Source organism: Thalia democratica, chromosome 7, assembly GCF_965202585.1.
Source record: "Thalia democratica chromosome 7, ktThaDemo2.hap1.1, whole genome shotgun sequence".
In the NCBI taxonomy this organism is placed as follows: Eukaryota; Metazoa; Chordata; class Thaliacea; order Salpida; family Salpidae; genus Thalia; species Thalia democratica.
Window position 1 is genome coordinate 38,892,501 of NC_139171.1, and position 114,541 is coordinate 39,007,041.

At 26.7% G+C, this 114,541-nt stretch overlaps 4 protein-coding genes across 4 annotated transcripts; 3 read left to right on the plus strand and 1 right to left on the minus strand.

Annotated features, from left to right (window-relative positions):
- The first annotated feature begins 592 nt into the window (after positions 1-592).
- Positions 593-4,678, plus strand: LOC145840987 (E3 ubiquitin-protein ligase MARCHF2-like). Its single transcript, XM_082948346.1, has 5 exons — positions 593-655; positions 902-964; positions 3,745-3,859; positions 4,091-4,348; positions 4,551-4,678. Exons 1-5 carry the CDS (start codon positions 640-642, stop codon positions 4,636-4,638), a joined length of 540 nt encoding a protein of 179 aa, XP_082804472.1. The 5' UTR covers positions 593-639; the 3' UTR covers positions 4,639-4,678.
- A 49,133-nt stretch (positions 4,679-53,811) lies between these two features.
- LOC145840466 (fasciculation and elongation protein zeta-2-like) lies at positions 53,812-55,437 on the plus strand. Its single transcript, XM_082947735.1, has one exon. The coding sequence runs from the start codon at positions 53,850-53,852 to the stop codon at positions 55,038-55,040; it is 1,191 nt and encodes a 396-aa protein (XP_082803861.1). The 5' UTR covers positions 53,812-53,849; the 3' UTR covers positions 55,041-55,437.
- Positions 55,438-57,168: 1,731 nt separating this feature from the next.
- On the plus strand, positions 57,169-68,322 carry LOC145840647 (negative elongation factor D-like). Its single transcript, XM_082947967.1, has 15 exons — positions 57,169-57,228; positions 57,463-57,548; positions 58,126-58,235; positions 58,907-59,016; positions 59,246-59,353; positions 61,515-61,670; positions 62,003-62,136; positions 63,336-63,510; positions 64,247-64,384; positions 64,533-64,666; positions 65,657-65,765; positions 66,152-66,280; positions 66,344-66,445; positions 66,778-66,916; positions 67,825-68,322. The coding sequence occupies exons 1-15, from the start codon at positions 57,202-57,204 to the stop codon at positions 67,851-67,853; spliced, it is 1,686 nt and encodes a 561-aa protein (XP_082804093.1). The 5' UTR covers positions 57,169-57,201; the 3' UTR covers positions 67,854-68,322.
- On the minus strand, positions 67,885-111,926 carry LOC145841354 (dynein beta chain, ciliary-like). Its single transcript, XM_082948716.1, has 86 exons — positions 111,889-111,926; positions 109,928-110,028; positions 109,292-109,416; positions 108,405-108,601; positions 107,130-107,307; positions 106,465-106,564; positions 106,108-106,193; positions 105,515-105,640; positions 105,072-105,218; positions 104,864-104,950; positions 104,620-104,787; positions 104,395-104,511; positions 104,028-104,177; positions 103,774-103,910; positions 103,634-103,702; positions 102,499-102,622; positions 101,772-101,918; positions 101,537-101,642; positions 99,685-99,788; positions 99,421-99,564; positions 99,221-99,358; positions 98,560-98,748; positions 97,998-98,135; positions 97,769-97,885; positions 97,547-97,690; positions 97,008-97,211; positions 96,446-96,562; positions 95,522-95,752; positions 94,821-94,964; positions 94,587-94,745; positions 94,314-94,436; positions 93,246-93,368; positions 92,916-93,141; positions 92,760-92,845; positions 92,229-92,360; positions 91,868-92,017; positions 91,167-91,331; positions 90,690-90,890; positions 90,226-90,386; positions 89,628-89,889; positions 89,348-89,494; positions 88,805-89,047; positions 88,248-88,403; positions 88,061-88,177; positions 87,704-87,964; positions 87,401-87,553; positions 87,178-87,324; positions 86,915-87,057; positions 86,688-86,847; positions 86,289-86,557; positions 86,117-86,194; positions 85,790-85,955; positions 85,247-85,447; positions 84,978-85,085; positions 84,768-84,905; positions 84,341-84,518; positions 83,874-84,043; positions 83,538-83,729; positions 83,335-83,478; positions 82,952-83,058; positions 82,456-82,600; positions 81,997-82,101; positions 81,449-81,604; positions 81,079-81,219; positions 80,686-80,808; positions 80,375-80,533; positions 79,773-80,081; positions 79,468-79,703; positions 79,278-79,400; positions 78,850-78,937; positions 78,655-78,771; positions 78,344-78,488; positions 77,757-77,917; positions 76,822-76,992; positions 76,623-76,745; positions 76,300-76,493; positions 75,595-75,774; positions 75,433-75,529; positions 75,114-75,347; positions 74,638-74,829; positions 73,355-73,534; positions 72,913-73,095; positions 72,656-72,838; positions 72,445-72,588; positions 72,094-72,322; positions 67,885-68,135 (listed from the first exon to the last, which is right to left on the minus strand). Exons 1-86 carry the CDS (start codon positions 111,924-111,926, stop codon positions 67,885-67,887), a joined length of 13,308 nt encoding a protein of 4,435 aa, XP_082804842.1.
- Positions 111,927-114,541: the final 2,615 nt, after the last annotated feature.

The window sequence follows — 114,541 nt, forward strand, 5'->3', positions numbered from 1 at the left end:
ATTAGATATTCTGGAGTTGATGACGAATAGCAAAGAAAGTTATTCTTTAAACAAAATCCTTAAGTAATTTGCATAAAACTTTTTAAAAAGCTAGTATCCGTAAATTAACTAATATTGCAACAATTGTAAGCAAATACGAAACTTAATTTATTTTAAATAACCAATATAGTTGAACTACCTTTATTTACTTGAAGAAAAAAAGCAAGTTTTCATTTATTTAAGTATACATAAATAGAAATTAGGATTTTATTAAAGATGATTTCCGTACGCATTTAGAATAATGTTTTCTTCAAATTATTATAATTTTGTATGCAAAAAATTCACTATATCTTTTTAAATATTCGACAATCACATCAATATAACGATGTTTTAAATTTTTTTAAAAATAAGCTTTTTATTTAAAGAAAATATGTCATTATGTCTTTAAGAAAATTTTAATAGTACTGATACTAAAACAAGTTAATTCTTCATGGTGTCTTTTTAAATTATAACTGTTAAATTAAATCATTCTAAAGTAAGTATTTTTAGTATACAAGTTTAATTTATAAATCTTGTTGTCTTTATATAGTTTAATTGACAACAAAAACCAAACAGCAGTAAAATAGTTAAAGTGTACATCGAAATTTCCAAACTAATAAAATGGAAACAGAAAAAGGTAAAGTTTATTAACTTTCAGTTGCATTTTTTTTTTAGTTTTTAGACTGATTAAATATATGAATTAATAGTTATTTTAATTCTAAAAATATTTTTTTCTATATGTCATAAATCTTAATAACAATCGATAAAAATAAAGTTTTATAGTTTTAATATAACAGCTTGAATAAAAATAAAATTACTGACAGTTTTAGTCGTATACTTACAATAAGTATATATATATTTGATAACTTGTTTATAATTACAGATTGCTATATTTGTTTGGATGAAAAAAGAAATGAAAAATTTATTAGTCCTTGTAAATGCTCTGGTTAGTGTTGTAAAAAGTATATACAAACCAAAAATTTTAAATACTTAAAATCCTTTTTATTTTGAGTAAATCGTGCTAATCCGTTTATTGCTTTGTTGAATTAGTTGTTTTTTATTATATACTTTTATAGTTTTGTTTATTTGCTCTAAATTTCTTTTTTTAAAACTTATACCACGATGCTTCTTCTTGCTTAAAATGTTATTTAAAAAATGTTTTATCTGATCTAAAAGCTTGCAATTAGGCTTTCATAAGTTTCAGTTAATGCTGATTATATCATATAATATCACATTTTTGTTTGAATTATATTTTTGTAGATTGATATAGCTTTTTAAAATCAAGTGAGCCCTGCGAGCAACTTTTTCTAGAAAAAAATTGGTCTTTACTTAATCAAAGCTATCAACCCCTGCGTTACAATGAAATTGTGTTTGTTAAAACTGTTTATTGAATTTAAACAGTTTTAAGAATAATTAGCACTAATTAGTTCGTTTAAATCATGGGTCGGCAGCCTTATATAAGTTACGGGCTAATTTTTTTAGTTGTTGCTGAAAATCATAGAAAAAATTGCTTGCGGGCCGCACTATATAACGAAAAGTCTTATTTATTTAAAAATTGTTGTAGTAATCAGCAGTGGCATCGCGTGGTCTTTTTGCCAGAGGATGCTACAAATGTCATTATCAATTTTGAAGCATTTTGTTCCGAATTTGAATAAAAAACATAAGTGGTGATAAAAAAATAGTCAAACTTTTAAGCAAAATGATCTTTTAGATATCAGTTTAAATACATCTAATATCTAATATAAAAAGTAATTTTACTTAGAAAATATATATCATTACCCTTACTGATTCGAGTTGCCCTGCTCTAGTTGCCTCTGGTCGATTTCACCTTTGCCCAACTCGAATTGCCCCTGCTCAAGTTGTCTCTGCTTGAGTTTCCACTATTAAAGTTTCTTCCGCTCGTGTTGTTCCTGCTCGAGTTGTCCCTACTTGAGTTGCTCCTGCTCGAGTTGCCCTGCTTGAGTTGCCCTGCTTGAGTTGCCTCTAGTCGAGTTGCTCTCCTCGAGTTACTTTTGCTCGAGTTCAACTTGTCTTATTGTTCTTGCGTTGTAGTTGATTTTTGACAACGATCATGATATTATTCACATGGTGCTGAATGCTCATGCAGCTCTAAAATTAAGTTTTTAACATTTTTTTGTATTGAAAACTTGTAAAAATTTAAGATGCAGCTGACACAGATTAGGCTTGCAGCTCTAATTTTACGAACATTTCGAACATCAAATAAAAAAATCGAAAAATATTAATTTAGCAGGGAAATTAACAACAATCATTTACTACGCATTTGGCTGTAGTTTAGTGCAACTTCATAATAATATAACTTTTTCTTCAAAGCTACATACAAAGTTTTTACATTATTTCAAAACTTAGTTTTTAAGCTTTAACATAAAGTAATTTTGAAGTAGTTTAGGGTTGTACAGTTGAAGCAGGACCCAATTTAAAGCAGCGTATTTAAAAGCTTAAACTATAAAACTTAAACTTTTTGTACGCTTAATTTTTTATTTTTAGGTGGAGCAGCAGCTCTAGCCCCACGCGACGCCCCTGGTAATCAGTATTAAAATAACTAGTTCAAATCAAAAATGTCATAAAGTAAGCAATAATAACCAAGCACTGATTAAGAGTAAATATCGATATACAAGCCTAACTTTATGTCTCTAACTATTTTTTTGTTTTTTAAAAGTGTATTTTTAGCTAAAAAGTACTTCACGGGCTAGAAATTTTAGCAAATGCATTTGACTCGCGGGCCGAGTTTGCTGATCCCTGAGTAAGATTGAAAAATAAAGTAATCTAAACATTATTGCTACGAAATTTTCACAATTTTTTTTTGTAAAATAGTTTAGCATATTAAAAGAAAATAGTTTAACTCCTCTAAACAAAAAATCATCGGCGAAAGTCATCAGAACAGAAAGCTGGACTTTTATGTGCCGTAAAACAAGCACAAATTAATTAATGATTTGTTCATACTACTTTGATCATCAGACCACAAACTCTCGGTAGACTAAGACCCAGGTTTAGTTTTTATTGATATAAGTTAGTTAGTCGTTGCCGAAGAAAGCCATCTTCAATTTTAATTTTTTTTAATGATAAGTAATTTAATAATAAGAACCTCGGCTTGCTTTAACTAAAAAAATCACAAGTCTCAATGAGAGCAAAACCAGGGTCTTAGTTTTCTGATAGTTTTTGGTCTGATTCTCCAAGTAATATGATCACACAACATATTCTTAACAACTGTTTTTATATTAACATCCACTATTACTTCGATACAACAAACTATAATGAAGTACTGGTAATCAAATTAAGAGCGTAGTTGTAAGTGTTTACTTTAAAAGCTCTTTATCGTTCAAAAAGGTACGTCTATAAATGAAAAGTATGTAGGTGGCAGCAGTTTGCCGAGCCTTGAAGTAAGCTTTTATAAAAAACTTGACTACACGTTTGATTGATACAACAGCTCATAGTGACAGTGTCTGCCTGATGAGGACTAAATCAGGTTACATAAATCGCAAGCACTGTTGTTGATGTATGATACAGTCTACCCAGTCTAGTGCTTAGTATAAAAATGTAGATTTTAATCTCTACTTTTGATGTATTTTTAATACTCAATTAAAGGAGTTACACAAAGCTAATTAGTGCTTTTAGTTAACTTGTAAAACAACGTATAAAATAATAAAGCAGTAAAAGTTTAGATAAACCATAGTTTTAGCATGCGAACTAGTTTATTTTACTAAAAAGGTTCTACAAAGTACGTGCATGAAAGTTGTATTGTAAAATGGGTAGAAAACAAAATGGCTTTAATGCATTCAGATGAAGAAAGAAACAATCTAAAATGTGACATCTGCAAAACTAAGTTTAATTTCTTTTTTATTAAAGTTTCTAATAAAGTTATTAAAAAAAAACCGAACTTTGTATGAATTTTATACCTCTTTTCTTTTTTTTGGTGTAATGAGTAACTGTTTTTACTATAACTAATATACTTTTTTTTTTTATACTTTTATTTGCGTGAAAACCATTAAATATATCTAATTGATTACAGTACAATCTTTTTTATAAATATAAACAACATAAATATCACAAACAGGTTTATTGTTACTTACAAAAAGAAAGCTTTGAGTCTTATACAAATGGAAATAAAACGTCGAACAATGAAAAAAGTTATTTTTTTTGAAGACGAATTTGTTTTTTTGTTTATATCAGTATGTTGGGTGTTATTTTCAATATGGACAAAATGGATATATTTATTTATCTGTTTACTTACTGGGGTTCCAGTAAGCGAATACCCTTCGGTATTTGCTTTGATGTACCACATTTTACTTGCGGTTGGCTACAAAGAATTCAAGTATGTTTAGTTCCTTAGTTTAAGTACAAAGTTTTTACTTTATTGCTGAATCTAAAAAAGTGTTAACATATACTTTTTAGTTTGAACATGTTTTCGTTTTGCTAGAACACAGAGATATAAAAAGAATCAGTCAGTAGTTGCTGTAAATTCTTTCTACTACTGTTATGTTTTTTATTTAACTTAAAATATATACATTTTCAAGGGAGTTATTTGGGTATTCTCTGCAAGTTGAGTCTGTGAAGAACATTGTTGCTGAAAACTGCAACTCAAAAGAAGAAGCTACAAATTGAGAAAACGCGAAACTTGGAGCAGTAGTTCAGAACAGTGCAGAATAAAACATTTCAAAAAATAACTTGTAGTTCTTTTTTTAAATTAAAGTTAATAAGAAAATAATTAGACTACGAATCGATAACCTGGTGTACGACTCGATAACCAAAAGGTTTTTTTTCGTAAACCTTGTCCTTAGACCAAACCTTTGAGCCCTTTTTAATCGTTCAAAAAAATATATATTAAAACAGCATTATGGTTTAGGAAGTTTTTATTGCAAATTTTATTATTTTAATAGTTACAAAGCTACTGTTCCATGGACAACATATTAAGTAAGTGTAAACATTGATTTAAAACATAAATTTTTCTTAGGGTTCAAAAAAAAAAAACGAAGTAATAATATTGTTTGACAAACATAACTATCAAAAAAAAAGTGTTAATAACACAAGGCTCAAAAAGTAAAAAGTAGTAAAATATTTAATGTAACCTTATTACAATACTACCATTTAAAATTTTTTTACATCCATTTTACTATATTCTAAAATTTTTGATGCCACTATCAACCTTTAATATCTTTGATAAAATTCACGATTAAAGCTTTATTATAACTAAAGTTTTATTAATTTAGCTTTTTGCAGAACAAAAAAGATCCGAGTTTAAGATCAAGCTATACTAGTCCTGGACAAGACGTTATAAGGTATTTATGAGGTGTTAAACTCGATAACAAAAAAATAAATTTGTGCACCAGGTCCTGGGACAAATAATTTGAGTGCTTTTTTTCATTTAATGAACAATATACATAAACTGTTAAGATCGTTTTTTAAGTACATAAAAGAAGTATAAAGCATAAAAAATAATTATTATATACGAAAATTGATAAAATAATTGTGCAAAAATATTGTTAAGTAGTTAGTATCTTCTTTTTTTTAACCAAAGTAACGACAGATAAAGCTTTTTTATATATTAATATCACAAAAATTTTGCAGAGAACAACTTATAGCTTGATTATATTTAGTTCTATTTCTTAGCAACTACGACTTGTAAAACGGTAATATGTAAAATAAAAACCGTACATTTTCTCTACCTAGATCAACTTAAGTAAAAACTTTATTTTTCATTTAATAAAAATGAAAACAAGTAAAGAGCAGCTGAATTCAAAGTAGGAACTTAAGAGAACTGAACTAGGAAAATGAACATTTTTCATTCACAATATAATATTAAAATGTTTTTATAAGGCTTTGTTCTATTATGGAAAAAAAAGAACTTTGAATTTTATTAAAATTCACAAAAAAGAAATTTAGTGAACTTTTACTAAAATACCACGACTACTTTTCTTTTACTCAGTTAGAAATAATAAGCTTCAGAGTGATGGTATCTGAACAAGACTAAAAAGTTGTGATATTTTAATATCAATCTGCTATTTTGAGTTTATTATTACTTAGAATTCGTTAGCATACTCACTAGAATTGTATATAAAGAGGTTTTCAAGGTATCCTTCAAATGTATACTTTTTTGATAAGTTTGTGCAGGCATAAAAACTAATTTATGTTAAGTTTAAAAAATGCTTTTTTTTTGGAAAAATGTAAATATTAATTGAAGTTTTATTAATTTGTTTTAAACAGTTAAGTTAGCTTAAATCAGTATTAGTTAAAGTGTTTTAAACTAAAACAGGTAAATCTTAAACTTGACCGGTTCTTAAAAGATTTGATCAAGCTTATAGAGAATTAGTAGTATTTAAAAAAGATTAATTTAAAATTTTGTTTATTTTTAAACAGTAATGGTTTTAATGAACATCTTATAAAGTAATACTAATAAGTAAAAAACTATATAATATACAACTTTTTATTGCTCTTAATTATAAAAAGTTAAGCAAGTGCTTTAATTTAAGTTTATAAGAATCATAAAAAACGATTAAAATCGTTTAAATTAGATTAAGTTTTAAAGATCTGACATATAAATAAAAAAAACTTGGAAATAAAACTAATACTTGTGTTAAATTACATGATGAAGTTTAAAATATTGTTAGTTATTTTAGGTTTGATATGTTTGGTCTATTCTGGCAATGGATTAAAAACTTATCGCAATGGAAAGAAAGTAAACATACAGGTTTGTTTTTTCGTGCATGTTCGGTAAAATACAACAAAACACTTGTTTTGGGCTTAGAATACTAACAACAATAACGAAAGAGAGCAGTGAAACGCCGTTAGTCGGAATAAAGTTTTAACACAAAAACATCTGTGATTTTTTTTACCTGAGTTTGCTTACTATTTTTAAGTGAGTTATATTTATTTTTCCTTATAAATGTATTTTTAGACATATAAAACAAGTTGCACTAAATTAGAGTTAAAACTACATAAGATGATTAGTTTTAGTTAATTCTGAATTTTAAAACCACAGAAGACAAAAAGTACAAAACCATTTTATTTGGTTAATAAGAAAAAGTTCAACAAATTAGTAGAAGAGTACCCATATACTGTTAAAGGTAAGTTTTTTCGTTAACAGTTTTTTATGTAAAAAATTTTTAGTAAATTATAATTACAATTCTTTTAGATATTGATCCAATGGATAAACAACGAGTAGCAGTTGATAAAAGAAGAATAGAAAACCATTGCAACCAATCAGAAGTAACTTCTTACAAATTAATTTGGTCTAAAGCTCTCAAGTTTGAGGAAAAAGTCGTCAGATACAAGTAAAAATGGAACTATTTTAGAAATCTAGTTTTACTAAAATGTTTAAATTAAGAATCTGTTCCAGTTTAACAATTTTCTTTTATTGTCTTTAGGAGCTATTAAGTGTAAAACTATTGTGTTTTGTTGAGTCAAAGACTTTTGAATAAACTTTTAAACATTAAAAATAAAAGAATTAACTGTTTTAAAATCAAAGTGTTAAAACATTTACAAAGAAAAAATTACATTTGTAAATCAAGTTGTAAGGCAATTGTTGAAAACGAGTTATTTTAAAGTTTATTCTGATATTAAGTTTTGAACTCTCAGAATACAAGAATACACAAAGTACATGTCCAAATGTGAGGTTGACCAAATATTCCGACAAGCTTTCCGTCTTTGGTCTGAACATGCGGATGTAGAATTCAAACAAGTTATCGAAGGAGAATTTGAATTTCTTATAAAATTCGTAACAGAGAGTAAGCATATATTTGACATACGGTTCAAATGTTATCTTAAGTTAATTTAGAAAACATTTAGCGTTTGTTGTAAATAGAATTATATTAAAAAATATATAGGGTAATTGATCTTCTTTTTTCTATTTTGTATTAATTAAAATCTATTGAAATTACATTGTTAATGTTGAAAACAATTAAATGTATAACAACTAGTTGATAAAACTAACGAACGTTTTAAACAAAATATTTTTATAAGATAAGATATTTTTAATTCGTAACTAAAGCTGTCAGATCATAAAGCAATCTTCCCTTAATAATAAAGTTCATTGCACTTAGAAAATTATAAAATACAGATTTTCGTTTCACATAAAAGTTAAGCTAATTTACAAAATAGCTTGTTGTCTGTTGTCGCCGAACAATTACCTTTAGATAGAAAAAATACTATAAATACAGGAAATATGGATGAAGGCATGTACAAAGTTTCCCGTCTTGGAGATATGAAGTTTAATGAAAGAGTTAACTGGAGGGGTGAAGGAAAACCATGTAAGTGATGAAAATACAAGTTTATTTTATTAACATTATACTATTTTTTACCAAAATTATCTTCAACATTATCAAAATGATTGTATGAAACTTATTAGGACTCAAGTAAATGAAATTACAAAATATAAAAATTATTAAGCTAAGTAATCTATCCAAATCAAAAAATATTTAAATATTAATGTAATAAATACTACAAACAGCTCTAAATTTAAAAACAAAGTCAGTTTTTTCTTACAATTTTCAAAAATTATGTACTCACAACAGACAGATCCAAGCAAGGAGAATGTGTTTTTCCCTTCTATTACGACCGAATGTTGGTCAACAGGTGCATAGCGGCGGACCGCGTTAAAGACAACAGACTTGTGTGTTCTAATACTACGACGTACGATGAAAATCGAAGCAGCCTGAAGTATTGTCCTAAGAACCATTTCGACCTGTACCAAGTTGCCACGAGGGCAATCGGTAAAATGCTCGGGGTTGAGATAAACAACTACGACTGCATGTCAATTATGTCAAAAACGTTCGTATTTCTTTCACTTGTTGTAAATGCGTTAAAACTGTTTCAAGTAGTTTTAAACATCGGAAACATCCAATTAGTTTTATTTAACACTTTATTTAAAGTTTAAGTGGTTTTGTTTTTAAAAGTTTAACAACTAAATTATATTTTCAACAATGACTTTTCTAGTACTTTTTTTTCAATAACATTGAACAAATTAATGCTAATTAAATAAGATTCACAATATCCTGTTTAATTTTAAAAACATCTAACAGGTTTGTCCATCGCGAAGTTCCTGCTCTTTCCAACTCGGACATTGAGGCAGTTAGGCAGTTGTATGGACCCCGCACTAAAGCACTCTCACCTCTTGAGCTTCCCGGTTGTAGAAGCAACACGGATTTTATTAGTTAGTTCATTTTTGAACGTAAATCACATTTTAAAATTTTAGATAAAAACGTAGTGTTTGAACTACTTAATATAAATTTCACATTGGTTATATAATATGTTCTAATGCTATTAAAAGTTTGTAAATGTAAAAAACCTTAGATTTATTGCAAACTGTAGAGAAGAAGAAAGATTTATAAGATTTTTTTTTCTTTAACGTAGCCTATCATTAAAAAGTAGAGAATTTGTGAAGTTGTATAGTTTAATGCTAATTAATAGTATCTTAATTAACAACAGTTGTTTGGAATTGAGTTTTGAAGCTAGAACTTTTAACTGATATTTAAAGAATTAAGGACTACTTTTGTTTTTTCTTAAACAGTCTTCTAACTTATTTTAATCTTCACAGATACTTTCAAAAAAGAATGCAATATTCCTTACTTTGATGCGGCTCTTGTAGCATCATCAAACGATCTACTGCTTTTCAAAGTAAGCTCATTTTTGTTCTCACTAGAAAGGTCCTTGTAGTTAAAACATAATACCAACTATTTACTGTAGACTGGCGACAGAATCAAAAGAATTATTTTCAACAATGCCATTGAGTACGAGGATATGAATTTGTTAGACTATTTCAATGGCACGACAACTAACGGAACTAGAATTCAAAAAGTAGATGCAGCCTACTACAACCCTGAGAAAAAGACATTCGTACTTTTTGAAGGTAAAACAATCATACATTTTAAAAACAGTATTCACACAAGTGTATTCTGCAACTATACAACAATGATGTAAATCAATAATACTTTAAAGGTAAACATTTTTGGGAATTCGAAAATAACAAAGAAATGCTACCCTTGCAACCCGTGCATGCAGGACCAAGGGATTTAACGGAGCTTGGCCTTCCAAACACTCATGATTATCCCCTTGTTGCTATAAATTGGTTGCATTTAAATGAACCGCAGTGGACCACAGTTGTGTTCCCTAATTGTTTCTACACGTTGGTTTTAATTAATTGTTTTGATTAAAATTCACAAACTGATAAAAAAAAACATGTCTTCTCTTTTAGAATTAACGAAAAAACTAATGAAGTTATAAAGGGTAACCCCCCAGGAAAAGAACTTTGGAAAAAAGATTGGAACACGGAGTTTAAAACGACTAAAGCTATTTTCAGAGCTCCAAATAAAGAAGTTGGAGACGAAGAAAGAGGTTTGAATAAAGCTTAAATTATTTTTTTATTCATTTTTGAACCAAACGGTTAATAAAAAACAGAAAGCACTTACATAGTATACCAAATGTGGCCGTTTAATACAAATATGGATTCCTATCCCGAAGTAATGAAGACAACATCATACGGAGAACCAACGATTTTAAACGACAGGGATCTGCTCTATGGTTTTTTGTGTGGTGGGTTTTTGAATTATGAAGTGTCATTGAAATTGTTTTGTGTTTAAGTGTTATATAATTGTTAAATATTTTGTACACGTAAGGATCATAAAAGTGATAATTAGTAGTTAAAAGTGTTATCAATTTTTAGTTTTGTATAATAACTATATAAAACATTTTTGCAGTCAAGGTTACATTTTTAAACTAATTATGATTAAAATTTTCACAAGTGCATGTCGTTTAACAATTTTTTTTACAGGTGATTTGAGGAAAGGAACAAATCGAGCCACCTCATCGTTGTCTAAAGAAGAATTTGATCGATATTTTAGAAGAGGATTTTAAAGTTTTAATCTCAGTATTGAAGAACATAAGTGTTTTTGTCTTTGATTTTATTCGTTTATTTATATTTAGCAGCTTTAAAAACACTTTTTAATTATTACTTAGCTAAACTTATTTACCACATTAAGCTTCAAAGTATGTTTTCTTGTATATGTTGATTATCTAAACATATCAATATTTTAATTTTGTGTTTAGTGGTTAATAAACTTTATCACACTTTATATTATTTTTTATAAGCTTATTATACACTTAAATTGTTAAGAAAACTAAAAGTAATAGGTAAGATAATTTGCTGAGTAAATCGTTAGAAATAATGTTTTGTTTGTAGAAAATTTAGAGTCAAGATAAATGTATTCAACACAGTTATCAAAATTAGATTTATTTTAAGAGTTTTGGTACTCAATTCCTGCCCGTTTATACCAGGATTTCCAAAAATTGGCAACATTGCTTTATTAGGGGTGTAATTTGCCATCAGTGGGCGTTAATTATTAAAGTGGCGAATAGCAAAACATGTAACTTATCAGTATAGGGGTGATATCTATTAGGATGGAATGATTAGTTTTTTAGTTGATGCCAAGGGGGATTATGAAAATGAGTTTGGAAACCTTGTTTTAGATGAAGCAAAACTAAGATAAGTCTCGCACACATTCTTTCCTTTAGCTTTATGACATTTTATTTAAAAAACCACTATATACAGTAAACTCTCGCTTATTTACGCATATTGTGTCTACAGAAAAAAATCCGTAAAGATACGAGAGATCGTAAAGATACGGGAGGTACCAAATATACTTACTATTATGGCTGTTTTTCGATATTGCTTCTATTTAAAAGCAGACTGGGGACTTTCCCAATCTTTTTACTTTATTTGTAAATATGAAAACAAAAGATAAAACTACACATATATTAAAAAAAAAAGGATTTAAATTAAAACAAAATGATAATACTTGATAATTTTTACTAACTTTACTAACTAAGTAGATTTTATCTTTATTTATGTTTGACTTATTTTATACTTAACATTTATATTCTATTCTACTTAGAAAAATCAATTTATAATTAAGAATTTGTTTACAATTTAGAAATGGTGTGGTGTCTGTATTAAAATATGTTTCTATAGCCTTTTACAAAAATTTGCATTTGGTGCTGTAATGGATTTTTTCTTTTGAACAAAACATATAAATTATAAGAAAATGTTAATAAAAATTGTTTGTGCTACTACAACTTTTTTTAAATAGACTTTTGCCCTTTTAAGGATAAACTTGTCAAACAAAATTTCTGATATACTGAGGTATAACTAAATGTTTATCAATTAGTCAAGGAACATAAGTTTACAAAGTCTAAAGATATAGAAAGGTGAGTTAGCATTTAAAAACATATTTTAAATAAAAATTATACAACAAACTTATTTGTGCAATATTAAGAAAAATTAAAAATATAACTTTTTAAATATTTTAGAATTCTAAAATGCTTAACTAAATGAGAGTGCGTAATGTCACGAATGCGTAAAGTTGCGAGAACTTATTGTACACTTAAGTTGACGGACTTTTAAAAACTTTTCACAGAAAATCAAACTTAATTGTTATTTCTGTCTTGAAAACAACCATAATAAAAAGCACTACTAGTGAAAAATCAAGTCATTTTAGAATTGTTAAACAACAAAAGTTATTAATTTTAATTTCTTTGTCTTTGAAATACATTTTTAAAAATTATACAAACATTTATATATATATATATAGTTCTAAAAAAGTAAGTCAATACACCTACGGTTATAAATAAGTATAACAGTTTATTTACAGCCTACATTTGTTTTAAAAACTTTATTTACGTAATAAGTTATTTACAATAAACCAAAAACAGTGCTCTTAAATTTTTACCATAACCAAGACAAATAAACTACTTATGTACAACTTAAGCTTTCTGTTTTATAAAAACTTCAATAAAACTACTACTTTAGTTTTTTAAGTAAAAACATTTAGAAAATCAACTTGTCTTTTAAGTTTAATGTTTAACAAATACCTCATGTAACAGTTTTTTTTTTCAACTTAAGTAATGAAGCTTTTTTTTTTTTCATATTTGGGAAAAACTTATGTTTTAGGATATATTGAAGTATAAAGTTTTCGGGTTATATAATATCAAGTTTCGATCTACTTACTGGTTTAAATGAAATTGAAGCTACTCAAACAAGTAGAGATTCTTATATTATAAATAAAGCGATGTAAAAGTGTTTGAACAATTTTACAATGATGGACTTTAAATTTTGAGCGAAGTATGGAAATAATAGAAAAGAAAACTAAGTAATTCTAACAAAATGACTAACTGAATATTTATAATATACAGCAAGTAGTGTTATCACAAAATGGTGCATTTTTAGCCAAAAATTTGTAGAGACATTTATCAAAAAAGTTACTTAAATAAACCATGCACCCCATCAAACTATAAAATTTTCAAAAGCTGCCTTTGTGCTCACTAAAGATTATATTTAAATTGTTTATTTATGTGTTAATATATCAAGGAGTGACTAACTCTAACATGTACTCCACGAGAAAATCAGTTTGGATCAGCAGAGTAAGTCAGTTGTCCAAGTTTCTATAGTCATTGATTGTCTTATTTTCCACGCAAATGTTATATTTTTGTATAAAATTATATTTAATATTGTTTATTGAACAACAAAAAAAGCTCACAATATAATTGGTTCTTGAGCTTGGTGTACGAAAACTTTCTGTTATCGAGTCGTACATCACTTGAATACAGTTTTACGTCCTGTAAAAAAAATTTAGAACCACTACTGAGTTTTAGAAATGACTTTTTTTTATCATGCTAAATGATTTATTACATCAACTTTAACAATTAAGAGCCAAAACAATTATTTAAACTTATAGCAACTATTTTTTGCATTTGATGTCAATAATAATGAGTTAAATGCATATACTGCTTTTGAAGGTGATAAACTGAAGAGTTTGATCCATCATGCTTATTTAGTTCTAAATTATATGTCACCTTAGAAATTATCTTGAAAACTGTTCAATATAATAAAAAGAAAGAAGCTATTTATTAATTATAATTAATAGCATAGAAATATGTTTGATCTAAGTTGGTAAGAACTTTACTAAAAATATATAACTTAAGAGTTTTTTGTTCTTCCTAAGTAATTGAATTATCTTTTGATTACAACTTAAATAATATTAAAACTTTTCTAAAGTTTTTGGCTGATACGACATCATATTTTATAAGTTAAATTTCTTAAAATATATGTTTTTAATTTGAAGGTTTAAATCTAATGACTCAAATATGGTTTTACTCTATATTTAAGAAAAACCCTGAGATTTTTAAGATCGTTTAAAATTAATAGTTTTTTGCTCAAAAACGAGATAGGCTTCAATCAAATTTTCTGTAAGTATGTAAATTGATTCGGTAGGGTAAGTTTTTTACGAGGGTGCAATATTTCACTGTTTTTTTAATTTCGCAAAAGTTACTGCATTTATAAAGTCGACTATTTTGTACGGAGTATTTTTAAATAAGACTTGCATGTCTAGGATTTTCGAGTCAGAGTATGGTTCAGGGGCTCTAAATTAAATTCAGTAACTATAGATAATTGGTAAAAAATCTAACAAGTAAATATAATTAAACATTTAAATGTGGACTTAATATGTGATTACTATAAAAAGCAGGGCTGACAACTTATTGCTGGTGGGGTAATTTTATACTGTCGATTCAAAAAAGTGAAACAAAGTTATCATAAAACCATCACCACAGCTCACCGTAGACATTCTTCTACTACTAATATTTAAACTTGTAAATAAATTGGTTTTAATAGTAGTTTATCTGAATCTATAATTCTAAAATTTATATTTATTCTAGCATGAAAACTTGAATACAACAATACACAACTGCCAAATTTAGAAAAGCTTTATTTTGTAAGTCTTTGCTTTAAAAAAGAGAACACAACAGTCTTTTGGATTACTGCATAATAGCAGCTATGATACCCAAACTAAATTCATCGGCAAGTTTCAATTTAGTAAACAAACTTTCTTTTTAATTTTACTTAGTTACTTTAATATCAAGATATACTACAATGTATTTATTTTACTTTACTGATAATTTTTCAACTTACTTCTAATAAAAACAAATAACAACTCAATTTTTTTAAACGTAGTAATTATAATATTTATTATTAATTGTATAAAGAAAATTGTAATACATTTTAAAGCATTTTTTAACTAAATCGAAATTATTATTACTTTTAATGTGTATAGTTCATAATTATTATAACTATTTTAGTCTCCATAAAATATTTGATACATTTTTATTGTTTTTTATCATAACTAGCATACTTTTTAAACAAAATGAAATCTATCTTGTTTATGAGTTTTAGTATGTTTATATTTGAAGGTATTACAGTTGGAATAAGTTTCAATTGCTAACATGATTTTTGGAATATACCGATAAGTTTTAACTAACTTTTGTCTATTATAAATGAAATAAGAAATAAAATAAAACGGTGCAACAAGTGGCATTTTAAAAACTTTTTCAACTTTTTCAATGCCGACACAGTTAAAACAAAAACTTTTTGTAGTCTGTTGTACTTTAAGAACTTAAAAACAAAATTACTAAAATTATTATTAAACAAAATTATTAAGACCTTAGCTGCCATAAATTTAAAGATATGTGTATTTCTAACAATTAGTTCTCTCAAGTATCAAGTAAAACTATTTAAATGTAAGATATATAATTTTTAAAAACACGAAACTCAGAAACACTTTGAGGCAGCTCTGCTTTAAAAACAGAGTAGTGGGTATTGAACCGGTGTTAAATTGCAGCTAAGGCTAAAGTCAATTTTTTTCACATGATAACACAAGTTAAAGTTGTAAAAGTTTTTCAAACTCTTCTTAGATTGTTTATTTGTAGTAAAAAAATTGTAATAGAATAACGAAGTCGTAAAAACATTATATTCTAAAAATATACATAATAATTTTGCATTAACTTTCTGTCATTGGCTAAACGTTCTCGGTCTTTAAAGTTATGATAACTATCAAGTTGAAATACGTTATAAAAACTTAAGCAACGGTTTATAAAAGTTTTATTAGCAAAAAACTATAAAATAATTTTGCTTTTTAAATAATATTGTTTGTTTTAATACTAATCAAGCACAGTTATATAAAAAATATTTTATTTTCATAAAAGATGTGTTTAAAAAGATATTACAAGTCTTAAAAAACATTAATAAAAAACGACTTCAAATAACTATCATGCTAATTTAATGATTTAGGCTTTTCTTTGACAAACAACTGAAAGCTTTTCACTGCAATAAGTGGTTACGATATGTGTTCCAGTCCATTTGAGGCATCCGACCAACTTATTGTCTTCTGCATCTTTTTTGACCCAAAATGCACCGTTTTGCTTAACTGTTGCCTCCAACGGTCTTATTGCTTTTCTGTTGTTATAAACACCATGACTATATCTAACTTATTTAACGACTTCAATTTAAACCCTTTTCTTTTTATTTTTTCTAAAGAAACGTTAGCTTGTAAACACAAGTTTCCAATTCTCCTTTTTTTTTGTTTTGCAGGACAGTTTTAAGGAAAAGTTATAATTAATATGTTAACTCAATCTAGCAAAATGTTGCTTTGCAGTTTGTTGTATAGCATTCTAAGTTACATTAACGAAAACAAAAACGAATAAGAAGTTTAAATATTACAATTTTAAGAAACTTACTGTACATGTTCCACTGACAACTCATAATTGTTGTCTCTGATAGCAGTTTGTCCTTCACCACTTAATTTTTTGTTGAATGTCGCCACGCTCCAGCCTTTTCCATATTTCTTACACAGTTGTTCAGCTTGCCTGTACTGCAATCCGTAATTCCAATAATTGAAGCTGAACATTGAAGTTGTTGGACCGTTAAGTGGAGTTTTGGTCGAATAAGTCCATGAATAACCTAGGTTTTAGGCTAAGTAAGTACATTATTTTTAATTTGGTCACTTTGGAAGTTTATATATAGATTAAAGAAAATATGGTTTTGATAAAAACGTTTTTTGAAAAAAAAAGTTTTACTTACCAATACACCAGTCCCAGGAATTTGCACCTTTTTCAAAATTACACCAAGGCCAATTAGCAAAGCTTCTAACTCTTACAATCCCAACTCTAGGAATGGTTTTATCTACAATCGATTCTCTTGTGCATGAGTTTCGAATTACCGGTATAGTTGACAACCCATGAGAGCCTCCTTTATAATACCAACTGTTGAAGTCGCAGTAGTGGCCGCCCTGAGTTAATACGCTCAAGTCTGTGACTTCTGCACAAAAACGATTGTTTGTTTATTCTTTTGTAGAGTATAGATAATCATTTAGTTTTGTGTAACTGGTAAATTTAAATAAAATGTTGTAATAAAGCCCACACAAGTTTATACTTTTTTATTAACGAATTACTATTATTGAGTTATTTCTTAAAATACACAATATACTAGTAATAAAAATTCAAATATTTGTGAAAGCTTTTTAACTGTTATTAAAAAAAATTATTTTCTTACCTCCATCAACCGCTGTGCAACCATGAAAAAACAAGCCGAAAGTAACCTAGTTTATATTTTTTATTTATTAAACCAAAAATTAAATTCAAACTTAGTCTGTTATAAATTTTTGTTATTTTTACACTTACAAAGTTTGCTAACAAAACTAGATCCAATCGTACGTGTTGTACAATATTTTGAAAATATCAGCTACATATCGTATTACATTAAAGTCATTTTTTTTTACTACTTATCTTTTTCTAACATAAGTTAAAAGTATACTAACTAAACTTACCAATAAAAGTTTGAAAAACATTAAGTCAATTTTTGTAACTTAGTATTGCTGTAGAAGTTATCTGTTGACACAAACTTTTATAAATTTAACTCCTTTATTTTAAAGATTATAACAGAAAAACTTGAGTTATAATTTGCATTTAGTTTGAGTATTACATACTTTATGGTTATCTCTTCAGGTCATATTTTATATATTAAGAACTTTCAATATTAGAACAATTAATTTTGAACGCTTACACAAAAAATTTTATTATTATTAGTACACTTTTGTGCAAAAAAAAAAGTTTTGTTTTATAAAACATCTTTAGAAGAAAATTAACTACAATAATAACTACTCTTTTTAAGTGATTAAAAACTATTCTTTATTTTAATGATAAAATTTTTTGTACAATTTTTGTTCTTTACTTAACTTACCTATATAAACCAGTTGAGTAACTAAATACATTTTATAACTTTTTTACCTATTACTTTAACGTTATAAAGAAGGTTTTTTTAAATAATATTAAATATAGCTCTAAATTTAAATAAAAAACAACTATTTTGAGCTACTTAGTATATATTTATAGCATTTAAGAAATAAAACTTAGCAGTTTTTTAGTTCAAAATTTTTATTTAGTTTTGTCTTATACTTTCTTAGAGTTGCTTACTAAACTGACTATTCTACACAGACTTGTTTTGAACTGAAAATGTTTAACTTACTTAATTAAACAAAAAATACTTATACTTTAAGTTAATTATTGTTTATTGAACGACAAATAAAAGCGCTCAAAAGGTTTGGTCCCAAGACCTGGTGCACGAAAAAACCTTTCGGTTATCGAGTCGCACACCACTTGGGTACATTTTAACGTCTTGTCCAGGGCAGTTTATTGTTTTAACAGCACATAAATAGGTTGTATTACAACAAATGTTAATGATACAGTAATTTTTCATAAAAAATAAAAATTTTCTAGCTTTTATAAGATAGACTTGTATTTTGTAGAAAGTTATACTTAATAATCACAATAACCTCTTATATAATTTCAGCACCATGTTTACTACTATAAAGTACTAAAAAACTTTCAAAAGGTAATTGTAATTTTAAGATAGAATTAAAGATCTACTTTGATAAAAAATGAAAACAAATCAAACAATCTAGAATGAAACTTTAATAAGATTCCTCTAAATATTAATTGTAATTGTAAATATTTGTTTATATAAACAAAAACATCAAGATTTTTCTTTAATTACCTAATGTAGCTTAAATTAAAAACACTTGAATTATGTCTATTAATAAAAATGTATACTTTTTTTAATGCATAAACCTTACTTGTTTTCGATTATTATTTATTTCTATTTATTTTTTAATTAAATAAACTGCTAGTTGTTTTACTTTTTTTAAGTAAAAACCTTTAATATTTTTTTTTCCAATTTTTATATTATAGGTTAACAACTCGATTTTGCTATTAACAAGTTATACAGTATCTTTCTTTTATTACACTGACTTATGTTTCTGTGTGTTTAACGAGTCAACTAACTTCAAATAAGCTATGAAAATAAAGGAAGAACAATAACTCGATTTTATAGTAATTTAATGATTGTTTTCTAAAATTATTGAAACAGTTATTTTAAAACTTAAGTTCTAATTATAAGAAAGCTGCTAAATGCTACTTACGCTTTAAACTATTTTCTTGGTTAAATGAAACCTTTGCACTAAAGGTAAATTTTTATCTTTAACTTTAAGTATATGTTTTTATCTATTATCTGTAGTTATATCTCTTTTTTTCAATTTTGTGTAATAACTATCACTTTTTTTTACATAACTATAACATTTTTATAAAGCCATTCACTTGTTTTAGTCGATTTTGTAAACTCTTATCAACTTTAACATATTAAAGTAAGTTTATTTAGATAATAATTTACTAAAAACATCCTGTTTGTTTTGTACATTAAACTTTATACAACAAAGTAGAAATGATTCAATGTTTTTAATTAATCATATGATAGTATCAATAAAATCGATGATAAAATACTTTAGAATAGTCTGATAATGATACATTTTATTGCATTTAAACTGTCTGTAACAAAAAGTATTAAACTTTTAACTATTTTTTTTGCGTTAGTTTTATTAAAACTACTTAAAGTTCTAGCTGTTAGAATATTTTTTAATAGATTCTTAGTTGTTTATAGAACGACAAAAAAGCGCTTAAAATATTTTGCCCTAGGACCTGGTGCACAAAAAAACCTTTCGGTTATCGAGTCGTACACAATATAAATACTGTTATACGCCATATTCATTTATTACAACTCTAGTAACAAAATTAAATGTTCCAATTGTAAATATACTTTTTAAAACTTATATAAACATAGCCAAACACGTTTTTTTATTTCTTAACTGCGCATTCTGTAAACTAACGCTAATAATTATTTGGAATGCAAAAAATTTTAAGCTTATAAGCTGCTTGTTTACATCATAAACTGTTTTTATATTGCTATTAATAGATGAATACAAAATATGTGGAGACTAACTGACGTAGGTTGTAAGTTGTTTTAACTTGGTGCTAAAAGTTAAGTTTAGATATAACTTGTGATTTATAGTTTTTTAGAAATTTTTGAGACTTTTCTAAATAAAACTAAGACAATATTTATATATAATTCTCAAATCGGTCAGGACGCAGTCAATTGTTTTTACTTGTGATTTTTTTTCTTGCATCAATAATAGTTACTAAATCAAACGATGGTTTAAAAATCTGCAATTTTATTGCATACTTTAGTTCAAATCGATTTCGGACAACAGTCTTTCTTCAGTGAACTTTAAACTAACAGAACTAAAACACATTAATGAAACTAACTAAATAAAAGTGAAAAAATATGTTATGACGTAGTAATTTAAAACTGAGTATAAAACCAAATTTTTAGAACTAGAAGTTTTTTTACATTATAATGATATTTTTGTATGTAAAAGTAAATCCAAATGAAATGAATATAAAAACAAACACTTTACCGATATAAACTTTAAATAAAAAACTATCTTAGTGAGGAACTGTTTGATGTAAGTTATAAATTACTGCTATCGGTGAAATAAAAAATAAAAAAACTTTTCCCAAACAATACTTAAAGTAATTACAAAAACCTATATCAATAAGAAACTGTATCTTACAAACTTCTTATCTTAAAAAAATAGTATTATCGATGAATAAAAATAACTATTTTGAAACAAAACCTAAGTAAAACAATAATACAAAAATTAAATAAAAAACTAAATTGTTTTAACAGCCAAATTTTTTTGCTAATATATTGTTTTTAAAGTAAACATTTTATCAAATAAACTAACGATTAAAACCTATTCTGAAACAAAAAGTGTTCTTAGTAAAACTATCCTATAGAAAATCGGTTGTTGTAAAATTATTGGTTTTATAACATTGCTATTATCTATAAAAAGGCAGTATTGTTTTATTTATGTTAAAAAAAAAACATAAAAAAAAAACACTTAAACAAAAATATAACATATAAACATAAATAAAACAATACTGTCTTTTTATAGATAATAGCAAACTTATAAAACCAATAATTTTACAACAACTGATTTTTAATAGAATAGTTTTACTAAGAATAATTTTTGTTTTAAAATAGTTTTTAATCGTTAGTTTATTTGATAAAATGTTTACTTATTTTTAAAAGTCACCTTTGGTTAATTTATAATAGTAGCAAATCAAAAACAGACTAACCTAGTATTGTTATAAAAACTTAATAAAGAACAACTACAGTGGATTAAGTTGTTTAACTTTAATTTTTTAGATTTAAATTTTGAAACAAAAGTAAATACGAAACTTTTATTTATTTAAAGCTTGATAAAATTCTGACAACTTATTTTATATCTATTTCAATTTTTAAGTTAATGTGTTACTTTCTACTGAACTTGTTTAATTTTTCAATGCAAAAAATAACAGCCATAAATTTAGTTAAATAAATAATAAGTATTAATATTTATAAGATTGTTTATTGAACGACAAAAAAAAAGCGTTCAAAAAGTTTAGTCTAATAACTTAGTGTACGAAAGAAATTTTTAAGCTATCAAGTCGTACACTACATGCTTTTAAAATCTATTGCGAGTTAAGAAATAATAAATTTCAAAACTTAAAGTGTTAAACTTCAACAAAAAAAAAAGACGATAAAAAGAAAAGAAAACTATACGATAACTTACTAAGTTTATATTAAAGCTATTTTTATCAACATCAAGCGTAAAATAAAAGTAGAAACGTATAATTCTGCTTTTACTTCATGTTAAGATTCAAGCTTTGTTTTAATTTTAACTCTCTTATATATAGATTTCAAAACGTTTATAAGAGTTCACTTTAAGGTTTGCAAGATAAAAAGGTATGTAGTTAGGTTATAACTAACACATCAGAAATGTTTTTCCTGTTTAAGAAAACATTTAAACATTTGAAAAATATTTAGATATAACTATTTACAACTAAGCCTAATCGTTTTGTAACAATAGATTAATTTTTTTTAAACTAAAATATACTAGATTTCTGATTACTATATCTCAAAATCTATAGAAAAAAAAAGATTTCTAAAAATAACTAATAAGAACAAGTTTTTGATAATGTTAAACAGTACTACTTATTATAGCTACATTTATCTATATGTAAGCAGTCGAAAAAGTCAACTTGATAAATTTTTAAACAACTAGCCACATATTTAATCAAATACTAACAAACTTTCGACCAATAACGTTTTTTAATCGTATTTAAACAATACTACGAAACAGCCTGTTAATTATAAGTTTAACTTAGAATACAAAAAATACAAAAAGAAAAGAAAATTTTCAAAACTATTTAAATCCAAGATTTTTATCAATATCTTAAAAAACATTTGAAAATCTCTTAAAACTAAAAAATAACCATTTTGATAATTCTTTTTACTATTATAAAATACTTAACCGGAGTAGAATCTAGCTGTACTCAAAGTACTCAACAACAATTACAAAACCTTATAAAAAACTAATCATAAGAAAGACAAACTGCAAAACTGTTCGTAATTGCAAAGCCAGTATAGTATATTTCCATTAGCAGACACTTTTTAGCATACAATCTTATTTATAAAGTCACAATAGTCACAGCATAGCAAGTTATGTATAGCATCGACAAGCACTAGAATTATAATAGTTAAAGACAGGAACTGGAGCTATAACATTTAAAAACAGCTGGAATTATAAATTGAACTTCAAAAAAAATAAAATAGATAAAATTTTTACGAGAGTTATAATACACATACTATAACAGGGGTCGGTAAACTGCGGCCCGCGGGCCAAATGCGGCCCACAATGTACTTTTTAGCTAAAATCATACTTTTTTAAAGCAATAAAAATAAAAGGTTTTGTAATAAAAACTTAGATATTGGCTCTTAAATCGATAAATACTCTTTACTAGTGCTTTAAAATTGCTTATTTAATCATTTTTTGGTCTAAAACAGTATCTTTATAAGGATTATTACTATTGTTTCAAAATAAGTGCGGCCCTTAAAGACTTTTTTTTAAATATTGCGGCCGCGAGCAATTTATTCTTCGAAAATTGGCCCGTGAGTCACTAAAGGCTGCCGACCCTTGTACTATAACTTGATATGGAAAATAACTGAAAACAAACTAAAACAAATATAAGAATTTTTATAAATAATAAAATTACCTGAAACCTAATATATGACTTTATTTTATAGTTTTATTTTGTAATGTGTAGTTACCATTTTAATATAAAACATGCTTTTCAAAAACCCAGATAACTTTTATAATTTCTTTTTTTAAAGTATATAATTGATATACTTTTTAAAATTTAAGAACACTTTTAAAGTAATTAAATAGTATCTTCGAAGTAGATACAGCTTAAAATTCTTAATTTAATTTTCCCCATATTTCTCTTAGGCTTTGGTACGTATATTAGGATAACCAAAAATAAATTAACAAAAATTCGCTTATAAAAACCAAAACATTTTTTTAGAAATCGCAAGCAAAATTTTAAACCTTAATTACAATATACTATCTAAAAGAGTTGTATGACGTCGAGTTATCAAATGGCCTAATATTATTTTTTTATTAGTTCATTATACCAGTGGCGTGTTTTTACTTTTTCCTGTTTCCTATGAGACCCCTGAAAAAATTACAAAAACATAATAAAAAAACGACTAAATATGGTGTTCTTTTTAATTTATTAAAAATTCACACATTATGTTAAGTTTTTAATATAATGTAAAGTTTATTTTATGTTTTTAAAAAAAACTAAGTCAAAAATGTCGTAGTTTTTTAATTTTGTTTTCTAGAAACAAAAGTAGAAACAGCATAACATTTTTATAACTGTTAACGGAGCATACTTGAAAAAGAAAAGGTTCATTTCAAATTAGCCATTCAAAAGTTAAAAAAAAAACTATTTTAAAATGATTTTACAACTACAAGGGTTCTATTTTTAATTAGGAATCCTTTTACCAAACCACATATTGCTTCTATTTTTACAACATTAGAAAAACCTTACTTTTACATTTTTTTTTCATCGAGTTGTAAAATTATTATTCACATCTGCTGTTAGTTTGTTTTGAAAAGTGTAATTTGGTTTTGATCTAAATTTTATTTTCAGCTAATATATTTTAACTATGACTGTTTGACTAAATAATTTAAATACATATCAAATAGTATGTTTATCTATTATTAAGACAAATTAATTATTACTTTTGTTTAGTACTTTGTTTTTGGTTTCTTCTGTGTAAAGGATTTCGTTATACAAATTAGCTTCACAATTTAAAGGAAAATTTCACATTTTCAATAAGAACAGGACTTATGTTTATATTCCACTTCTTCTACTAAAAGTAAAAAAAAAAAAAAAATTGAAGTTTAAACATTTTATGTACCTTAGAAGTTTTAGACAGTTATGTAATTTTTAAGGTGTAAAATTAAAAGCTATTAATACATATAATATTCTATCATTGAACATATTAGCTTTAATCGTGCAACTCCACTAAAAAAATCTAGACGCGCCCCTGCTTTAGTTCATATAAAAAGATATTTAAAATATATTTATTAAGACAAAAAAATTTGAAGATATTTTTGTGTAGTGTTTCTTAAACATTGTTGATGAAGGTTTTTTTTTTGAATTTTGAATTATAAGTAATATAAAAACATTGTTGCATTTAACATTTTATAATTTCTCTTAAACTATAAACAAAGTAGAATTTTTTATCTAACTTTGTATAATACTTGGATTATATTTTTAGTCTCCATTCCCGCTTGACTTTTCTTTTTAAGTCAATTATTCTTTGGTACTAAACTTTCAGTTAACAGAGTTCTATCATGAATTTGATTATAACATAATACTGTTGAATTCGTTTATTGAAATACTTGAATTTTTTAATACTTTTATTCAAATTTTGTGCACAAATTCTGTTTTAAAGCTTTTTTTTATAACAAGTTAGTTTAGTTAAGTTTTATACTTCAAAATTCCATATTTAATTCGTTAATTTGAGATGTGCTATAAATATGTGACTTCTTTTTGTAATTGCCCCTATAAGGTTTTACAATATTTTTCTACAACTTTATTATTTAATATGACCATAATATACTAGAATAATAATATACTAGGCTTGATTGATTTTTTTTTTCAAGTATTAATTAGCATTAAATAAGAACGTTTCGCAGTTTTTTATCTTACTTTAACTTAAAGTCATAGCTTCATAATATACTATTTAGTAAGAATTACTAAACTAAAATTAGTCTAGATCAGTGGTCGTCAAGCTAATCAAATTTTGTGTACACCAAACTGAAAAAATAAAATCGGTGCACCCCAAGATCTAACTTTATTAAGCGCCGCTAGTGGTGGGACCACGTAAACACTTTTATTAGTGCATTTCTCCTTAAAAGTCATAAATCAATTTGTATTTAAATTCAAACCATTTAACAACTGAAGCTAAAATTGTTTATTTGATCCTCTTTTTAATTGACCTTTTTATTTGTTTTACCTTATTTTCACAATGATATTTTAGTTATATGACTTTGTCTTACATATCTATTAATTGAACACTTCTCAGAAATTACTACAAAATCCCCAGTTCAGTATTCTTTAATTACTTTATAAAATATTAACTACATACTTAATTTAACTCTGTGTATATTTTTTGTAATCTCAAAGTTTCGTGTACCCTAAAAAATTCGTGCACCCTAAAAAAAGATTCGTGTACACTAGTGTGCGACAGTGCACACCTTGACGACCACTGGGTCTATATTGAACTTAATAAATAAGCTTTTGAAGAAAATGTTATGAAAATTGAGTGATTTGTTCTGAACTATCATAAAAAAATTTTAATAAATTTCTTTTAGTTGTTTTTATAAAATTACATAGTAAAACACACTATAAATTAGTATTTTGTTGTATTTATTATGTTTAAAAACATTAATAAAATATTCCAGATATTTATTACCATCTATAATAACAGATTACTAAACTAAGTGTAACATTTTTTATTTTTTAGTTTTAAAACTAAATAAAAGTTAAATGTAATTCTTATTAATTGTAACTAGTTCATTAAGTTAAATAAAACAAGTTGTAAGGTTTGACTAGAAATGATAAGAAAACTGTGATAAATTTACAACAGTTTAAATAAAGCTTTTAAGAGTTAAATTAAATTATTGTACGAAGAAGCTATGAAGTGTAAAGTTAGCCAAATTAAATTTATTTTGGTTGTAAGGTTTAAATAAGTGGGTTATACCTGGTTTAGCATCAGCTTTGTAAATCCTTCTCTGCCTTCTAGTTGATTTTGGTTAAGTCTAAGCATCGGAAGTAAACTATAAAATAAAAGCAGATACTGATAAGTTTTAAGCACTCTGGTAGAAGAATCGCCTTAGATCCACACTTCGAACCTTTTTAAAAAATTTAATTCTAAAACATGTATATTTTAAATTAATTTTACTAAACTACAATTTATCATTTAATATTTAATACAACTTGGCTGTTCAAAAATTTTCTTTACTTTAATTTTGTTAGCTGCTTCAACAATCATAAATCTCATGTATCAGCCTTGATTTAAAGTTGACCAACTTGTTGTTGCGAAGAATGATATCTTATAGCACGACCTGGATTTATGCTCTATACATAAAAGAAGTTAAAAAGTATGAGTTTATAAAAAAACAAGTGTTTTAAACTTTCTTAGCAAACTAATAAGCTCAAAAAAAGATTTCCAAATAAGTTGAAATCGCCCGATCGAGTGATAACTATGAACGGGCTAAGTAAAATGGCGATATCTAACAAGAGGTTATATATATATAATTTGTGCGAAGGGGCGATTATTAAGATGAGTTAGGAAGTTTAGGAACAGAAAAATTTTATACTAAAAATATATAATTTTATACTTAAGACATAAAAGTTTTACACATTTCGTTTTTAGCTTTATTTTACAGAAGTAATACTGAAATTAATTTTAAAAAACACAACAAACAAAATGATACGTAAAGCAAACAAATTAGTAAGTAAAACAAATCTAGTGGTACTAGAAACAAAAGGAACTGAGAAAACAACATTAAAAAAGGATTTAAACGAACTTAATAAAGCAACTAGTCCGACTTTGAAAGCCAAAAGAGGAAAAATTACTATTGATGACAACCATTAAAAAAACTCAAGCACTAAAAAGAAGTTTTTCAGTAAATATGAAATTTGAGAAATAATAAATGAAGAGCCCAATTGAACCGTATTTAAAGGTAAATACAAAATAAAGTATATAAGTTTAAGTCTAGTATTGATTTGAAATTTTTTTATACATAAATGGTTTATTAAGCTACTTGTATCTGTGAGTTCGATTTATATACAAAGTTTGCTAACAGTTTTTTTAAAATAACTTAATAACTTTTTTTAATTATAATCTATTAAATTTGAAATGTTTTAACCAGACTATAAAAAACATTTTAAAATTTATTTGTTTTCGTTAAACTATAATAAGTCTGGTATTCATTACGATAATGTTTTATCTATATGGTTATTAGCTAAAGCTATTAACAATCTATTAAGTACTAAATCCAATTTATATTGCTTCTTTTTTAAAATTTTAGATATTTCAACAGCTAGTATATCACTCTGAGTTATAGGCTGTTAAAATTTTTTGAGTATTTTATACAATATTTTAGGTAAAAATAAAACCACAAATGATTTAGTAGTGATCAATACATTTTTTTGTAAGAAATTGTTAACTTATTTTTAGTTGTTGTACACATTTTTTTATTAAGAGTACTTTTAATATGTATATAAATGTACTCTTAATACGGAAGTAGTTAATATACAGAAACCTACATAACATTGTTGAGCATCACACGTAGCTATTATCTTAAATTACAAATAGATAAGCGAGTTAAAACCAAGCTGTTGTTAAATGTTAGAGAGATTGAAACTAGCTTACAAAGTATGCTTACACCATCTAACTAAACTTGAAGTTGCCCTACAAACTGAATGGAAAACTTTTTTTGTTAACAAAAAACATGAAATAACTAAAAGCACAACGTTTATATTACCTAATTTATAAACTTTAATTTGGGTTTTTTGAAATAAAATTTGGTACGTATTATAGTCATAGTTATGATGATTTTTTTAAAAAAATTAAGAGCAATCAATTTTGAAGTATGTTAATTATAAACTCTTCTATCACAAACAATACTTGCATCCATAACAGTATTTTGTTTCAAGTTAAAAAAAATGATAAGTTAATTCAAGTTTAATCTGTATAGTATTGTTGTAGTAATTTTAAACTCCTAAAAAATTGTACTACAGAAAACATTACACATTAAAAATGTAAAACTAATAGTTTTTTTATCTAGTATTTTATAAAACTAAACTTTAATTTGTACTAGGTCTTTAAGTAAATTAACAAACAAATAAATTAAATACAAAATACGCCTCCCTCCTAACAGACTATCAATTTATTTTTATAAGTTTGATTATCAGACCACAAGCCCTCGGTAGACTGATTCGTCCTGATTAGGACTCATCAGTCAGCTTCAACCCAAGAACTTGCTGTTGTCATTTTACGAGTGGTTTGTACATGCAAGCATAAAGCAACCATTTGCCGGTAATGATCAGTGACGTCAGCATTGTCTTTTGCCGTGCAACGTTCAATACATTGTCCACTAGGCAAGACATCTGGTACGCTCGTATTAAATACGATCAACAAAAGACATCTTTTCTACTTTTGAAAACAAAAGGTTGAGGGCCTTTTCTACTAATTGATGTATTTTTTATAAGACAGTAAATTTTCAAGTCAAGTATAATTTGAAATATTGTATTAAGTAGCCCTAGAATATTAAATATGTAACTAAAACTTTGCATTGCGGGTAGTAAAGTTACAAACTTTTATTAATGTTATTGCATACTACCTTCTTTTTCAACTTTCATTTCTTAAAAGCTGTTGCGTTGGTTACATTCTTGGGTTTGCATGTAACTCAATCTGAAATTTGCACTAGATGTTAGGTCGAAATAAAAGGTCTTAGGCATATTTAAGTGGTATTTGGAAACTTACACAAGCTATTACGTGAAATTTTTTTAAATAACTACTACAATTTTGGGCTGTTTTGAGCTTGGGGTGTACAGAATTTTAACATTCTAGTTTTGTGTGCACATGTTTTATTTACCTTGAAGACCTATGGTATAGGTTAAACAAAATTATTTCTTTACAAAAATTGTAATTCTTTTAACCACTACTTTTTGATTACGCATTTTTGGACAGTGTTCAAAGTATACACTCCAGCAGAAGTTGACTGTTTTTATATTTCAATTGTATTATAACCGGCAAAGAATTATTTGAAGTAATAAGATAGGTAAAATTAAGCTAATTAAAAACTGTCCATTTAAAACTATTAAAAATACTAATTTTAAGCTAGTTGACAAAAGCTTACCTAAAATTTTTATCAGTGATTCAGTTAACGAATGTTTTTAATTTTAGAAAAACTGTTGTAAGTAAAAACTGTGTACTTTGTATTTCATATTGTACTTTTAGTACTACGTTAGTTTTATTGTATTAACACTTTTAAACTCAGGTACAATTTTTGAGACGCCGTAAAAAACACTTACCGAAAGAATACTTAAAGTTTTAGCATTATCCTAGTCTGCAAATTTTTTTTACCAATATGACAAATTTTTTGCCGTATTATTTATTGATCAACATGCAGTGCATCTTACCTCGATTGCAGTTAACAAAAACCATCTTCTATGTTTATATTAAAGTTTTAAACTTTTTAAATGATACATACAGCTTTTATTTATGAACTGTTTCAATTGTTTATTGCTTTTTGATAACTCTGTTTCCAACTAAAAGAAAGTATTAATTAAAAGTGATATCCAGCTTATGCCGAAATGGTAATATGCTATTTGCAATAGTTAACGTTTTTTGGAATATATCAGTTGTAAACGGTATGATTTTTTATAATTAGATCGCCGGACGCCGTTTGTCTACCTTTGACGAGTTAAGTAAAAAAAAATTTTTAATCTGCCTTAATTTAAGCAAAATACTCTGTTTATGACGACTGTCTTTCAAATCAACTTCACCTTAGCTATAAAATTGAAGCCAAACATAATCTATACTAGAGGTCGACTCGACATTATACTAGTCAGAAATGTAAATTCACTAGTTGTAGATTTTTACTTAAGTGTGTTTTATTTTGTGCGTTTTTTGAACGAAAGCTTGTAGCTTAGTGTTCCTTAAAAAAATCAGGATAATATACCAAAACTAAATGCTTTCTAGCAACTCTGGTCGACACTCGGCAGCCTCAATATTAACATGTCTAACTTCACATTATCAAATATAAGATAAACTATTTCGAATGAGTTTACTATGTGTTTACCTATATTTTTATCACCTTAAGTAAAAAATACATTATTGATAAAGTAATTAATAATGAATTTCACTACACGACCAACAAGAGTAGCATCCGAGGCAACCTACGACCGGTTTCGTCCTTGTTAGGACTCATCAGGTAGGCATAGTATCGAGAAACCGGTATTATAACTGACCAAGCGGGCTAAGTACAAAGTATTGAAGCGAAGGTTCGTAGGTAAATTTAAAAGAGTTTATACAGCTAAATCATTCTCATCTCAATGTCTCAGACATTGTCAGCTTATTGTGTTATTTATATTCTGTACTCTATACTCGTATGGTCAGTTTTAAATAGTATTTCATACGGCTATCATCAACAAAGTTGAGATACTTTGTGCCATCAATAATAAAAAAATATCAATAATTTATGAATAAAAGATACATGTTTATTCTTATTAGTGTTTCTTGTCTGTAAAAAACAAAACAACACTAGTTTAAAGTTAAATTGACTATTAAAGGGGAAAATGTTTTATAATATCATTATAGTACTTATAGGTATCGGCTTCGGCGCAGCCTTATTAAAGACTACTATTATTTTTTAATTAATACAATAAAAGTATGTTAGTTTAAAGTATAATTGACGTTTTGTTCATATGGTTTGTATGAATCTTTAGTGTTCCGGTTTTACCCGTGGTAGTACTTAAATATTTTGAAAATTTTAAAAAATATTTAATTTGAGTGGTTAAATAAAAATGCTGAAATATTAGCATAGTATTGTCAATTGTTACTGTCAATAAAACATTAATAGCTCAAATGACTTGATCAGTTTTTATTGAGAATTAATAATTTCATTAAGTTTAAATTTGATAATCGAATTTCATAATGAAATGATTGTGTGGAAATCTCCTTTAATATAAAGAAAATGAAAAAAAAAAGTTTATGAAAAACAAAGCAAATGACTAGCAAAATATAATTTATAACATAAGATTTTTCTGTTTTTTTGACCTTAAAACAATAAATTCTGTTATATATCTGAAACATTTCCTGTAGTACAATTTTAATTTTTTAACAAAAAAACATATTTCATAAAAAAAATAATTGGTTATGCTTAACTTTAGGTGAGCATGCTTTGGTTCTATATACAGAAATTTAACAGATTTATTTTCAATTGTATTTTGAAACTTCTTCATATTATTTATTTATATTACTGAATGTAATCTTAGCTGGATTGAGATCTTAATTGGCTAAGATTTTTTCTGGCTAAGATTCAAAAAAAGACTGAAAACGTTCTGCTTGAATAACTTCATCGCGGCTAATGTTGGCTAAAGTAAAAACTGGCTAATGTTGGCTAAAGTAAAAGTTATCTAAAGTAAAAACTTGGCTAAGTTTTTTTTCTGGCTAAGATTCAAAAAAATTAATAAAATTAATAAAAAGCTAAAGTAACAATAAAAAGGCTTACAAACTGATGAAAAAATAAAAGCAAAAAACATAAATAAAAAAACTCAGTTTTAACTAATTTAAAACTCGAACTAAAAAAATTAAATCATAACAATTTAAAAAAAATTTAAACAAAAAAAACTTAAGTTTTTTAACCTTATTAAATATAAATACTGTTGATGGTTATTATTTATCAAACTAAAAAAACCTTTGAGAAAAGTCATATCACTATTGACGATTTTAAAAATAGTAATAATAAAAGTAAAGTATTTTACGAAGTACCTTTTATACATTAAATATCTATTATTAAAACTTCGCGAGTAATTGTTTTAAGAACCTTGCATATTAGGCAATCGAGTCATACACTATTGATGAATTTGAAAATAGTATTAAAAAAAGTAAAGTACTTTACAAAGTACCTCTTATACATGAAAAATCTAATATTAAAACTTCGCGATATCTGTAAAAGTATATGTTTTAGATCATAAAACTGTTCTTGCATGAAGAGTTTAAAAAGTAAGAACTTTATACAAATTACTATTTGAAGATAATAAAGTTTTTTTTTTCTAAATTTTAAGAGGTTAATTATATCAAAGTAAAAATAATAAAAATAAATTGTTTCCATACGCCATTTTTTATAAATTAAGCTACATATACTTGTATCCTTTGTTTGATATAAACGTTTGTTACCTAACTTTTATAAGTTAAGGTTTTAAATCTCTTTATATCTTGTATAAGTGAACACATAATTTAGTTTCTAAACAACTTAACAACTATTTTAAGTAAACATTAAAACTTTTGAAAAAGTATATATAACTGTTACATAAACTTTACATTATTTAATCATTACAGCCGTTGTTATCCTTAAATTTAAATTCGACGAATTTAATTAAAATTTAATCGCGGGCATATTTTTTTTAAAACATTTATAAAGCGATTTTGGAAAATATGTTATTAAAATTACTTTTGTTACATGAATAATCTGCGTTTAAAACTTAGTGCTGTATTAAAAAGAATTTGTTCAAGAACTAAACACTGTCCTTGCCATTGTCATAACTTCCACAGTTATACTTGAAATCTTGTTAAAATATGTAAAATCGTTCTTAAATGTTACCTAACTTTACCAAAGAAACAAAATGTTTTCATATGTTGTACTTAAGTATAGTTATAGTCTTTTTAAAATTACCTTTTTTACGTGAATGATCTGCTATTAAACTTAGCGCTGTAACAAAAAGCATATATTTAAGAACTTAACACTTTTTTTCTAGGGTTTATAACTTCTATGGTTTTACTTGAAATCTTGTCAAACTTTGTAAAATTGTTTTTAAATGTTAACAAAACGACCCATTTAAACAAAATTTGTATATACATTGTACTTAAAAAGTTATAGTCTTTTTAAAATTACCTTTTTTACGTGAATGATCTGCTATTAAACTTAGCGCTGTAACAAAAAGCATATATTTAAGAACTTAACACTTTTTTTCTAGGGTTCATAACTTCTATGTTTTTACTTGAAATCTTGTCAAACCTTGTAAAATTGTTTTTAAATGTTAACAAAACGACCCATTTAAACAAAATTTGTATATATATTCTACTCAAAAAGTTATAGTCTTTTTAAAATTACCTTTTTTACGTGAATGATCTACTATTAGCTTAGCGATGTAACAAAAAGCATATATTTAAGAACTTAACACTTTTTTTCTAGGGTTCATAACTTCTATGTTTTTACTTGAAATCTTGTCAAACTTTGTAAAATTGTTTTTAAATATTAACAAAACGACCCATTTAAACAAAATTTGTATATATATTGTACTTAAAAAGTTATAGTCTTTTTAAAATTACCTTTTTTACGTGAATGATCTGCTATTAAACTTAGCGATGTAACAAAAAGCATATATTTAAGAACTTAACACTTTTTTTCTAGGGCTCATAACTTCTATGTTTTTACTTGAAATCTTGTTAAACTTTGTAAAATTGTTTTTAAATGTTAACAAAACGACCCATTTAAACAAAATTTGTATATATATTGTACTCAAAAAGTTATAGTCTTTTTAAAATTACCTTTTTTACGTGAATGATCTACTATTAGCTTAGCGATGTAACAAAAAGCATATATTTAAGAACTTAACACTTTTTTTCTAGGGCTCATAACTTCTATGTTTTTACTTGAAATCTAGTCAAACTTTGTAAAATTGTTTTTAAATGTTAACAAAACGACCCATTTAAACAAAATTTGTATATACATTGTACTTAAAAAGTTATAGTCTTTTTAAAATTACCTTTTTTACGTGAATGATCTACTATTAGCTTAGCGATGTAACAAAAAGCATATATTTAAGAACTTAACACTTTTTTTCTAGGGTTCATAACTTCTATGGTTTTACTTGAAATCTAGTCAAACTTTGTAAAATCGTTTTTAAATGTTAACAAAACGACCCATTTGAACAAAATTTGTATATATATTGTACTTAAAAAGTTATAGTCTTTTTAAAATTACCTTTTTTACGTGAATGATCTGCGTTTACAAAAGAAAAGCTTAAAAAGTATCCTTTTTCTGTTCTGCATGTTGATTCAACAATGGGCTTTTTCGATAAGCTGGATGACAAAAACTTGTCTTATTTAGTGGCATTATTTAGTGGTTAATAAAATATTTATTGTAAGGCTAAATTATTTTCCTTGTTATATATTTTTTTTACTTAAATGTAGGAAAAGATGAATCAACAGTTGGTTTATCGATATCGAACAACTTCCCAGGACTTGTCGTAAGTAGCATGATTTCTAAACATTTAGACCAAAACAACTACAGCCAATGGTTAAACCTAATCAAACGCGATTTGCAAAAATTATCTTCAGGTTTCAATTTTGTTTCAATTAACTTTTCTATTTAAGATATTTTGTATACATCCGCTTTAAAAAGGCTTAAATGTTTTTAAAACCTTTATAGCAGTTTCAATAAGACGTGTAGAATGTGACTGCTCAATACCAATCTTACACGCAGCATCAATTGCATTCAACGAAACCGGACTTAGAATATATTTGAATATGGCGTACCATATTTTAGATAATGAAGGTTTGTTATGCAACTAATACTAAATGTTATATATATATATATTTTTGTATATGTGTTTTTTCATCTTGACAACAACTCTTTTAAAGAAAGAGAACAAAAAGAACTCTTTGAATCATTGATCAACAACACGATTCATTTATGTGGTTCACACGTTATGCATTCCATAAAAAGAAAGTACGAAAGTATTGGTGCAAAAGACGAAGTCAAGTCATTCATCATGAAAATTTTTTGTCGAATGGTAACTTGCAAAATTTACGAAGTCATAAAGTTCATATTCAAACATTTTTGCATCGTCCTTTTAAGCTTAAGTAAGCGTGTTTAATTTAATTTAATTTTAATACGTCATTTTAGGTGCGCAACTCTCATAGAATATGTTATTTTTAACCAAGATACTCGAGTTCAACAGGATCATTTTATTTAAACTAGCTTTCTTAGATACGCACTTCTGTAAAAGCAGTTTATCAAAAGCGAGCTCAAACAATATATTACTGTATATCTATATAACTTAACTTTAAACACATTTTTTAGTTAACCATTTTGTATTTTTTAGAAAAGACAGCTCAATTTAAAAATGCTATGAAAGTGCTTGGATTCGTAGCAGAAAATAGGTTACAATATATGTTTCATTATTAATTGAGATTCTTGGCACTTAAGTTTGTAAATTTTATTTACATTTTAAAAAGTTATGTGATTTTAAAAATATCGTTGTAGAGAGGGAGTTGAACCCTAGAAAAAAGTGTTAAGTTCTTAAATATATGCTTTTTGTTACAGCGCTAAGTTTAATAGCAGATCATTCACGTAAAAAAGGTAATTTTAAAAAGACTATAACTTTTTAAGTACAATATATATACAAATTTTGTTTAAATGGGTCGTTTTGTTAACATTTAAAAACAATTTTACAAAGTTTGACAAGATTTCAAGTAAAAACATAGAAGTTATGAGCCCTAGAAAAAAAGTGTTAAGTTCTTAAATATATGCTTTTTGTTACATCGCTAAGCTAATAGTAGATCATTCACGTAAAAAAGGTAATTTTAAAAAGTCTATAACTTTTTGAGTACAATATATATACAAATTTTGTTTAAATGGGTCGTTTTGTTAACATTTAAAAACAATTTTACAAAGTTTGACAAGATTTCAAGTAAAAACATAGAAGTTATGAACCCTAGAAAAAAAGTGTTAAGTTCTTAAATATATGCTTTTTGTTACATCGCTAAGCTAATAGTAGATCATTCACGTAAAAAAGGTAATTTTAAAAAGACTATAACTTTTTGAGTACAATATATATACAAATTTTGTTTAAATGGGTCGTTTTGTTAACATTTAAAAACAATTTTACAAAGTTTGACAAGATTTCAAGTAAAACCATAGAAGTTATGAACCCTAGAAAAAAAGTGTTAAGTTCTTAAATATATGCTTTTTGTTACATCGCTAAGTTTAATAGCAGATCATTCACGTAAAAAAGGTAATTTTAAAAAGACTATAACTTTTTGAGTACAATATATATACAAATTTTGTTTAAATGGGTCGTTTTGTTAACATTTAAAAACAATTTTACAAAGTTTGACAAGATTTCAAGTAAAAACATAGAAGTTATGAGCCCTAGAAACAAAGTGTTAAGTTCTTAAATATATGCTTTTTGTTACAGTGCTAAGTTTAATAGTAGATCATTCACGTAAAAAAGGTAATTTTAAAAAGACTATAACTTTTTAAGTACAATATATATAAAAATTTTGTTTAAATGGGTCGTTTTGTTAACATTTAAAAACAATTTTACAAAGTTTGACAAAATTTCAAGTAAAAACATAGAAGTTATGAGCCCTAGAAAAAAAGTGTTAAGTTCTTAAATATATACTTTTTGTTACAGCGCTAAGTTTAATAGCAGATCATTCATGTAAAAAAGGTAATTTTAAAAAGACTATAACTTTTTAAGTACAATATATATACAAATTTTGTTTAAATGGGTCGTTTTGTTAACATTTAAAAACAATTTTACAAAGTTTGACAAGATTTCAAGTAAAAACATAGAAGTTATGAGCCCTAGAAACAAAGTGTTAAGTTCTTAAATATATGCTTTTTGTTACAGCGCTAAGTTTAATAGTAGATCATTCACGTAAAAAAGGTAATTTTAAAAAGACTATAACTTTTTAAGTACAATATATATACAAATTTTGTTTAAATGGGTCGTTTTGTTAACATTTAAAAACAATTTTAGAAAGTATGACAAAATTTCAAGTAAAAACATAGAAGTTATGAGCCCTAGAAACAAAGTGTTAAGTTCTTAAATATATGCTTTTTGTTACAGTGCTAAGTTTAATAGCAGATCATTCACGTAAAAAAGGTAATTTTAAAAAGACTATAACTATACTTAAGTACAACATATGAAAACATTTTGTTTCTTTGGTAAAGTTAGGTAACATTTAAGAACGATTTTACATAGTTTAACAAGATTTCAAGTATAACTGTGGAAGTTATGATAATGGCAAGGACAGTGTTTAGTTCTTGAACAAATTCTTTTTAATACAGCACTAAGTTTTAAACGCAGATTATTCATGTAACAAAAGTAATTTTAATAACATATTTTACAAAATCGCTTTATAAATGTTTTAAAATACTTTAAAAAAAATATGCCCGCGATTAAATTTTAATTAAATTCGTCGAATTTAAATTTAAGGATAACAACGGCTGTAATGATTAAATAATGTAAAGTTTATGTAACAGTTATATATACTTTTTCAAAAGTTTTAATGTTTACTTAAAATAGTTGTTAAGTTGTTTAGAAACTAAATTATGTGTTCACTTATACAAGATATAAAGAGATTTAAAACCTTAACTTATAAAAGTTAGGTAACAAACGTTTATATCAAACAAAGGATACAAGTATATGTAGCTTAATTTATAAAAAATGGCGTATGGAAACAAATTATTTTTATTTTTTTTACTTTGATATAATTAACCTCTTAAAATTTAGAAAAAAAAAACTCTATTATCTTAAAATAGTAATTTGTATAAAGTTCTTACTTTTTAAACTCTACATGCAAGAACAGTTTCATGCTCTAAAACATATACTTTTACAGATATCGCGAAGTTTTAATATTAGATTTTTCATGTATAAGAGGTACTTTGTAAAGTACTTTACTTTTTTTAATACTATTTTCAAATTCATCAATAGTGTATGACTCGATTGCCTAATATACAAGGTTCTTAAAACAATTACTCGCGAAGTTTTAATAATAGATATTTAATGTATAAAAGGTACTTCGTAAAATACTTTACTTTTATTATTACTATTTTTAAAATCGTCAATAGTGATAAGACTTTTCAAAGCTTTTTTTAGTTTAATAAATAATAACAATCAACAGTATTTATATTTATTAAGGTTTAAAAACTTAAGTTTTTTTGTTTAGATTTTTTTTAAATTGTTATGATTTAATTTTTTTAGTTCGAGTTTTAAATTAGTTAAAACTGAGTTTTTTTATTTATGTTTTTTGCTTTTATTTTTTCATCAGTTTGTAAGCCTTTTTATTGTTACTTTAGCTTTTTATTAATTTTTTTGAATCTTAGCCAGAAAAAAAACTTAGCCAAGTTTTTACTTTAGATAACTTTTACTTTAGCCAACATTAGCCAGTTTTTACTTTAGCCAACATTAGCCGCGATGAAGTTATTCAAGCAGAACGTTTTCAGTCTTTTTTTGAATCTTAGCCAGAAAAAATCTTAGCCAATTAAGATCTCAATCTTAGCTGGCACCTTAGGTGACTCTTCAACACGTTGCAGCATTTAGTGTAGTATTCGCCAAGTATTCGCCAAGTATTCGCCAAGTATTCAAAGTTTTTTTAAAAAGATAATTTATCATATAAAAGTTGAGTATATACCAAAAAAAAAAGTACCTTCTTTTTCTGGATGGTCTGAAGTTTCAGAAAACAGTTTATATTTTTAAGTATATAAGTTTTAAATTACCTTAAATTACGTCACAATAGTAGTATTTTTTTTCTCTATTTGATATCCTAAAAAAAACTTTGTTTCGGAGAATTCTCCTATATAGAGTCAAAGTTAGTCTTTAAAAGAGGTATTGGCGTCTTCCTTAAGGTCTGTAGTTTTGCAATTCAGTCTTTGATTTTTAATTTTTGACGTATATTTTTTCAAAAATGACGTCACAAAGAAAAAAAAAAACAATTGCTATAATCAAAAAGTTTCGGAGAATTCTCATAAAAAGAGACAAAAATGGTCTTTAAAAATTGAATGGGCGTCTTTCCTAAGGTATGTAGTTTTGCAATTCAGTCTTTGATTTTTAGTTTTTGACGTATTTTGTTCAAAAATGACGTAACAAAAAAAAAGTTATTTTTCGTCGTTAAAAAAATGGTTTCGGAGAGTTCCCCTATAAAAAGTCACAAATGGTCTTTAAAAATGGTATTGGCGTCTTCCCCAAGGTCTTTAGTTTTGCAATTCAGCCTTTGATTTTTATTTTTTGACGTGTTTTTTTTCAAAAAAGACGTCATAAAAAAAAGTCATTTTTCGCCCTAAAAAACTTGTTTCGGAGAATACTCTTATAAATAGGCAATATTGTTAATTTAGAATAGTATAGGGCATTTGCATCTATTCAAAAATTTTATTTTTGAAATTTTTTTTGACTTTTTTTTTTTTTAATTAATTCATCTAAAAGTAATCGTTTTTAAAACACTTCCTTAAAGTATTTCCTAATAATGAAGATAAAGTAATAAAAAAACTTAAAAAATTTTCTCAAGTTTTGTAGTTTTGCAAATCAGTTTCTGATTGTTTTAAAAACGTTTCAAAAATGACGTCACAAAAAAATAATTTTTTGTTTTAAAAAACTTGTTTCGAACATTTCTCCTAGAAATATTAAAATTAATTATTCAGAATAGAATAGGCTCCTTCTTCAAGATTTCTTTTTTTGAAAATTGACTATTGTTTATCGATTCTATTACAATTAAGTCATAGAAGAATAATCTTTTTTTAATTTTATCTAAGTGTATTACCTCATAACGAATATTAAGTGATAAGAAAAGATTAAGAGTCTTAATCAAGTTTTGTAATTTTGCAAATCAGTTTTTGATTGTTTTAAAGACGTTTTAGATTTAAAAAATTTAAATTTATTTGAAAAAAAAAGTATTTCCGTTCCGTCCTCTTTTTGCTCAATAGTTTTTCAAACTAATCTTTAAGTTTTAAATTAGTTTGTTTAACCTAAATTGATTATAAATATAATTTTTTAGCTAATCTAATATAAAATGACTTATAAAGTTTTTCACATTGAATAATTTTTAGTTGTTAAATAACAATTTCCAAAGAGATTGTTAAAGTTTTAATTCTTTATATAATTTATAATAATATAAATTTACTCCATTCAATAAAATAAAATTTAGTTACAAAAATTTTCAAAAAAAAGTAGAAACGGCACATAAAAAAAACATAAAACTAGTTATAAAAACAAGTTAATAAAATATGTATTTGTCAAAGTTTAAATAGTTTTCAAAACACTAGTACAATAAGTAATAATATTTAAAATTAATTTTAAAAATAAAAGTATAGTTACAAGAGTAACTGACTAATTTAATCAATTCAGATTAAAGTTAACTAAAACAAGTTACTTGGTTTTTGTAAATAGCTATTAACTGATAATCGTTTGAAAAGATAATTATAGTTTGTAAACAAACTAGATAAATTGTGGTGTAATTTGTATGAAAACTTTCAGTAATCAAATTTTTTTACAAACAAATTTTTGATTATCATGTTTTTTTTTATGCAACATTAAAATAAGAAGTATAGTTTTCCTTTTTTTGTTGTTCTTTAAAAACGATAAAAATAAAAACTATAATGTCAGAGGAATTTTTACTGACGATGCTATATTTATATGTTCATTTTTTTTTTTTGAAAATTTATTGTTAAATAACTTGTCTAATTAATCAGCGATAAGTTATAAAAGCTTTTTTAAATTTTATATCACTATAACCTTCTTATACTATCAAAACTTTTACATTTCTGCTTTGAATACAAAAACATATTTTTTAAAGTCCATAGTTTTACGATTCTTGGTTGCCACAGCAAAACAAACTCTAACTTAACTTTGTGTAAACATTTTTTGTAAACAATCTAAACTTTCTTTATTAAATTCAATTTATAAGTTTTCTAAATTCTAAAAGTATATTTTTAGCAACATTAGCTTTTTATATAATAATAATACTTGTTAAAAAGTTATAGATCCATTTAAGAACTAAATAAAATGCCAAAAAAAAATATTTCACCATTGAGCCAACTTTGTGATGAGGAGCTATTTATTAAGACAGCTATTGACTGTTCTCTACTATATCACATAGAAAATTGTAGTGTTAGAACAGCTGCAGAAGTGTTCTTAAAAACAATAATTAAAGGAAAAAGATCCAAAGAATTTATGAGAAGATTTATTGAAAAATTTTTACGTGTTTGGAAGAAGAATGGAAAAGATTTTGAAAAGAAAATCAAGCAAAGAGGGCAGAATGAAAACATCACAAAAGTAAGTTCTTAAAAAGTGAATTAAATATCAATAAATGCAGCTTCTAATATGTTATATTTTAACATTATTTATTATTTAAGAATATTTATGGTAAAAGATTGTCATTTATTATAAATTTATTTACAGGTGTGTGATTCAAAAACATTTCCATCTGCTGAAATTTTAACTGAGCAAGTTTGTTAATTTTTTTAACCAATGTTTATAAAATTTTCAAAGTATTTTTAAACTTTTATCCTAAATTTCTACACTTTAAACATAAATTAATAGTATTCAACTAAATATATAAAAGAATGTTTAAATATTTAGTAATTGTGTATATATATAGTTTTTTGTAGTTATGTTAAATAATTTTTTTCAATCTTTAAGACTTTGAATTTCCTCTTTTATACCTTTGTTTTGCTAACTTGATAAAACAGAGCTATTTGAAGACATTTTAAAAATTCAAAAACAGGTTAAATGTTATGACAAAGAATGTTCTTCTGGTGATACTTTGGATGAGCAAGTAAGTTTACATTTTGTAGTTTATTTTATTTTAAATTTCTAATAATTATAAATTTATAAACAGGTTGAATGTTATGACAAAGAATGTTCTTCTAGTGATACTTTGGATGTGCAAGTAAGTGTACATTTTTTAGTTTATTTTATTCTATACTATCAATTGTTATAAATTTATAAACAGGTTAAATGTTATGACAAAGAATTTTCTTCTGGTGATACTTTGGATGAGCAAGTAAGTGTACATTTTGTAGTTTATTTAATTTTATATTTCTAATCATTATAAATTTATAAACAGGTTAAATATTATGACAAAGAATGTTTTTCTAGTGATACTTTGGATGAGCAAGTAAGTGTACGTTTTGTAGTTTATTTTATTTTATACTTATAATTGTTATAAATTATAAACAAAAATAGATTGATAGTCACAAAGAAGAAAAAAAAGCCATCAAAGCATTTCCAGTTTACAGAGTTTTTTAATTTTAAAGTTTAAATAACTCTTTTCAGAAAAATTTTAGAAGTTTGAACAAAGTTATCAATCATTTTTCATGGGACTTGTCAGTTGCAGAAATATCATCACTTTTTGATTGGAATCAGAAAACAGTACTATTAGGGTACACTAACTTGATAGTAAAAAACTACTTTTCAAAAATTAACCCATACTGTGTACTGAAGTTTGACAGCAAATGGTTTAAAAAATTTAATTCAAGGAAAAGAAACTCTGCTAATTTTGTTTCAAAAGCTCATTGCACACATTCTTTGTGTAATACAAAGCATTGTTTTGAAATCTATTTAGTGTAAGTTATTTTTATATAATTATTTTTGTAACTTTTCTTGTTAAAACTATAAATTTAGGTTTGAGAGTTTAGAAACTAATCCAGTTGGTGGAATTTTAAAATATAGTCGTGAAGGAAACATCATACATAAAGAACATGAACAAAAGAAAAGACGTCTTGCATTTGGTCACAGAGATGAGGTACTAAAAAAAATTATTGTCAATAAAGAAAATCCAAGAAAAATTGTTGAAGAAAGTGTAAAAACAGAAACAGCTAAACATCAGTTTCAAGGTGGAAATGTTTCAGCTAGGTAAATCAGATTTTACAAAATACATAATACTTTTCTTCATACCTATTAATTTATTTTTTTTCTTATAACCTATATTTTTTTTAGAATTTACTCATCTCAAATTACCAAAATTTTGGCAAAACATCACAGCCAAACAAGATATAATTGGTTTGATGAACTGGAAACATGAAGACAAAAAAAGCAGAGAAGTAAAAGGCTATATTCAGCAGCTTAATAAAGACAAGTTTGCTGTGTATATGTATACCGAGAAAGGTATTAGATTTTAAACTTTAAATTGAAAATTTATCTCTAAATGCAAATAATTTTTAAATTATATATAATAGGGATGGAAATATTAGCAAGACATTTAAAAACATTAGTAAAAACAAGCCTCTATTTTGACGCAACAGGGAGTGTGATCAAAAAACCAGCTGAAATTCCAGGTTAAACTTGATTTGTTAAACAAACTATCAAAACTGTTTGATAACGATTGAAGTGTTAAATTTAAGTATAAAAGTTTTTTAAAACAACTAAGTTACTAAATTAGTTATAGTTTTAGAATTTGAAGCATTAAGTTAAACAAAACAAGCTTAAACAACACAGGTAAAATTTTTTATTATGCTCTTGTACTTGGTGGTCATGGTAGAGGTAAGCCACCTCTTCCAGTTGCAGAAATGCTTTCAAATTCACATAAAACCATTGATGTAGAAGCATTTTTGTCAAACTGGTATTATCAGTTTAGAAAGTTTAGTAGAGTCCCTATATGGAAAATAGAAGTTGATTTTTCATATCCATTTTTACACTCCATTTCCAGTGTATTTAATAATGAAACTTTGCACAGCTATATTACAAGGTAAGTATAAACTTTATTACATGTTGTGTATTCAATTAAAAACTGAAATAAATAGGCATTACAATAAGGAAGTAAACAATAAAAAGACTATCATCCACATCTGCTCATCACACGTCATCAAAGCAGTGATGAGCCATATTAACAAAGCCACAAATAACAAGACTGCTAAAAGGCTTTACGGTCATGTGTTTGCTTCAATGGTAAGTTTTAAAAGTTAATTACAAAAGGTAGTTTTTAAAAAAAATATTTTTAGATCAACTGTGATGATTTAGAAGAAATGTTAGTTACTTTCTACAATTTGTGTGCACTTAGTTTGTGTGAAAGATCTAGTTACCACTCAACTAGGGCAGAAGTTTATCTAAATTTTTCAATCTGTCCATCTGATCTTCCAGATATCAGGAAAGAGATGGTGGCAGAGCTTGTCTTAGGTTTTCTTTTTAATTAGAACTATTAGTAAGATAATATTGTGTTAATTATAGTTTTATCGTTATTAAAATTCAGTGATAGTTATTTTTTGATTATGTTTTGTTTGTATAATTATACTTTTTATTTACAAACCAAAAAAAAAATTTGATTCAAAATTATGTTAAGTTTACTACTTAGACAAATTAAGTTTGATCAATTTTGTTAATTTTTGCAGTTTGTTTTATTAAAATGTGACCAGGCTTGCATTGATTTTAACTAGTGTATTAATTAGATTCAAGTTAGCTTTTGTATATTAGTTTAGATACAGTTTTTATCAATGATTATTAATACAGTTTTTTTATTAATTATGTAAACAAGTGTGCCTTTTTTATTTATTAGTTTTTAAATACAATCTAGAAATGTGAACAGGTTTGCCTTGTTTTAGATATAAAAACAATAAATTACAGTTGATTTTTGTGTATAAGTGTAGATATTTTTTTGCTGAAGATTGCTTTTTATTATTAAAAATGTGAACAGGTTTGCCTTGTTTTAGTTATAAAAAAATAAATTACAGTTGATTTTTGTGTATAAGTGTACTTATTTTTTTAATGAAGATTGTTTTTCATTATTTAAAATGTAAACTAGAGTGCCTTGTTTTTTAATTAGTGTGATAGTTTATTTACATTGAGATATATATATATAATTTTGACACTAAAACATTTTTTAAATGTGAAGAAAGTGTCAGCTTTTTCGTTTTGGAATTCTTTACTTTTCGTTGCATTATAGTAGAGTGTTGATTTTTTTAAATAGCTGCTTTTAAAGTAATGCTTTTTTTTGTTTGTATATATTTAAATGTATTAAGAAGAACTTTATTTTTTATTTTATTAGGTCGTTGAAATTTATTTTATTTTTGAACAAAGAAGTAGATTTTTGGTTTTTTTTTTTATGGTCATGTTTATAAAAGATCAAACATATCAAAAAATTCTACTGTAGTAGTTAATTTTTACAGAGTTTTATGTTGAAGGGGTGAAATTCTCAATCAAAAATTCCTTCTTGTATTATTTTTAGAATTTTTGATGTTATTATTTACTTCTGAAAACAAATTAAGTGTCTTAAAATAAAAGTTACTGTTTAAAGCAGTTCTTTATTAATTGCTTTAAAAGTTTCTTTACATTTTAAGTCAACTTTATATCTACAAAAAGTTATTACTGATGTTTATTTTTCTCTTTATTTTTACTAAACTATAGCTACTTTAAATTTTGTTTATTTTAAAATTCATTGATTTTTAAATGCTAAACTTTGATTGATTTTAATAATTAAGTAAAACAAACCAATTTCCAACTAACTTATAGTTAATAATATGCTTTTAAAATCTTAGTTTTATAATTTATTATAAAGCCGGATGGTAGTAAACTATTTGTAACATGTATTTTAATTTTTTTTTATCTACGAAAAAAAGTACTTAACAACAAAAAGAATATACATACTATATGAACAACAATATTGTGTAGTAAATTGATAACTTTATAGGTTTCAGAAACATTTATTTATTTCAACTTGCTTAGACGAAGACGCCAATACCTCTTTTAAAGACCAGCTTTGACTCTTTATACGAGAATTCTCCGAAACTATTTTTTTATGACGAAAAATGACTTTTTTTTGTGACGTCATTTTTGAAAAAAATACGTCAAAAATTAAAAATCAAAGACTGAATTGCAAAACTACAGACCTTAGGGAAGACGCCCATACCATTTTTTTAGACCAACTTTGACTCTTTATACGAGAATTCTCCGAAACTAATTTTTTATGACGAAAAATGACTTTTTTTTGTGACGTCATTTTTGAATAAAATACGTCAAAAATAAAAAATCAAAGACTGAATTGCAAAACTACATACCTTAGGGAAGACGCCCATACCATTTTTAAAGACCAACTTTGACTCTTTATATGAGAATTCTCCGAAACTATTTTTTTATGACGAAAAATGACTTTTTTTTTGTGACGTCATTTTTGAATAAAATACGTCAAAAATTAAAAATCAAAGACTGAATTGCAAAACTACAGACCTTAGGAAAGACGCCCATACCATTTTTTTAGACCAACTTTGACTCTTTATACGAGAATTCTCCGAAACTATTTTTTTATGACGAAAAATAACTTTTTTTTGTGACGTCATTTTTGAATAAAATACGTCAAAAATAAAAAATCAAAGACTGAATTGCAAAACTACAGACCTTAGGGAAGACGCCCATACCATTTTTTTAGACCAACTTTGACTCTTTATACGAGAATTCTCCGAAACTATTTTTTTATGACGAAAAATGACTTTTTTTTGTGACGTCATTTTTGAAAAAAATACGTCAAAAATAAAAAATCAAAGACTGAATTGCAAAACTACAGACCTTAGGGAAGACGCCCATACCATTTTTTTAGACCAACTTTGACTCTTTATACGAGAATTCTCCGAAACTATTTTTTTATGACGAAAAATGACTTTTTTTTGTGACGTCATTTTTGAAAAAAATACGTCAAAAATAAAAAATCAAAGACTGAATTGCAAAACTACAGACCTTAGGGAAGACGCCCATACCATTTTTTTAGACCAACTTTGACTCTTTATACGAGAATTCTCCGAAACTATTTTGTTATGACGAAAAATGACTTTTTTTTGTGACGTCATTTTTGAAAAAAATACGTCAAAAATTAAAAATCAAAGACTGAATTGCAAAACTACAGACCTTAGGGAAGACGCCCATACCATTTTTTTAGACCAACTTTGACTCTTTATACGAGAATTCTCCGAAACTATTTTTTTATGACGAAAAATGACTTTTTTTTGTGACGTCATTTTTGAAAAAAATACGTCAAAAATTAAAAATCAAAGACTGAATTGCAAAACTACAGACCTTAGGGAAGACGCCCATACCATTTTTAAAGACCAACTTTGACTCTTTATATGAGAATTCTCCGAAACTATTTTTTATGACGAAAAATGACTTTTTTTTTGTGACGTCATTTTTGAAAAAAAATACGTCAAAAACTAAAAATCAAAGACTGAATTGCAAAACTACAGACCTTAAGGAAGACGCCAATACCTCTTTTAAAGATCAACTTTGACTCTTTATATGAGAATTCTCCGAAACAAAATTACATCGAATACTTGGCGAATACTACACTAAATGCTGCAACGTCTCTTCAACTGTATACAGGGTTTGTGCACGTCAGGCTAAGCCAGGCTAAATCAGTTTTTTGTAAAGTTGAAAAACATCAGGCTAAATCTGTTTTTTTATTTAAAAATTTGAGATACTTAGTTTTCACACTTCAAATGCTTGAAAATTTTTGATTAAAAAAAATTGAGAAATCTTTTTAAGAACAGGTTGAGAACAATTGAAGACAAAATCAGTCAGTATTTGTACAAATAAATGCTTAAAACCTTTTGTTGAATCTCTAAAAAAATTTTAAGAATCTTCAATATTTTGTTTTGAGTAGATTATATATGTCATAATTAAGAAAATTTATTAAAAAAAATATATTCTAAACAATACAGTTTAGTTCAACAACTTTTTAAATCTTATATGACATCAACAATCACTGTATTTATTTAGAGTTTAGGATTCATAATTATGTATCAATTTTAAGTATTAATCAAAATACTATTATAAACATTTTTTACTTATTTTAATACTCTTGTAAGCGTTTCATTTAAAATTTTGATAAAACCAGGGTTGCCACACACTCAGGGAACTCATGGAATCTCAGGGAATTTTCAAACTGTAGAAAATCTCAGGGAAACTCAGGGAATTTTGGCATTTTTCTATTAACTCAGGGAAACTCAGGGAAGTTTTGATTTTTTCTCTAAATTTCAGGGAAGGTTTTGAAAATCTCAGGGAAATTTTTTTCTAGATCTAGAATGAGGTTTAGTTAATCCAGTTTCAATATTTTGTTCAAAAGTAGTAATTTTTATTATTTAAGTGGTTATTTAGAATTTTTTTAGCCTTGCGGCTAGTTCTTCAATATTCTTAGTATTAACATTATAGTGTTAATATGATAATATTAACTTAATGAATAAGAATGACTGTTGGTTTGAACTTTTTAAGAAGGGCTGCTGTTTTAAATCCGGCATGTCTAATTGGAATGGGTAAAGACCGTTGTGTCAGAAACTTTACAAGGTTGGTCCAACAACTTGTTAGCATGAAGATACTAAAAGCAAAAGAGGGTGATGACAGCATTAATCAATACATTGATTTGTTAAGTTCTTCTAACACTCAAATACTTTTTGAAAATTTTATTGAAAAAAGTCACAGTTTAGACACCTTTTATTTTGACACACTCGATATCCCAAGCAAGTATAAAGATTTAACAAGAGTCCTTGAGGCTGTTTTTGTGCTTCACAATGGCCAGGCAAGTGTTGAACGGGGCTTTAGCTTAAATAAGGAAGTAATATCAACTAATATGGGAGAGATGACAATAAGGTCCCGAAGAATGATCAAAGATCATCTATATGCAAACAGTCTAGAACCAAGCACAGTTGAAATAAGTTCTGAAATGTTAAAATTTGTAAAATCTTCTAGGGCCCAATATTTGGCATATCTTGAGCAACAGCGCTTTGCTAAAAATGTTCCAAATAAAGGTGATGCTTTGAGCAATTTAGGAGAACAAAAAAGTAAACTTACAAAGCAACTCAAATGTTTGAATGAAGACTATGACAAATATACTGCAGATGCCAACAAACAGTCTGATTTAGAAGCAATGAAAGAATTATTAGCAAGAGGAATAGCTGCTAAGGACAACGCAAATAAACTTGAAAATAAAATTAAAACTATTGATTTAGAAATTGCATACTTAAAAAAACAGTGTTAAGATTTTTTTATTAGGTAAAGTGAAATTGTTTTAAAATCAAAATTATGTTTTCAGTTATTTAAAATAGATTGTGTATGAACATCTAAAAGACATAAAAAAAAAATTAATTTTAGATTATTTTGTATCAGTTGTTAGGTATTAAGTTGTACTTTGATATGAGATATTTCTTTAACTATTTCTTTAAATTTTCATTTTGCAGGTTTTTTTACAATAATCTAAAGCTTTTAAGTTTTATTTACTGCATTCAGAACAGTTGCTAGGAAAGACATACAAGTCATAATGAAGTTATTATGTATGTATTTAAGTAAGTTCTTCATGTGAAATTATTATTATAGTATAATTAAATTTTGTCAATTAAAATGTCAAACAAGTTAAACTTTATTCTTTTATGTAGAAAGTTAACTAAGATAAATGTAGAAAGTTGTGCAAAAATTTAGTTTTTAATTTTTAATTGGTTTAAACCTTTTAAGATTGAGTTTTTGAAAACAGTTATTTTCATAAATTTAATGCAGAAGCATACACATACAACCTTCCTTTTATTATTAAAGAAGAAAAATGAGAATGAGGTATTAATAATTTGTGTTAGAAGAGAATTTTTTTTTTTAAGATTTGAAAAATACTCAGGGAAACTCAGGGAAATTTAAGGTTACTCAGGGAAATTTTTGGTCACTCAGGGAAGATTTTTTGGCTCAAAGAGTGGCAGCCCTGTAAAACACAACAATGCACGTCGTTTTATTATAATTCTTCTGGTTATAATGTTTTTACTTAGTGCTTAATTAAATTGAACAATTGTGTTTAGTAATATATATTAAAATTTTACACTAGTAATAGTTTAGAAATAACACTTATTTGAAAACTTAGCACTGTATTTGTTATGTTAAGGACATAGGGGGGATCAATTACCTAGTTCACAATTTAGTCTTATTTTATTGAGTTGTAACTAAGCTATGAGTTGCTTTTTGCATATTTTTAAAGCTCAAAATGTTTTTGAGATAAAGCTGGTTGAAGTCGGAGACTACAATAGTACTAATCAAGACCCCCCAACACCTAAAATGACTTCTAAAGGGGATTTTACTTACTTTGAAAAAAATGTCAGGCTAAATGAAAAAAATTTGCGCACGAACCCTGTGTATATAACAGTATCAATTCAACAAGGCTACTTTTAAACTTTTTTGTATTGTTTTAGTAATATGGTTTATGTATGTTACATATTGGTGTGAACTTAGTATAAAAACCAACTCATTTTGTTAGGCTTTATTTAGCGCTAAGAATAGTGTCATTTTAAATTAAATTCTACATTATTAGATAAATTAAAGACGGATTTTAATAACAAAACGAGTTTATATTTATACTGAGTCCACACCTATATGTAACATACATAAAGCATTATACTAAAAGAATACAAAAAAGTTTAAAAGTAGCATTTTTGAAATGACACTGTTATATGCAGTTGAAGAGTCACCTAAGGTGCCAGCTAAAATTACATTGATACAAATTACATACATACTTGTTTTTAAAATAAAGTTGAAAATCATTGAAAATAAAGCTGAAAAATTCCTATATATTGAACCAAAGTGTGCTCATCTAAAGTTAAGCATAACTAAATAATTTGTGAACACTCACAACTAAGGTCAATGGATTGGTGTAGAGAAAGACCTTTTGGTCATTGAGCTGTGCACCATTTGCTTGTAACTAATAGTTCGAACTAACTTTAAAACATAAATAAAATAAAATTATTTTAGAAAATGTTCATATGTACATTAATAAAGAAGTATTTAAGTTTAAAAATGGTAAGTACCCTTTTTTAACCTATTTCTGCCAATATTGACCATGGAACCCATAGTCTACCATGGGCTTCACACCATCTATATAACAAATATTAAAAAAAAAATCACAAATACCATGAATAGAACTTGTTAGGAAAGATACCTTTCAGTCATCAAGCTACACACCGCCTCTTTAATTTGGCTGTTGTGATTTATGTGTTTAGAATTAATGTTATGAGGCATGTGACCTAATGGTGTAGGGTCCAAATGAGAATTTTGGAAATCCTTAGAGTTAAACTTGCAAGATAAAAATGTTATAGACATAACATAAACAACTAAAAAAGTAAAAAAAGAAGTTTTTAATAACTAAAACATTAAAACAATGTTAATTAAGATTAACAAAACTGAATAAAACTCACAACTTAGTTATTTTTAAATAGGTATAGTAAGCTATTAACAGTATATTTTTTCAGTTTATGGCTCATAATATTTTTGGTTACAGTTTTCTGATAAACATAGCTACAAAGACAGAATTGATAAAAAAAACAAAATTCTGGAAAATTTCAAATTTGAATTTTTTATAAAATCACTTTGACTTTTGAACAAAAATCACTTAAAAAGTAGACAAATCTGAATTTTAAACATTTTTTTACATGTATTTTAAAAATTAAGTATTGATTTGATACAAATAATCTGTCACATCCAATAATTATTTGTGTCATTTATAATTTTACTTATCAAAAAAGAGCTTTACAGTATCTTTTCAACGTTTTTATACTATATAAGAAATATTTTTACCTAAAATTTAATTAAACAAAAAATGGACAAAAAACAAAGCGTTTTTAAACAACTAAAAAAAAATCCAAAAAACATTTGACCTGTATTAAATATCATCACGGTTGCCAAAAAACTTGGAAACCTGAAAAGTCCTAGTTTGACAATTTAAATACAAAAAACCTGTAATTGTAAAATTTAAAAAATCTGGTATTTCAAACAATATTAACATGAAAAGTAATTAAATTTTGATTAGAATCAAAAAATATATCATATGAAATGATATTTTTCTATTTTTATTTTTAAATGCATTAAAAAAACAGAGTAACCACACACTCTCAATAACTCGGGATATTTTGAATTTTTTTAAATCTTTGGATGACTCAGGATAACTCAGTGTAATAACTTAGGACTACTATGATTTTTTAAAACTTAAGCTGACTTAGCATATTTTTTTTACATATAAGAATTTCAGGATAGTTCAAGGTTGCCACACACTCAGGATAATTCAGGTTATTTTTAAGTTTTTGAAAATCTTATAATGACTCAGAACAGCTCAGGATAACTTAGGATATTTTGAATTTATTAAAAAAACTCAGGCTGACTCAGAATAGTTTTTAAGTTTTTCTAATAATCTCAGGACAAACTTAAAAAAAATATTTTAAATGAAATTTATTTCATTTAGTTTCAGTATTTCATAACCAATTTTGATGAAAAACTAGATTATAATTTTTTTTTTTTTTGAAAAAACTCAGGATGACTCAGAACAGTTTAAGGTCACTTAGCACAGTTTTTTGACTCAAAAAGTGATAACCCTAGTAGTTTAAAAAAAAAATTTAAACCTCAAGACATTTTTTTTCTAGAAGTTGAATAAAATTTAGTTGATCCAGTTACAATTTTTTGTCATTTCATATAATTAATTTTGTTCAAAAACTTGATTTTTATGATTTAAAAATGCTTAATAAAATTTTTTAGCTTTACGGATAGCTTGTCACTACTCTTAAAAATATCATTAGTTTGCACTAAAGGCAAAAAACTATTTTTAAGCATATAAAAAACCCAAGGACAGTTTTTGGTCACTTAGGGTTGTTTTTGACTCTAAAGAGTTGCGACCTTGAAATAGCATTACAGTAACTTTTTAAGATTCTTATCCTATATAACATAGTTTTTTAATTTTATACAAAATTTTTTTTGACTTTCTAAAACCTTAAAAATTTAAAAACCTGGAAAAATTTTCAAAGTTTTCTTGAAACTCTGAAAGAGTAATAACTCTTAATTCAAGCTAGTTTTTGATCACTTAGGCTGGCTTTTTGCCTTATGAAGTTTCCACTGTAAATAGTAATATAAATAACCAATTTCTCATATTAAATTACTAATAACAATTTAAGTTAATAACTGATAGTGTACTGTATTTTATATAATAAAAGGTTAAGCTAATCTACTTTTAGTTTTATATTTAATAAGTAATTCAAAAATTTTTTTTTTCTGACAAATACAGTTTGTATGCTTAAGCTAAGCTATTAAAGTCTTTATATATTTTTGTTTCAAGTTTCAAAATTTAGATGTAAGTGAGAATCTCATAAATCCGAGTGAATCATTATTTAATGAAAGAATCTTAAATTTAAAAACATGTATTTTTTTATTAACAAGTGAAACAAGAACATAGCAAGCTTTTCTACACAAAGATCCTTATGTAAATGTTTTAGTAATTTTAGGTATTAAGGCTTGATTAACAACATTATATATCAGTTTTTGAAACATACATCTTATTTAATTCTCTTATAAACTTAGGCTGACTCAGGCTAGTTTGATGTAACCCATGCTAGTTTTTGGTCACTCAGGCTAGGCTGTTTTTATTAAAAGAGTTGTAACTGCGATAATTGTCTTTCTTTTTTAAATCAATGATTTTATGTAAAAAATGAGGGATCCAAAATAAGCTGTGTATCAGTGTTAGTTTTTGTATTTATTAAGCTGGAGCTGGATAAAAATATAAAGTGATATTATTTAGGACTTTGGAAGTGATTGAATTTAAATTTCTTTTGAACCTTAACTTGGTTTTTGATGTGTTCTAACTTTTAAAATTTTTACAGAGTATTTATGATTAATATATGTTTTGACACCAATAAGCTCAAATTAAAATGTCTGCTCCTATTGCTCAAACTGAAGATGACTGGGAAAGCTTTACTGATTTCAAATCCAGCGAAAAAGATGTTTGTTTTGATTCCAATGGAAATAATAAAGATATGCAATTTGATGACAGTATTGAATTTTCTGAACCAAGCTTGGTTAGTTACAAAAGTGTAGAAGATTTAGTACATACTTTTGAGGAAAAGTTGGCCAATTGCTTTAGGCTTGATGATGCTAATACTACTGAAGTTTCAAAGAATATTGACTATGGGATGCCAAAGCCTTTTAATTTAAATGAGCTTAAAAATAACTTGGTATGGAAGCAATTAACTGATAATTATGGTCTTGTGCAGCCACTTGATTGGAAAAATTCAGTTGTTCATAGACTACATCTACCAGCTTTGAATATAAAAAACACAACTGTTGAAGAAGAATCAGAGAATATTGATGAAAATGAATTGAAAAATCAGTTAGACTTTCATCACATGGTTGAGTACAATGTTTACACTGAAAGTTTACAATATTCACCTTACACAGCCAATGGTATCCAAACAGCAGATGAGGTTATTGAAGAGATTGAGCAAATGATGTTAGATGCAAATGAAGCTGATGCTGCAGTAGACATTGAAACTCAAGAAACTACAGGTATAATTTTTGATCAGGTTGATAGTGGGGAAGGTAGTTTGGACTCTATTGCAGACTACTCATCTGAAAACATTCAGAATGAAGAGGACTTATGTGTTGACTTAAAGTCAAATCTTTGTTTGAATTCAATGTCACTTGCTGAACTTAACAAACATTTTAATCATTTGAATGACAATGTCTCAGTTCTTTCAAATCAGTTATTGAAAGGTCTAGGAACAAGAGATGAATTGAAATATGAAATTGAAACAAAAAAGGAGTTCATATCAACTGTACTTGATGTTCAGTGTGCTCAAGAAAAGTTTTGTAAAGAAAACAACTATAAACGGAATGGGCTTAAAAGAAGCACTACCATGAACTCCATACCAAAAGCTGGACACCATCTTACTGCCAAAGTTCCATATAACAACAGTGCACCACCTACAATCGATGATTTGCAAGTTCTTATTAAAATTTTTAAAGCAATAAGAAATGATAGTGATGAAGTTCCAACTTTGATTACAAACTATATATTGAAAGTTATTTGCCCAACTACCGGTGACAATCAACTAAAGTTGTAGTTGAAATTAGTTTGTTTTGGTACAATTTATTTTGTGTAGTACACTAATCATGAAAGTAAAGAATAGATTTACTTTGACTATCATAAATTATGTTTCACAGTTTACACGAAGTTTCTTTAATTTTATTTTCTAAAAAATATTTGCAGGAATAATTTTAAATAACTCCATTTAGTATTTAGTGTATAGTCCACACAGACTACATATTGTTTTCTTGCCATGTGTTTCTTTTAACAGAACAAAAAGTATTTACTTTTTAAGCCATGATGTAAATTTGTTATTTTTTGTGCAATTTTTTTTTAAATAATTACTTTCTGTTAAACTTTATCAATAAATTTTTATACACTGATGTAAAAAAAAAAAGTTAAATAAATATTTTTTTTTGTTTTCATGTTTTTAAAATACAGCTAATATATTATTTATTAATTTTGTAGAAACACTTTTTTAATAAGCTGCTTTTTCTTTTGTTTTTGAATGGAACTGGTACTAACAAAAGTCTTCTTGTTTTAGAACATATAGTTTTGCTTAATAACCTTTTATATAAATGTTTCTATTTATAAACTTCCTCATAGTTTTATTTGTAGTAATTTAAGATTTCTAAATAAGTTAAAACTAAGCTTTTTTATATAATTTAATTTTAAAACACATTTGATATCGTTTAATTTTATATGGTACATAATTAGTTATAAAGTTTTTTAATATATTTATGATGCTATATTTAGTTTTTATAGATAGAGCTTTCTAAATTGAATGTATAGTTATTATCTATTTTAAGTTTTTTTCTGTTTAATAACAATTTGTATTCTTTGATTTTAAAATATAAATAACTAGTTGTTTAAACCTGAAGTTTTATTAATAAAATCTTACTAACATGTTTTAGTACTTACTCTTGATCCATTGTTGCTATTGTTTTTATACATGAAGTTTTAAATTGTGTTTTATATATTGTGCTAGTTAACTAAGAGATTATATTTTTTTTCTTCAATAATTTTATCTATTTTTTGGAAATCAAAGTTGAGATATAAATGAACATAGTAATACATATTATTGTAAAATCTAATTAGATTGACACTTGAATTTTTTAAATGATTTTTCTAAAATAAATCTGTATAACTTAAGCTACAAATTTTACTGATGTATTATGTAAGTCGAATTTTCTAGTAAGTACTTCGAAAAAGTAGGGAAATATCCAATTTTATCAATAACGAAAAGTTTTTTTAGCAGTTTTTTTGCTTAAATTGTAGATTAAGTTTTACAACTCTTGATATTTATCAAAATTACAAAAGTATACATTATTTGTAAACTAAAGGGCTGATCATACCAATTCGATCATCAGACCACAAGATTCGGTAGACTGAGACCGACGTCACTGACCAATGCCAGCAAGCGGTTGCTTCATGCGAAAGCATGATAAATCGTTTGTAGATTGAAGACTGCAAGTTTTTCGGTTGTGACTGACTGATGAGTCCTAATGAGGACGAAACCGGTCTCAGTCTACCGAAGCTTGTGGTCTGATGATCGAATTGGTATGATCAATCCTTTTGTAAACTTAAGCTTGTTTCTTGGCATACGAGGATTCTGCTCTACAGACTTTCGCCGATGTTTTTGTTGATTGTTTGTAAACTGTTTATATTAGCTTTTGATTTTCCCTGGGTAATCTCATATTTACTTTTATAACTGTTAAGTTGTTTTAATTTTTGTTTCATAGTTGAATAATTAGGTTTATTGTTACCCTTTTTGAAATTGAATATGATGCAGTATAAACTTAATAGTAAGTTTAAATAGCGTCAAAAATGTATTTCAACGTGAAGTACTTTAAAACTTTTTTTACAGTTGAAAAGCAACAACTAAAATCTTAATTTGTGTTTTTTAAAAGCTTGATTTACAGTTTTCTATATGAATATCTTACACTTATGATCTATTTAAGTATTTTTAAACTAATATTACAAAAAGAACATTTAAAAGTACAATTTAAACGTATGTGTAACTTTCTGCCTAAATAGCATATATGTTTTGTATACTGATTTACCTGCTGAAGTACTTGAAAATTGTTTTTAATAATAATTTAAACTTCAAAAAATTTGTGTAGTTTTTTTTTTCTTATATTACTGTGAACTGTTTTTTTGCATGTAGATATAAATTTTTTAATAGAAAACAAACTTAAATGTCGAAGATGGAACATGAAGACGTTGTGAGTTGATTTTTTTCAAAATATAAAAGTTATAAGAGTATCACTTACTTTTACACTTTTCTTTTACAGTATGTGATCATATATAAGCATTTTTTCTTTGCATACCAAGTCTTTATATTACAAAATTAGAAATCATCTGTGGAAATAAATGTTTTTTATAAAAACAAAACTAAAATGTATTTTATTTTGTTACTTACTTTTGTTATTTACCTCATTAATAAATTTCTAAAATAGAAACCGCTGTCAAAAGACGAATGTAAAGAAAAATTAGCAGAAATTGACTTTATTATGGAGCCAAACGTGTTTAATGTTTTGAAGAGGTGAGTGAGTATTAATTATAATTCAGTTAATTTTCAGTTTGTAGTCTGAAAAGCCGTTTCTAAAACTTTTTCATAATATATTAAGGCCATATAAGGGGGAGGCGGTTTAACTGCAAACTTTCATATTTAAAATAATTTGCTTATTTTTAAACTTACAATAGAGATAGATTTAAGTATAATTCTAACTACTTTAATAAAGTCATTTGAAAAAGACGTTTTACATGCTTCATATGCACTGCAATACAATTTTTTTAAAAGATCATCATATTCAACTAAAAATAATTATTAATATTGTAATTAAACAATACTTTTAAGTTAATAAATTTTTGTAATTTTAAAACTTGTACCTTATAGTCTAGGTATCTTTTAAAAAAGTTTTATAATTTTCCTAAAAAACTGCAGCTGTTTATTACTTGTGCCATAAAAGTTACAATAACATCATTTGGTTAAAATCGATAATTTCAATTTTTTTAATATTTTATATTTAAGTAGTAAAAAAATTTTTCAAAGAATTTTAAACATAACTTATTAATTGTTTTTTAAATTTACACAAAAATTGTAAGTTTATTTATTGTAGATTTTTCCAATGCGGTGGAACTCCGAAAGAGACAGTCAGTCTGTTATCCACCAACTATGAAGCAGTGGCTCAGACCGTCAATTTACTTGCTGAATGGCTAATTATGTTAGGTTAATTAGAAGTTATTCATTATTTACTTTTTAAAAATGTTACATGTCTAAAACTGTACCTCTTAGTTTTTATAGGTAGATGTTTGTCGTTTATACTTATACCTTACCTAGCCTTTAAAATTTAGATTTGAAAAACAAAGTATGTTTTAAAATGTTTTAGATGAACTTATTTTTATTTGTAAATTAAGTATATCATAACTTCATCATTTTATAAACGTTTTTGACCTCATCACAGTTTTACTTTCACGAGTTTAGATAAAAGTTTTTCAAAATAGACTACAATGTTGATATGAAGTGTTTATAGTTGCAATATACCCTGCAAGTTTTTTTGAAACTACTTTGGTAGTATTTGTTAATGTCATCTAATAGAATGATATTATGTTTAAAAATCTTTAGTATGTTTTTTTTTGTATTAACCTAAACCTATATCATATCAGCTACTGTATAGTATACCTAACTGATAATATACAGAAAAATTATCAGAAAGTATTAAAATGCAGAGTTTTAGATTTAGAAACAACTACAATATAATCTGTTTAAAGTACTTACAACTAAAATTACTTTGACGTACATATCTTTAAAAACTGATTTCTTAAAATTGATGTGTATATTTACTTTGTGTATGTTTGGTTTATTAATTTTACTCAGCCTAAAACATATTCTTCTTTTAGGTATGCAACCAAATGAGGTAAAAGAAATTGTACAAAATCATTTGAAAGAATTGCTTGTTAAGCATTTTGATCCAGAAAGAGCTGATAATATATTTCAACGTGCCGGGCAGGTAGTTCTTATAAATAATTTAACTATTTTAGAGTTTTAATAAAAACCGTTTTATTTATGTTTGTACTTGAAACGTGTATAAGGTCTAAATAACTTAACGTAAGCTGAAAGTTTTTATATGAAATAATTTATTCAATTAGATCTATAAAAGATCTTATTGAATTGTATTTTGTGTGTAAAAAGTTTAACTTTAAAAAAAAAAGAACCACAAAAAGTTTTGTTCGTTTCAGCACCCTTCGTGGCTACTTGATTTAATCGGCCATAAAAAATGGAGGCAATTATTTTACAAATTAGCTGAAGAGTACCCTGAGTGTCTGATGGTGAAATACACTATTAAGGTAAAAGTAGCCAGTGTAATATGTGTAACTTTATTATAACTTAAAGTTTTATACAAAAAAAACATCATAAAAATAGTTAAATTAAATACTACAATTACTATGCCAAATCTACTTATTAAAAAAGCTTATGTTTTTAAATACCATTTTTATAAACTTTTACTTTAATTTTTTTATAATTAAATTACTGAATTAAAATTTGTTGTTATAGTTGGTTTAAGTAAAAGCTTCATAGTTATTTCTCATTTTATTGGAGCAATACAAACAGGGTTGCCGCTTGGTCAGGAAAAGTCAGGAAAAATTTTAAAAAATGACAAAAATCAGGAAAAGTCAGGAAAAAATGGGGGGTTTTGAAAAAAAGTCAGGAAAAGTCAGGAAATTTGATAACATTTTAAAAAAAGTCAGATTTGTCAGTTTAAATTTACAAAATTTCTTGTTTTCCAAACCCTTCAAATGGTAAAAATTAATTTAAAGTCCTTTAAATTCAAAAAAAAAATTGCAAATTATTTCTATAAATTTACAAAAATATTTAATTGTAATTCCAATGCCTTCATCTGGTATGAATTAGTAAAATATCCTTTACAGAACTGCAAAATGTTTCTATTAACATACTGAACAAGTACCCTACTTGAACAAGCAGATTTTGTAAGCTTTTTAGTATTGATGATCTGTAGCAAGGACACTTCCATAGTGAAACTGTGATATATACACAAAAGTTTATCTAGAATAATTTTAGAATCAAAGTGTTTTTTGTTTAAGTAATAATTGAGTTCTTTATAACTAAGCAGTTAGTTTAGTATTTTATGTAACAAGTTAATGTGTATACTTTACCTCTTTATAATTTTTTCAGAGTTGTTTAAATTTATAAAATAAGTTATAAGAGAGGTATATGCCAAGATTAAGTTTACTTATTATTTGTATTTTTTGTAGAGTAACTTAAGTTTTTAAAGTAAATAAGAGTATATTTATTTGTTACAAATTACATACTAAATGATAAGAGGAAATATTTTAAAAATGAAAGTAAAAATAAATGAGTGCCAAAAGAAAAGAAATGAAGCCCACAAGTTGTGGCTTGATTTAGAGAAAAGATTCTCTTCAAAAAGTTTAGGGGCAGCAGATGAGAGCTATTTAAATAAAATGAGGCAAATGATTTTAACTGAAAATAAAATGAAGCGGAATGCAGTTCAGATGAAGGAAACCATTTAATTTATATAGATGAAGAGATTGAAGTGCTAATAAAAAAACGGAGAAAATAAACTTTAGTACATCATTTAAAAAAACAGTGTTTGATTAAGTTCTTTATTGTTTTAATGTTTTAACTGTAAAAGTTCGTTATTGAATTAAGGTTTGAGTTGTGAAAGTTCCTTATTGATTTAAGGTTTTAATAGTAAAAGTTCCTTATACGTCGTTTTGTTTATCTAGATACATTTATGCTAGGAACTTCTAAAAAAATTGTGTTCTTTATTGTTTTAAGGTTTCAACTGTAAAAATTTGTTATTGTTTTAAGATTTTAGTTGTGAAAGTTCGTTATTTATTCAAGGTTTTAGTTGTAAAAGTTCTTTATATGTCGTTTGTTTATCTAGATACATTTATGCTAGGAAATGCTAAAAAATTGTGTCTTTTTTCAGACAAGCTTTGTTTATAAGGTAATAATACAAGTATTTTGCTGATAGAGCTGTTTATTACAAACATCAATCATACACAGATAGTTTAAGTGATGTACTGGAAGTTTGATGATGGAATTCAGCAAAAAACTGTTGTTTTAACCCTGTATTAAAATTAGATTGAAAGCTTTATATAGTTTCAAGTGTTAGAATATGTATTTTAGAACAAGAGTCTGATTTAAAAAAGTCATGAAAATTTTAGTAAAAAGTCAGGAAAAATCAGGAAATTTTTCTCAGCTTGATCAGTGGCAACCATGTACAAAGAGAAAGCTTAAAATAAACAAATTATAAATTAAGAACTTTTTTTGAAAAATTTAACTTCAAAAATAATTTTCTAAATCAAAAAACTGTTTATAATTAGTTTTACGAATACAAAACTTCTTTCATACATTTAATATACCGTAGTTGAATTTAAAAAAATTATATTTCTGAAAAAAAGAATTTAATGACATAGTTATATTTACTTAGTAGTTTTTACAACAAGATTTTTTTTCAAACAGCTCATCTCAGACGCAGGACACCAAGCAGAAATCACAAATGTCCTGACCGCGTGTGCCCAGCTGGAAGTGTTCAGCAAAGTGTTGAGAACTGGATTGGAAAATGTACTGCAGACTAATGATGAAGAAGAGCTCATCAAGAGCTTACCAGAACTTGCTGTCAGTTTGTTGTGTTCGTTGAAAATTTGATTGATGCGACTGTGTTTTTGCTGTCAGCAATGTTATGTATGGTGTAATTTATCTTGAATGTGGATCTCAATTTGTTTTTATATAAGTTTAAGAAAGTTTATTACACTTTTAATTTTTTTGTTTTTTTAGGATTTAAAACATCATTTTTGAAATTTTTGTAAAAAATAAAACTTGATTCAAATTCAGTTGTAAACAAGAATAAAACAAAAACTAGTTTTTTAGAAAATTTGTTGTTGAGTTGTTTTTTTTTAGATTCGATTATTATTTTTTATATTAATTTTCTAATATTTTGAAATTTACAGAGGATGGTATGCCATGCTGAACACACATATTTATACTCACAAGTAGTTATGTCGATCCTTTCCAATAAAAATCAATACGCCTGGTCAAAACTTCGCAGGATTTCACAAGAAATACATAAATATGCCAATAACAAGTATGTAATTTAGTAAAATATAACAATTTCTTTACTAATTTGAAATATTACCAAACTAGCAGATTTATTTAAATTTTTGAAGTATAAGTTCCTTAAATTCCTTTTTGGTGTAAAAAACAAGTTGTATTATAAATTTTTTAGGTTGTTTAATTTTTTTGTACAACTATATTTTTCCCATTAGAAAACCCTATTTAACTGTTAATAGTTCTGAAATCAATACTAACCGAGTAACAAATTAGCTTCTGTCTAGTGGTTTTCATTCAAAAGTGCATTAAGTTAGACAAATGTACAACTAAAACTGTTTTAAAAGAGATTATGTTAATCTCTCAATTGTATGCATTAGAGTGAAAACAAAACTATTTTAAAGATATATCGACCAACGCCTATAAAAAAATGTATTAAAAAAAATAAATTTCTGTAAAAAAATATCACATAAAGTATTCTCATTAATTTATTCTTTCAAGACTTTATTTTACAAACTAAGTTTTGGTCAAAGACCTCGTCAGTGCTTAAATAAAAAATCTTATTCAAATAGATTCAAATGAAAGAATAAATTCATTAATTCTCCTTTAGTAGTTGAGATCTCTTTGTTTGATTTTTAAAATCAAAACATATAATAAAATGTTTTAAACTAATTAGTTTTAAAAAGTTTGACATAAAGTATGTTAGAAAAACGAGTTATATTTAATTCAATAGTTTCTTTGTTTTGTGTGAATTTTGTTTATTGTTTTAAAACTATAGACATTAAATGCTTTTATTTTATAACTTAAACATAAAATTTATTAAAGTAATGTTTATTTTAAGTAGAAACAACTCTATTTTTTATTAAGTTTTTTACATGAAATATAGGAAAAAAATATTATTGTTGGAATGTATGTTTATTGTATTTTGTATGAAATGTATAGTTTTATTTATGAAATGATCGTTTACTTTTACTGTCTGACTAGTTTGTAAAAAAAAAAATAAAAGTATCTTCAGACTAAAATAGTTGAACAAAAAAATAAAAATATTTCTAGTCTTTTTCTGTTCTAGAATCATTAAAATAAAACGAAATAAGTTGATTAAATTAAAAGTTATTGACTAAAACCTATTTTTAAACTAAACTTAGAACTGTCATGAATTATATACATTTTTGTTTACAACATTTAAATGGCAGTCTTATTTTTTTGAAGCATTTTAGTTACGATACATTTATACAGAGAAAATGACGTTACGCATATAGTGCTAAGTCTGACGTCACAATGTAACAATTACCCACGAGCAAAGCAATCGATAATGTCAATGCTGCATCGCGGGCAGTTAAATCCTGGCGACGTTACTGTCTTGCACCAAATATACTCCAATGATGACCCACCCCCTGTACAACTGCTACATGTTTGTTTTATTGTTATTGTTTTCTAATAAAATATTTTTAGGAACTCATAGCTATTCACCTTTGTGCTGTGACTCAGTTGCATTTCTATATAACAGGGTTGCCAAAGTGTCGATATCACTTCTTTGGGGGCGACTTTGGCTATCGGTAGCCATGACTAGTAAGGAGGTAAAAAAGTTAATGGGTTATTAACTACCAACAAGGGAGCGATTATTTTTTTGAATTTCTTTCAAGTTAGCGATTATAAAAATGAGTTTGGGAAACTTTGATATAAGATGAATAATTTGATATTAATTACACAAAAACTACCCAAATGCAAAACAACTTATTGACTTTTTTTTTTCTTATATTGCTTCAATTCTTTTATATTACTCTTTAAATGCATAGCCATATATTGCAAAAAAATATTTTAAATTACCACCTGAATTATAAGTGTTATTATACATACTCATTTAATTACTTTGCCTTAAATATTTTAGTTCTGCATGTTTATTTTTTCTTGTTGAATATTGATCTTTTACAATAAACTTATTACTTAAGCTAGCAGACTATTAATTGAAAAAAAAAAAAGTGAACTTTGTTTATAACATCGAATCCATATAAAATATTTATTTAGTGTAAGTAATAGCAATTACTATTTTTAATACATTTATTATTTATAAATGTTTGTGACTTTTTTTGAGCTTCTGAAATAGTTTTCAAAGGTTGGAAAATATTATTTCATTTTGTTTTTAACAGCTGCCTATGTTTTTGGACATGTTCATTGAAGCCTTGTTCACTTCGAAAGGTGGAACAAAGATTAACAACGATTTTGTTCACAAATACGTCTTCGTACTAGCATACGCTGCAAGCGTCATTGAACATTATGACGACACTGTAAGTTTGACTAATTGTTCCTCGATAAACTTACTGTTACTGAAAAATGTTTGACCAATAAAGATTTTTGATAGATTCTTATACGTATTATAAGTTATTTGTATTAGATTAAGTAACAGTTTTATGAAGTCACCAAAATGTTTTACAGGGTGAAAGAGTTGAAATCAACACAGATGAACTGCAATCGACTATAGAAGCTATTGAACATGTTCAACAAATAGCTGCTGGTGTAAAGGAAACTGAACTATTGGCAGAAATTAAGGACATTTACACGTATATACAGTACGTTTTGATTTTTTATTAAGTTGAAATAAACAAAACAACAAAACTACTTTGAAGAGTTGTAAAATTTTCTTGAAGTTTAGGCTGAAAATATGAAAAGAATTGCACTTAACGTTATAAAAGCGCCCGTCTGTTATTAAAGATTCATGACAATTTTCAAGCCGTTGTCGTTATTTTTTAAGCGTTTCTATGCAGTTAAAATAGGTAGCGTTTTCTTTATGGCTTTAAATAACTAAACAAGTATTTTTTAAATGTAAAATTTGCTTTTAAAATTTTGAACTGTCATCTTTAAATTAAAATATACATTTTAAAAAGATTTAATATTAATTTTATTTAAATAATTTTATTATTAATAAAGTTCTCTTAAACTAAATGTTTTGTTTTATATTATCAATTCCCTCTATACCGGCTATTTAGTATCTAAGATGTTCGTTAAATTTTTAACATTTGCCACTTAGTACCTTATATGGATTTTAATCACAATTTTATTTTAATGATTCATTAGTTTAAAGCCAAAAATGTTATTCATAAAAAAACTATTCGGGACATCATTGCTTATTTTTAACTTCTGGTATTTAATAGCTGTGTTTTACTATACTAAAGCGTTTAAGACTTTAGTTAATATTTTAACAATGATAGTCGACTTGATTTATTTACAAAGTTTCAACAGAAAGCCTATGACATTTCCTACGTAAACAAAAGTATTTGTATCTACATATCTTATCATACGCAAAAAACAAAGTTATTTGTTTTTGTAATATATTCACGCTAATTTTTTAGCTCGTCATTTGAGCCGAAATAATATTGTCTAGATTCCAGAAAAAAAATATAGTTTAATTTCACATATCATCTTGTTTTTTAAATACTGAATCTAAACAATGAAAATTAACGTGTTGTTTTACAATAATTGTTTAAAATGTTAAAGTACAAACCTAGTAAAGATAATTTCAAAATAAAATTTTGGTCATCATAAAAAAACATATACATCAGATACCCAGTAGTTGGAATGGGTGTGTTGAAGTGGGTAGAATTTACAGTTTCTGACCTTTCATATTTTGAAAGACAAATGGAAAATCTTCACTTAATGCTTCTTGATGAGGTTATTTAACTTTTATTATAAAAAGATGTTTCGGTTGTTTAATAAGTTTGAAAAAAAAAAATCTGCTTAATAAATAATTGAGTATAGTTTGTTTGTGGATTTAAATAGAACATGTAAAACTTTTGCTATAGATAAGTTTTAGTATAGTTTTTTAAATATTTTAATTTAAACAAACAATATCATATTATCTATATATTGATTAAAAGTGTTATTTTATGAAATAAGTTTCTTATATTTTTTATTAGGGTAATATCATTTTATTAGCGTAGCTTTTAAAGTAGTCTAATTGTTTTTAATGTTATACAAATACTGAAAACCAAATAAATTATTTTATTCACTTCTTTTTGTACACTATACATAGAGAAATCTAACTTGTAACTTTTTAGGTAATTGCATGCCATACGTTGCTACATGGAGATGCTTTAAAGATCCTTATAAATCTGTTTGACCAAACATTCACCCAGCTTGACACACTTGTACAGATGGAAATGAAAAAGACCGTGCTTGATAGAATGGTTAGTTTAACTTTTTTGAAACTTCAAAGTCGGCACGTGAATGCTGAAACTCTTGTTTAACAGGTGCATCTGATGACATACGGGTGTGTGATTCCAGTGGTTACTTACATTCGTGATTGCATGGAGTCTACAGACGCTTCTTTAATACGTTATTTTGTAGTTGAGGTTAGGTACTTTTATCAAAAAAGTTAAGTTGTAAATATAATAATTTTCAGTTACTAATTTTCATTTAATTTATACTTAAATTTCTTTTTACTCATAAAATATTTATGAAATTATGTAAGACTTATTAACTTTTAAGACAAAACGATTAATTTGCGCACATTTTTAATAATATGGTAATTTCTAACAAAATTTAAGTAAGGTTATGGATGAAATTTTAAATTCCTTTTCAAGAGTACAAAAAATGTAAATAGTAAAAGTAATTAATTTAATTTTTCTAGTATATTTTTAAGGTTTGCGTATATATAAAATTTACAAAAGCTCATATCAAACAGGTTCTGGACATTATAGAACCTCCATACACAGAAGAGTTTGGAAAAGCATTTTTACCAATCTTGCAAAATGACAGCATAACAGCTTCAATCAAATCAATTAAAAGCGAAGATGAAAGCGATCCAGTCTCCGATTTTATTCGTGAGTTTCACTTATTGTTGTTTAGCTGGATATTTAGCTTTATGAATAATTAATTTGATATGTATTTTTAGAAAAAATACATGCAATCTCAAAGCGAACTTTTTATAATTCCATAATTTGATTTGATTTTGTCGGAATAATATCGTGAAACATTTTACTGAATATACCACATTTTACTTTAACCTGTATTGTTTATTATGAGTTTAAAACTAGTGTAAAATAGAATAAGTAATTATAAAATTGATGCACTTAACTTAATAAGAATATATTCAAAAAATACTATGTTTTAAAATTGCTTTTGGTTTTTAGTGAGAATTAAAAAAATATTTTTCCCAGCTAAGCATTATTTACTCTTTTAAGAGTTTTTTTGTTCTATTAACGTAATGAAGAACTGCTATTTATCAAAAACAAAACATGTGTAAGTATATAAATCTTTTGTTAAAATGTATTAAATTGTTTTTAAATTATAGTATGCTTCATATAATTGTAGCTATTACTTATGCGTTGGAAAACATTAAACAGATAGTAGTTCATATAATGAAACTTTATTCAAAATTTATAATAAGCTGAGGTTGTAATTATTTTACAAATTCGTGTATGTAAAAATTGAACAAATCTTATTATTTTACCCCCCAAAATAACAATTGATTTTTTTATGCGTTTGATAGTAAAGTTAAATATGTTTATTTATAAAATAAAGGAAATAAATTATTTATAGGGTTTCTAGTTTATAAATTAACACTGTGTAAAATATACCACGGAAAATGTTAGCTTATAGTTATTACATTTGATTACGTTATCTTCATTAAAAAACACAGTTTTTTTTTTATTGTGAAGCAATGAAAATTTATTTAGGCACTTTTTTAAATAAAAATAACAGTATGCTATAAGGCAGTTTGATTTTTCAGGGTATTGCAGAAACCAAAAGTGGATGTGATGGGCAGCTTGGCAGGCAATTATAAATTGCATTAAGACGAAGACAACAGCAGTGCAACTCCACCGAGCACCCATTTGACCGGCTTTTCTTTTGATTTCAAGTTAAACGTCCACACATAGTTAGGACCGCGGTCCCTTGTTTTGTACACGGGACATTCATAAATGTTTTTGGTGTCTTGCCGGTCCACGGTTATGGCCCTGATATACAAAAGTGGCATAGCCGGTAGCATTTCTTTAGCGCGCGATTCCTGGATACTTCCAGTTAATGTATCCCATCGTGCACCTATTAAAAGTTAAAATTGATTATTTGTTACATTTTAATAATGTGTGTTAAATAATGTCTTGATATAAAAAAATCAAATTTAAAAAAATAATACTGAAACATCTAATTTTTATGTATTATCTTTAAATAAAATAGCTTTAAACTTGTTTATGGTTCATATATGGTTACTTTATATATATAAAACATAGTTTTTGTAATTCATCGATAATATTTAATGATAAAATAAAAAAATTAAGAAAACAAAAACTAATCATGTTACAACAATTGATTAAAGTAATTTAAGTATTTGTAGCAGCATTTTATTTTTTTATGAAAAGTTATTGTAAAACCAATATATTTACAACGTTTTTTGTATATGGTTAAAAGTACATAAAGTTCGCAAAGATTAAATAAAAGATGTTTCTTTTTATGTTTAATTTATCTTTACTAGAATTTTATTTATTATTTACATTATTCTTTTTTTTTAACCTATTCAAAGTAGATTAAAGCCATAGTGTTTTATTTTTACTAAAACTAACATGAGTTCTAAAATAAAATAAAAATCGCATAAACTTAAAGTCATTTTTTGTAGCACTTAAAAATTTTACTGAATTTTTCAGATATTGTAAGGTATAGTAAAAAGTAGTGATCTACCGAATCCAAAAGTTTTGGATTCCTCTGGATCTGAATATTATTTTCAAATTAGGATTTGGCAGAATCCGGATGTATTTTTGAGGAAAACGAAAGTCGATATCGTGGATCAACAGCTGTTGTAACTAGTAGTCATTCATGTTTAAGTTGTTGTTATTAGTATAGAATGGCAATGTACGGCCCGCGGAGGTAAAATGACCGGCATCCGACCGTTTTTTGAATTACAATGGAATCCGGCCCGCAGATGAAAATGACGTGTCCGCGATAAAAGTGTCCGGCCCGAAAAATTCGATATTACAAAATTTTATAAAACTTTCTATCATCTTTTTATAAAACAAAATTAAGATTTTAACATAATAACATGTTTAAATGGTTTTTCAAATTAATGTCTACTGATGAAAAACATTTTGTGTTGTTCTAACTTAGTTGGAATATTTCACATACCAAACTTTGTCAAGTACCATGTCAATTCTACTTGTAGACATTACATAAGCATCTGACATGTCTCAATCTACATCTTAAGGTGTCACGTTTGAAAATTTTTAGTGAATTACAATCAGAAAATGATTCAGAAAAGTGATCAACCGTATCTATAAAATTAGGTTCTGGCAAAATCCAAAAATTTTATTTAAGTTATGATCCGGCCGGATCCGGATTTAAAAAGGTATTATCCAGATACTGAAACTGGTAAATCACTAGTTCAAATGCTCCGGCCTGCCAAAGACAAACATTTTTCGGATCCAGCCCGATTAAAAACGTTGCCCACCCCTAGTATAGAACCTTCTTTCGTAATCTTCTGCTATATTTTTGGCCAAAGTTTTACAAACTTTTGATAGTTTTTTGAAATTTTCATTAGTGTTAACAAACTTCGTCAGTGATCTTGCATGCAGGATCACGCTTGAGAGCAATGTATTGCTTTTACTACACTCCTTTATTACAAAAAAAAATTCGAGCAGTAGTTAAGTGTGATTAACCAGTTGCCATTCTAAAGCTGTAATAATCGAATCTTGATCGTTTTTATAATTAACCACATAGTACTGGACACCTGATTTTAGCTTTTCAATCTCTCTAGCATAAGATATGTTGAGTTCTACCTTTTATCCACATCTTGAACAAAATGCAAGGCTTTTTGTTTTGGTTATGCTTTTTTAATGTTTCTTGCATTTTCTCGCGAAAAAATATGAACACGATCCAAGGTAATATTCAATTACTAAGCATATCTTGAATGTAATTACAAACGTTTTAGCCAGTGTGCTCACCCTCCATTTCCCGGCAATGCCAAACACAATATTTGCACTCAAAATTTTTAATCAACCTATGCGTGGTTAAAAAATATATGATTTAAAGATAAACAACAATTAAAGGTCTCCACTTGTTGCTAAAGAGAATGATCTAACTTCAAATATTTTAAGATTTCGTTTTCATAACAAACGTTCACTCCAAAAAATAGAACAATAAATAAAATGAAAATCTATCAAAAATTAATAAAGACTTTAATATTAAAAGATTTTATTTAGAACATTGTTTTGAAAATAAAATACTAAAATGTTTGAAGTTATAACATATATGTTATAACTTAAAATTATCAGTTAAGTATATAAAAAAAAATTAACGTAAAAGTATATAGCTAAAAGTATGCAAGCATCTGCTTTAATGTTACATATTTAAGTTGGAATTTTTTTCTTTGTATAAGTTATTGACCTTTATATGTAAAATCTCAAAAAAAAAACAACCTTATTATAACTGAGATTTTTTATTTTAACTAACAGGCTTTCCAAAAAAGACACAATAACATGATATTTTTTTATAAATTAGGAAAAAAGTAAAATAAGATATATAAGTCTTACATTCCTTGTCACAAGTCATTTATGACACAATTAAATAAATAATCAATAACATCTAAATGAAGACTGAAAACCATATTAACCAAACAAAAGATACTTTAAATAATTATATGGTCTTTGTAAACTAGACCTCCCTACTAAAAACTCCATAAAATATATATCATAAGTTTTCAAGATAAATTTAATAGAGATGTTTAAGAAAATCGTGATAAGGCCTGAGCTATACAGATAAGATTTCACTGAACTGAGGAAAATCTTACTTAAACGAAATGAATTAAGTTACCTAGAAGTATATTTATTTTTTATACTCTCGTAAGATAAAAGCCAAAACATTATTTGAACCGAAATAGGTTCACGAACAAACCTAAAAAAATAATATAATGAATAAGTAAGAGTGGTTATCTAAAAACCTGAGATTAAACGCCTTAACTATGTACTTAATTTTATAACAAAAAATATATAATAGTTTTTATACTGTGTGCAAAACTCTAAATCAAAGTTGAAAAGGCTTTTATAAGTGTGAAAAAGCACTGTTTTATCAACTCAAGCGTTAAATCATTAACAAGTTTTAGATTTCGTTTTTTTTTATATAATATTTTGATATAGTTTAGTATAACTTTTGACAAACAAAAGAGTAAAATTCAAAAAGTTTAAAATGGTCTACCGGATCCAAAATTTCGGATTTGGCCGAATCCGAATCTTATTTTTAAATTAGGATTCGGTCGAGTCCGAGTCTTATTTTGAAATTTAGGATTCGGCCGGATCCGAATCTCATTTTGAAATTAAGACTCGGCCGAGTCCGAATCTTGGATTCGGTAGATCACTAGTAAAAAGTTTTCGTTAAAATCGTATAAACCACAATTTTCAATTTTCTTAGAAATTTAAAACTTAGCAAAACATTTATCTATGTTTTTTTGGTAAAAGATTTGAATTAATATTATTGAAAATTTTCGTGTTGGGTTTAAAAAAAAACCAAAACTCCCACACTTTTTTCCAGATTACAAAAAGTGCTTTTTCTATAAGTTATAAAAAGAACAGCGTGTTATTTAATTAATTATCATTTACGAACAAATTGAACTAATAATGTTTCGATTTTATGTTTGCACTTCTCTCATGGAACCTGTTTAATTCACTAATCTTTATTCTTAATATTTCAAAAACTTTTTAGATTTTTTAAGCTGTAAAAAGTAACAAGTTGGGTAGCTAAGTTTAAAATCTACAAAATAAGATCAGATAACAAGATGGAGTATATTTGAAAAATAAACTACTCTTAGTCTTTTCAATTGGTTTTAGTTGTAATTATTTGGAAGCTTTGTAAGTTTATCAAAATATTTACGAAATTAGATACGAAAACAAAAACAGGTAATATAAGATTAGCAAATAACGTTTCTACTTGCAATGAAAATTATATACTTACTTTTTTTTTTAGAAATCATTGTACAGGAAATAATAAAAAACTTATCCATCATATAAAAGTTATTAACCTTCAATAAATAGTCCATGTATGTAAGAACCTTCTCTAGGAGGAACATTCATATCTTCCCTGTTCATTTTTTTAGTAGGGTCACAATTTAAACACATCTTGTCAAGCGGCCAATCGTTTTTCCTTGCCATAGATTGCATGATAGCAGTTAAGAATGACTGAGGATTGAACAAACCTCCCAACCAAACGCTAATTGGTAATGTAAATTCCATAGTCCAAGCTTCTAGTTCCTAAAATTAGTCATTTAATTATAACATTTTATTACGGTCGAATGTTAACTTAATAGTTTATTAATTTTCAAGCAAAACCAAAAATAAATAAAACATATTTGTATACAAAATAATTGACTCACTCTGATTCTGTTAAGTAGATCAGCAAGCCATATTGACATTCCAGCAGTGGATGGATAAGCCAGTTTTGTCCACCCTTCAGGAACTTTGTCGAAGAAAATTGCATCATCCAGATCTTCCATAGCTTGAGTCATTGTTAACTCTCCCTAGAATATATGAAATACTTATATTTGGAACTAATTGTGTTTAAAATTACACTTGAGTTCAAAATACCTTAAGTCCTAAACTAAGTTCCCTCAGACTTCTTTTCATTTCGTTGGTTAACAAGTTCATTCTCTCGCATTCTTGGAACACTACAACAACGTACGGATTTCTATCTTGCACATTTGCTAACATTTCTGCGATGTTAAACGAGTCCGGTAGTTTTTCTAAAGTTTCATCAATGAAAGATCTGATCTGAATTAATGAGTAGAATAAGCAAATTTCCTTAATAACAAAAACTAGTTTTTATTTAATTAAGAAAAACGAACTTTTTCTTCTCTCGTGACACCTTCACCGCCGCCACCTGATGAGTTTTTAGGTTCAAGTTCTAGGATGGTATTGAACAAATAATCAGCCATGGTTGTCAGCACTCCTATTTCCGCATTTGCGTGAAGTCCGTAAAGCACTGGACTTTCTGGTGGTAACATTTCATCTATGTACTTGTGATATCCCTAAAATTTTGTATCATAAATAGGCAATGTACAGTTTGTTGAGAACATTAGTTGGTTTAAAAAATACATATGGAACAATTTACCATCATTTTTTATAAGGCTTTGATAAACAATTACTTAAATACATGTAAAATTAAGTTACTTAAAAACAAACTTTACGTTCTAAACAACTGTAATTTGTTGATATCAACGTCAAAAGTCAAGTAAAATACACGAAATTTAATATGTTATAAAATATAAGTTGTTTATAAAATCTGACTTTGTAATCGAGATTAGGGGGCACGGGATATCCAGGAGCAAGAAGCAGTTCGCTGTCAATTTGGTCGGGATGCATGTAAACCTGCATGTACGATTTACACAACCTTCTGTCCCAATCGTCTGTTATGTGTCCTCCGTACATTATTTCACAAAACAAGTATCTTAAATCGTCCCAAGGAATCTAAAAAAATCATACCTAAAAGAGTTGTGAGTAACAGAAAAGAAAATATTTCATTGAAAACGTTAAAAAAAAGCAGTATGTATTATTAATTAAAACAAGTTAGTAGTTTTTCTGTAAAACAAATATTTAATTCCAACAATGATTAAGAAAACTTTATACTATTAAGAAAATCACACTAAGTTTTTGTAAAAAGTTACAGCTGAAACATTTTAAAGTAAGTTCTTTAAATAAGACAAGAATTAAAAATTTTGAAAACTGTACTAAGATTTTATTATAAAACTATAAAATAACTATAAGTTTATAGGCTAGTTCAGTTTTAAGATGCATACTTAAAAAAATTTTAGTATCTTTTATAGCAGTTACTAGTTATAAACAAAACTAATTGAAACTGTAAACACTGATAAAAAAAATATAATTTTTTTTTATAAATATTATAACTAATAAAGAAAAAACAATTATACGACAAATAAGTGAATAAAGTTTATATTAGAATACAAGGTGTATAAAAATCTAGTTTACGGATTTCATTTTTATAAATGTTAGAAAAGATTTTCAGTCTGTATATTTAACATATTATTATAAAGTCAAAAATTTAAATAAATAGGTACAGCTTAACCGGTTAGTCATTTTGGAACTAACATATTGTACCTTTCATTCTATTTAGAAATATTGTAACTTAAATACCACAGTAAAACACATAATGTTATACGAAACTTTCTATTTTACGTAATTACATTTCATACAACAATTATTTTGCTAGCATGTTAGTTTTGCTTTAGTATTTATTAATAAGATATACAAATTTTAATCTAACTTATAAACCAAGCTTATCTATTAGAATTATATTTCTTTAAACAGATATTGATCATTATATAGTGATAGATTTTAAAAACGTAACTAATGTCTTCGTAATTAGACCTTTGAGAAGTAATTAAAATCAAGGGGTTAAAATATGGTTTTAGTAACGTTCTGTAGTCTTTTATAAAACTATATAGTAACTCAAAAGTTATACTTTGACTCTGAAATAAATTTAACTGTTATACATTTTTCAACATAAAAATATAAGTACAAAGTGCAAGTTATACTATAATGCAAAAACATACCTTCGAGCTGTTTTCAAGGTAGTTAAAGAGTACATCCTTGCACACAGTCAAGTCCCCGACATTAAACGGGTACACCCTATTCCATCCTTGCGGACCGAACTTCTTTCGTTGAAGCATGACTGCGTGAAAGTAGCACAACGACTGTAGAAGTGATCTGAACTCTACTTCTCTTGTGCACATCTCCAACGTGTCCTATTTTAGATTAAAATCTTTTCTTATAACTGTTTTTTTTTAAACAAGTTATGTTTATTTGATAAATAAAAATAAATTTAGATTAAAAAAAACAGATACTTCCCTGAATCTACTATGTACTTTTAAACCCTAACAATATTTATGACTCGCAACAGCAAAATTATGATTCGATTACTAGAATTCAAAAAGTAATATAACTTTGGAGACGTACCACAATAATATTTTAGAACTAATTAATCTCAATATAATATATTAATGAAACTCTGTATAAAATCTCTATTTACTTGATTAAAGTTATCAAGCGCTTTATGTAAGTTGGCAAGCATTCCGGTTGGCGGCTCGTTGGTAATTTTAATAGAAGCTTGCAGGATGCTCTGTGGTAAAATGTGATATTCTCGCGACATTGCAGGCTCAGCAGATATGTAAAGTCGGTAATTCTGGTGAGTACGACGATTTGTAGAAATTTGCTCCACTTTCTTTTCTAGCGCTTGCAACCATTTTGAAACCAAGTGTACGTTCTACAGAAACACAAAACTTATAAGTCATTATTTATCTAGTTTTAAAACTCTATTTTAATGAAACCAATAGAATGTATCTCCTAACTTGTAATATAACCCAATGCCCTCTGCGAGCTGCAATATCCATCGCCTGTTCGGCCACTACTTCTTGACCTTGACCAAGTGATACATTGTGAAAGTTCCTGATGTTTGAAATTTACATTATATAAGAGGTTATACACATTAGTGCAGTATAAAATTAACTTACTTCTTGTCAAAGGTGAACCCAAGCTTTTTACCGTGAGCTTCAACATCTTTTAAAGGATCCACACCAGGAGAAAGTACAAAGAACATTGGCGTGGATGGACCCGATTCTTCCCAAGATGTTGCAAAGTCAATTGTCCTGTTCTCAGTATATCGAGTACCAAGGGCTTCTTCAACGAATAAACTATGAAATAAAACTGATTCAACTTATTAGCCTCAAGTGTTACGATATTAGTAAAATATTTTATTATAATAAATAGCCTAATTTGAAAAATAAGAATAAAAATATTAGAAAAACTTTTTGGAAGACAAATTACTTCAAAAATCATATAACTTAAATGTTTCTTAATCTGAGATATACATAATGATAGTGAGAAATCAAGGAAGAAAAAATATAAGAACAAACAAAAAATAATAATTTATAGTATCTAAGTACACTACATACACCTTTTGAATTAAAGTGACCTTAAACTTTACATTTTTTATAAACTCTTAAACCGTAAATCATCATTAAATCCTACTATAACTTGGTTTTTATGTAATAGTAAATATTGTTAATATATTATTAGTGCATCATTACTTTTAATGCAATTTTTACAAAACTCTTCATGAAGCTTGTCGTTAAAGCAATAGTATTTTACAAAAAGAGTGAGTAAAAAGTACTTTTTTACTTAAACATTTCAGAAATCTCATGATAGCTCAAACTTACGAGACTGCATAAGTCATTCTATCAGGTCTTAGAGCTCTCATAATCAAAAGCTTCTGTACTGCAGATTTGTTTTTCCACTCCTGCGGAAACTTTTCTTTTTCAGGTAAATCGCTATCTGAAAACTTTTTCCAGCGCTTTGCACCGCTTTCAATGTCTTTGTCCAGACCCTTAAATTCCTCCATCTCTGACAAAGTCTGAAACAAGCAATAACAGTTGAATGATCGACTGAGAGCTATATTACTGGCAACAATAAAACAATAACAAAAAAAGGTGTAAGGTAGAAGAATAACTACTTTCAGTTACAGTTTAAAAACACGATTTACCTTTACAGCTCCCCAGCACCAATCACTAAAGAAAGATATAGGGCTAGTACCTTCGATTTTAACCGGGAAAACAAGGAGATGTTTAAGTTGGATGGGATCTATTTCTTTTGACTCAATGCATATCTGAACAAAAACAAATTAAATCAGTTTAGTCGTATTTTTTTATTTTAATAAAACACTGCTTTAGTACTTCATATACCTCAAAGGCAACTTTTGAAGTGTAAGTTAGTTTATCACATTCAAACAAAGCACGGTTGGTGTATTGATACACACACCATGTAGTCATTTCAATCAGATTTGATACTCTCTCCTTCAAATCTTCAGTCTCTTCTGCTCTTGACATCGCCATTTCAAACACCACATTAAATGCCTGATAAAAAAATACATGGTAATGTTTTAGGATACTAAAAAAATACACAAACTATGATGCTGTTGTTAAGAAAGCATAACATAATCTTGTATATAAAACTTTCAAAAGTAAAATTATTTTTGAAAAAAAAAGCTTTTCAATAAGGTATATATAGTTTATTGAACGACAAAAAATACGCTCAAAATATTTGGTCCTAGGACCTGGTGCACGAAAAAACCTTTCGGTTATCGAGTCGAACATCCCGGATACCTTTTAACGTCTTGTCCAGGTAAGATACTAAGTTTAAATTAAAATTAAAGAAAGCAACACAATTAAGAAAAAATAGTTTTATAATGTTTAAATTTAAATACACCTTAAATATGGCTTTAGCTAAAAACAAAGATAATACAGTGTAACTATGTAACCTTAAAAGTTTAACTTAAAAATAAATGGTAACTAAAGATAATTTATTAATTTTAGTAAAGAACATACACTATATTATTTAAAAGTTTAAAATGCTTATCGTGTTTTTTACTTTTTTTTGCTTATTAAAAAGTTTAAACTTGATAGAAAAATATTTGACTCTAACAAATAACTCAAATCTTTAAACAATCATTAACTCATACTACTCAAACAGCTAAAACTTTAAATAGAAAAACTAAACTTAAACTTTCTTTTAAATAAAAGTAATAAATAGATTCCAAGCTGAAATTTTTTTACTAAAATGAGTAAGAGAAAATAAAAAATAAGTTATGATGAGCTTTTAATTACAAAATAAAACATACCTTCAAAGAAAACTGATACATAGGATTAATAGCATTCAGCTGGTTTAAAATAAAGTACAGTATCGCAGCTCGTACAGCAACGGGTCTGTATGACTCAAACGCTTTGTTCAATTCTATTTCAGTGTCTTTTGACTCTGCTACTTGAACTTCAATTTCCTTAGCTGTGTTTAATTTTTAGTTTTTTAATAAAACTATCTAGTTTCTCTTTACTCATGCAAAATATTTCAAATTTTATGTTTGTTATAAAAACTTTACTGTTAGCCCTGAAAATTACTCACAAAATTTGATGTTGTTTAAGAACTTTACATTTTTAGTTTTTTAAAAAGTTGTAAAACTTGTACGTTAAAATTGAATAAAAAATAATTTTAAAACTTATCGAGTGAAAACAGTCAAAAGGAAGGACAATTAGAACTACATACTAGTTTTTTAGTAAAACATATTTTTAACACGTTAATTTATTGTTTTTTTTTTTACAAAAAAATAATAAAAAATACAACTTTGGTTATAAAAGATAAATTTTTAAAGATAAACTTTAAAACTTGCTAATAAACAATCTTGGTAGTAATTTTGAAACTACGGAAAGTAACCAGTTTGTTTGGTTGTTTCTAAATTTTCAACAAGAGCTGTGTCGCCAAGGAAGTTTCCAGATGCATTAGAAAGACGAGACAAAAGTGAGTCTTCTAGATTTTTCAATGTTACTGTGAACTCGTTTTGTTGTTTTGTCAGGAAAGTCTAAACAAATACGCTTTTATTTGTTTACACACTTAGATATACACAAAAAATATATAAATAAAAACAACAGTTTGCATAGTACTCAGTTAAGAATTGTTAACTCTTGAAGATTTGTATTTATATATATAAACAAACATAAATGTAAAACATATATAAAACATTTTACCTTCATTTGCTCAAGATCAGGTCGTTCACGCTTGACTACATTCACAAGTAGTTGATCCTCCAAACCATCCTTAGTAACTGTGAAATTGATCAATGTACACTGAGCTTGCATTTCAGGCTGAAATAGTTGTTTAGAATTTAAATAGATATTTTTAAAATGATAGCTTTTAACACATATTATATATAAAACAATTACTTGATAATGCGGATTAGCTAGGTTAGTTTGCAAAATAAGTTTGAACTTAGGATTGTACGGGCACTCTTTGTCACCTATCTTTATGTACCTGAAAAAATTCACTATTAAAAAATACGCTAGAAAATATTAGTGTTATAAAAGAAATTAAAAATAAGCAATGCGTTTAGCTGCATTATTAACAAGTACAAAAAATAAAATTTTAAGTTATTAAGTTGTATGAGTAAAAAACTAAAATTTTAGTTTTTTGTTAAAAACTTTCCTAAATTAAGTTTTGTTCAAAATTTTTGAAAGGAAAATTAAATATACTAGTTTGAAAAATATTTTACAGTACTCAAAGTCAACACAAAGTATGTAAAGTAAATTAGTATATACATGCGGAAACAAATTGATTAACACTAAATGTTCTTAGCATATATAAAATTACTTACCTTCCTTTTTTAATAGTCTCTCTACTCAAAACTGGAGCAAGTACAGGGTCAATATTTTCAAAAATGTTTTCTATTATAACGGTATCTCCTGCACCTACTGACTTTTCTATAACATCTAGGTACCTAGAAATGAAATAAGTTTTTTTTTTTCTTAAATTTCTATAAAAAATCTAAAGAATTATTTACCAACCCCTTTCTGTCAAGACGCACCACCTTGAGATTTTTCTTGTAACGGTTTTTAAGCCAATTGATTCCTTGTAGCTGAGGATCAACAATCAATGGCCAACGAGTACAGTTTGTCAGTATGGTTGCATTTTCAAGCGACATAAGGTCAGAAGGCAGACCTTGGTTGTTCCAAGATGCTAAGTCGGCAGCGTCGTTTAAGACAGTCATTGGTTCTACGTTTTCAGTTATAGGAATAGAAACCTAAATTTATTTTTTGTTGAAACAGTTTTATTAAAAGTGAGATATTGAAGTTTTATTTTTAGTTTTTACCTGCTGCTGCTTTAAAAATGGCATCCAAAGATTGTTTAAAAAGTCATTTCTGTAAGCTTTGGAAAAGTATCCGACATACGAAATGAACACTGTGACAATCAAAATATCACCGGGTAATCTGAGAATCTGCTGTCGGAAGCCATTGGCAGACTTTTTCCAACGGACGTTTTCCGAGGCCAAGCCTCCCACCAAGCGGTTAGCAAGACTTATCACCATTTCAGTATGTTCCGCTTCTTGTTGGCACCTCAACTTAGCGTCTGTCGCTTCTTCAAATCTATGAGTCAACTCAGCTAAGTTGTTGTCAAGTTCCTATAAAAAGCGTTGTAAAGTCTGAACGAATAAAAATCCTTGATTTTAATAAAATTAATAAAAATAATTATGTACGTTAATAAACTAAAATAACAAACCTCCTTCAAAATAAGAGTCAAATAATTTTATTACAATTTTCGAAGTATTTTGTTTAAGTTGATGGCTTTATAAAGACTTATTATCTCAATTTCATATTTATATTTAAAAAAAATATTGTAAGACTTATCTTATGGTACTTGTGTTTAATTAATACTTTAGTATTATTTGATTAAAATAGTTAGTAGATTATTTACCTTGAGTTTTGCATTAATATTGGTTAATTTATCCTTAGCAACTTTTAGTTCTTGATTAGCCTTGTCAAGAGCAACTCTTTTTGGTTGAACCACGCAGAAAATCTCATAAAACTTCACAATGTTGATGACCCAAGAGCACAACCCGGCTGCAGCAGATGACTTAAAAATGTTTGATAATATTTTTTTTGGTAAAATAAACTTATTTTAAACATTAGCTTAATAGATAACGTAAATAAAGATTTGAATCATTTGAAAACAGTAGCTTTGGAAACTATAATTTGATATTTACTATGCGTTTTTTGAAAACCAACTTTTGCTCTTATAAAATCAGGGTTGAACTCTGGGTTGCTAAGGTATGGTTTTATTTCCTTCATAGCTTTCGGGTCAATGTTTTCTTTGTCGTAAGTCACTAAGGATTCCAAAAAGTGGTCCACCTGAAATATTTCAGCTTATCTTATATTCTTATAAACTTATCTTAAGTTTATTACAAATATAAAAACTTAAACTTTACTGCAAATGATGTTTTGTATAAAATTTTGATAACAAATTGTTATAGATATTAAATTAAAAGAAAGTTGCTATATAAATTTAGTATGACATTTAAAAAAAATTTCACAATGTTTTGAAATACGTTTCTTAAATTTTCCAAAGGTACTTTAATGTTAAACTTTTTGAAACGAACTGGAAAACAATTAATATTTTACCTTTCCCATCATAACTTTACAAGCTTTCCAAGATCGGTCTTTTGGGACATTCTTACCAGACAAGAGCACCATGACAGCACCAGACACAGCTACAACAGCTTGTGGTGGAGATCCAAAAGATTTCAACTCAGTCAAATTATTCTGTACGTTTATGAATTAAGTTACTTTAAAACAAAACCTTATTCACATCTTTGTTGCTTAATTTATCGCATATTTAATGGCAATTTATTACTATAGTCATCTTAGACAACTAAGTCTACTTTGTCCATATATCCCTAATTTATTTTTAGAAATACTTATTTGTAAGACTTTCATCAGTCAGAAGCAAAAAAAAAACAACTTAGACAACTTTAAAAAGCAATACAGAAACCTTGTTAAGCGTGTTGAGGGCTTCAGCAGCAGCAGCAAGGGCAGGCTCGGCAGCAGCAAGATCTTTTTCACATTCAGCCTGCTTCAGCCCAACCTCCTTCGCAATAACGCTGACTTTCTGCTCTTCAAGATCAGCAACCTCTTTCTCTTTGCTTACCTTGATGTTTTTTAAAATTTCAATTAAAGAAGTTCAATACAACTAAAAAATTTTGGGTGTCAATAATTTAAAAACTTTTTGTAGATTTTTCTTAAATTTTTGATCACTAACTTATCTTTTACAGTCTTTTAATTTCTACAACGACTTGAAGTTAAACAAATATTTTAACGCAATGAAAATATTAACATATTTTTTAATACAGAGTTTTGCAATTAAAATTTTCTATATTAAAACTTCATAGAAAATTGACACAATTCAGACTTTTTTTAAACAATTCCTACAATATAATTTTAATTATTTATCAACCTTTATTAACCTATTTGAAACTTTAAAATAAATAGATATACTATAGTTTTACAGCTTTTAAATTGAAAATTCAGATTATTTCTTACTTTAGCTGTTTCGACACCAACAACTTGAATAAGTTTATTTGCTTCTTCATTTTTCTGCTTCAGCTCAATTTCTTGAACTTTAAGTTGTTCTTTCATTACATCTACCTATAAAGCATTAGATAATGACAACTAAAACAAGCATTACAAAACTATAATGCATGGAAAAATATTTATAGTAATTGAAAATCAAAACACATTATCGTACAACTAAGATTTAAAATACCATAACAAGTGAAAATACTTAAACTATATTTAATATTTATAACTATATTTTGTAGCGTTCAGAATTTTTTTACAACCAGTTTAAAGAATTATGTATTAACTTAAACGCAAAAAACCAAAAGACTTCTAAAAACTTATTAAATGCTAACAAAACACGTACATGACTAAAATTAATACTTGTTAACTATGTAAATCAGTTCAAATATTTAGGTTTTAAAGCTGTATTTAGGTTTTAACCTTTTCAGAAGTGTCTTTCAATTTCTTCAAACCATTTTCTAGACGAAGTGTTTTAGCTCTAAGCTCAGAGAATTTCAAGTTCATTAAACGCTTGTATAAAGCAATAGCTTCCAGAAAACTTTTTGGCGTGGTGTAGTTGTAACGTCTGAAAAAAAATAGTGTTAGACTTTTTTGGTAATAATAACTAAAAAAATTAAATTCAGTTCAAAAGTCTGTAATGAAAAATTATTTTGCTAACACATGTCAATAGTCATAATAAATCTTTATAATTTCAAAAATAATAAAAATACATTTTAGTAAAGTTTTTAACTAAGATAAGATCTAATGAAAGTAATTCAATAAAACCTAATATAACAACGTAAGTTTTTTAAACATAATTGAAAAGGCTTTCTTCTGTTTTGAGAATACATTAACAATACACTCATTGCACTTATATATAATATGACTACTACAACAATAATAAACATTTGCCGATATATGCTACTTCTTAACAAACCTTTCATTTTGTAGATAATTTTGACTAGCAGCATTTACACTCGTATGTGCAAATGACAAAAATTGACTAATGGATGGTTTATATTCGGAACTTATAATTTCAATCTCCTGTTAAAAAGTAAAACTAGTTATTGTAAAATTCTAAAATATTATATAAAGTGTAAAGCAGATTTTCTGGTGTACAATGAAAAACCTGATTGCAGTAAAATAAATTATAATAGAGAACTATTTACTTTGTTTTGTATATAACTAACAAAAATTAGTTTGTAAAAAACTAAAACAACTTAATACTGTTATGAAAAGTTTTTCTACTAACTAGCCGAAATTTAAATGTCTACTACTTTTGTATTTAAAAATCACAGGTTAAAATTAACCAGAACTTACCTGCAAAAATGTCAGGCTGACACTTTTCAACGCTTCTTCTGGCCACTCCTGGAACCAATCAATTTGCGTGCAATTGACCAAAGCTGGGAATTTTCTACCTCGAATGCGTAAAGTAGATCCGACTGGAGAAAAGCACAAAACGACCTGAAAATAAAATCTATTTTAGTTGCTCATACTTTTTTTAGTTTTATAATTTTATATACTTTAAGTTGTTTGCGGACTCTTTCTATGAAAAACTTCCAACAGTTCTCCCTGTTTTCTTCGAGACCGAGAGATTTCACAACTGGAGCCAGCGCGAGCATAATGTCTTCGACATCATCATCGGGTACCAAGTCAGGTACTTCCCCAGAAGCAAGAATGTCGTTTACAACAACCAAAAACGACTCATCTCCAACCTAAAATTTGAAAAATATCAAACAAATATACTTTGATAGCAACACAAAGAAAGGCATCAAAAATATAATAAATCTCAATCTGTTATTTCATATCAAAGAAAGTTACAATGTACTTTAATTGTTTATACTGTAATCTAAAAACACCTGTGCATCCGTGAGTAGGAACATTATTGGTATATTTTTTAGTCCAGCCCTCAAGTAAAGTTCGCACACATCAGCTCTTAAATCCATCATTCCATAGCCCTTTTTTAGTGTTATTTGAAAAACTTCTAAACTGCTAATAAAAGCAGCTAAGCGGGAAAGACTTTGTTTACCTATAAAAATAAAAAAATGACATACCTTAATATTACTAAAAATTAATATCCTACTGAATCGACTTACTTGTTGGGAGATGAACAAAGTAAATAATATTTATTAATTTATTTAATCTTCTGAAGCGTCTATGGATTTTTCTTTATAACTAAACAAGGTGTTACTTTAAAAATCTGTTTTTAGATATAAAGAAAAAAAACATAGACGCTAGAAAAACTAGCTAAACCAATAAATAATATAAAACTTTGTACAAATTTCAACAATTATGTTAAACTTAAAGTGTATAAATACTTTATTACCTGAACCACCAACACCAACTAAAAGGGCGTTTCCTCGAGGAGACTCAAGAATTCTGCTTATTCTAATCACATGTGCCATTGCATCTTCAAACAAAACCAGATTCATTTGAGCATTCCAATCGTTGTAAGAGCTCAGCGCAGTTGTAAGCAACTTACTTAATTTTTCCCAGCCAGGTACCTAAAAATATGTTTGTTTATAAAACTAACATAATAACTTGATATTTTAAAACCTTTTATTAAAACAAAATTGGAAAAGAAAATTGAACTAGTCTGAGTTATGGAAAATTTGTACTACTTTTTTATGCGTAGGACAAATACTTTTTCCATAAAATAAAGATGAGAACTTTTTTTTTCTTTTAGTACAATGAAAACGTTGAACCGATTTTAACTACGCAAAACTAATTTTAAAAAGTTGAAAACCACAAACTTGAGCGTATTCAGGATGTCCCATACCGTTAGCAAAGTGATAAAACATGTGAGGCGTGGCAACCAGACTTTCAGTTTCCACACCATCAAACGACTTGCCTGCAACTTCATTCCTTATTCTCATAAACGTTTCTAAGTCCTGTTAAATAGGCGGTAAACAACATTGTTTGCTTTACACCTCTATGTTATAAACTACAAAAAAAACTCTTACATCCGAATTAACAAGCTTGTCACCGTAAACTCTAGTAACTTCATGAACCCACAAACGAGACATATCCAATGTTGTCTTGAAATTCTCAATATTACTGAACAAGAGCCCCTTAACGGTAATTTAATTTTCACTTTAACATCTATGCTTCAGAATATCTTAGCAAGTAAAACTTTCAGCAAAATACATTTACAATTAAGGTGTATTAAAACAAATACACGAGTTAATTTCGGTTCTAGGACTCATACGTAAAAATACTTAAGCTAACTAACCTGGAATATGTTAGTGATATCTCTTAAGTTAAATATGTAGTGGAACTTTATAGCAGTTGGTAAAAAGTGTGTGCTCATTTTTTGATGTAACGCTAAGGTTGCGTTAACAAACTGAGGTCCCATATTTCTCATAATTTTCGGAAAACCTTTCATTATCAAATGTTGCTTGATTATACTATTGTATATAGTATTCAATGGTTCCTGTTTTAATGAATATATTTAGCTTAAACTTTTATTGAAAACCTTGTGCGGATTTTATATAACTAAATTTTGCTTATGTTTTAAAAGCTATTAAATGTTCGAAAGAGTTTTAATTGAAAATAACTACAAAACGCTCATGCAACATTGAAAAATACAACATAAAGGTCTTGAACTCATATACTAACTTAGTTGTAGTTTGTTATTAAGAAAACTACTAAAATATTTAAAATAGTGTGATAATTAAAAACAAAAAAAATGGATTTTGTTTAGAAGTACAACTTTAGTAATATGTTCATTATAAAAAGCATTTGTAATTTCTATTTAAAATATAGTTATGCCAACCTTTTGTGGGAAATCAACAGAAAATACGCAGAAATGTCTTTGTAACCTCGTATTTATAGTAAACGCTCCAGCGGTAGGATTCATGCAAGAGATGTACTGACACTTATTGATGTCTCTTAAAGACAATTTTTGCCGATCGTACCAATGGTTGTAATCTAAATGCTGCCTGTTTTGTTGATAGAAGTTTTTCATACTTTATACTTACAAAAAAATATTTATGCATCTATTCAAAAACACTCCAGCATCAAATGCTTAAACGAAGTCATACTTTACTTTAAACTGAATAAATAGTAACAAACTAAAACTTAGTATATAAAAGCTAGAAACCGAATAAGTGTGTGCGGCTCAACTGTTCCATATGTATCAACTTTAGGCATGTTCATATCATCAATGAAAAACACCATTCTATTAAAATTTAGAAATAAGTAAAACAAACTAATTATACAACTTTTTCATATATATTATATTTAAGATAAAGGTAACTAGGGCCCGAAAATACCTTTTGTTTCCAGGAGGTGCAAAATTTCTACCAGCTTTTTTTTCGAGCTGCTTTTCAAGCACGTTTTGCAACACAGCTGAGCTTGTGTAAAAATTAAACGGGACATTCTGCACCATATATCTATCATCCAGATCCTGCAGTTTGTTCTGCACCATAGCAGTTTTTCCTGTACCTGCGTTCCCAACTAGCATGCATGGAATGCTTCTTTCCATCAAAGTGTCAAGGAAAAATCTTATGCGCTGAGTTTCTGCTGTAGGAACCATAGAAGCCTGAAGTAGTTGTTCATTTAACAGACATTGTATAAAACTGAATGAAAAAAGTTACAAAAAAAGTTTTAAATTTATACGATTAATAATATTTAGACGACGGTAAATTAAGTGGGTAAAAAATATAATTTACTTGCAAAGGTAATTCGGGATCCAACTCAAAACCTCCAACGAATTGAGACCATGGAACGAATTTGTACTCATTGTGATCAATACAATAGTCAAATACAGTTCCACCTGGAGGGAACTTTATCGTTTTAAACTCTCCAACCCACCATTTACTAAACTCTAACCTGTAGAAAACTTAAAAGTATTAAAAACTTTTGAAATTATTTCTACATACCATTTGCTTATCCTTACCTATGATCTACCAGTTGATCTTGGAAGAGAGCACCACCAAACGCCCAAACACACGAGAAAACAAAGTAAAGTTCATAAATTTCTCTCGGACTATCATTTGGAACATTGGACTTAAGAAGAGCATTGAGCAAGTGTGTCAACATCTAAAAACAAAGTTAAGGTTTTATCAGCACGTTTTTGATAAAGAACAAGAAAAAAATTTTAAAAATATATTTATAAAATTAATTTTTAAATACTTATGTACAAACGATTTTCATACTTACATGAAGCTTTGCAATATCCTGAATAGGTGTGATAGTCTTAAACTTTGTCTTGCATGTTTCAATGACAGTTGGAATGTACTTGTCAAACAATATGCTCAAGTTTGTCTTTTCGTTTACAGCAACTCTTGTTTCTAGCCATGATAGAATCTAAGTATGAACAAGAAATGTTTTATTTTTCTAAATGTTTAAAATCTTAATGAAAACTTTTATTGAAGATACTAACAACAGGATTCCAGCCAAGATCTTGAGGATTTATATACAATATGCCAGCACGGGATACAGTAGCTGGAGTAGCAGTTCTTAAATGTGATATTTCAAACAAGAGTCTCATTGAAGGTGTAAGAGGAATTCTCTCATTGCTAGCTAACGTTAAAATCTATGAATACAAAAAAGTTATTAACAAGTTTTTATACACCATATGTATGAAAAAAACAGTTAGAGGTAATTTACCGTTTTTTAGGAAACATTTATGGACGTACAACTTAAACAACCATAAAAACAATAGCAAAATAAAAAATAATTCAACCTTATTGTCGTCCATGACAGTATTAAGTGACTCTATCCACATAGGATCAATGTCACCATCGAGAACAATCCATTTAGGACCATCATGGCTGATGTTGGCCAAGTCTCTCATTATGTTAGAAAAGAGGCCATCCTTCCACTCACGAGTAGCTGGACTGATGACACCAAACAACTCGTCGTTTGTCACCGCTTTTGGATTGAGATCAACCCATACCGGCCGCCTTTTTTGGTTTTGATAACACTTGTTCATTGATTTTAACACCTGAGTTTAGTTTTTTTAAGACGGTAAACAAAAATATTAGTACAGGAAAAACAGTTTCACTCTACTTTAAAAGGCAATACAAAAAAACTTTACTACCTTTGTTTTACCAGTTCCAGCAAAGCCAATGACAAACACGGAATGACGAACAAAGAGAAGTTCTTCTAATTGAATAAGTTTCAACACAAAATTATCTTCAGCTTGCAGACCCAAATCCTTTAAATTTAAACACATTTGTTTTATTTATCATTTTAAATTAATATTACCGAAAAAATGATATACTCACCAAAACAGCTTTTTTGCAGTCGCTTTCAAGCTGTAGATCACGCTTACGTGGTACATTTACACCAGGAAACAAATCACCAATAAGCCCCATAAAGACAGAAACGTCGTCAGTAACTATTTTTGGCACGTTGAAGTCTCTTAAAGCTCGCATCAAAACCTACAATAAAACATCATAAAAATTTAATAAGAAAAACATTTTTTTAATCAAAAATAGTTAATAATTTGATGTTCATTAAAAAATAAGTAAAGCGTTTTGTAGGAGACTAGTCCGAAATGAACGAGTGACACATTGCATTAGTGTCTTTTTAGAATTAGGGATGCATAGAGTTAAATACTAGGTGTTAGTACCATCCGTGCAAATGTAACACCAATCGGTTTTGCATATGAATGATTTAAAAGTCATTTTCTTATCTTAAATTCGTCAAACTTCAAAAACTTTAACACATTATAAGGTTCAAGTAATAACTTATATCGAGACAAAATAAACAACTGTGACTAATTTTTTATCAAATCCTTAACATTCCGATGGAAAGAAAAAAACTCAAAACCACATTTAACCTGGTCTTCAGGTCTTTCCTTATCGCCTCTTTTAAGTTGGCCGGCAACTACCAGCACGGATTTGATGGCACGCAAACCCCAATCGTAATGATCTTGTTTACTCAGAAGACCTTTACACAGAGTGTATAATGTGAGAAACTTTCTTGCGAGTAGACGCGCCTCGGTGAAACCCTCAGCAACCAGCATAATTTCGGCGATCAGTTCAAAATCAGGCACAACCATGGCACATGGTCGAAACAAAACCTGCCAAAAATGTAGTGGTTAGTTTACATCGGTATTAAGGTTTTTATCATTCATTTATATTACCAATGAATACACAATTACTTTAAACTTTTTTATTTTTTTATTCATGAATACAGAAAAATACATACTCAAATCCAACAACACATTTTTTGAATAAACTTACATTAAAGTATTCTTAGATAATGCAAACTAGTTTACGGTTTTTACAGTTATCAAGAAATGTATTTAGTTTGCGTTTGGTTAACTATAAAGCTAATTTGTCTTGATAGAGTGTACTTTATGGACATGTTCAAAATATACCTTTAAATTTTCAGGCAACTCGGTACGACCGGCATAACCGGGATTCATGGTGATAAACACGCCGCATGTTGACACCAACGATATTTCCTCACCTTGAAATATAAACTTTGTTTTTTTGTGCTTTATCGCGTCCTGGATTGATTTCACCTGAAATTTTTATTGTGCTATGAGTGTAAAGGTGTATGAGCTTAAAATAATTTACATACATTTAAACATAGTACGAATTATTAAAACATATATTATAAAAGAGTATACAAGTTGTTAAAAAATATTTTGATACCTGCACTGCAATTACAGACAAAACTTCCACAGAAATACGGTTAAACTCGTCAAAGCAGCCCCAAGCTCCGGTTTGAGACAGACCTTTGTAAATGTTACCGCAAGACTTGTAGTCCATTTGTTCCGAGCAGTTAAAAACGTAAACCATAATTGCCAAAGCCCGGCCCAGATCCTTGGTAGTTTCAGTTTTTCCAGTACCAGCAGGTCCCGCCGGAGCACCGCCCATAATGAGATGAAGCGATTGCGTGAGAGTAATGTAACATCTAAAAAAAAAAATATTTTTTTTTAAATTGTTGACTAAGAACATATTTTCTCTGAAATGTACTGGTTTGTCGACTTTCGCTAGAACTAATTTTACATTTATGCAGCAAAATACATGCAACAAATATGTTATTTTATAACTAGTCAGATAGTTGAAAATACTACAAAACAAAGTGTTTTAAAAAGTTCATCATATTTATTTCTGTTTAATATTAAACCAAAACACTGGTTATTTATTTTTTTATTTAGCGAAAAAATAGTACAAATTTTACATTCTTACTGGAAAGTGCATTTTAAAAAAATATAAAAATAGTTCCAAGTTAATTTTCAAAAGATACCTGTCAGTAAGAGGAGTAATAACCAATCTAGGGCAATTTCCCAGATATTCATAAGAATATCGAAATTGCGCATCGCAAATATTAGCGAAACAATGTTTCTGCATATCATTCCAACGATGTTTCAACTGACATTGCCATACAAATTCATTCACACTTTCGACCTAAAGTATTTAATAAATTTTAATTTTTGAAATTTAAAAGTATTGTACAAGTTAAAGAAACTTTTTTTATGCATAAACTGATTACCATTACTTTCAGTTTTAGAATCGAATTTGGAAGCATGCTTATAAGTTATAAACTCAGACGTAAAGAAATGAATATTTTAAAACTAATATAATCTTTATGTTTTTTAATTAGTATTTTAAAGGATAAATCGAAACAAAGTATTTTAGAATATTGTAAACATAAAAGTCACTAGCAGTAACACGAAAAAATACTTTTAAACTTATAAAAACACAATTAACCTTTAACGATATTAGCTTTCCAACAACATCACGGGCGTGCACATCCATGGTACAAATGGTCATGATGCACTGACGGGCATGTTTGGTCAAGTCTCCTATCAAGTGGCCGATGAGTGCGTTCAGCTGCTGAACTTGCTTCTTGTAATAATCCTTGATGGCTCCCTCGTACCCTTCTTCAACTCGGGCAAAAGCAATTGCCACCTGCAATTTGTGTTTTAAATTAGTGCTAATAAAAAAATAATTGATGAGTTAAGCAAAACTTAATGTGGTATAAATTGAAAAATATATATAGCTACTCTTTTTTAAAGTACTTTTAATTAGATACAATAAATAGTTTAAATTGTGTGATTTATTTATACAACTTTTTTAGTCATAAATAATTTAAATTTTAAACACTCTTAAAGTGTTTTTATTGTTGGTTTATGATAGAAAACAAATGAAACTTAAACTGTAAAAAACGATATAAAAAGTTCATACCTCTGTAGTCCACCAAATTTGTGTGGTCGTTAAAGCAGGCTGAGCAGGAAAGTCGAAGATCCACAAATCTCTTGGTTTTTCCTCATAAGCGACAACAGCTTCTGCTAATGAAACGCGTATTGTGGAGCGAACACAGTCTAACACCCGGTTTAACCAAACTTCAACCTAAAAAAAAAGCTAAAAATAACACATCTATTACTTTTTCAAACCTAAACACTTAACAAAAAGTTTTTTTGAATGCTATTTACACGGTAAATCTAAAGTTTTAAAAAGTACTTGTATTTATGTATAGTTACGAAACTAACTTAAATGATGATTTTATATGCGTACTTAAGTAAAACTATTGTGTGAACAGTGCAATATAAGTATATAAACAGAAGCTTAACTCTTTTGATAAGTATTAAAGTTAGCTTAAACTCTTAATTATACAACTTAGAATCATGATACCTACAAAAAAAAAGTTGACATACAACGATGTTCTAAGCTTTAATAAATCTTGGAAAGATAAACAGCTTTAAGTAGTTCTTTAACGTTTATCCTGGCTTTTTTAATTACATGTGCGCAAACAGTAAATCTTAAAAATCTAACGAAACTTGATGCTACAACAACACACTCTAAAAAAGTACAATAAAATACAAATAAATGTTTTAAGTTTTCAAAATACATACTAAAGATAAAAAATCATCTTTGAATTAACTTACAGGCCCTTCGCAGTTGCATGGAGGAGTTAGTGGGACCTCCTCTCCGTCTCCGCTGAACATGGAGATTGCAGTCTTTGTCTGAACTCCGTCTTCTTCTTTGAACTTGAGTGATACAGTGTTATCAAACAGCTTCGACATATGCTTTGCTACCTACAACCATGTCGGTGATATTTGATGTAAATCAGACGTTTCCACAGTTTATTATAAGAAAGTAGCTAATCACTAAAAGTTATAAGATCAAGATCAATAACACATTTTAAAAACTTAGTTAAATACGTTTGTGCTGTAACACTTTTTAGAAACTAAGCTATAAAAGTGTTTATTAAATTACTTGTACTTATACAAAAACACTGCAGCTCACTTGAGGAGGATTAGTTCCTTTTGATAGAATATCCAACAAATCACTCGAAGAAATGAAGTAGAATCGTGGGAAAACCAATCGCTTTGTTTCCAAATAATTTTGCAGTGACTTTTCGCACTTAGTCAGATCATTCTGAAAAAATTGATAATTTAGTAAAACTTGCAGTCCTTAGTCTATTTTAGTTTTTATAAACTGTGGGTTTATAATATCTAAATAAAGAACAATATCGTTTTTTTATTCAAAAGTATGTTATATTTATATTACAACTAATCAATAAAAAGAACAAAGATTAAAGAAACTACAACATTTTAGCATATATTAAAGGTCTTTTAGTATATACTTTATAATATTCGTTACATAAGTTTAACTATTAAATTAACATTAACTTCCATACAAAAAAAAATACAATCATTAAAAAAATGTATACTATAATCTACCAAAAGTCTAATAGCGCTTGTAACAATTAATCAAACTTTTATTAAAAAACTAATAATTTTTCAAAAGATAACAATGATTATAAAATAACAGTACTTTTATGTCTTCAAGACGTTCTAACAATTTTGGTCTTGAAGTCGCCTCTATAACGTTTGGTGTAGTTTCAGCATGGGACAAAATTTCTATAATAAATAAAAACAGTAAGTATATATATATTGCTCAGTGGCTAAATTATCAATATACACACTAAACCTTTAAACTCGGAATCTATCGAGTCAAAACGTTTTGCATCTTCTACTAATTGAGCTCTAATATCCTCAGATGCGATAAAAATGCTTTCAAGATGAGACCAAGTTCTTTGAACTTCTAGCCAAATTGAAAGAGTTTGGTCGGCACGTGACAGCTTTTCAACCCACGTTGAAACAGATTCCAGAAATATTCCGATGAATTTGGAAGTCATAAGCGTTTGCAGTTGTACCTGTACGAATTTCGATATTAAGAAAAATAAGTTAATCGTGTACACATTTGAAAACGTCATTAAATTTATAGTGCAGAACTGTTGTTTGAAAAGTTAAGACTGACTTGATTTTCTTCTAGCGTTTCAAGCAACTCTTCAGAACAATGAATCATCATAACTTTTGTTCTCGGATGCTCTTGATATTGGAAAACCATTTGTGTCCACGTTGCATCCATCTCTTTCATAGTCTGTAATCATTAGTAATTATTTATTCACTTGTTAGTAATTTGAAACTCGTCAGTACTTCCTGATTTTGATATAAAAATATAAGCACTTTTTGAAACAGATAAAACATTTATAATTTTCAGTTAAAATTTGTTTGACTCTGCTTGATTTTACCAAAATTAATAAAACTATTCTGTTGTTTTGGGAAGTTTAAGTAAATATACTTTTGTTAACATTTGTAACTTTTTAAAATCCCTAAAAATTATTTTCACCTTTAGATTAAACTGACTTGATCTATTTCATAATTAATTGTTAGCATTAACATATTGTTAGAAAGAAATTTTGTTAGCAATATTACCTAGCTAAACAGTAATTATTGAAAATTTTATCTGATCACAAGCTATAAATCAATAAGTATTCAAAAAGTCATTTAGTTTAAAATTACTTAAAACCAATTTCATAAAAGTAATTGTAAAATGAACAAAATAACAAAACAAATCTCTAAAGTATAGCTTGAATAGTTCTTTAGAAGTAGTACAAAAAAAATTATGTAAAACTTTATTTCTAACCTAAGGTTTAAAAAAAAGCTTAAGTAAGACACTTGAACATAAGATCAATACTAGCAAAAAGATTTCAACGAAGTCTCATAAAAATGCTATCAAACAATGAAAAGTTTTTAACTTAGAAATCTTACCAAGGTTTAAAAAAGTATTTGTTTAAAAGTTCAAACTATACTAAGCTGTCCAAAGTATTACTACAAATGAATCTCACATTAACGCTTAACGACTAAACTTTAATAGAATTTAAGAATGCCTTCTCTTTTTTTTTGTAAAATTAACTAGTTTTGCAATAGTTATACTGTATAATAAACAATTTATCAAAGCACGAAATAAAATTTAATTTATTTAATTTTTAAACTTTTTGACAATTAAAAAGAGATAGAATACAAACTATACTAAAAACAATACTTTTTCAGTTGCCATTTCTTTTATAGCTTTATCTACAATCTCCTTTATTTCTTCCTCAAATTTATATAACTTTAGATCCAATAAATCTTTTAAGGTGGTGTTTTCGTTCATAGTGAAACTAGTCTGTTTAATTTTTTGTAATAAAGTCAGTTTGTTAAACAAAAACTAGTAAAGATAGTTTTATGATGAACATCATCCTTTTTTACAGCTTAATTACTTTTTTAATAAACAGTTTTTTCTTCAAAAAAAATAAAACAAACTATTTTGACTAACCCCTGTGACTATTCTGACTTCTTCCCAATGTCTATCGCGTATGGCTGAGTTTTGGAGATCATTTACTGATCTCAAAGCTGTCATGACATCTTTAACAGAGTTATCTAAACCTATGTACAGATCCCAATTTTTGGCTTCTTTGTCTAAAACGCGAATGTCCTAAAGTAGTATTAATAATAATTATACTTTCTGTACTGTTTAACCTAATATAATGTTCTTTTAACTAAAACAAACTTTCGCAAACGCCTTAAGATCCATGTCCATAAGATCTACATTAATATCGTTCCAGCTGGTTCGGTTCCAGTCACTTATGGTGGATGATACCAGATTTGATAAATCCCAAACTTCTTTTAATAAACCGATTTCTTTACGCGTTGCCTAAATTAAATTTGCTAAGTTTTGTTTAAGGCGAAAGCTGTACTTGATTTTCTAAAACATAAACAAAGCACAAACACTGATAAAGTAATTGTTATGTTGAACATAGCTACAGAAAAATACAAGGTTTGTACAAACAAATAAATTTCTGTACTAACATTGAAGAAAATTTAAATTATAAGATTAACGCTCTTTAGAAAATTAACAGTTGTTCTAAAGCAAAACTAGGAAAAACTCAATATAATATTAATATTTTGATCTTAAACTTTTATATTTTAATGGCTAACAAAAACTCGTTACTTTTTGAATACTTATATAGACAGTATTTTCATATTACTAAATTGTCTTTTAATAACTTAATATACAAAGCTCTACTTTGGTATGAATTTTACTATAATTTATTTTCAGTGCATATCAACTTTTTTTTTTGATAAATATAGGAGAATATTAAACTATTTAATGTTAATAAAGCAAGCTAAAATTTGCTACATACAAATCAGGTTTAAAAAACTGGACAACTATGCTGTTAGAACTATTATAAACACATCCAATAAAACTACCTTCAGCTGTCGGTACTCTGGAACTTCTACTCCGAAAATCTCTGCAGAATCTGAAGTTTCTTGCAAGTCGTTTTCGAGTTTTTCTAATTTTTTGTTGAACGCATCCAATCTTCGGTAAGGAGCCTGGCAGCCAAACTTCAGCATGCAGTCGGCATGAAATTTCTCACGAATCTGAACTTGCTTGACATCGAATGCTTGTAGCTTTTTACGGATCTTTGAAATTTCAGCCGTCTAAAAAACATTTGGTTTTATGTATTTGAAATTCAACATACATTTGTAATAAAATAAAAGATTCTATATAAAACTAACGTAAGTATGTACTATGTAGCAAAGGTTTGTATTTATCTATTTTAAGTACACATTTTCTAAATTCTTAAACGGAAACACGCTATTTTTGTATATGAATAAACGAGAATTATTTTCTGCTTCCTATATAAAACAAACATAAACTTTTCGAAGACGGTTCAGTTTAAAAAAACAATGGCTTAGTTTGTAAGTCACTCCGTTATAAATTCCGTTTTGTTTTGCAGTTCTAAGTGTCTAAATATATATTAGAAAAATATATACTGTTAGTTATCATGTTGTTTATATTTATTTGTGTATGCATATATATTTTTCTTAGCACTTATTTTTTGTGTAGTGTTAAGAAAACAGAAAATCGAAAGAAAAGATAAAACCGTCAAGTGTTTTTAATTTAATATCACTACAGTACAAGTAAACAAGCGCATGAGAAACAAACTCAGGTTGCGATACCCATTTCTACCCATTTTCAGCTAAACATCAACTACCATTATTTTGTATATTAAATTACACCAACCCGTATGATCATCTTAACTAAATGGCAAAGTCATAACAAAATAATCTAAAAACATAATACAAATTTAACGTGTGATAATGTTACTAAAAATAACTTGTAAAAATTACCTCCAAAGGCGTTACATGCTGCTTGACAACGACAGCCAACTTTTTAGTATTAACCCATTTGTGCGGCAGTTCTTCCAACAAATTGTGAACTTCATCTGACATTTCGTAATCATACGTCTGTAACATTAAAACGTTTTATCCTGGCGTAAGAGACCATTAAGTAAAAATTACTCTTTAACATCTAAAACTATATAATACTTAAACTCTGTTATTTGGAATTAAAAGTAAATTATGTTAGCTTTTATATTTGTGGGTAAAGCGTAAACAAAATAGTTAAAGGTTTATTATGTATTAGTTTATATATGATTCTTGGTCATTAAAATTTTTACTCAGATCTTAAAGCAGGTGTTTCCTTCAAAACTTTTTAGGTAAAAGAAATACTCAAATTAAACAGAACGAAGATAAAAACCTATTTACTGACAATGCTAACTGCTATATACGCTAATACATAACTAAATTAAGTAAGTGTGATTTATTTAACTCGTTAAAGTTTAAAACAAACTGTCTAAAAACCAACAAAAAACTGATTTTTAAAATAAACAGCAACAAAAAAGGAACAAACCTTTAATAGTTCAATTGTTTGCTTGAGAGGCTCAAACATTTCATCAGTGGCATTTGTTCGTTCCTGCACTCCGTTCAAGCACGCCAGTACTTTTACAAGGCCGTCGTAGTCACCTTTCTGCAAAGGTGCATTGAGCACTTCGTCTGTTTCTGCTATGAACTCGTTTAAGCCAATTAGACTGTCCGTAACATGGTTGATTAGATGCTGTTTGATTAAGCACAATTTTACATGATTGCATTCTTATAAGAGTTTTAATAGATGTTAAACTCTTTAAAGCATTCTATACTAGACCTTTTTAAGAAAGAAACTTAGTTTAGGTAAGTAAGAAGGAAATGAACATATACTAAAAAAATCTGAAAAAAAAAGTTAAAAAATCTTAGAACAACTTAATAAATAGTAGTAATAAAGTTTTCATACTTACCTTAAGCACTTCTATTTTAAGTATTAACAGCTAATAATTTGTATACTTATTTAAGTTGCAGTTTAACAATAAACATGTTACGATGGTTTTATAAACTAGGTAAAAAGTAAGCAAATACCTCCTGAAACATGTAACCCCAACTTTTGATCATCTTAAGAAGTGAAGAAATGAACGGTTTACTTTGCACAAGATACCAGCCATCGAAAGTAGCTGTGGTGGCAAACTTGCTTATTGTATCGTGCAGCTCTTCATAGCTGTCAATCTGTTGTTTTTTTTTTTTGTTCGCATTTGAGTTTTAACACATTACGTTGCATTCTAACTTTGAATATAAAGTACAAACTTGCTCTCTGAAAGCCTCCAAAGTAGGTGCTTTTTCTTCAAGTCCCCACGCCAACAAATTTTCCATGTCTTCAGGAGTTAACATGCGGCCATAGGTAATAAACTGACCTAACAACTCCTATAAACATTAATGGTTTAAGAGTACATAAAAAAATTATCTGTTTTCTAAATAAAGTAAAAAATACGAATTCAATAATATTAATTAAAATAATCTTATACTCTATACAAACTTTTTGGTCGTCAGCCCACAAGTTCGAATAGATCATAAACTCCTGAGAATATTCATAAGCCTTTGACAAAGTTGTATTGATTCTTTTCATCAGAGCTGATTTCACTTCTCCAAGGATGTCTGATGCTACCATGTCAGGCTGAATGCAAAATAAAATCAAGTTGTTGAAATAAATAAATAACCTACTTTTATAAAAAGATTGACCAGATGTGTTACTTTGCGTACTTATTTTTAGAGAAAAAGACATTGCTAAAATACACAAATGAAGTACTTATGGTTTAAGGACAAACTTATTTAAATGTTTTATATAACTGCATTTTATACAAAAATTAAATAGTTAAACCTAAAGCTGAAGGTATTTACAATAAAATAAATTAAATTTTAAAACTAAAATTTCATTAATTTGAAAACAAAAAAGTTGAAATAAAACCAAACACTTATCAAATATAAAGTAGGCATAATAAACAAAAATATATAACTTTTCAAAGATTATATTTGAAACAATTACTTGTAAACCAATACATAAAGAACATGTTGAAGATTCAACTTAAAAGAATACTTACAAGGTAGTTGACACGATCTGTACTGACAGAAACTCGTTCTATTAGTGAGCTCATTTCAAATATATCTTTCAGCAGACTTTCAACGAGGGAAACGAAACTGTTCGGAGCATGAGCGTCTATTGACGGATTGAACACCATGTTGAAATCAGTCAACGTCAAATCAGTTAAAAAGAGCGGTTGTACGTGACTCTGGATAAAATAGTTAAAACTGTATATAACTTTATAATTTAGAATTAAGTTTTCTAAAAATTTTTGGTTTTAAACAAAAAATATAGAACTTTTTGATAAATTTGGTGTGTAACGTTTTACTTGTAGTTGAAAAGTATTTCACATGTTTAATAAATATACATAATAAACACATAATACAAGATGATAAGAACTGTTTTTATAAGCTGCGAAAGCAGCAAAATTGTAAACAGTTTAAAAAAAAAATTTTAATTAGCTTTCAAAACAGTTTTATAGCATTAATGCATGTAAAGAAACACTTTGAATGTATGTACAAAACATGTATATAAGGTTTGATGAAAAAATACAACCAGTCGTGAATTTAGATGTTTAATTTTTCTAAAGCCTAGCATAGTGGGATAGTTAAACAGTTTGAAATTTTAATTTGTTAAATAAACTTAAGTAAATTGAAAATATATAGTATAATTTGGCGTACTTCGGTGTTATCCATAAAGTACACCATTGAAGTGTAAATGCAATTGTGAAAGCCTTTTACTAGTAGAACATCTACGTAGGCAAGATACGCTTTCCAATTGACATTTTGTTCGTCCGTGCGAAACAGCTTCAAGTTTTCCTATAAAGTAGAAATTTAAATAGTAATATGAACAAAAAGTGAGATAATCATACTTAACCTACCTTAACCAAGTTATGTATTCGATTTCCATCTTCAGTGATAACTGCATACTTTTTAGTTATAGCTAGTTGTCGTCCGTCTAGGTCCAACAAATTAAGAGACTGACCAACTGCTTTCCTTTCAAACAGTGGCGTTTTGGCCCATTCCTGTAAATTAAAAGCATTTCATAGCGATTTATTATATATGAAAACATTAAATAGATACAGGACAGAAATAGTCAAACTTTACAGATTGTATAAATAGAAAATATATGTAAGCTAATTTACGTCCATAATTCCTTTAATTGTGTCAACGTTATCATGGATCATTTGAACTCTTCTGTCCAAGTCTTCAGTCGCCTCACGAACACATTGTATGTATTCCCACATGTCTGGTAATTAAGTTTGATGTTTGAAAAAGATTATATTTTTTAAACTATAGCTTCCGCTTTAAGTACAATTTAAAAAAAAAACTTTTAAAGTATAAACTTAAATTAAAAAGCTAAATTAACAACTTGTATGCCTGTTAAGGACATTTTTCCTAAACTTTAAAGAAGTTTATACTAACTATTTTCGCTTTTAAAAAAGAAATATACCTTTAAGAGCTTTATTAGTCATCATGTATAAAAAAATACTATTTTATTTAAAGAAAAAAACCATCAGCAGAAATAAGCTAACGCTTAAAACTAGTTTTTTTAAAGAATACGAATAAACTTAAAAAGTTACTTAAGTTTTTTTTCTACAAAGACCAATTCTTCTAATCTGATAAATAAAATAGTATAGTATTAAAAATATCAATAAATAGTTAAATTTTAGCTTGTATCTTTTTATTTATAAAACTTTATAAACTCCGCAATTTACGTAGTGAAACACACCCACCTGACTTAGCGTATGTTCTAGAATCTTCGTTTTCGTCGTAATTCCAAGGACCAGGCGGTTCGGGTGTAGAAGAGTTGCTGGTTGTTCCGCTACTGCTACCTTCATCGCTTTTTCCGCTGGCTGACTGGTGAGAAGCTTGCGACTTGTCCTCCTCCTCTTCTTTTATAGTGGAATTTTCGTGCAACACCTGGCTGGGTTCGTTCATCATGTCCATCATGATGCTCTTGACGTCGCTGATCGACTCATCCTTCACCACTATTTCTTCCTTCTCTTCTTCAGGTTCCGGTGTAGACGGCACTCCATCTGTGAGATAATTTTAGTTGAAAAAGAAGAAAAAAGTTAATTTTGTTTAACAAAGTAATTTCTTTGGCTAAACATCATTTAATTAATTGTTATGCTTCCAGGTGTTTAGCTATACTTTTATAATTACAGCAACAGTGATATAGATTTATCTTACTATATATAATCTACATTCAACAAACTTTTGTTATATAAGAACATTGTATTCTTTTTACAGCTCAAAGCATACAACTTCATCTTAAGCCCTTTAATTTACATTTATTAATAATAAATATTACTTAAGGTCATAGGGTATTCTTTTTTTTTTTTTTCAAAGTACTTTTTAGATATAAGGGATCAAAATTGATGAGTTCAATAAGTCCCGTAAAAAGGTTAAGACACAAAAAAAACCTGTTTTTTCATGTATTTTCTAATCAATCTACCTCAAATATGTACACTTAAGGGCATAGGGGTGTTCACCTTGATTTTTACAAGTTGATCTCATTTTACAGAGTACAAACTACAAGCCAGTTTTTATAGAATTTAAAAATCTAACTAACTTTAACTTTTGAGATATTGTAATTTTTGTAAAAAATTTCCGGTACAAACGTATGAACCGCAAACATTTAATTATCAATTTTTTCCAAAATTTAAATATTTACTAAAAATTTATCTTCTTAATATTATTAGCTAGAGACCTTAAATTTTTAGTAAATATTTCTTATAGTTTACAAGAAATAAATAATAGAATTTTTTAAATGTTAAAAGTTAAAACATTAGATTTATTACTAAAATGGTTTACTAGAAAGTACTAAAATATTTATATTGTAGTAATAAATTATTATTGAAAAATATATTATGAAGATAAATTCTTTTGTTTAAAAAGTAGATAAAAACTTATAACAAATCAAATAGGAAGCTAAAGTATACAAATTGGTTTTAAAACACAACAAAAAATTGTATATAATTTTTAGAGTAAAACCTTCTTCCCAGTTGAGCTGATTTTCTGCAACCTTCAATATTTCGTCCAATTTGTCAAACTGGTCTTGCACTAAAGGAAGTTCAACTTTCAGCAAACTTTTCCGTGTCTGATTTATAAGAAAAATATTTTAAATATGATTTATTAAACTCATTCGAAATTTAAATTTAAGATTTTCCTTTACACGGTAAAAGTTATAAAGAGTTATATATTTCAATACATTAGCACTTTTACGTACTCTGTTGTAGCTCTCAGATACTAAATCAAGGTAGTTGTTGAAAATTATGTACTTTTCAACTTTAGCATAAAGTTTAGTAGCAACTTCCGGTAAATTTTCTCGTTCTAACGCTAGTAAATGCTTAACTTCTTTTAAGACTGCTACAAGCTGAAAAATTATAGATTTTTTGTTTTTAAGTGAAGAAAAAATATTCATGAAAGATTAAACTTAATTTTGAATTAAAACTATTTTTATAAAATAATTTTTTGAACATGTTATTAAAGATTTTTTGTCAACTAAAAGTGCATTTACTAGGAAACTCATAATAAAGAGTAGCTTTACAAATTAAAACAATATAGAGTTTAATTACCATTATAAACTAGTTTTTTTAATAACCTTCAGTTAATCTACATATTTTGAAATACAATTGTAAAATTTTACACCATAAATTCTAAATGTATAATGGAAATCTTTGTTTATAATTGTTCAAAGAACCAACTATTAAAAAAAATACTTGTTTTTGATTTTTCAAATAGTTTATAAAACTATTTAAAAATAAATAATTTTTTTAATTTACTTTAAGTATATAACATTAAAAATAACAAATAGTTATAAAAAACTAAAAAAAAAAATTACAACAATTTCTTATGGTTTAATTTGTATCAAATTATTCACAAAAATATTGAATATTAAAGTTACTATAGTACTGTTTAAAATATAATTGAGAAGTTTAAAAAACATAAACTACTTTTGGATTAAAGTTGGTTCTTATTTTAGAGCGTGAATCCCTCTTGATCAGATTTTCAGCCAAGCTGACTTCGCAAGCCTTGTCAATTTCGTTAACCCACTGTTTATAAACTCGTTCACGAAATCTGTAAACAAGCTCCGTACAAATAGTTCGAACTAAAAATACAAATATCTTACTATTAAGCAAAGGATTTTAGGAAGCGTGACAAAAATTTTTTTTTTTTTAATTTAAAACCGTAAGCAGTGTAAAAGACATAAATGAGGTAAGGCATTTTTTTTACAAGTTCGCTTTATTGTGCTGGTATTCGACTAAGTTACTTGTTATTTTTATTAAACGTTTTTAAACTTTTAAAAAATGTTTTGAGATATAAAGATACAAAATTCATAAGGTTCATTGCGGAAGAGCAAAACAAATAGGTTAAAATGACTATTTTATTAAAATTATGTTTTCTCCTAATACAGTTTTAAAGCAATCGTTTTCAAACTTTACCAGTCTATTCTTATACTGGAAACTATTCAACTACGATTTTAGACTTTGTTTTAACAAAAAAAAAATATTATAATGTTGAATAATCTTACTAAAACTATATAGATACGTAAAATAGACTTTTAATAATACGTAAAAATGTTTTTTTTTTTAATTAGCCATGAAAAAATTTGTTCTATTCGTTTGTATGGTAAACTATTTACAAAACTAACTATATCACATAAATAAGAAGATACTTTCATAGAATTTTTGGGTTTTATGTTATTTTTGTGATATAGTCAGCTTTGTAAAAATCTATGGTTTATACTTGATCGGTATTAATAAGAATAAATTTTAACTTAAAATAAAAAAATCTTTGACCTCGTCTTGTGACTTTAAAGAAGGAAAAAACTCTAATTTATAAAACTAAGATTATAAAAACAATAAACGAAAATCTTTAAATAAAAAACTACTATTGTTTCAATTTAGTTAACTTAAATTTTTAAACTGATTATTAAAGCAAGCTATAATCTAATAAAAATAAAGTTTAAAACATCAAAAATCTGTTGAAATTCTATAATATTAATGGTTTTAAATATAAGTATTTTCGATATACTAACTAACTTGTAGCTTAGCAGAATAAAAACAGTTTTTTTAAATATAAGCTTACTGGGAAATTAATTCCAACAACTGGTCTTTCTTTGTGATTAGGGAGGCAAACTCATCACTTTCGAACGACCTTGATTATAAAAAGTATTTATTTAAAAACAGAATTGCTTCAATTACAAAAAATGCATAAGTAAAACTAACGGATGATGATATATTTTGAACCATTCTAGGGGCCATGTGATTCTGTTGACGAGTTCTGAACAGAATTTCAGCTCACCAGAGACAGGAGGCATGTTTTTGTGAATGCATGGCCGGTAAGGATTAGGACGCCCTTCGTGCTGTTAATAAAAAGTATTACTTCTCTATCTTATTTTATAAAATAAAATTCCTTGTACAAGCTTTCATATAGAAGCAAGCATGAAGAGTAAGAGAGTTTAACAACTTTAATTACTTACTTGGTTATGGTGGTCTTTGACGTGTCTATCAAAAACTAATTTGCAGTTTTCAATCTCTTCAGCATACATATCAACCAGAGTTTTATAGTTTTGATCAAAATCTCGCTTGATAATTGGCCTCTCAACCAATGTTCCCAGAATATTCAAAAACTATAAAAAGTAGTTGTATTTGTTTTACTTCTATATTACGATTACTTTACCAAAAGACAGACTGAGATCACAAATAGTATATCATAAATACATTAAACAAGCTATTTTGTTTTAAGATTTCTTATAAACAGTACTTTTGACATATATTTATATTATTGCGTATATTTGTTACTTTTTTTAATATCTTATATCAATTTTAACATCAAATTATGCTCACTCTAAAACATTGCATGAGGGAGGTGCAATCTTCAAAGGCTTTGGTGAGCAAAGCGGACAGTTGACGCTCGTAATCAGAAGCTGTCTGATTGAAACCAACTAACGCGTCTTCTAATCCCTAAACAGTTTTTATAGTATTTAAATTAACTTGAGACAAACTAAACTGTTAGACACACTTATGCAGCTAAAAAAGGTAAAAGTAAAACAATGAATTAAAATAAGCTACCTGATCGTCGGGTTCAGTAGGGTTGTATGTAACCTCGCTAAACTTGTTGTAAACGTCTCTGAATTGTTCAAATATAGCCAAAGTTCTGGTGCTGCATAATCTTCCGCGCAAACCACCAAACTCTACTTTCTCTAGCTTGAAAAACTCACTGGAACGATGAAAAAAGCTCTGTAAATTTCAAATATTTTGTTTATAAATGCATATTTAACTTTTATAAAAGCGTAAAATTTGTGACCAACATTACCTTTAGTTTATTAACACGCTTGATAAACTGATCCAATCTTTCAAAAACCATAAAAGGTGGTATAGCTAAAGTCTTCACATCTGGGTTCTAAACAAAAAAATAAGTAGAAAAAATAAAATAAACAACTCCAACAACTTCTAAATAAACTATTTATAATTATCGTTTAAATTACTTACTAAATCTTAAATTTGAAAAGGAATAAACTAACTTCCTCGGCTTCCTTCGCAATATTACTTTTAAACTCTTTGAAACCGCATTTAAACTGCTGACATATTTTAAACACTTCAACACACATCGGAAGAGCTTCTTCAGCCTCCATTCTCAAAATGTCTTCACCTCCCAGATGGCTTTGAGCCTAAAATTTATTTAAAAAAAAACTAATTTATAAAACAATATTTATTATTTTTAATTTCGAATTAGATTAATTTCAATTCAATTGATAAAGACCTGAAGATCCCAATTTTGGGTGAAACGTCGTTGTCTTTTTGTAAAACAAAATTGTTATTAGTATTGTCTCCAAAAAATCAAATAATAGTTTGTCGAGACTTTTTGTGTTAAAAAAATATTCTTCACACACACCTAACTTAAGTATAATAATATTATTATAGATATATTAAAGTAGTATAATTAATTAAGGAAGACTCTACTCACAATATCTATCACTTGATTAAACACTTGACGTAACAAGATCACCATTTTCGAAGGAGTACTATAGTATTTGGAGCTTTTCCATACTAGCGCTATGGTATGAAAAAGTGGTTTGATGAAATGTGACATCTGTTTATTTCGAAAATAATAACAGTTTAAAACACTCATATTTTACACAATAAAAATAAACACTTAAATATGAAACTTCGTTTGTACCTTTTTAACATTATTATTATGATTTTTATTTTTATCAAGCTAATTAGTACAAGTATATAGAAATCCTTTATTGTGTCATTATAATAAAATAATTATGCCGTAAAAACAAGACTAAAAAAGAATTTTGAACTAAAATCACGTATAATTTAAAATTTTATTATCATAATAAACCGTATAAAAAACATTTAGTTTGACACAATGAAAGCCAACTCATACTTTTAAAAATACACCCTGTTTACTTAATTAGAAATTTACTTTGTTCGCAACAATTCATCGTAAAATTTAAGAATGCATAAAATGTAAAATATCACTTTTTAAATAACCAGTATATTTTTTCTAAAATAAGAAATAATTGCTGCTGTGTAATTCATAAAAAGTACCTGGGAAAACTCATTGTTGTCAAGATTACCAATTGGGCCGTTCAGAGGTGTCAAGTATAACTTTATATCTGCTGCTTCTTCAAGAGCTATGTTTTTAACATGTTTAGGAAAGAAAATACAAATTTTATTTATTACTTTTTAATTTGTAAAATCAGCTTGAAAAATCTATCAAAAAACAATGAAGTAATCTTCATTTAAATTAAAGTTATCAAATATGCCTAATTTTGTTGTCATTTTCTTGTTAGTAAATATTTATAATAAAAACATAATACAGTGTTTTTAAGGGTTTATATGAGCGTTTAATAATCTTGAAATTGCTATAAAATATTTCTTTGTAAGACATTAAACACTATTTACCTAAGCTAACTTTACCAACAAGATCTTGTAGCGCTGCATAGTAAGTACTGCCTACTTGCATTAACACTGAAGACATCTTTTTCACCTGCTTCTTGTTAAGCTAAAAGTAAAAAATATTCAAAACTTGGTTCAATGACTAATTTAATTTAAAAACTACATAAAGTATGTAAACATTAGAATTATTGGTAGTAACTTAGTTGATGTTACTTTGAGTAGTGTTTGAATTGAACTAATTCTAATACGACTAAAAAGATCAACGCAATATTCGTTAATTTATTAATTATTATTAAAATAACTTACAGAAAGAAAATAGGTTGTAAAAATCATAAATATTGTAATTAAGTTTCAGCTTAGCATACCAAAAAATAAATAAAAACTAAAATTTATCTCAATAAATCTAAATAATAAACAATAAGAATAATTCATTAATAGTTATTATATTTTTATTAAAACATTTTTTTATAAAACAGTACATATGAAGAGAAAAGTCATTTTTATTTAATAAATTATTTTATTAAAAACACTATGTATAATGTTCTATACTGATTTTATGCTCTTTTTATATAGCTATATAGTATTTAGTTTCACACATTAAGTACTCTAGAGCCTTTTATTAATAAACAATTTTAGGTCCATAAACTACAGATTTATAAGAAAATACTCACTTGTTCATGAATAAACTGAAGGTTTTTGTATCTCTGATCCCAAAACTGAATTTCAGCAGAAGGAAGTGGGTTAAATCCATTTTCAAAAACACTTGAAGAATCTTCTTTGATGACATCTCGAATTAAATGACTCCAGTCAACTACAGCACCTTCGATTGAATGAATAAGAGCTCGATTTCTAAAATTTTACAAATTTATTTATTTAATTTTTCTTTAGTATCAAATTTTAAGTGTATAATTTTACAGAAGTTTTTAAAAACTTTTTTTAATGTATATTATACTAATTTTGAGATACCTTTTAAACCATTTAAAAAGTGCAGTTGTGCACGTTGCAAAGTAGCTTTTGTCTAGTCCTTTTATTATCGGTTTGTTTAATTTTTATCGTTATAGAGCGCTTAATGCAGGGTTCCTAGGCAAAACTTTGTAGTTTTAGACTAACATGTCCCCAATTAGATTGAGATTTTTCTAACTTTTGTCAGTCGGTGCCCAATTGAGGTTATATCCAGATGAAAAAACATAGCTTATTAGTTTAGTTGTAATAACGTAGCATATAAGTAATAGGACTATTGAGTACATTTTCGGTTTTTCATTTTCAGTTTATTTATGAGATATGTTCTCAGTAAAATATCATAATATATTTTCATGCAACCACTAAAGATTAAAAATGATTTAGCCTGATTTGGTGTAAAGCCTGACGCGTATGAACTTTCATAGTTGTCTCTCTTGAAGAAATTTTCTTATTGTCTTAACAAAGTACTAATGTAAAAATATCAATGATTAATAATTTAAATTTTAGTTTAAAAAGGGTAAATTTTACCTTAACACCACATATTTCTTTTAAATGCAAACTTGTTTACTTCAATATTCCTATTTTAATAAGCAAAAATGTTATCGCTTAGTGGTTAATAGTATTTCTATGTCTGTATGATTGTAAACTAGGCACAAAAAGTTTATTTTATGTTTTGTTTAAATTTTTTCGTTTCTAGCTTTTTTATTGCAACATTCTAGTAACTAGACACAATTTATATGTTTATCGGGCCACTTAACCGATGCTCTTATAGCTTTACTTATAAACTGAAACAGCAAAATGTAAATTTAACATGGGAGGACAACATGAAAAAAATATATACAAAACTTGGATCTTAGCTTTTAATTATTCAAAAATCAATCTAAAAATGCCCTGGTAAGTGGAAATAAAACATCTGTAAAGCGTCTTCGGCCTATAATTAAATATTATAAACAAACTTTAAATTAAAAAACTTGTTGAAATCACACCTTGCAATATCTATTTTCTTTCCTTCTTCTACTAACTCAATACCAACAGGAAATGATAAAAGCGTTTGACCCTTAATTTGTCCATTTATAACAAAAACTCTATCTTTCAGTTTGTAAACGTGTTTTTTCAAGTCTTCTGAAACAACTTCAGGCCATTTATTTGAGTTTCTTGTGTTAAGAAAAATGGTGCATAAAATCTGAGTAGTAGTTATATAAAAGTTAGAGCAATAAACTTTTATAGTAAGTTTATAAATTTATTAAAGTTAATAAGTCTGTTATATCTAATTTGATTAATAAAAAAGGTACTATTGTAGTATAAAAGCTTTAGCAACTAAATGACACTGATAAAAAGTTGTAAAATAGTAAGTTTGAATACTATTCAACGAGTAAAAAAGAGTTTTTTTTAGTTCAAGTATTTAGACACAAAACTAAACTTACTTTAACAGTTAAAAAGTATCAAAATATTCACATGAAAAATTACATTTCAAAAAAATTACACTAATATCAAGAAAATCTAAACATATACCATCTCAAACAGTACAGGAAGTAAAAACTAAAATGATAAATGCTTTTTTATCTGAAATTAAGAAGATAAAACTTTCAACTATATATATAAAACATAAAATTTTATAGTTAATTTAGACTAATAAAGTTATTCTTTTAGAGGCTAAAAATTACTATAATGTAGCAGCTAGCAAATCATTATGAAATAAATACTACTTGAAATTAAGGACATAAATGTAAGCAGCTAAAATTCTGCTTCATATAAATTTACCACTACTTTAAAAGCAAATAAGGAAACCAAATGAGTATTTCAAAATCATAATTTGAATTTTTTAAATTAAAATTTTACTAAAACTTTTTAAAATACACGTATAAGTACAAACATCATCAACAAATGCAGCCATAGTTTCTAACGGATACGCAGGAATTTCTCCATATTTCAAGTTGTTTTGAACTTTGTCTTTTGCATGATCTACTGTGCCTTCCTCATTTTTTGCAAAATAAACTCCTACAAAATGAAACTAAAATTCAAATAAAAATATTATTGCTACGAAACATTCAAAAGTTTCTATATTTTATTCAACATATAAAATATATCCCTAAACAATTTAGCTATTTAAAGCAATTCATCAATTAAAGAAACTAAAATTCAGAATATACTTAATTTAAAAAAAAATAAAAATTTTGTAGAAATTGCCTATTTTACAAACAACTACAAGCTATTTACTTACAGTTTGTCTAAATTCAATGAAAAAAATTGGTTAAACAGAATTTCAAGTAAAAACAAAAAAAAAGTTTTTGATTAAATATTTTGATAAAGTTTACATATATGTAATGTTATAATCAGAAACATTTTTAAAACAAAACACTTAATAATACTTAATTTAAATAATGTTAACAACTTTTTTATGTTTTACCTTTAGTTTTTAATGAGCTTGGAAACTTTTCAGAAGCAACAACATTTTGGTTTGCATCAATATATATAAGTAAAAGCATTTGGCTTGAGTTCTCAAAAAAACTATTCACAAGTGTAGTATTAGACTCAACTCCACCAAACTTTTGCCATTTTTCCTCATTAAGCCCCATCGATTTGAAGCACTTCCATGCCAAAAATGACCATCTACATTTTTTCAATGATTTTACTCAATGTTTTGCTCTTTTATTTTTATGTAAAAAAACACAATTCAAGACTCAAAAAAGTACCATGATTAGCAAAATTGTGTATTATATACAATATAGTTATAAAAACTCACTACAGAGTAGTTTATCAATACAATACTTACAGATTGTATAATAAAGACCTTATTATATCTTTTTTCATTAAATTTACATCAGCTTTTACTAAAGTTATTCGAACTTATAGTTTTTCTTCATAACAAATATAAATTTTTTGACACATCTGAACATTTTTATAGTGTAATTTCAACTTATTACACATATATAAACTTAGTATATAAAACAAACCTTTTTCATATACTATAGTATACTATAAAAATAATAAGAACTAACTATAGTGCTTGAACTTTAACAACAAAATTGTTTTATTAAAATACATATAGCCAGTAGATGCACAGATTTTTTATATATTTGGTTGTGATTGTGCAGTAAGTATTTTGTTAGTGACTTACAGTTATATTAAACAAGTTTTTCTAGAATAATTATTTAGTTGTAATAAATATAAAAGTACAAGCTTTATTAAAAAAGGTAATTTAAGGGCATAGGGGAGTCCAACATATTACTTTACAAAAATTAACATTGGCTCTTATTTCAAAGCTTAGAGTATATACCATAAATAATTTTTATAGAACAAAAAACTTCAATTAACTTTTGATACTTAGTCAGTTGTGTACAAAAGTTTTAAATGCAAAAGTATGAAAAAAGAATTATTGCTGATTTTCTTGGAATAATAATAAAAAATACTAAAAATATCTCTTTTCCTCATTTTAAAAAATTAGCCACAACTTTTAGGAAATATTCTTTGCAACAAGAAATATCTTATTTTAACAATTAACCAAATTATACACAAAATAGAAAAATTGTACAATATTTTATTTTTAAGGTAAGATTAAATAGAGAAAGTGTATAGATAAACAAAATTAAAAACTGTAGGCGAGTTTTATCAAGTAATCTTTTTCTTGCATTTTTACTGTGGTCCTTTCATAGAAAATCTATTTAAACTTCCTGACTTCTCTGTTATTTTTCAACGTTTTTTTTTGTTTATATTGTTTTAACAGAAAATAGACAGTTGCAAAATACCTTTTAAGAAGTTTATTTAGTTTTATACACAACAAAAAACGTTAAAAAATAACAGATAAAACATAGTTTTATTAAGGTTCCCTGAACAAAAAATAAAAAGTTTTTACTGTTGCAAGACATTAATATTTGAAAATATTCTAAATACTAAACAGCTTTTTATAGATCACTTTTTTAACTCAGATATGCATTTGTTAATTATTTATTGTTTATTGAAATACAAAAAGGAAACTCTCAAAATATTTGGTCTTAGGACCCGGTGCACAAAGAACCTTTTGATTATCAAGTTGCACACCACTTAGATACCTTTTAATGTCTTGTCCAGGAAAGTTAAAACATTACTTTAAAAAATATAAAAATAGTTGACAATCTAAACAATTAAGAAATTAAATAGCTGTTCCAAACCTTTGCAACAATCACTTTTTTTTATTATGCAAAAGAACCTTTTTTTGTATTTTCACACACATAATGTAAAAACTAGTTTTTAAGTTTTAATTAGTAAAAAAAAAGTACATGTTTCCGAACTAAAATTTTTTTTATTAACTTAGGTAACATTATTTTGGTATAAATTTAAAGGTGAAAGATAAAAATTAAAGAGACATTCTAAAGCTAAAATTTTAAAGTAGGTGTTTTAAAAGTTTTAATTAATATTCTTATAATTATTTTATTAAACAAAAGAAGTATGGTTAACAATATGCGTTTAAAGTATAGTAAATTATGAACAAACCGTGGATCATCATGATCTCCTTTTGGCTCATCAGCCATTAGTAAAAATTTTATTACAAGGAAGTATTACTATAAATATTGTACTGTTTGTTATTATAATAATTTTTAGTTGTAGTCCTTTATTTCAGAGCTTGTTTACAAACACTTGGTAACGTGCAAATGTTTTGAATAGCAAACGGTGTTTCTAAACAATAAACTTTAAATTTAAAAGAGTAAAAATAGCAAAACTGACAGAAAAATATTAAACTAAAATTAACAGTTTAAATTTATAAAACTTTAGGTTGCTTTAACTTACAAAAACCAACTATTTTATAGGATTTTTAAGTAAGAAATAAAATTTAAACTAAAGTTTACTTAAACTCATAAAACATTATTAAATCAAGTATTAAATTAATTCTTTTAAACAAAAAAGTGTTATAATGATTTACCTTAAGTGTGTGAATAAATCAAACGCCTAAATGTATACTATAAGAACAATTTTTTTTAGTTTAGAAAACGCATAAAATAGAAGAAATATAAATATTTTTTTACATGATTAATGCAAATATGAAACAAAAGTTTAAATAAAACCGATAAATAAAATTAAACTTAATTAGATTGTATCAAAAAAAAAGCTAATATTCGGTAAAAAAATATAAAACTTGTTTTACTACGAGTGCAAGGTACGAAATTTTCCCTAGGTTAAAAAAGCGTATGTTATCATTGTCCTTAGTCCCTACAAGACCCTTTAACGCTAACTACTATACAATTAAAAAAGAAAAACAGTCATTTTTTTGTAAATTTGTTTGATCTTAAAATTATTTTCAATATCTAAAATCAATTACTTTTAGTTTTTACTATATTTAAAAATATTACTTCAATACTACATATGCTTTAATAAAAAACAAAAATCTTTTCAACTAAAATAAAATCTTTAAGAAAAATGTTCGTTTCTTGTTCTTTAAAAGTTTTACACTTAAAAAAAATTGTTCAATATGTATTTACAGTTTGGCTTTATAATATAAATTTTGTTTTTAACTAGTTCTATAAAAACAAAATAACCTAAGTCAAAAATTAATTCGTGTATATAATACAATACAATAAATAAATAAAAAAGTTTATAAAATTAAATGTATAAATAATTTGTAAATACTTTCTTCTACTCTAGTACAGTTTAAAGATTATTTTTAGTTCATAATAAGTTCTGATTATGTCTAAAAGTTTTCAAAACTGACTTAAGTAAACTAGCTTAAAAGAGTTTAAAATACAAAACTAGCAATAGTTTTTTCGTATAAAAGATTTAAGTTTTTGCCAGTATCTTGTTTTATTTTTACAAATTTATTTTTTGTTTTACTGCATATAATAATAGTCATCAAATTTGTCTAGCTAGCTTGATTTTGTGTTCTTTTATTTTTGTTTATGTCTTTCTAATTATTGACAAATTTACTTGAAATGATTTACTGCTTTTAAGTTTACTTTTTTTTTTGTTTGTCTAGTATTCGTGATCTTTGTTTGTCACTTCAACCCTGTAAAAACCTTGGTTTTAGAAATATTTTTTACAATCAAAGTAATTATAGACAGTACTGAACTTAACTCATAAGACGCTAAATCAGGGATGAAAAATTATTTTCGTCGATTCGCCGAATTTGACAGCATTTTTTAACATAATAAACCATATTTTATAGACACAGATTTTTATAGGTAGATTAATATTTGTGTTTTTTTTTTTTTCTAAATAAAACATAACTTAATGTTTTCTATCAATTCATGTTTTTATTTTATCAAATCTAAAAAAATGTTCTTTAACTATGAAAATATACAGAAACCTAAATACTGAAAATAGAGTATTTTTTTAAGTAACTAGCACTGAATAGGTCGACTATTGATATACCGGATCCTAGTATTCGGATCCTACCGGATAATGCCTATTTGGATTTAGAACCGGATCCAGACAGATATTAATTTGAAAAAATATCCGGATTTGGCCGAATCCTGTTTTAAAAAATATTAACCTGATTCGGCTAAACCCTATGGATCCGGTAAGTCACTAGATATACTTTATTCGTTTTAGCTTTTTCTGCAAAAAAAAGGTAAAAGACAAATTTGAAGGCTCTAAAACTTTACTAGATATTTTTAGTTTCATGGTAAAGGGCAAATAAGAATATCTTAAGCTTAATTTTGGTTAGTTTTGAAAGTTACACTAGATATTACGGGAAAATAATCGAAAGTTGCACTAAATATTAAGACAAAACATGAAACTAACACTAGATATTCTAGAGTTCATTATAAAGATCAAAAAAAGGTCTTAGAGGTATTTTGGATTAGTTTTGAAACTTACATTAGATTTTACGAAAACGTTTGAAAAGTTTATAGTATCCGGCCGGATCCATTTAAAAAAAAATAAAACCAGGATCCGTATCCGGCCGTATATTAGTTTTTTGGATCCGGTATATCACTAGTACAGACAAAAAGTTAATTAAAATAGTAAAAAACGTATTTGAATAGTACCCAGTTATAGTGTTTGTTAACAGTCGGGACTCGGGACCTTAGAAAAAAACAAATCTACTTAATACGTTGAACTAGATGAAAAAACGTAGCAGCCAAACTGCGTAGAAAAGTTAAAACTAAAATGTAAATTTTTTTAGTAAAAATTTATTTATGTAAATCTACATTGA

What these genes read in the sequence shown, in the direction of transcription:
- LOC145841354 (XM_082948716.1), bottom strand. Translation starts at nt 111,926, where the DNA reads ATGGCTGATGAGCCAAAAGGAGATCATGATGATCCACG. An exon ending in GATAGATTCCGAGTTTAAAG is followed by an intron (nt 92,846 to 92,915) that starts GTTTAGTGTGTA and finishes TATTTATTATAG; the next exon opens with AAATTTTGTCCCATGCTGAA. An exon ending in GAGCCGCACACACTTATTCG is followed by an intron (nt 85,956 to 86,116) that starts GTTTCTAGCTTT and finishes TCAACAAAACAG; the next exon opens with GCAGCATTTAGATTACAACC.
- LOC145840466 (XM_082947735.1), top strand. Translation starts at nt 53,850, where the DNA reads ATGTCTGCTCCTATTGCTCAAACTGAAGATGACTGGGAAAGCTTTACT.
- LOC145840647 (XM_082947967.1), top strand. Translation starts at nt 57,202, where the DNA reads ATGTCGAAGATGGAACATGAAGACGTT. An exon ending in TGGTGAAATACACTATTAAG is followed by an intron (nt 59,354 to 61,514) that starts GTAAAAGTAGCC and finishes TTTTTCAAACAG; the next exon opens with CTCATCTCAGACGCAGGACA. An exon ending in ACTTAATGCTTCTTGATGAG is followed by an intron (nt 65,766 to 66,151) that starts GTTATTTAACTT and finishes GTAACTTTTTAG; the next exon opens with GTAATTGCATGCCATACGTT.
- LOC145840987 (XM_082948346.1), top strand. An exon ending in TAGTCCTTGTAAATGCTCTG is followed by an intron (nt 965 to 3,744) that starts GTTAGTGTTGTA and finishes TTTACTAAAAAG; the next exon opens with GTTCTACAAAGTACGTGCAT. An exon ending in GTTGGCTACAAAGAATTCAA is followed by an intron (nt 4,349 to 4,550) that starts GTATGTTTAGTT and finishes TACATTTTCAAG; the next exon opens with GGAGTTATTTGGGTATTCTC.